The sequence below is a fragment of the Ochotona princeps genome, chromosome 15, assembly GCF_030435755.1.
Source record: "Ochotona princeps isolate mOchPri1 chromosome 15, mOchPri1.hap1, whole genome shotgun sequence".
Classification (NCBI taxonomy): domain Eukaryota; kingdom Metazoa; phylum Chordata; class Mammalia; order Lagomorpha; family Ochotonidae; genus Ochotona; species Ochotona princeps.
The window spans coordinates 50,999,096-51,138,627 of record NC_080846.1 but is presented as its reverse complement, the minus strand read 5'-3'; the positions used below and the strand labels follow the sequence as shown (position 1 = coordinate 51,138,627).

The window sequence follows — 139,532 nt, the reverse complement described above, 5'->3', positions numbered from 1 at the left end:
AGAAATCCCTCACTTCCTTGTCCTGCACCTCCCTGAACACAGAGGGGTGGATGGGGCTGCCTTGTGGACCTGCAGGTAGAAAAGCAGTCCCTGTGCCTGGGACAAGGCCAGGACAGGGGTGAGGGAGGTGGGGCGGAGGGATCAGGGGTAACATCGCGGCTTGCCCTGGACATTCTCCCTCTCCCTGTCCCCTCCTCCACGGCTCGCTCCCAGATGGCCCCACTGGTGCCCGGCCGGCCACGTTGATCTTCTGCAAACACCGCTTTGATCCCTGTTCCTCCTCAACTCAGTTTCCCATTGCCGCTGGGATAAAGGTCAAATTCCTCACTTGGAGGCTGGGGCTGAGCCTTCCCCACCTGGCATTAGCCCTGGGCCTCCCTGCCCCACCCCCATGGCTGCGCCCTTCCTCCTGACACCCCTCCCTCCCCTCTCCTCTCTTCCCCTCCCCCGTGGTCACTTGCACCTGCTGAAGAAACCTTACGCTTCCAGCCAGTCCCTGGCTCCAGGTCACCTCATTCATTCTGCAAACATTTACTGAATGAAAACCACACACAGGGCCCCTCCCCTACCAAGCCAGCCCTAGTCAGCCTGAAGTGGCCAGCTGCTCCCAGGAGACCCCCCAAGAAGCAACCTTTGTTCTACCCCTGGGCTGGGTGCTGCTGGCTTGCCTGTGGGCTTGGCGGAGCTCCCTCCCTGCCTGTAAACTCCAGCCACACTGGTCACTTACTGGTGATTGCCAGTATGACCTTCTTCCTAGCTGTTCCCTTGGGTGCCTGGCAGTGACCTTGGCAGGTTAGCATTCCTGGCTGACAAGGAACCCAAGACTCCTAGAAGCAACATGTCCCAGCAGGCAGTGGCCCTGGATCCACCCAGGGTCCCTGATTCCCAAGTCCAGTGCCTTCATACCCGCCGCCCCACAGTAAGTGCCTGGAAAGCAGACAGCCTTTCTCCTTCAGCTCCCAGCCCAGGAATGCCTTGGAATCCCTGAATGAATGAATGAATGAATGAATAATTCTGTGATTCAGGTCTATCCCTCTTCACTCTGAGCCCACCTTTCCTTCCTCCACCTTCCTTTTTTTCCCCTATCTGCTCTTTCCTGAGCCCCAAGAATCCAGAAGCGAAGAGAAGCAAGCCCTTGGGGACACCAGGGATTGATTGAATCCAGGCCTCCCCAGCCCCCCAGGTCAGCCCCAGTCCTTTCATCTATCCACCCCCAATAGGTGGAGCACACTGTGGTGGGGAGGGACAGGACCTAAATTTGGTGACTCACCATGTGTCCTTGGGCCTCCCCTGGGGACTGCAGGGGCAGCAGGACACTTAGAATTCCAGCCCATCCCAGGGGAGACACCTGAGTGTCAGTCAGTTGCACAGGAAAAGGAAGAGCTCTGTTTATCCCCAACCGAGTCATGCAGCCATGGCAACCGAGGCCAGCCTTATGGGGCCTGGGGCAAAAGTCCACAGCCAGAGGGCGGAGCATGCCAGCTGGGACCCTGAGTCCTCCTGGGAGCTGGGCCAGCTGCCCAGGCTGTACCAACCAGGCCTGAGCACCCTCTGGTGGGCACCGCTGGACCTGAGAGTGGGGCAGCACACACCCATTTTACAGATGCACCTGTTCTGGACCTCCCACCCCACCCACCACCCCTCTGACCCATCAGTGAGCCTGTTCAAGATTAGAACCGGAAACAAAAGAAGAAGGACTGGAGGTGCATGCCAGCTACGGCAGAAGGACGGTGTCCCTGCTAGGGAGGAGGTGGCCAAATCCTCAGAACAGAAGAGGGCGCTGCCTCTGCTGCTGGGAGAACCCAGGGTGTGCCAAGGGAGGCAGACGGCTCAGTGGTGCATTCCCCTTCACCAATCACCACAATCGCCTGGTGCCCAAGAGGGTCTCCACTGCTGCCCCCATCTCTCTCTTTCTTTCTTTCTTTCCTTCTTTCTTTCTTTCTTTCTTTCTTTCTTTCTTTCTTTCTTTCTTTCTTTCTTTCTTTCTTTTTCAAGATTTATTGGTTCATTTGAAAGGCAGAGCTACACAGGGAAAAGTCTCCCATCTGAGGTCTTCCATCTCCACAGGGCTGCAGTGGTCAAGGCAAGCCAGGCTAAAGCCAGGAGTTAGGAGCTTTATCTAGGTCTCCCACGTGGGTACAGGGGCCCGAGTCCTTGGGCCATCTGCTGTTGCTTTCCCAGGCCATTAGCAAGGAGCTGGATTGGAAGCTGGGCAGCCAGGACATGAATCAGCACCCATATGGAATGCCGGCACTAGCAGGTTGAAGATTAGCCTGTTGAGCCACTGAGCTGGCCCCTGCGCCTTCTTTATTCCAGGCTGTTTCGTTGGCCCATGGCGTCTACTTCTGCAGATCTCACCATCTCTCCCACCACCTTTTTCCAGCTCCTCCCCTTTTCCCTCCTGTGTGCCCACCACTTATATCCAAAGTCCTCACCCTCTTGGGCAGGCCACATGCCTGGGAGGCTGCAAACACAAATACAGCTCAGCGGCCCTAGACAACACGGGCTCAGAAAAACCGTGGGTAGATGCCAGGTAAAGAACTTTGGCCTTGAAAGTCCCTATGGCCGAGGTTCAGCCTCCACCTGATTCCTTCCGGCGGGGCCATTCACATGCAGGGACAATAGGTCCAAAGCAACCAGCAGCACCTGCCAAGACCCCCGAGACCCAACTCCAGTACCCTCCTCTCATCATGCCTGACTGGTAGACAACAAAAAAGAGCCCCCTCGGAGTCACCCCAAGTCCCAGGAGTGAGCCTAGAGCCTATGTCACCGAGGGTGGAATGTGCATGTAACTTCTACTCTATTCTTCAAATTTACTTTTTTTAAAGATTTTTTTTTTAATTGGAAAGTCAGAGATACAAAGGAGGAGAGACAAAGAGGAAGATATTCTGTCCGATGATTCACTCCGCAAGTGACTGCAATGGCCAGTGCTGCGCCGATCTGAAGCCAGAAGCTAGGAACCAGGCACTCTTCCAGGTCTCCCATGTGGGTGCAGGGACCCAAGGCTTTGGGCTGTCTTCAACTGCTTTCCCAGCCAAGGGCAGGGAGCTGGATGGGAATCAGGACCGCCAGGATTAGAACCAGCGCCCATATGGGATCCTGGTGCTTGCAAGGTGAGGACTTTAGCCACTGGACTACCACTCCAGGCCCTGTAACTCATTTTAAATGTGATCCTGGGAAAGGACAGAGGCCCCTGGCCTAGAAGAGGTAGAAAAATTGCCCTGAGGGAGTAATAATACTTGGACTGAGATATGAAGGTTAACGGAAGAGGCGACAGTGGGCGAAGGAAGAGAATGAGCTAGAAGGGGAAGTGCCTGGGCAAAGACCCTGGGAAAGCATGACTAGGATGTGCTCCAACAGCATAAAGAAGTCCAGAGGTGGGATCAGGATGGAGAGGGGAGCAGGAGCACCTGGGAGGAGATGGGGTACCACACAGGACCTTCCTGGGGCTTCTGGGGCCCTAAGAACTGGACATAGTTAAAGTGAAGGGAGGGTAATTTCAAATGTGCTTTTTGTATTATTATTATTTATTTATCCAACAAACAACCACAACCAAAACAATCCCTGTGTGTTTGGAATGAGGAGAGCTGACGAAGCCAGAAAGGATTCAAGACAAACGGTGACTAAAGCAACAGAGCAGGCTCGAGGAGAGATGATGCATAAAGATGACAGCTTGGGAGGGGAGGGGCGGGACACCAGGAGAGGAGGCCCGGACCCGCGCCTTGATAACAGGTCACTGTGGTGGCAGGGTGGGACGTGACAAACTGTCAAGCCTCCATAGGAGGGGATTTAGAAGTCGCCTTAGTGTCCAAGCCAGCTCCCAAAACAAACAACACCCTTGGAACTGATGCTGGAGGGGCCGAGGCCTCCAGATGCCTGAGATCTCTGTGCGCCTGCAGGCCACAGGACAGCTCCTGAGCTTGCTTTGCATGGGCTTGTTTCTCTATTTGAAAAGCAGAATTACAGAGAGAGAAAGAGAATTACAGAGAAGGAGAGAGAAAGAATCTTCCATCTCCTGGTGCACACTCCAGATGGTCACAGGAACCTGACATGGGTCAAGCCAAAACCAAGAGGTCTCCCACAGCAGTGCAGGGACCCAGGCACTTCTGTTTGCTTTCCCAGATGCCGTTAGCAGGGAGCTGGTTTAGTAGAGCAGGGGTCAGCACATTGGCTCAACTAGATAATCCTCCACCTTGAAGCACCAACATCTCTTACAGGTGCCAGTTCATGTCCTAGCTGCTCCACTTCCCTTCCAGCTCCCCACTTACAGCCTGCGAAAGCAGTCAAAGACGGCCCAAGCGCCTGGGCTCCTGCACCCACATGGGAGATCCCAGAAGAAGCTCCTTCTGGCTTCGGATCAGCTCAGCTGCAGTTGTTGTAGCCATTTGGGGAGTTAACCAGCGGATGGTAGATCTTTCTGTGAATCCGCCTTTCCAATAAAAATAAATAAATCTTGGGCCTGGCGGTGTGGCTTAGCGGCTAAAGTCCTCGCCTTGAATGCCCCAGGATCCCATATGGGCGCCGGTTCTAGACCCGGCAGCTCCACTTTCCATCCAGCTCCCTGCTTGTGGCCTGGGAAAGCAGTGGAGGACAGCCCAAAGCTTTGGGACACTGGACCCACGTGGCAGACCCGGAAGAGGTTCCTGGTTCCCGGTTTCGGATTGGCACAGCACCGGCCATTGCGGCTCACTTGGGGAGTGAATCATCGGACAGAAGATCTTCCTCTCTGTCTCTCCTCCTCTCTCTGTATATCTGACTTTGTAATAAAATAAAAATAAATCTTATAAAATTAAATAAATAAATAAATCTTGAAGAAGGAAGAGGAGGAGGAGGAGAAAGGGGAGGGGCAAGACCTCGCACCTACACTCCAGTAAGGGATGCCAGCATTGTAGGTGGCAACTTGACCCACAGTGCAGCCCCCAGGGTTTCTCTGAGTTTGTTTCGTTTTTATTTATCTGAAAGTCAGTGTGACAGAGACAGACGAATCTTTCCTGTACTTCCCAAATGGCCAACACAGCCAGGTCTCCCATCATCCACCTGAACCATGGTGTGCTGCCTCCCAGGGTGCACATTCACAGGAAATTGGATGGGAAGTGGAGGCAGGCCTCAAGTCCAGGCATTCCTAGAAGGAATGCAGCCGTAAGTGGCAGCTTACCCCACTATACTACAGCAGACACCCCCAACAGACTTCTTCACAACATAAAACAGAAATTGATAGAGCTGAAATGTTCAATAAGCAAGTCCAAAGCTATACTTGGAGGGGCCAGCCTTGTGGTGTAGTGAGTTAAGCCATCATATTTGCAACCCCAGCATCCCATATCTAAATGCCAGCTCCCTACCAACGTGCCTGGGAAAGCAGTAGAGGATGGCCAGGTGCTTGAGTCCCTGCCACCCACGGGAAGCAGCTGGACGGAATACCAGGCTCCTGACTTCAGTCCGACCCAGCCCCTGACTGCTTTGGCCGTTTAGGGAGTGAGTCAGCATATGGAAGCTCGCTCACACTCTCTCTCCCTTTCAAATAAATAATTACAACATTCAAAATCAGGAAAGTACATGTTTTACAAAGTTTAAATTTAATAAAATAATGGTTGGAGACTTCAATACTCTTCTCTTGGTAGTTAATAAGGCAAACGTTAACAAGCATGTGTAATGCTTGGATACCGGTACTAATCATTGTGACCTAATTGACATAAGCATATATAAAACTTCACCCAATGATAGTAGAATTCACTTTTATTTCCCTTTACTATTGTTTACATAGTTAAGAGGGATGCACGCCCGGGTGGGGAGGGTCAGGTGTGGGGGAAGGTGGGTGAGACATCGTTCAGCCCTGTGTCTGCGGGGGAGGAAGAGGGCTGCCCTAACTGTGAAGCCATAGCAGCACCACTGCCGGAATGGTCCTTTGATGACGCCCTGAGCAGAATTCACTTTCACCCAGCACTGATTACACATTCTTCCTGAGGGCATGGGAACGTTCATCAAGATAGACCGCATTCTGAGTTTAAAAGAAAAATTCACCAAGTTCCAAAGAAGTGAAGTCATGAGTATAACCTCTGACCTCTGACCACAAGAAACTTAAGCCAGGTCTCAATGGCAGAATAGGATCTGGAAAAATACCCAAATGTTTGGCAATTTTAAAAAATTCATATTTATTTATTTTTACTTGAAAGACATATATACCAAGAGGAGAGACACAGAAAGATTTCACATCTGCTGGTTTACTCCCCAAATGCTCATGGCAGCCAGAGCTGAGCTGATCTGAAGCCAGGAGCTTTATCTGGGTCTCCCACGCAGGTTCAGGGTCCCAAGGTTTTGATCCATCCTCTACTGCTTTCCCTGGTGACAAGCAAGGAACTGGATGGAAAGTGGAGCAGCCAGGACTGGAACAGGCACCCATAGGAGGTGCCAGTACCTGTAGTTGAAGGATTAGCCTGTGTAGGCCGGGCACCCATGGATGAAAAGAAGTCACAAGTGAGTTAGTTAGCATTGTGGCACAGCGAGCTAAGCCACCACTTGCAATTCTGGCACTCCGTGTGAGCGCTGATTCTAGTCCCAGCTGCTCCACTTCCACTCCAGTTCCCTGCTAATGCACCTGGGAAAGCAGCAGAGGATGGCGCAAGTATTTGTGCCTGATATCCATTTGAGAGACCAAAAGAAGTTCCTGGCTCCTGGATTCTCTGGCGCCATCTCTCTCTCTCCCTCTCTCTCCTTCTCTCTCTCTCTCCTTCTCTCTCTCTCTTTCTGTGTATGTAACTGTACCTTTTAAATGAATAAAATAAATCTTTTTTGCTAAAGACTTATTTTTTATTGGAAAGGCAGATTTACAGAGAGAAGGAGAGACAGAGAGGAAGACCTTCCATCTGCTATTTCACTCCCCTAGTGGCCACAACAGCCGGAGCTGAGCCAAACAGAAGACAGGAGTCAGGAGCTTCCTCCTCCAGGTCTCCTACATGGGTTCAGGGTCCCAAGGCCTTAGGTCGTCCTCGACTGCTTTCCCAGGCCACAAGCAGGAAGCTGGAAGGGAAGTTGAAAAACCAGGATATGAATCAACACCCATATGGGATCCCAATGTATGCAAAGCGAGGACTTTAGTCACTAGGCTACCGCGCTGGGCGCAAGTTGGTTCTTTGAAAAGATCAATATTGTTAAACTTCAAGCCTGGGCAGGAAGGGGCGTGAAGGGGACACCAATCTCAAACAAGCAATGCATGAGGTGACCTGTCTGCAGCTCCTGTGAGCATCCCTGGGCTGGGAAGAGGGGCAGGCCCTGCAGTGGAGATGCCAGCTGGGCCGCCTCAGTACCCTGGAGCCTGGGTTCCTTTCCTGGTTGTACTCCTGACTCCAAGTTCCTACTAATGCAGACCCTGAAAAGAGAGCAGTGGTGGCTCAAGTAGTTGAGTTTTGTTTTGCTTTGTTTGAAGATGTACTTGCTCATTTGAAAGGCAAAGTTACAGAGAGAGGGGGAGACAGAGATCTTCCATCTGCTGATCAACTACCAGTGGACTGCAAAGACCAGCACTAGGCCAGGCTGAAGCCAGAAGCCAGGAGCTTTATCTAGGCAGCAGTGGAAATGGAGCAGCCAGAACATGATCCTGGCACCGATAGAATGCCCATGTTGTACGCAGAGGCTTGACATACTATGCCACAACACCTGTCCCAAGTAGTTCAGTTCTTGACAGATATTAATTGAGTGCCTAGCTTTGACATCACGGGCTGCAGTTGTCAGCATCTGAAATGTGAACTAGTGAATAGGAGCATTCATTCTCTCTCCCCCTCCTTGCCACGCCCAATATTTCTCCTTCTTAAGTTAAAAAATGTATAGATTGGGCCCAGCACTTTTTGCCTAGTGCTTAAATCCTTGCCTTGAATGCATCAGGGTTCCATATGGGCGCCAGTTTATGTCCCGGCAGCCCCACTTCCCTTCCAGCTCCCTGCTTGTGGCTTGGAAAGCAGTGTTAGATGACCCAAGCGCTTGGGCTCCTGCACCCGCATGGGAGACCCAGAGGAAGCTCCTGGCTCCTGGCTTCAGATCAGCACAGCTCTAGTCATTGTGGCCACTTGGGGAGTGAAACAGCAGATGGAAGATTTTTCCTCTCTGTCTCTCCTCCCTGTAGACTCTGCCTTTCCAATAAAAGTAAATAAAATCTCTTTTTTTAAATAAATATATTTTTAAAGCTACAGTAATGGGGGATAAGATAATAAAGGAATTCTGTGGTAGCTTGTTTTCAAAAAACCTGATGATTTAGATGGTAAAATTGGCAAATTCCTTTAAAAAAAAAAGTTGGGCCCAGCATGGGAGCCTAGTTGCTAACATCCTCGCCTTGCATGCACCGGGATTTCATATGTGTGTCAGTTCTAATCCCTGTGGCCCCACTTCCCATATAGATCCCTGCTTGTGGCCTGGGAAAGCAGTCAAGTATGACCCAAAGCCTTGGGACCTTGTACCTACGTGGGAGACGAGGAAGAAGCTCCTGGCTCCTGGCTTCAGATGAGCTCAGCTCCTGCCATTGCAGTCGCTTGGGGAGTGAACTAGTGGATGGAAGATCTTTCTGCTCTCTGTATCTTCTTTTCTCTGTATATCTGCCTTTCCAATATAAATAAATAAATCTAAAAAATACATTAAAATAAATAAAGCTATAAAAATGTATGTTCAGATAATAAGCAACCTGGATTGTTCTATGCTTATTAAATAAATGGAGTTGTTGGGCGCCGGCACCATGGTGTAGTAGGTTGAGCCTCCATCTATGGCACTAGCATCTGTATGGTCACCAGTTTATGTCCCAGCTGTTCCACTTTTCATTCAGCTCCCTGCGATTGTACCTGGGAAAGGAGCCAAGGTGGCTCAAGTGCTTGGGCCCCTGCATCCATGTGGGAGATCCAGAAGAGGCTTCTGGCTCCTGGCTTTCAATCAGTCCAGCTCTGGCTATTCCAGTCATTTGGGGAGTGACCCAATAGATGGAATATCTTTGTCTCTACTTCTTACTCTGTAACTCTGCTTTGCAAATGAAAATAAATCTTAGGAAAAAAAAAAAAGAGAGAAAGTAAGTCATTAGATTAAAATTATTCCCAAAAAGGAAATTCCAGACCCTAACTGCTACATTTGTGAATTCTTCCCAACATCAAAGACATAAGCAATGCCAAACTTGTATAAATTCCTTCAAAAAGAGGAAAAGGAAGAAATAATCCCATCTTATCTTATGAGACCAGCACTGCCATGATATAAATTCAGAAAAAAAAAATACAAAAATCTATGAATTCATATCCCCCATTAAAGAGCATCCGTATGGTCCAGCTCCCTGCTCGTAGCCTGGGAAGGCATTCGAGGATGGCCCAAAGCCTTTACAACCTGCACCCGCGTGGGAGACCCGGAAGAGGATCCTGGCTCCCGGTTTCAGATTGGCGCAGCTCAGGCCATTGTGGCTGCACGGGCAGTGGGTCAACAGATTAAAGATCTTCCTTTCTGTCTTTCTCCTCCTCTCTGTATATTTGACTTTCCAATAAAAATAAAAAAAAATTTATATATATATATATATATATATATACATATATATATATTAATAAACGAGGGGCTGGCACTGTGGCATAGCAGATCAACCCACCACCTGGGATGCAGACATCCCCCATGGGTACCAGTTCAAGTACTGATTACGCTGCTTCCCATCAAGCTCCCTGCTAATAGGAAAAGCAACACAAGACGACTCAGGTGCTCAGGCCCCTGCACCTGCACAGCAAACCTAGAGAAAACTCCTGGCTCCCAGCTTCGGCCTGACCAGCCCTGACTATGCAGCCATTTGAGAAGTATACCAGCGAACAGAAGAGCTCTCTCTTTCTCTGTGTATGTGTGTATATGTGTATATATAAGTGTGTCTGTAAGTCTGCCTTTCAAATAAATAAATCTTTTTCAAAATTGTGAAATGGATTCTAGCATTAAGTGAGGATAACACAGGATAAGCAAATAAGATTTCTACCAAGAACTTAAGTTTAGTTCAATAATTGAAATCAATCAGTGTAATTTATTTTATCAATAGGCCAACCAAGAAAAACTGTATACCCATCTCAACAACTGAAGGGAAATAATTTGGCAAAAGTAAATGTCCATTCATAATTAAGAACTCTCTCTTGGATTGGCAGGTTCCATAGTCTGACCATGGAGTGCAAGTGTCAAAGCTGAGCCTCCCTAGAGGTTCAGATGGAGCAGTGGACAGCATATCCAGGTGCACATGGAGGATATGGCAGTCCATCAGAACCTGCAGAGGACATCTGGTACCACAACAGAGGATGAAGGACAGAACAAATCAACCAACTCCCAGGCCATGTGTTGGCAGTGAAAATCTGGGGAAATGGAGATTCTAAGGTGGACTATGTCAATCAGTGGATTCTAGAGAGATTTCATTGTGCTTGGAGTGGCAAGATTGGCAGCAATTCAGAACTGTTGAACTATCAAAACCACCTGAGCAGGACCCTCGGAGCATGCCCCACACCGGGGACCTGGGATGGGTGGGAAGGTAGATGGGGCTTCTCCTTTTATCTCCCCTCTTACCCCCAGATACATAAAAAATAATAATAATAATGTGGAAACGATGGTCTTACCCACTTTCCTGTAGCCCTTGACCCTTTGTGTCCTAATCAACTATGTAAAGATTATCAAATAAAATAATTTTAAAAAAAAATCCTCTCTCTTGGGTCCAGCATGGTAACCTAGTGGCTAAAGTCCACACCTTGCTTGCACTGGGATCCCATATGGGTGTTGGTTCATATCCTGGCTGCTCTACTTCCCTTCCAGCTCCCTGCTTGTGGCCTAGGAAAGCAGTGGAGGATGGCCCACAGCCTTGGGACCCTGCACCCATGTGAGAGACCCGGAAGAAGCTCCTGGCTCCTGGCTTCGGATCAGCTCAGCTTCGGCCGTTGTGGCCACTTGAGAAGTAAATCAGTTTGTGGAATGTCTTTTTCTCTGTCTCCTTCTCTGTGTAAATCTGACTTTCCAATAAAAATAAATAAATCTTAAAAGAAAAATCCTCTCTCTTAAGTTATAAAAAAGAAGGTAAGAGCTTTCTCAATGTGATGGGAAATGTCTGAAAAAGCTAACATCATTCTTAGTAATAAAGGAGCAAGTAGCCTCTCAAGAAATGAATAACTAAGCAAAGACGCCGGTCACAGCACTTCGAGTCAACACTGTACTAGACAGAGATGCTAACCTGAGCAACAAGTCCAAAAAAATAAATAAAAGGAATTTTCTTTTATTAGGAAAAAGTTTATTTAAAAAAAAAGATTTATTTTTATTAGAAAGGCAGAGTTACAGAAAGATCTTCTGCCCTCTGATTCATTTCCCTAATGACCCAATGACCAGAGTCAATCCAAAGCCAGGAGCTTCTTCCATGTCTCCCAACAGGTCCAGGCTCCCAAGAGAGCCATACTCCTCTGCTTTCTGAGGCCACAAGCAGGGAGGTGGGTGGAAAGCAGCTGGGACATGAACCAGTGCCCGTATGGGATCCTGGTGCATGCAATGTGAGGATTAGCCAATTGAGCCATCATTCTGCCCCTCCCCCCCAGCCCAACGTCTTTTTTTTTTTTTTTAAAGATTTATTCATTTTATTACAGCCAGATATACACAGAGAAGGAGAGACAGAGAGGAAGATCTTCCGTCCGATGATTCACTCCCCAAGTGAGCCGCAACGGGCCGATGCGCGCCGATCCGAAGCCAGGAACCTGGAACGTCTTCCGGGTCTCCCACGTGGGTGCAGTGTCCCAATGCATTGGGCCGTCCTCGACTGCTTTCCCAGGCCACAAGCAGGGAGCTGGATGGGAAGTGGAGCCATTGGGATTAGAACCGGTGCCCATATGGGATCCCGGGGCTTTCAAGGCGAGGACTTTAGCCACTAAGCCACGCTGCCGGGCCCCCCAACGTCTTTTATTAAATGAAACAAGTAATGAAAATCCCAAATAATCTACCCACAAAAATACCACGAGAACTAGTAGGAATTCAACAAGATTGTTGGATAAATCATTAGCCAGCACAACTCAATTGCATGTCTATATTCCAGCGATGAACAACTAGAAATTAGAGTTGGAAATGCAATCTCATTTACAATCAGATTTAAAACCTATAGGCCTTCCAGTCAAACCAGCAAAAAGCATGTGCAAGATTTGTATGCTGAAAAGTACTGAAAAAGTACAAAATGAGAGAAAGCAAAGAAGAGCAACACGGACATCAGAGGTCCTGAGTTCATGAATTAAAAGATTCAATGTTGTCAAGATGCTAACTTCCCAGGCTGGCGTTGTACCACTGTGGATTAAGCTGCTGCTTGCAACTCCTACATCACAGCACTGGCTGAAGCTGCTCTGCTTCTGATCCAGCTCCCTGCTAACGCCCCTGGAAAGCAGTGGAGGATGGCCCAAGTACTTGGGATCCTGACACCCATGTGGAAACCTGGATGGAGTTCTGGGCTCCCTGGCCATTAGCCATTTAGGAAGTGAGCCAGTGGGTTCAGGACCCCTCTGCCTCTCCCTCTTGCTCTGTCACTCTGCCTTTCAAAAACTGAGACTCTGAATTGATCCATGTTGTTTGTAAATATTTATTGATTTCTTGGTGGCGTGGAAACATGGAGAGATCGCCCATCTATTCACTTCCCAAATGCCAAAGCCAAGAGCCAGGGAATCAGTGTGGGTCTCCCACCCATGGGTGGCAGGAACCTGATTCTTTGATTTATCACCATTGTTGTCCAGGGTCTGTCATGGCACAGAGCTGGAGGGAAGAGCCAGAGCACAGTGTTAAATCCACGCACTGTGATACAAAGTGTATGCATCCTACCTGGCTTCTGGTTGGTACACCTCACACAACTCCAACCAAAAATCCCTACAGGTGTACCCAGCAAACTCAATACATTATTTCTAAAAATCTGTACAAGAAAGCAAAGGGCAGGACCATTTGAAAAACAAGAGTACATTTAACAAACTCAATCTGCTTTGAAGATTACCATAACCATACAACAAAGATAATGAGGTGTTACCAGACAACGGACCTCAATGAATCACACTGGAATCCAGCAATAGAGTCCCACAGTGGCACAAAGGTAAACACCTTGGGCCCGGCACTAAAGTCTTCACCTTGCAAGTGCCAGGATCCCATATGGATGCCAGTTCTAATCCTGGCAGCCCCGCTTCCCATCCAGCTCCCTGCTTGTAGCCTGGGAAAGCAGTTGAGGATGACCCAAAGTCTTGGGACCCTGCACTCACATGGGAGACCCAGAAGAAGTTCCTGGATCCTGGCTTTGGATTGACACAGCACCGGCCTTTGCGGTCACTTGTCTCTCCTCTTCTCTGTATATCTGACTTTGTGATAAAAAAATAAAATAAATCTTAAAAAATAAAAAAAAGGTTAACGCCTTCAGCAATGGCTTCCCCACAAGGGGTGCTGGAACCACCAGACATCCATAGGTTACCCCTCCCACCTCAGAAACATCAACCTCAACCTATACATACAAGAATTAACTCATGCTGTGGCATGGCAGGTAAAGCCGTGCTGCCTGCAACACAGGCGTCCCATATGAATAGCAGTTCGATTCCAGGCTGCTCCACTTCTGATCCAGCTCCCTACTAATGCACCTGGGAAAGCAGCAAAGGAGGGTCCGAGTGCTTGGGAGATCTGGATGAAATTCCAGGCTGGTGAAATGTAAGGAGTATCAGAGATGGGAACTGTCTTTCCTGGTTGGGCTTGGCTCAGTCCCAGTTGTTATGGCCCTTTGGGGGAACAGATCAGTCGATGGAAGGGCTCTTTCTCTTTCTGCCATTCTACCTTTTTTTACTTGAAAGGCAGATTACAGAGAGGAGAGAGAGGGAGATCTTCCACCCACCAGTTCACTCCCCAAATTGTCACAAGGCAGGAGCTGAGCTGATATGAAGCCGGGAGCTTCCTCCGGGTCTCCTGCATGGATGCAGGGCCCGGAGGACTTGAGCCATTATCTACTGCTTTTCCAGGCCACAAGCAGGGAGCTGGGTGGGAAGGGGAGCAGCTGGAACACACAAGCAGGAGCCCTTATGGGAACCAGCACCGCAGATGAAAGCCTAGTCTCCTACGCATTGGCACCAGGCCCCCAAAGCAAATCTTACTCAAATCAAACAGTATACCCAAAGAGGATAAAAAGCTATTGAATGCAGACAATGCCGCAATAACGTACAGTTTTTCAAGGAAGAGAAATAAGCAGATGGGGGAAGGCACTGGGTTCAGAGTTCCACCGGATGAGATAGGGTTTCTTAGGAACCCTAAATCACAGTGCTGCCTGCTTTCTCTGAAACTCCCTGGGTCCCGATAGGCACTCACTCATTCACCGAGGCCCCGCCCAGCACTATTTGAAGTCGACCGCTTGGGGCCGGAGCTAAGCATCACAATGGCCTGGTCTTCTTGGCAAAAACTGGATTTGAAAGGCAGAATGACAGAGAGAGGAGAGGTGGCGAAAAAGAGGCAGGTCTTCCATGTGCTGGTTCATTGCCCAAAAAGTGAAAACAGACAAACCTCTTCAAGCAGAAGATAGAAACACCATTCTGGTCTCCCATGTTCGTGGCAGACCACAGGCTGTCATCTGCTGCCTCGGAAGCCAAGCAGCTGGGACTAGAAGTGGCACCTGATATAGGATGCCAGCACTGCCAGTGGTGGCTTGACTCACTGCACCACAATGGTAATCTATTCTGCTGTCCATTGTAGCAGGCCCAGAGCCGTGAACGTATCTGCTGAAGAGCGGGTCTCTCCCAGCTGGCTAATAAATTCGGAAGTTATCAGCTCGGCTTACAGCTGCTTCTAGCACCTATCACACCGCGTTTTGTTCTCCAGATTATCCGTCCTAGCAACGACCTCCTTGACAGCACGTGTCTGATTTGTTCTTTGTACCCTCAGCTCCCTGTTTCTGGAACTCTGCCTCCCGGGTCCCAGCACCTGTTTGTCCCTAATTATTGAAACCTTAACGACTTCCGGAGTTCTCCCCCGCCCCTGCCCAACCAGAGCGCGAAGGCGCTGGACAGGCCATGGGGGGAGGTCCCAGTGGGTCCCCAATTCCTGTTCCCTGGCTCTGCAAGCGGCCTTCCCCGGCTCCTCGGTTCTCCCTGCAACCCCAAGCCCGGGGATCCCTGTGGGGAGCTGCGGGCACGGTGGCTGGACAGGGGTTTCCATCTGACTACCCGCATGGCCATCTCCCCCCTTTTCCGACCCCACCACCCTGTCGTGCGAGCGCTCACACCCCGGCCGCTGCTCCTGACACCTTCCTCCTGCGGGCGGGGTGACATTTTCCCCGAATGCACGATAAAGCAGCGCGGGAGGACTCCTGCCTCGGCCTGGCCAGCGCTCAGTAGGGGAGGCGGGGAAAGTTCCAACCCACACGGAGTCATCTCCTAGCTAAACCTGCCCAGCAAGTCCCTTCCCGGGGCCACACGCCGGAATGCCGGGCGAGGCGGAGGGGAGCCGGACCCCCCACCTGCCGCTCGCCCCTTTGTCCTCGGAGCTGCGTGTCCCCCGCTCCCCTGGGCCTCGCCAGCCTGCGTCCCGTTCGGTGTTGGGAATGCACCCCCCTCCAGGCCCTGGCGGAGCTCTTCCCGGGTCAAGCAGGCAGAGCCCGAGTCCCTTGGGGTTTGGACCCCTCTCAGAGGAATGAGGAATCTGGACCCTGTGGGAGGGGGCCGGCTGGCGCTGGTTGTTTGCTGCGATGCCGCAAGAGGTCAGGAATGCGGCTGTGGAAGCATCCACGACCGATAAGGTGCATGCAGCTGGCGGCGCAGTCCCTCCCCCACCCAAGGGGGCGGTAGGGCAGGGGTCCCAGCAGGGTCTGTTAGAGAATTCAAATCCGGCGTTCCTAACCCCCCTACACACACACACACACACACACACACACAGGGGTTTTAAGTAACTTAGAGACCTGATTTAGCCTGCAGCCTGGTTTGAGTTGCCCTCCAGCCTCACTCAGCCCTCCTTAATGCTTTGTGCCAGGAAACAATGAGTGAGAGAGAATGGATGGCTCCGCTGGCCATTGCCACCCAGGAAGACAGAGTGGGCAGCTTTAGCGTTCACCTTGCTTAAATTTACAGGGAACGCCCTTGCCCAAGTCCCCAAGGTTTCAGCTTAGCAAGAGCAGCAAAAGCCAGGACAGTGTGGTACACCCGCCCACCCCGCCTTCCCCCGACCTCCCTAAGCTCTCCAGGTCACCAGCAGCCACACGTCACTCTGCTAGTAAGCTGTTTTGCATGCTATTTGCCTCAGGGCCTTAGGCAGGCCCTGCTCCTCCTCCCCTCTCCCCACCTCCGCTGCACACCCAGGACTCTGGGGCCTTCCTGCACCCCTAAAGTAGCAGGCCTAAAACAATCTGGGGTCAATACCTCCGTCTGCACTGTGCCTTCCTAGCTGGGGGCCCCTTCCTTGGTTCTGGGCCTGCCCCTCTTGGGTCACTCAGCTGGTCACTGGATAAGGATCGATAGGGTCCTTGTTCACTCCGGAGCAAAGAGCGTGGCCCTGGCCCTGCTGGAAAAACCAGCTGCTGGTGCAGACGGACTGGGAGACCCAACGCCACGGGGAGGCCCCCCTGTGCATCCAGCCCCCGTGGTCATCACCCAGGGTCAGGGGGACACACTTACCCAGCCTTCTCCCCTTCTTCCTCCCCCCCTGGAGGAGACAGCCCTGTGGAGGGGGGCAGGGCAGGAAGAATGGGGGGCTACCCCTCAGCTACATGTGCCTCTGCATCCTCTCGGGTCACACACACACACACACACACACACACCCCTCTCAACTCTCCCGAAGGGCTCTGTCTCTTGTCCACTGCTTTTTGCCCCTGGCTTCTAGAACCAAGTCCGGGGTACAGTAGGTGCCTATTAGGTATTCAGTTTATGAAGGCTCTGTTTACCCAGAGATGTAACTGATGCTGTTAGACAGGTGTGTAGAAGTGAGGCTGGGTCCCCCATTCTAAATCAGTGTGCTACCAAGATCAAGGGTCCTGGGAGAAGGAGGTGGGGGCAAGAAGGAAAGGAGGGCTGGGGTTCAGAGACTGTGGTGGTCTCCAGGGGTCTGAACCCACCGGTGTGGGGTGTGCTTGTGCACTGGCCCATCAGTGCCACTGGGCCCAGGCGGCATGAGAACACACACCAAGAGAGCACACTGCTTTTCTTCTCCCCTCCACTCCCCAACCCCTCGGCTGGGGGAGGAAAATTTTCTTCCCCAGGACTCATGGAACTTCAGATGCCTCCCACACCCCTCCCCCCAAAAAATGATCCCCTAAGAATGTGGGACACTTGCGCTGGAGAGTAACAGCTAGAGTGACCCACAGCGCCAGAGTCCCCAAATTTTCCACCTGCCAGCACCTCCTCTTTTTAGGAGAGGGGGCAGCAGAATGATGCCATTTCCTCTCTGAAACTACAGTGGGGTGAGGGGGAATGGCTAACTGCACCTGCTATTCTTGTGCCTACCCCAGTTAGCTCTTTCTGGGGGGGATCTGGGAGGAAGGTGGGGCAGGAAGGAAGGTGGAGGTGGCGGGGGAGGCCTGGGAAGGTGGGAAACCTGAGCTTGAAGTCTGGGCGAGGCCCACCTGCGGCCCAGGCTTCTGAAGCGGTCCCGGCGGCGGAGGGCGGGGCCAGCCGGGAGATCCCCACCCCTCCCCCGGCGATATAACTGGAGCCGCCGTCGACCCGCGGTCCGCACCTGAGTGTCCTCCTGGCCTTTTGCCTTCCTGCTCGGACAGCATGAGCTTCACCACCCACTCCACCACCTTCTCCACCAACTACCGGTCCCTGGGCTCCGCGAGGTCCCTGGGCAGCCAGCGCGTCCGGCCGGTCAGCAGCGCGGCCAGCGTCTATGCAGGCGCCGGGGGCTCGGGCTCCAGGATCTCCGTGTCCCGCTCCACCAGCTACCGGGGCGGCTGGGGGTCCGGAGGTCTGGCTGGGGGAGTGGCCGGGGGCCTGACAGCCATGGGGGGCATCCAGAGCGAGAAGGAGACCATGCAAGATCTGAACGACCGCCTGGCCTCCTACCTGGACAAGGTGAGGAGCCTGGAGACAGAGAACCGACGGCTGGAAAGCAAGATCCGGGAACACTTGGAGAAGCAGGGCCCCAAAGTCAGAGACTGGGGACACTACTTCAAGACCATCGAGGAGCTGAGAGCTCAGGTACGGCCTGGAGACGGGTTGGGGAGCCTCCAGCTACACTCCCTACCCCCAGCAGGGATCCGTGAACTGGATGGCGTGGGTAGACTCCTCCCGGTTCTGTTTTGCCGCCTTGTCATCCCCGGGAGGGAGTCCGTCCCAGCACCCCCAGCAAGGCTCATCGCTGGGCATGGGTGGGGAGGGCTGTTATCCAGGAAATAGCAGGAAGTGGGGGAGCAGCCTAGAAGATGGTGATGGTGAGAAAAAGCCTGAAAAGCGGTTCGGGCCGCTCCCCATTCCAGCCTCTGGCCCGCGGCCCAGCAGGGACAGTTAGAGGGTTAAACGGATATGGCTAAGGCTGAGTCATCCAGGAGTAAACAGAAGGCCTACCTGTGGGAGGGGCCAGTCCTGGGGAGCTGGGGGCACGTAGGTGCCAGTGGAAGGTCAGGAGAGAGAGACAGAGGACCCGGGAGCAGCTGTTCCGGACCGGGCAGCCAAGGGCAGAGACTGGGGAGCCCAGGAAAGGAGGGGAACAGGAAGGAAGGGACTGGTGCACAGGTGTGTGTGTTTGCGGGCAGCCCCTTCCTGGAGAGGGGCTGGTAAAGTTATCTTGAGAGGAATAGCAGCTCCCCTTCCCCACTGGCACCCATTCCCAGAGCAACCTCTCTCTCTCTCCTGGCCATCTCCCCAGATTTTTGCCAGCTCTGTGGACAATGCCCGCATCGTGCTACAGATCGACAATGCCCGCCTTGCTGCCGATGACTTCAGAGTCAAGTAAGCGACCGGGGGTGGAGCTAACGCTCACAGTGGGCTCTTGTTCTGCTGTGAGTAGAGCTGTTGGGGGGGGGGGGGGAGAGGTTCCACCCCTTTCCTTATCAAACACCTGTGCAATCTAGTTGAAGGATACTTCCTCTCTAGGCCAGGAATGGGGGGTGGGGTGGGGGAACTGACTGCCACCTGGCAACTGACTGCGATTCTGGTTTGCAGCTGGCCCAAGGCTGCCGCCATGGTCACTGGGAGGTGGTGTGGGTGGATCGGAGGTAGAGGGTGGGCCCCTCTGAGCACCTGCACTCGCAAAGGTATGAGACGGAGCTGGCCATGCGCCAGTCGGTGGAAAGTGACATCCATGGGCTCCGCAAGGTCATCGATGACACCAACATCACAAGGCTGCAGCTGGAGACAGAAATCGAGGCTCTGAAGGAGGAGTTGCTCTTCATGAAGAAGAACCACGAGGAGGCAAGTCAGGCTACTGGCTGGACCCGGGAACGGCCAGCGGCTGCCCAGGAGGCCACAGGGAGGCGGGCGTATAGGCGATAGGGAGCAGGCAGAGGGCGGCAATGGCTCTGCAAGGTTTAGAACCATTAGCTCAGAGCAAACTCTGGGAATGGGTCAGATGCAATTTATGGCAATAGAGGGAGGTCAGGATGTGAACCTGGTGATGGAGGAGGCAATCCGGATGGAGGAGGGAGAGTAGGTGGAGCTGGCTGGGCAGCCTGAAAGCAGGAGCTTCCAGGCACAGGTTCACAGCAGGCAGGGCAGGGTGAAGCCCCCTGTGGGGCAATGAGCAGAGGGGTAGGGCAGGTGGTATTTTCAACATCTGAAATAGCAAGCCTAGAACTACTTTGCCCAGGGTGTAAGCCCTGAGCTTATGCTTCTCCTGCTGGTCTTGTGGACCTCCTTCTGGACCAGGCAGTTGGAGGACCTTGCTGGAGCTCTGAGCACACACCCCAACACCAACATGTCCCCCATCTCCTTTAGGAGGTCAAAGGTCTGCAAGCCCAGATTGCCAGTTCTGGGCTGACGGTGGAAGTTGACGCCCCCAAATCCCAGGACCTTGGCAAGATCATGGCTGACATCCGGGCCCAGTACGACGAGCTGGCTCAGAAGAACCGCGAGGAGCTGGACAAGTACTGGTCCCAGCAGGTACGCAAGGGGGAGGGGCCCTCTGCCCTGACACACACCCATGCACACGTGTGAGGCAGAGAGGCAGATGGGGCAGGGCAGGGCCTGACACAGCTGCCGTGTCCTACAGATTGAGGAGAGCACCACCATCGTCACCTCGCAGTCGGCTGAAGTCAGTGCAGCTGAGCTGACACTCACAGACCTGCGACGCACCTTCCAGTCCTTGGAGATTGACTTGGAGTCCATGAAGAACCTGGTGCGCAAACCCTCTGCCTCCTTTGCCTCAGTCCCAGCCTCATGCCCAGAACCCATCTCTCCATGAATCCTTTTCACTCCAAGAGCTCCCTCTGCCTTACATTGCCTATGGCTCCTTCAGCCTCCCTGAGACCGGGCACACAGGGGGCTGCTCACAGAGGGACTGCTCCATGAGAGAGGGACAGACAGGCCTGGCTTTGGGGGCTCACCCTTCCCATCCCTGTGCACCTGCAGAAGGCCAGCTTAGAGAGCAACCTGCAGGATGTGGAGGCCCGCTACGCCATGCAGATGGAGCAGCTCAATGGGGTCTTGCTACACCTGGAGTCAGAGCTGGCACAGACCCGGGCAGAGGGGCAGCGCCAGGCCCAGGAGTACGAGTCTCTGCTGAACATCAAGGTCAAACTGGAGGCTGAAATCGCCACCTACCGCCGCCTGCTGGAGGACGGGGAGGACTTCAGGTGAGCGGACCCAAGCAGGGGTCTCCCCCAAGCCCAGACCCCGCTGCAGTCCTGCTGTTCCTTGCAGCCCACTGAGTAACTGTAGGGGTGGTCTGACAGTCACAGGGATCCTCTCCCTGGAGACGTGGACACCAGGAGCACTCAGGGTCCCCTTGAAGTTTGGCTGGAGTCTTCCTTGCACCTTCTGTGTGTCCCTCCTCCTCCTCCTTCTTCTAACTGGGGCTGGGGGGTTGTTACAGCCTCAGCGATGCCCTGGACAGCAGTAACTCCATGCAAACCATCCAGAAGACAACCACCCGCAGGATTGTGGACGGCAAGGTGGTGTCTGAGACCAACGACACCAAAGTGCTGAGGCGCTGAGGCAGCGCAAGCAGCATGCCCTTTGGGGGAGCAAGTAAGAGGTCAATAAAAGTTGAGAGGCCCCTGGATACCACTTGACATCTTTCTTGGCTGTGTTCATACCGGGGGCAAATGCCCCGAGCCCCTCCAGCCCCATCTCTGACCAGGCAAAAGTTGCCGGGGATCCCAGGGAGTTCATGGGGTTGTACAGTGGGCAAGGAGGGCTGGCAGGGGAGGTTCTTGGAAACTTCCCAAACAAAAGAGGAGGAAGCAGAGATCTGATGGGTCAGGCAGGGGTCGGGGTGGGAGGGGAGCCCCTACCATAGACTCATGGAATCGTCCTGATCTTGTCACTCATCAGCACGAATCTGAGCTGAGGGAGGAAGTGGGACAAGAGCACACACCCAGCTCTGCCCTGCCACTCTGCAGGCCCACTTCACCACCCAAGGCTTCCCACCCACAGCTCCTTCCTCTAGCTGTCCCCCAAACCCACGGTCCCTTGGTCTGAGTAGTAGAGATCTGATCAGGGCTAAATGAGCGTGACGATGGGGAAGAGTAAGACCTCACCCCCACCCCACAAGGCTCCCATCCAGGCTCGTGGTGCCCCCGAGCTGGCATCTGTGTAGGTGCATAGGGTGTCATCAGTCACGTGAAATGTCACCACTCCATGCTTTGATTGGAAATGAGTCATCCAGTGGTAAACACAGTGGACATCTAAAACTAGTCATGCTTTTGACTTAACTTTTAAAACATACATATTTATTTATTATCTATTTGAAAGGTGGAACCATCCATCTACTGGTTCACTCCCCGGATGGCCCTCTCATTTCACACCCCATGCTGGGCACTGGGTGTAAATGTAGTGAATCAGAATGAGCTACCCACACAACCCTCACACACTCAGTTTTCTCACTGTTCCAGTAAATGCTTACTGAGCACCTACTGTATGCCAGCCCCTACGCCCAGCTCCCTCAGGGGACATGGGTGAAGAAAAGCAAAAACTCCGTCCCTGTCATCCTGGAATTTCTAGGAGACAGATCATGACCAGTGAACACGATAAATAAGCCAATAGTGCGAAGTATGTTAGGGACTGCACAAAGCTGGCAAGGGAAACAGACAGTGGGGGAAATCTAGGAACACACAAGACAGCATGTGGTGATCTTGTGAGAACAGACCTCCCGCTTTTATGAGGAAACAGCTGCAAGTGGCAGGGAAGTCCCCTTGGAGGACTGAGTGGAAGCCCACATCAGCATGGGGGTGTCAGAGCCAATGCCGTGGGGTAGCACATTAATCCCCCCACCTGCATTGCCCATCCCATGTGGGTAATGGTTCAAATCTTGGCTATTCCACTTCTGATCCAGTTCCCTGCTAATATGCCTAGAAAGACAACAAAGGATGGATCAAGTGCTTGGGCCCTGCACCCACGTTGGGAGATCAGGAGGAAGCTCCCAGCTCCTGGCTTTGGACTACCTAGCTCCATCCATTGCAGCCATTTGAGGGAGTGAATCTGCAGATGGAAGATGTCTGTTTCTCCTCACTCTAGAACTCTAACTTTCAAATAAGGTAAATAAACAAATAAATAATGAAAGAGAAAGAGTGGTAAGGGAACAAAGCAAGCTCTAAGTCTAAGTCATGTAAAAGGTCAGCCGGGCATGGGTTTGGGCAGCAGCATTGTGGCACAGTGGGCAAGCCACCACTTGTAGTGCCAGCATCTTATATCAAAGGGCTTGTTCCAGTCCCTGATGCTCTAGCCTCTTGCTAATGTGCTTGGGAGAATAACGGAAGATGACCCAAATGCTTGAGTCCCTGCCACCCACATGGAGACCTGGGCTGAGTTCCTTGACCCTGGTTTTGGCCCAGCCAGGGCCCAACCAGCATAGGCATTTAGGTAATGAATCAGTGAATATCAGCTCTCTTTCTGCCATACATATACATTTATATTCAATATAAATATATATTTATATGCATATATATCTGCATATATATAAGTTTTAAGTTCATGCAAAATGTTAGAGACCATTAACTGGAAGCTGGAACGGAAGTGGAGTAGCCAGGGTTTTCAATCAGTGCCCATGTGAGGTGCTTGGCACCACAAGCAGCAGTTCTATGTGCTATGCTGTGCTGTGGTGCTGGCCTCTTTCAACTCCATTTCCATAAACACTCTGAAGGTCCCCAGAGCATAGGTGTTTTCCCAAATCCCACAGGTGCCCCCAGCAGGTGTGCTGAGCCTCTGGCGCCCCACACGCCTTAGCTGGCCACCAGAATGATGCACTCCGCAGGAATCCAGCTCCCCGGATCTCCCGAAACACAGAGCGAAGGCGCAGCTGGCAGGGCCGGTAGCGGCGGGCTGACCGCCCGGGAGAAGAGAGTGACCCTGCAAACGGGGAGTCCCTGGCAGACCCTGAGCGTCCTGGCGCGGCTGAGTCACGCTGCTGGGAGAAACTCGAGCTGCCTCTGTGCCTAATGTGATAAACCCGGCAGGACTGGCAGGACAGGTCTCAGTTCCCAGGGCGCTTATGCATTTGATCTCACTGCAATCCCGGCAGGTATGCGAGGCTGGCGCTGGCTCAGACCGCTGGACACCAAGCCCCACGGCAAGCATGTGATTCGTCTGAGGTCACAGAGCTGGAAGCTTAAAGCAGGAAACCACCTCTCTGGGTTCCCAGGGTCAAGAGCCCTTTTCTTTGAGTTAAACTGCCTGGAACGGTGACCAGCATGGTGTCTCAACAGGCTAATTCTCTGCCTGCACGCATTGGGATCCTGTATGGGAGTCAGTTCGTGTTCCCTCTGCTCTACTTCCCATTTAGCTCCCTCTTTATGACCTGGGAAGGCAGTGGAGGATGGCCCAAACCTTGGGACCTGTACCCACATGGAAGATCCACAGGAAACTCCCAGCTCCTAGCTTCTGATTGGCCCAGCTCAGGTTGTTGTGGCCATTTGGGAGTGAGCAAACACATAAAATATCTTTCTCTCTGTTTCTCCTTCTCTCTGTAAATCTGCCTTTCCAATAAAAATAAATAAACCTTAGAAACAGAAAGAGGTAAAGAAATGGGCAAAGGAAATGAAGAGACATTTTTCAGAAGAACAAATTCAAACGGCTAATACGCATATGAAAAATTCTCAGGCTGCCTAGCTAGCATGGGTACACAAATGAAAACCACATTGAGGTTCCACCTAACTCCAGTGAGATTGACCCACACTTAGAACTCTACTAACAACACCTGCTGGCATGGATGTGGGGAGAAAGGCACCCTTCCTCATTGTTGGTGGGAGTGTAGGCTGGTACAATCACTATAGAAGTCAGTATGGAGAGTGCTAACACAACTGGAAGTTGATCTACCATATGACACAGCTTCTGAAAATATATCCAAAGGAAATGAAATCTGCATATGAGAAGGTGCCCTACTCCGATATTTGCAGCAGCACAATCTACAATAGCAAAGACATGGAAGCAACCCAGATCCCCATCAAAAGACAAATGCATAAAGAAACCGTGGTACATCTACTCCAGGAAATACTACTCAGCCATTAAAAAGAATGACATGCTACCATTTGCAACAAAATGGTCCCAACTAGAGATCATTATGACAGTGACAGAAGCCAATTCCAAAGGGACAAATATCGTATGTTCTCTCTGATGTTAGGCAAGCTTCACACAAAATACAAGATCAACAGATATATAGGTAAAGATGCATGTTCACAGACAACTAGAGGAACTGTGTAACAGAGACTATCATATCTAGATGTGAATATACAATGCAGTATCACCTCTATCCCCAAATGAAAGAAGGACTCCCCATGAAACTGTTACGTGTATCTTGACAAGAGGATACTGGACCTTCCACCATTGTCCATACCTACAATGTCAGGATACACTTAAATAGCAAAATGATGGACTTGTGACTGTTTCTGGGGGACTATGCTATTGTAATAATATAGGGAAACCAGTGAGGGGGGCCAGGAGGGGAAATCCTTGAGCCTATGGAACTGTATCATAAAATGATTTTTTTTAATTCAAGAGAGAGAGAGAAGAAACAAAGAAAGAGGAAGAAAAGGCTCCAGGCGATTCCTGTGGGTAGCCAAGATGGAGAGCCAGACCCACGCTGTACCTAGGGTCAGCACCTCGGCCTTCCTTCCTGCTGCAGGTCACAGCTGGGCCTGTTTTAAGAGCTGCCATGCAGGGCCTCAGGCCCTAGGGAAATTCTTGCTCCCAGTGTGGAGAGACCACCACCTAAGGGAGGCTCCATTTTGTTCCCTAAAGCACCAAAGGGAAAAAAATTAGTTACCTTGATTAATAACACAGAGTCATTTGTCCCATGTTATATCTGTCCCTGTCTATAGTGCTCCAGGCCACAGATGGGAAGTCAGTAAGTTAATGAGTGATACTCGCGAGGGTTCGGCATTGTGGCATAGAGGGTAAAGCCAACACCTGCAATGACACTGATATCTTACAACGGCACTGCTACCTGTCTCGGCTGCTGCGCTTCCAATCCAGTTCTCTGCTGCTGATCTGGGGAAAGCAGCAGAAGATGACTTAAGTGTTTGGGCCCCTGCCACCCATGTGGGAGACCCAGACAAAGCTCCCAGCTCCTGATTTCAACCTGGCCCAGCACTGGCCATTGCAGCCGTCAGGAGAAAAACAAGTGGTACTGGAAGATGCAAAGTAGCATACAGCAGAGTCAGGCTAAGACACCTGTAGCCCATCTCGGAGTACTTCAGTTGAGTTCCAGGCCCTGTGGATGTAGACCTCGGGAGACTGTTCATGATTCAAGTAGCTGGGTTCTTGCCATCCACATGGAAAAGCTCAATTGACTTCCCTTATTTCAGCTTTGGCCATTGTGGGCATTGGATCACCAACCAGCAAGTGGAGGCGATCTCTCTCTCTCTCTCTCTCACACACACACACACACATATACACACACACATTCACAGATACACCTTGCAAAAGGCATTATAGCAGGAACATTGTCATGGCTCCAAGAGCCATTTCCTGTAAGTCTGTCTTCCCTCCTGGCCGTTTCAAAGGCTCAGGAAAAGTTCAATTCCATGAAGCTTGGGATGCTGCTCTCAGGTGGCTTCCGGAACACTTTGTGGCAGCAGAAGGAGGTGAGCAGATGTGGAACTAGGAAATCTGGAACCCTCCCATCCACACTGAAGCAGCCTTCTCTTACGCAGATGGGCCTGTCAGTGACACCTTGGTCATGGGACAAGCCTTTCATACTATAAGGATAACCTTTATGTAGGAGGCAGTGCTATGGCCTAGCAGGCAAATCTGTCACCTCCAGTGCAAACATGCCATTGGGTACTGGTTAGTGTCCCAGTTGCTCTACTTTCAATCTAGATCCCTGCTAATGCACCTGGGAAAGTAGCAGAAGATGACCCAAGTGCTTGACCCACTGCATCTATGGGAGACCTCATTGGAGTACTAGGCTACTGGTCTCAGCCTGGCCCAGTCCCAGCTGTCTGTGGCCATTTAGAGCGTGAATCAGCAAATGGAAGATCTTTCTCCTTATCTCTCTGTAATTCTGCCTTTCTGATAATTTTTTTTTATTTTATTTAAGGAGAGATGAGAGAATGACCTTCCATCTGCTGGTTCACTCCCCAGATGGCCACAATGGCCAGAGTTGAGCTTATCAGAAGCCAGGAGCCTCACCCATGTCTTCCACATAGGTGCAGGTTCACAAGACTTTTGGGCCTTCCTCTGCTGCTTTCCCAGGCCACAAGCAGAGAGATGGGAAGTGGAGCAACTAGGACACGAACCAGCACCCATATGGAATGCTGGCACTTGCAAGGTGAGGATTTAACCATTGAGGCATCGCACTGGGTCACTTTCCAATAACATTTTTCTAATAATAAATTTATTTTCTTTTTGATGATGTTTACATAGTTAAGAAGGATGCATGCCCATATGGACCTCTGATTAGGGTTAGGGAGGGTTGAGGAATGGGGAAAAGCAGATTAGACAACAGCCTCCAATCTCCTTTTTCTCTTCCTGTATCTGGGGAACATGGGGAGGAAGGGGTGAGAGCCACATCCAGCAGCCTGACCACTTCAGTCCTGGGGAATGGGTGATGGCCACCTGATGTCATCCCAGGATCCCCAATGTGGAGCATGTTCTGAGGACACTGCTCAAGTGGTTTTCATAGTTCTGAGATGCTGTTGATTTCGTTGCTCCAAGTTTGGGGAAATCCTTCCAAGGTCCATTGGCTGACATGGTCGGCTTAGACACCCAGATCTTGCTGTCAAAGCTTGGCTGGGAAAGCTGTCCAAGTTGTTCCACCCACTATGGTAGTTGGCATCCTCTGTAGGCCTCAATGAGCTAGTTGCTAAGATTCCCATGAGCATCTGGGCATGCTGTCCACCGCACAGGTTTCAACAACTGAGGAGGTCCATTCTGACACATGTGCTCCACGGTCAGATCACAGATCCTGTGATTTTCCCTGTGGTTGGAGTTCTGAGTTCAGTGGTCCAGTTGGGGGGTCCCCAAAGAAACCTCAAATGAGACCTGACTTCTGTGTGTGCCAGCCAGTGCGGGGTCTGGCTCAGTCCATCACCCACATCAGCTTACACATACACACACAGAGACACACTGGTGGCTGCAGTCACCTGGCCAGTTCTAGCCCCAGCCCCATCTCATACACAAACCAATGGATATTGCATCCAAGTCTAACCCTGCCCACCACACACTCAGCTCTAATGCATAAGCAGGAACTGCATCCTAGTCAGAGCGACCCCTAACAACCCCTAGCAAGCCTGCTGCCAGACCTGATTCCTGTGCATGCCAGTGTGTGCAGCAGACTGGTCCGGTCTATACTACATTCTATTTGGCTCCTGTACACATCAGTGAGTTCTGGAGTTTAGATCAACCTGATCGTACTTATACTCATGCTGGTGGGTGCCAGTGTCTGTCCAGCTAGGCCTACTCCCAGCACTGGTTCCCATGTTCACCAGTGGGAACTGCAATGGGTGTCCACAATTCCCTACCAGACCCACTCCCAGCCCCAGATCTTGCACTTTCCAGGTAGTTCTGCAGTCTAGCTTTACAGGACTTGCCCCCGTCCCAGCACTTATCAGCTGATGCTGCAGCAAAGCCCAACAGCCTGCACTTAGTCTGGCTCGTGCATGCACCAGTAGAAATGATCTCTTAGCCTAGCCTGGCTCTCCCCCTAAAAAATCTCACACACAGGCCAATATGTGTTGTATCCTTGCCCCCAGCCTGGTCTGTCCCCAGTCCTGGCTCTCATGCTCACCAGTTGGAGCAGGGGCCAAGCGGGGAAATCCTCGCAACCTCCTTACCTGGCTTGCCTCCCCTACCTCTGGATCTTACATGTGCTGGTGGATGTTGTGGCCCAGTCTTACCTCACTTTGGCATTCACTGGTGGGTGCTGAAGCCTGGTCCAGCCCGATCTGCCCCAAGTCCCAACTCACGCTGGTGGGTGCTGCAGCCTAACCTTGCCCAGCCTGCCCCCATCCCTGGCTTTCATGCAAATGAATAGGTGTTATAGCCTTGCCCGCACCCCATCCTGACTCCTGCACATCCAATAAATTTAAAATATATGTATTTTTAAGATTGTTTAATTGGAAAGGTATATTTACAGAGAGGAGGAGAGACAAAGATATTCCATATGCTGGTTAGCTTCCCAAATGGCCGCAAGAGCCAGAGCTGAGCCTATCCGTAGCCAGGAGCTTCTTCCAGATCTCTGAAATGCACTCAGGGTCTAAAGTTTTGAGCCATCTCCCACTACTTTCCCAGACCACGAGCAGGGAACTGGAGCAGCCAGGACATGAACTAGAGCCCATATGGGATGTCAGCACTGGTAGGCAGAGAATTAGGCAACTGAGCCATCATACTCCTCCCACTAAAACCAATCTTTTAAAAAAGAAAATTGTGAATAAATTATAGAAAGCAGATGTAAAATCCACATGCATAGATCTTTTTATAGGCAATACTTGCAAAGAAAACAAGAAAATGGGATTAATGATTGCCCCTGAGGAGGGAAGCAGATGTGAGAGAAAAGAAAAGTGGAGGGAGACAATGTTCCGTGATGTATCTTTTCATAACTTTTGAATCATTTATTACTTTAAAAAAAAAGATGTGCTTGTTTGCTTATTCATTCAAAAGGCAGAGCAACAAAGAGAGAGTTCTTCCATCCACTGTTCTACTTCCTAAATGCCAGGGCCGGGCCAGGCAGAAGCCACGAGCCTGGAGCTCCACGCAGGGTGGCAAGAGCCCAAGCACTTGGGCAGTCTGTTGCGGCTTTCCTGGGCACCTCAGCAGGGAGCTGGATCAGAAGTGAAACAGCTAGGGCTGGATAACTGTGTTGATTTCTTTGAGAGGCAGAGGTAATGTCTTGTGGCCCTGAGCCACAGCTCTGCCCCCACCTCCCCCACTCAACTCACTCCCTGCAAACGTGGAAAGAGAGAAAGGGAAAGGGAATTTAGCATCACCAGGAAAGGAAAGTTGCCGCTGCCTCTTTTTGTTCACATTCCGTCAGCCTGCATGTGTCTTCTGTGTGCCCACTACATGCCAAGAGCTGTGTTAGCTGTTCAGGATGTAACCATGAACAAAACAAATGCCATCCCTGCTCTTGGGGGTAGACACAGACACACACCCCACCATGACCAGTGGGAAGTTGGTGGTTTGTGAAAAAGGGTGCGTATTCCAGGAAAAAGGAAAAACGAGAATTTGGAATTTTCTTCCTCCGCTTTCTTCTCCTCTTCCCTCTCTCCCTTGTCCCCTCCCCGTTCCTGTGACTTGGTGCTGGCATTGACCACCTCCTCCAGCTTGTGGCTCTCCTGCCTCACTCTCCCCAGGAGCTGTCTGAAGACACTGGACCCACTCAACTCCCACCTCCAGATCCCTCACTTCCAGATAACAGGTTCATTTTGGGTTTTGTTTTTTTTAAAGATTCATTCGTTTTTATTGGAAAGTAGATCACAAGGAGAAGGAGAGACAGAGCGGAAGGTCTTCTGTCCACTGGTTCACTCCTCAAGAGGCCACAATGGCCTGAACTGGTCTAATCACAAGCCAGGAGCTTCTTTCAGGTCTCCCATGTGGGTGCTGGGTCCCAAAGCTTTGGGCTGTTCTCAACTGCTTTCCCAGGCCAGAAGCTGGAGACTGGATGGGAAGCAGGGCTGCCAGTATATGAATCGGCATCCATATGGGATCCCGGTGCATGCAAGGTGAGGACTTCAGCCACTAGGCTACTGTGCCAGGCCCTAGATAACAAGTTCTAAGGACCTGAATGTCTCAGGTGGGCAGGCAGAGATGGGGGGGGTGACAAGAAGCTACCAAAGGAAGTGAGGGGCTGCTTGCAGGTATAAGGAGGGTCCTCTGGATAAGAGGTGACAGTTGGATGGAGACAGAGGGTGTCAGCCTGGCACTCTCAGGGAACCAAGTTTGGGAAGGAACCTGCCCAGGGTGTATCAGGAGCACCATTCTGTCCCTGACTGCCTTTCAGATTGCCCCTTGTGTGTGTATGGGGAAGGCTTCATGTTCCCAAGGAGCTCACAGGATACTGGGGAAGAGTACGTGGTCTAGCTCCCTACTGACTCCTCCTCGATGCCACGGAGACCCCCAAGGGGCCACCAGTCCTAGTTCAGCAAGCTCTTCCATCTCATCTTTTGCTCCTTCCATGGCATTGCACCCTGCAGCCTTAAACTCCCAGTGTTTATACCACTACACTATCCAGGCTATCTCCTTCTGCCTGTCCGCTTCCCCTGCTGGCCCTTGGAGCAAGAGGCCATTTTATTGTCATCCGCTAACTCTTCCATCTCCTCTGGGCTGAGGTCTCGTCTCCAGCCCTGGGATCTCTGACACTTTTGGATCTTATTTTCCAACTTCCTTTGTCTCCTATGGTCGCACAGCACATTGAGCTATTGATGGTATTCTGCCTAAGAGATCACAAATGCCTAGAAGACAGGCATCCTGTTTTACTTAGCTTTAAGTTCGTGGTAACAGCAAAATCCTAAGAAGCTCAATGATCCCATAATTAGAATCCTTAATAACTGCATTTGCTGGAAACACTTCCCATGTTCCAGGTGCTGTGCTGAGCGCTCTACACATCCGGTCGGCTCTCAGCACCCACAGGTTCCACATCTGTGGCTCCGATCCCCTGCAAATCAAAAGTGTTGGAGGGGGAAGGTGGCAGTTGGTAAGGGACTGCATCTACACTGAGTGTATACAGACTTCGCTATCTTGTTTTTCCCTCCCCAGGAGAGCATGGGAACCACTTACACAGCATGTGCATCATGCTTTACAATATAAATAGCCTAGGACCTGGCACAATGGCTCTGTGACCAGATCCTCACCTTGCAAGTGCCAGGATCCCATGTGGGCACCAGTTCATGTCCTGGCTGCTCCACTTCCCATCCAGCTTCCTGCTTGTGGCCTGGGAAAGCAGTCGAGGATGGCCCAAAGCCTTGGAACCCTGCACTCATGTGGGAGACCTGGAAGTAGTTCCTGGCCCCTGGCTTCAGAATGGCTCAGCTCTGGCTGTTGTGGCCACTTGGGGAGTGAACCAGCAGATGTAAGATCTTTGTCTCTGCCTTCCCAATGGAAATCAGTAAATCTCTAAAAAAAAAATAAATAACGTAAGTAGCCTAGAGGAGGATGCAAGCAGCTGGTCTGCAAGGACCATGCTGCTTTATACAATCCACTTGAGCATTTCTAGATGTTGGTGTCTTAGAACAGCTACATGAATCCATTTCATCATAGCAGGTGGTATGGATGTCCTTGTTTTAGGGTTGAAGAAATGGGCTCAGAAGCCTAAGTTACCTTTCTTAACGTCTCACAGCCAAAAAAGCAGCAAAGCTAGAACTCCAATGCAAGCAGCTGGCTACGAAGCCCCAAGGCCACACCTACTGTGGTGATTTGACAGCCCCCAGTTCCATTCCAGAGATGGGCCTTCCTGTGTCTGAGACTAGAAACCTCAATTCTGGCCTTGCCAGACACCGGGGCAGCTAGGATGTGAGCCGGACTACACTCATTAGGTGCAGAACGATGGCATGAGCAGGCAGACATGAGGCCAAATCCCTCTTGGGATCCCTAAGCCTGCCAAGCCTGGCAGAGGGGCTGCTGGGTTTCCTGGGGGCACGGCCAGTGTGTCATTGCATAGGCAGCTTTACAGAGAGAAGAGACAGAAAGATCTTCTACCTGTTGGTTTACTCCCCAGATGGCTGCAACAGCCAGAGTTTAGCCAACATGAAGCGAGGAGCCTCTTCCGGGTCTCTCACGTGGGTGCAGAGTCCCAAGCCTTTGGGCTGTCCTTTTTTTTTTTTTTTTTTTTTTTAAAGATTTATTCATTTTATTACAGCCAGATATATACAGAGGAGAGACAGAGAGGAAGATCTTCCGTCCGATGATTCACTCCCCAAGTGAGCCGCAACGGGCCGATGCGCGCCGATCCGAAGCCGGGAACCTGGAACCTCTTCCGGGTCTCCCACGCGGGTGCAGGGTCCCAATGCATTGGGCCGTCCTCCACTGCTTTCCCAGGCCACAAGCAGGGAGCTGGATGGGAAGTGGAGCTGCCGGGATTAGAACCGGCGCCCATATGGGATCCCGGGGCTTTCAAGGCGAGGACTTTAGCCGCTAGGCCACGCCGCCGGGCCCTGGGCTGTCCTTGAATGCTTTCCCAGGCCACAAGCAGGGAGCTGGAAGGGAAGTACAACAACCAGGATGAGAACCGGAGACTATACGGGATGCTGAGCTTGAAGGCAGAGATTTAGCCAGTTGACCGATCATACTGGCCCCAGTCAGTGCTTTCTGGGAACTAGGAGGCAGCTATGCTGGGAGGCAGGGAAGCAGCTTTCTGAGCAGTGGGTCACAGTTGCAGTAATGGGTTCCTGAGGTCAACCAATTTCCTGGCCCTCCACGGGCTAGAATTGCTCCTGCCTCCTGTACCAAGAATCAAGAATAAGGGATCAGCATTGTAGCAGCAGGTGTAGCTGCCACATCTGACCCTAGCACCTCAACACAGCAGCAGCTTGAGTTCCAACTACTTGGCTTCCAACCCAGCTCCCTACTAATGCAGCAGAGGATGGCCCAAGTAAGTCCTTGGGCCTCTGCCCCATGTGAGAGACCTGGAGGAACAATCTCTATTTAAAAAACAAAAATAAATAAATAAATAGGAAAGCCAGAAGTCCTGAGTTGGATTGAATGACAATAAGACTCCCAGCCACCACACAGAATGGCAAAACCAGAAGTTCAATTCAGCACCTGGGGCTCCCTAGGGTGGGTGGTGTGCTACAGTCAGCCCTCAAGAGAGGCTTTCAGGCCCAGTGTGGTAGCCTAGCAGCTAAAATCCTCACTTTGCAAGCGCAAAGATCCATATGAGCACCAGTTTGTTTTTCAAGATTTATTTATTTTTATTACAAAGTCAGATATACAGAGAGGAGGAGAGACAGAGAGGAAGATCTTCCGTCCGATGATTCACTCCCCAAGTGACCGCAACGGTCGGTGCTGTGCCGATCCAGAGCCAGGAACCAGGAACTTTCAGGTCTCCCACATGGGTGCAGGGACCCAAGGCTTTGGACCGTTCTTGACTGCTTTCCCAGGCCACGAGCAGGGAGCTGGATGGGAAGTGCATTCAAGGCAAGGACCTTAGCTGTTAGGCCACCGCGAAGGGCCCATGAGCACCAGTTCCAATCCCGGCTGCCCCACTTCCCATCCAGCTCCCTGCTTGTGGCCTGGGAAAGCAGTCAAGGACGGCCCAAAACCTTGGGACCCTACACCCCTGTGGGAGACTCAGAAGAGGCTTGGGGTTCCTGGCTTCAGATCGGCTCAGCTCCAGCCATCGTAGCCACTTGGGGAGTGAAGATCTTCCTCTCTGTCTCTCCTCCTCTCTGTATATCTGATTTTACAATCAAAACAAATTAAAGTCTTAAAAAAAAAAAAAACAGGCTTTTGCTGTTGAGAGAGAAAAACGAAATCCAAGGCTCCAGGGTGGCCTGGCATCTGTCTGGACTGGGGACTGTAAACAAGGAACATGACAAGCTTGGGATCCTCAGCTCAGGGCCCATGAAGAAAGGACTGGGGTGTGTCCTCCAGTGGGAACCCCTTAAAAACCCGTGTCTGGAGCCTGGCCCTGCACGTTGTTAAATTTAATCCTAAAGTGAAACCACACCACCTTGTCAGATGGGAGCCAAATCCTCAGGCATTTATGGAGCAGAGTTATCCCAGGAAAGAGAGCAGGCGTTCTGGGGTGTGTCCACAGCAGCTGAACAACCAGACCCTGCGCACCCCCACTGTGAGCAGGGAGCATCCTCTCTTTTCAGTGTCACAAGGCTGGCCCTGCCTTACTAGCCTGAGGCCATTTCACGAGTCACTTTCCCCAGTACAACTAGGTGGAATGTGCGCAAAACGTCATCCCAGGGGACAGGGCTTCAAAGCCAAAGCAAGTGAAAAGTTGGTCAGTTTCTGTGGACCTACACATGGGGAGTACACGTGTGTGGGGTTAGGGCTGGATCTCGGGGTGCCTGGCTAGAGAGGAAAGAGGCCTTTTAGAACGAGCTAAACTTCTCCACATGGATCAGTCTGAACGCAGTGTGCCGCCTCCAGCCGCTGAAGCAATTTTTATCACTCTGCTTAGCCAGTTAGCTAAACACCTGGACTGAGCAATGGCTTCCAAGAAATGAATCCAGTTGCACAATGCGGAGGGGAGGAATGTAAAGACTTCAAAGGAGAAAAATGTTGTAGCAGATGGGTCATGGACAACTCAGTCCTCCACTCTGACATCAGTACCCCAAGAAGACCTAGGGAAGGGGCCCCCCCCATCCCTCCGCGAGCTCTGCTTTGGTGTTCTAGTTCCATTGTTTCGCCTTGTCTGTGTTATATGAGAGCTGAGTCCATATGTCTTTTGGAGGCCAGCCGTTCTCACTTAGCATGATGCAGTGAAATTTATTCCTCTTAGGGCAAACTACGGTTTACCATAGTTTACCATTTTTTTCAATAGCTGAGTCATGTCCCACCATCTGGGTGTGCCCCCTTCTGTCCATCAGCTGGAAAGATGTGCTTCATGTCCGGTTTGGAGGATTTATGAACAAAGAAAACACACATATGAATTTTTGTGTTTTCACTTTTGAGTTCATGTCTTTTAAGTACTAGGAGTAAGATTGTTGGGTCATTCAAAGATTAAATATAATCTTTTTTAAAGATTGATGTATTTTCATTGCAAAGTCAGATATACAGAGAGGAGGAGAGACAGAGAGGAAGATGTTCCTTGTAATGATTCACTCCCTAAGCGGCCACAACAGCTGGAGCTGAGCCCATCCAAAGCCAGGAGCCTCTTCTGAGTCTCCCACATGGGTGCAGGGTCCCAAGGTTTTGGGCCATCCTCGACTGCTTTCCCAGGTCACAAGCAGGGCGCTGGATGAGAAGCGGGGCCTGCCAGGATTAGAACTGGCTCCCATATGGGATCCCGTCACGTGCAAGGTGAGGACTTTAGCCGCAAGGCTATCGTGCCTGGACCCCTGTGTTTTATCTTTAAAAATAAAAATCTAGGCTCATTTATTGGAGAAAGAGAGAACTGGAGCACGCACAGTAGTCAGATAAGTCTCAAATCCTGAAGGAGCAACTGAGCCACACGGAGAGGCAGTTTAAACTGCTTGGGCCTACTCTTGCTTACCACCCAAGGGTCTCTTGGGAACTTTACTATGACAGGCTAATCAACAAAAGCATCAGGGGCTGACACAGTGGCTCAACTAGCTAATCCTCCACCTGCCAGTGCCAGTATCCCATATGGGTGCCAGTTCATGTTCCAGATGTTCCACTTCCCATTCAGCTCCCTGCCTGTGGCCTGGGAAAGGAGCAGAGGATGACCCAAAGCCTTGGAACCCTGCATTACTTGGGAGACCCAGAAGAAGCTCCTGGCTTCCAGCTTTGGCTCGGCTCCAGCTATTGCAGACATCTGGGGAGTGAAATAGCAAATGAAAGTTCTTTCTGTCTCTTCGCTCTCTGTGAGTATGCCTTTCAAATTAAAATGTATTATATATATTTAAAAAGAAAAGAAAGAAAAGCATCAGTCACACTGGGTGTCCCTCTGAGACATATCGACATAACGGCTCCACTCGTAAGATAACAGCTACACCTTGCAATGAGGAAGGGAGCTCCAGTGGGCAGACCTGCAGGTGGCTCAGCTCAGTTGCTGCTGCCTGCTGCCTTTGCAAAGTGAGGCTGCCAGAGATGCCTTCTGTGCAGGTTCACAAGCAGTGGCTGATCCTTTAGACAGATATTCAGAAACAGAACTCAGGAGGATGTGTGACAAGCAGGCATAGGGAAGGGCGATGTAAGGGCGGCCTCTCTGAACGGGTCCAGCCAACAGTATGCACAGAGCATGAAGGTTCAGCAGAAACCTCCCCCCAACACACCCCTCTACTTCCCAAAGAGTAGGTGGTTGGCAATCAGCAGCTCAGGCGACCTACTCCGCTCCTCCCCTCGGCCACCTCAGGGCTTCACCCAGGTGGATCAAGAACACAGTGATCCTGATGGCAGAGACAGAGGTGAGGATGGGGACGATGTGTGTCTCTCCTATTCAAGATTGAGAGCTGCTGCCACGGGTGAATGCTGCACCCGCCAAGCCGGCCGTGAGTCCCTGACATAGAACCGGCCCTGGCAAGGGAGCCAGCTGCTTGACACAGGTTCATTTCCCTGGACTCTGCTCTTCCAGGGGACCGTAGTGATTGTCCCGGTAAGACCCTTACTCCAAGCATGGACTCGTCTTCCCTGATGGCATCACCGCCTAGCTCTCCCAGAATATTTGATTCACATTCCAGCATCTGTGTGAATTGCTGTTGACCCTCTTCTGGACAGTCCACCCAGCCCAGTCTACACCTTTATGTTAGCCCAGGGAGAGTCATGTCAGCTTTTAAAATTACATAGAGGGCTCAGCACGGAGGGCCAACTGGCTAATCCTCCATCTCCAAGGGCCAGAATCCCATATGGGTGCTGGTTTGTGTCCTAGCTGCTCCACTTTCCATCCAGCTCACTGTTTAAGACCTGGGAGAGCATTCAGAGTTGGCCCAAAGCCTTGAGACCTTGCACCCACATTGTAGACCTAGAAGAAGCTGCTGACTTCAATTGGCTCAGTTCTGGCCATTGCAGCCACTTAGGGAATAAAGCAGAGGATAGAAGATCTTTCTCTGTCTCTCCTTCTCTATAAATCTGCCTTTCTAATAAAAATATTTTGTAAAAAGTTACAAATATTAATACTGGTCTAGCAGGACCAGATCCTAGTACCTGACAGAATGATGGATCAGGAGACAGGTCACATAGGCAGGGCCATGATGCTAACCAGCACATGAGAGAACCATTTCTGGGGGTGGATTTGTGGAGGATGTGTGGGCCAAACCCTATGGGAATACTATCTCCACTGATTAGCTCAAGAGTTGGGGTGGTGATGGACTAAGCTAGGTGTGACCAAGAAGCCTTCAATCACTCATGGGTAAAGGAACCGACAACAGTCTGGACTGGTCAAGGACGCAGCACCCGAATGTGCATCCTGAATATGGTGTGGGGTGGGCCAGGCTGCAACCTTCACCAGCTCATACAAGACCAAGTGGATGGGCTCGGCGGCATGGCCTAGTGGCTAAGGTCCTCGCCTTGATCCCATATGGCCGCTGGTTCTAATCCTGGCGGCTCCTCTTCCTCTCTGTCTCTCCTCCTCTCAGTATATCTGACTTTGTAATAAAAATAAAATAAATCTTTAAAAAAAAAAAAAGACCAGACTATGCCGGACACTGCCCTAACACCCACTGGTATGTATGAGATCTGGGTCTGGGAGTTGGTCAAGTGGAGTAACTTGGGAAACTCTCCTAGTGGGAAATAACTCTCACTGATGATCACATGGTCCAGGACTCGGGGTCAGACAAATTGGGCAAAGTAGCTCCAATGGCTGGCTAATGTGTGGGCTGGTAATGAAATGGGGTGGACTGGGCAAGGCTGAGCAAACCTTAGCTCACAAGCAAAAATAGAAATCAGGCTGGAGCACATGTCATGCCGAGTTAGACTCTTACACCTACTGGTGTGCATGAACCAGGGACACTAGGCCACAGTATCTGAGGCAAAGGCCAAGACAGATAAGGGGCTATGCCTAACTGGGTCAGAGCAACCACTGGCATGCGCACAATCTATGGCTGGAAACAGGCCTGGTATGGGAGCTAAGAGAACACCCTGGCTGGGTTGGGGTTCCCATTGGTGAGTGTGGGATCTGGAGTGGAGACTGCGTTCTGGTCTGGATATTGCTGCAGTCTCCCTTGGTACAAATGTGGACTGGAACTGGATGCACCAAGCCAAGCTAGACACCAGCACCATTTGGTGCTCTGGAGGACCAGGGTAGATGTAGGATGGACTAGGCTAGATCTCTGCCCCTACTGAGCCACGTGTGAGCTGTATGTGGGTATGGACGAGCCTTGGCTGGGCTGAAGCATCCAACAGTAAGAATCAGAATGGGTTGAAGGCCAGTCAGGAAAGGCCACTGTCCCTGCTAGGACAGGAAGCTGGACTGAGTAGGGCTGGCTCTTGGACCCACTGATATGCGCGAAATCTGGCATTGGGCGAGGTTCTGATGGAGGAACCTGGACAATTCCTCTAGCAGGACACAGTTCCTGCAGGTGAGTGCAAGAACCACGATAGGGAGCAGCCCAGATCAGGGAAATGTACCCACTAGCATACATTTGGCACATGTCACAGGGGTGGATCGGGCTGAACCAGTTCACATCAGCCGCTGACAAATCTGAGCACCAGACAGTGTGGGTCGGGCCAGGTATGGTTGCAACACATACCAGCACACATTACAACTGGGATAGGGTACACGCTGGGCTGGGCTAGACTGTAACCCTCACCAACTGAAACTGGGCGTGGGTCTGGCCGGGCTAGGCTACAGCACCCACTAGCAAATGCCAAGGTAAGGCGGAGCATGCCAGACTGGGCCGCAATGCTAGTAGGAACCAGGGAGGGAGGGGGTAAAGCTGGTAGGGGGAATGTGGAGGGCTCCCCTACTGGAACACCTCACCCGCTGGAGAGCATGAGCTGGGATGGGAGCAGAGCAGACCAGGCAGGGCTACAATACCTGTGGGCCTCATGTGAGCCAGATCAGGGAAGAAAGAGTCAGGCTTGGCTGACTGTCCCTACTGGTGCAAACATAAAACAGAATGAGTGAGGATTGGTTGGGCTTTGCTGTAGCATCAGATGCTGACAATGGTGGCTAATCAGTCAAGTTAAACTATAGAACCATCCTGAAAGTGCATGAGTGGGAGTGGTCAATGAGGGAAATAGTGGGCACCTCCCTCCTGGGTTACCACTCCCACTGGAGAACATGAAAACTAGGACTGGGGCAGGCATGGCTAGACAGACCAGCACCCACCAGCATGTATGTGGGCTGGATAGTGGGACTGGCTCGGTTGAACTAGGCTTCAATGCCCATTGACATGTAGGAGAGCTAAATGGGATGTAGGACAGACTGGACAAATCTGCTGTACATACTGGCAAGCATGGGTACCAGGGCAGGGGTTAGGTCTGTTGGGGGTTATTGTGGGTCACTCCAACTAGGCTGCAGGTCCCACCGGTTTATGCGAGGGCCAAGTGTGTGGTGGGCAGAATCAGGCTGGACTGCAATACTCATTGGTTAGTGTGGAAGACAGGGCTGGAGACAGAACCAACTCAGCAATTGCAACCACCAGCTGATTGGGGTGATGGACTGTGCCAGGCCCTGTAATTGCAAGTACACACAAGAATCAGGTCTGGGATCACCTTAGACAAAGTTTCTTTTGGGATCTCCCCAATCGAACTGTCGGACTCAGAACCCATGGTCTGCCAAGGAGTGCAAGTGCCAGAGCTGAGCCTCCTTGGAGGCTGATGGAGCAGTGGAGAGCATGACCAGGTGCACATGGAGGATATGGCAGTCTATTGGAACCCGCAGAGGACACCTGGCACCACAACACAGGTCAGAACAAATCAATCAACTACCCAGCCATATGTTGGCAGTGAAAAACTGGACAAACGGAGACTCTAAGGTGGACTATGTCAATCAGTGGATTCTTCAATAACCTCATCGTGCTTGGAATGGCAAGATTGGCAGCAATTCATACCTGGTGAACTATCTAAACCACTTGAGCAAGACCCTCGAAGCATGCCCCACACCGGGGTCCTGGGATGATTGGGAGACTGGGTGGGGCTTCTCCTTTTATCTCCCACTTTGCCCCAGATACAGGAAAAAAACAATGTGGAAATAATAGTCTTACCCACTTTCCTATAACCCTTGAACTTTTGTGCCCTAATTAACTATTAACTATGTAAAGGTTGTCAAAAATAAAGAAAGAGAAAAAAAAAAAAGATCTGGAAGAAGCTCCTGGCTGCCTGCTTCCAACTGGCCCACCCCTGGCCATTTGTGTAGTGAACCAGCAGATGGAAGATCTCTTTCTCTCTGTAACTCTTTCAAGTAAAATAAATAAATCTTAAGAAAAATAGTAAATATGTGTTGTTTTAAACCACTGAGTTTGTGATGGTTGATTACAATAGCAAAAACCTAATTACTTGAGTCATTAGCAAGCCCGACAGGATCTGCATTAGCAGGAAGCTGGAGTCAGGAGTCAGAGGTGGTTGTGATATCCAGGCACCGGGATGTGGGCGTGGCATCGCACCCAGCCTTAGCCCAAACAGGACAGCTGTGACGCCGACCCACAACCGGTTTTTCCCCACTAAGTTTTTGTAGTTCCATTTTTGTACCCTGCCAGTATATTTACAAAATGTTATCACAGAAGATAAGGTTGAGTGAGACACGGGCTCTGTTACTCTGTCTTCCTTGTTTTTATAAGATTTTGTGTTGCTGATGCAAAAGGCAAAGAGTTACAGGGAGATTGAGAGAGATCTTCCATCTGCTGGTTCGCTCTCCCAAATGGCTACAATAACTTGGGCTGGGCCAGGCCCATGCCTGGAGTCAGGAGCTCCAATTGGGTCTCCTACATCAGCGGCAAGGACCCAAACTCCTTGGTTAAACATCTCCAACTGCTTTCCCAGAAGCAATAGTAGGGCTTGCAAATAGAGCAGCTGGGACATGAACCAGCACTCACATATGGGATGCTGGGGTCCCAGGCAGTGGTTTAAGCAGCTGCCTCACAACACTGGTCCTTGGAGTATTTCTTCCAACTGCATGTCAGTATACAATGATGCTGAAAGTTTAATTTTTTTTAGAGATTTATTTATTTCACTACAAAGTCAGATATACAGAGAGGAGGAGAGACAGAGAGGAAGATCTTCCATCCGATGATTCATTTCCCAAGTGAGCCGCAATGGCCGGTGCACACTGATCCGAAGCCGGGAACCAGGAACCTCTTCCGGGTCTCCCACGCGGGTGCAGGGTCCCAGTGCATTTGGCTGTCCTCGACTGCTTTCCCAGGCCACAAGCAGGGCGCTGGATGGGAAGTGGAGCTGCCGGGATTAGAACCGGCGCCCATATGGGATCCCGGCACGTTCAAGGTGAGGACTTTAGCCGCTAGGCCACACCGCTGTGCCCTGTAAGTTTAATTTTTAAAAGTGGGTATGCGGAAGGGGGCATGATGTAATGGTTCAGTGGATAAATCCTTACCTTGCATGCACCAGGATCCCAAAATGGGTTCTGGTTTGTATCCTAGCTATTCCACCCATCCAGCTCCCTGCTCGTGGTCTAGGAAAGCAGCAGAGGATGACCCAAAGCCTGGGACCCTGCACTCGCATGAGAGACCTGGAGGAGGCCCCTAGCTCCAGATTGGCTCAACTCTGGTCATTGTGGCTACTTGAGGAGTGAGTCAGTGGATGGAAGATCTCTGTCTCTCTTCTCCATAAATCTGTCTTTCCAATAAAAATAAGTAAATCTTAAAAAAAAAAAAAGTTAAGCATCTGAGACCCAGATATATGTAAATTAAGGTCTTCATTTAAAAAATAATAATAAAAGTGGGTATGTGAAGTGTTTTGCTTTTATTTTCTCCAAAAACCAACACACATCACCACACCTCCTCACACATACACACAAACACCGCTGTTATCTCTGGAGGTTGGAGGGAGATGGTGGATGGTCCAGCACCTTCCTGGGTTTTGCCAGGAGTCCCAGAACGGACCCTGGAGACTCCTGGAGCTCCCAGGCTCCACCCACCGACTCCTGGGGACCTGCTGGGTCTGCAGCGGGTTGCTGAGGGCGTGCACTAGGCAAGGATGAGGCCGCAGCTTTGCCACGTGGTGGTTCGCTGGATGTGAGCAGGGCCAGAGCGGTGCAGAGCAGGCAGTGCTGCCCTAATTCCTTCCTGAGGCTCCCACCCACCTTCCTGCCCACTCCACGCTCCCCCTCCACTCTCTGCCTGCCCTCCCGCCTGGCTTGATCCTGTTCCTACCTTGGCAGGGCTGGTAGGGGAATCCCGCCCTGACACAAAGCTGCTTTCTTTTGCAGTTCCTCCTGGGTCCACAGCCCCGCCCAGCAAGGAGGGAAGCCTTGCCAGACGCCCAGGCAGCAGGAGAGGGTGCTGTAGGTGCCAGTGCAGCACGACAGCAGGTTCCAGAGAGATCCGGAGGGAAGCTGGGCTCCAGATCCAGATGTGGTCAAGCCGAGCATGCCCAAGAGGCTGATGGAAATGGACTTGAAAAGCAAGTTTATTTAGGGGCTAAAAAAATCTTGGGGGACGGCATTTGACACAGGGTTGGCAAGGCATTCCACCTCCAAGAAAGTGGCTCCAATCTCTGCTCCTGTTTCCAATCCAACTTCCTGCTCACATGCGTCCCAAGGGGTCACGGATGGCAAGTCAGACTTGCACCCCTGCCGCCCACGAGGGACACTCAGCTGGGGCTCCTGGCTCCTGGCTTCGGCCTGGGCCAGCTCCAGCTGTTGAAGGCTTTTAGGGAGAAAAGCAACTGATAGAACATTGCCCTCCGCACCCTCCCATCTCTGTTTCTTTCTCTCCTTTCTCTCTCATGTATTTCAAATAAAACAAAGGTAAACAATATCTTTTTTAAAAATGATTATCCATACTTGGAGTCTTCAAAAAGTTGACAAAGGGACTGGCATCACGGCATAGTGGATGACGCCACCCTCTGCGATGCCAGCATCCCACCTGCTCCACTTCCCGTTCAGCTCCCCGCCAATGCACCTGGAAAAGCAGTGGAAGATGTCCTGAGTGCTTGCGCCCCTGCAACCCACGGGGGAGACCCACATGAGACTCCTCGTTGGGCCAGCCCTGGCTGGGGGAGTGAGCTAGCAGATGGAAGATTTTCTTTCTGTCTCACCCACTCTCACTCTCTGTCACTCTGCCTTCCAAATAAGTAAATAATCTTTCTTAAAAAGTCATGCGAAAAAAAATGCACACGGTAGACAAATAAAGCATTTTAATTTAATTGCCCTGAACTTGTTGAGGTCCCCTACGAGAAGCTTCGATATTGCTATCAATTGCAGCGTTCTGCTCTCCTTTCCCACCACTCCGCACCCACACCCTGCCTGTCCCCGGAAGGCTGGTCACAGTCCAGTCATACACACGAGTCATCGGGGATAAGGAAGATGGTGTCCAGACCTTATCCTGCCCCCACCGGGCCGCTCCCCTTGCCCTGCGGCTGGTGGGGAGTCTTATCTTTCCTTTAGTGAAGACAGATCTGGATCAGCTCCCAGCTTATGTCACCCACCAGAGAACAACCCGCCTAGCTCTGCAATCTGAATGCAGAGCTCGTCACTACCTCGGCAACCCTGAGACAGTCACCCTCACACGGCAGCGATCCCCACGCATGACATGGAGAAATGCCATCCTTGAACACGTGTCCACAAGGTCAGCTGCCGGCCTGCCCTTGCTACAGCAAAGCTTGCTGTGAGGGTCCACGGCAGCGATGCGGGAGGAAGTGAGTCATGAGCCTGCGCAATTCCACACGTTACATCCAGCTGCCCAGTGTTTCCCGGAAGCCCTCCCGGTCACCGCACCCTCCACCCACGTCAGTCCAGCAGGGTAGGGACTTTCATCGGTTCTCAGCACGTGCATGTAAAAGGTGGTCAATAAATATGGTTTTTGGCTTTTGCTTTAAAGATTTATTTAATGGAAAGACAGAGTTCTAGACAGAGGGAAAGACAGAGAGAATCAAGGAGATCTTCCCATCTTCCCCAAATGACCATAACGGCTTGGGCAGGGCCGGGCCAAAACCAGCAGCCAGGAGCTTCTTCCAGGTCTTCCACGTGAGTGCAGGGGCCCAAGGACTTGGCTAATCCTCCACTGCCTTCCCAGGCCCTTTAGCAGAGAGCTGGGTAGGAAGTGGAGCAGCTGAGACTTAAACCTGTACCCACATGGAGTGCTGCTGTAGAGGCAGCATGCTGGCCCACACTGCCAGATCCATTGATATGTTGTGAATGAATGAATGAATGGATGGATGGATGGAATGGAATGCCCAAGTTGGGTGTCTCTGTGGCATTCCTAGCGTCCAGCAGACAGGTGAACAGACCTTACAATGCAGCAGCCCTGAGCCCAGGGCCATGGCTCAATGGCTAATCCTCCACCTCCAAGCACCAGCAGCCCATATGGGCACCAATTCATGTCCCAGCTGTTCCATTTTCCTTCCAGCTCCCTGCTTGTGGTCTGGGAAAGCAGTAGAGAATGGCCCAAAGCCTTGGGACCCTACATCCACATGGGAGACCTGGAAGAGCCTCCTGGCTCCTAGCTTCAGATTGGCTCTGCTCCAGCCACTGCAGTCATTTGGGGAGTGAACCAATGATAAAAAGATCTTGTCTCTCCTTCTCTCTGCCTTTCAATAAATTTTAAAACACACACACACACACACATTGCAGCAGACCTCACAGACATTTTCAGTTGCTGGAACATTCTTGTGCCTTCTGCTGGCCTAAGCTCTGCCTCTCCTAGCCTCTGACCCCAGCTCTGTCTGCCCATAGAACCATGCCAAACTCTGCCACCCGTGAGATTTCCTGTATGAGGCTTCAGGGGCCTGGGACTACTTGGGGCAAACTATACCACAGAACTTCATTCCACTCCAGGTCTAAAGCATACAGCTCTCCTACCTTGGGCCCCGTCCCAGCCCAGGGCAGCAGGGCCCGTGGGTCCACTGACCTTGCCCTGTCATCTGGCCCTCTCTGATCCAAGCACATTGGCTTACACTGTTGGGCTTCCTCCAGGTGCTGTCATACATGCCTGTGAGGTGAGTCCTGCTTTGTGTTGGCTGTCCAGAGCTAATGATTGACCCTCAAGGCCAGCTAAAGGGCTGAGAGCCCCTGGGCTGAAGAGATCCAGGGAAAAAGCCTGAAGCTTTGTGGTCACTCAGATAGGAGGAGTAAATTTTGAGCCCCTCGTGGCTTAAATCCTCTCCATCCCAAAGCAGTTCCTTCTGGAGTCTTCCACGGCTTCTTCCCAGAGATCACGTGTATCTCTCCCAGAAGCCTTCCCCAACCACACTGACTCTTCTGTTCTCTACCCACACCATCCCCAACTCCGGTCTAAAGCAGAACTTTCCAAGCTAAAGTGTGTGCCCCGAAGGCTGGCATTGTGGCACAGCAGACTAAGCCACTGCCTGCATCCCAGATCAGCATGGTTCGAGTTCTGGCTGCTTCACGTCTGATCCAGCTTCCTGTTAATGCACCAGGGGAAGTGGTGGAAGGTGACCCAGGTGCTTGGGCACCTGCACCCAGATGGGGGCACCCGATTGAAGTTCATGTCTCAGCCCTGGCTGTTGCAGCCACTGGGGAGTGAACCAAACAGCAGATGTTATCTCTCTCTCCCTCTCTCTCTCTCTTTTAAATAAGTAATAGGGAGAGACAGAGAGAGATTTTGCACTTGCTGGCTCACTCCACAGATGGTTGCGATAGCCAGCACCAGGCCCAACTGAAGACATCCGCTGCTTCTCCCAGGCTGTTAGCAGGGAGCCAGATCAGAAGTGAAGCTGCCAAGACTCGAACCAGTATTGCAGGCAGCAACTTTACCTACACCAGCCTCTATGAAATGTTGCTTACCAGGGTAAGCAGTGTGGCGCAATGGTGAAACAGTTGTTTGGGGTATTTACAAGCAGTTGTTTGGGGTATCTACATCCCACATCAAGATGACTGGGTTCAAGTTCCCTCTCTACTTCCAACCCAGCCTCCTCCTAAGGTGCACACTGGAAGTCAAGCAAGTGACGGCTCAAGTACTTGGATCCCTGCCAGCCATGCGAGAGACCCGGATGGAGTTCTGGGCTCCTGGCTTCAACCTGGAGCAGCACCAGCTATTGTGAGCACTTGGACAGGGAACCAGTAGATGACCACATCTCTCTCTCCCTCCCCGCTTTCTCATTCTTTCAAATAACTTTTAAAAGCAATTTGGTTTTGAAAAAAAACATGATACACAATTTCCATAGACTTTGGCTCATATACACATATATTACTGTAAGTTTTTCATTTTAATTAATCAGTTAAAAAGTCAGGGAGAGGGCCTAGTACAGCAGCCTAGTGGCCAAAGTCCTCACCTTGCAAGCGCCAGGATCCCATATGGGTACCAGTTCGTAACCCAGGTGCTCCACTTCCCATCCAGCTCCCTGCGTGTGGCCTGAGAAAGCAGTCAAGGACGGCCCAAAGCTTTGGGACCCTGCACCCCCGTGGGAAACCCAGAAGAAGATCCTGGCTCCTGACTCCTGGCTTTGGATCAATTCAGCTCTGGCAATTGCAACCACTTGGGATGTGGACCAGCAGATGGAAGATCTTTCTCTCTGTCTCCTCTCTATGAATCTCAGGTTCCAATAAAAATAAATAAAAGCTAAAAAAAAAATCAGACACAGAGAGAGGGAATCTAGAATGGTAATGTTCTGATCTGCAACACCCAGGTCTGGCTTGGGTCAAAACTGGGAAAAAGAAACTTATTTCAGGTTTCCCACGTGGGTGTGGGAACTCCGTTACTGGAGCCGGCCTAGCTGCCTCCTCGGGTCTGTGTTAGCAGGGAGCTGGAGCTGAGAGCCAGGGCTGGGGCATCACAGCCAGGTGTCTGATAGGGGACATGAGTGCTTTTCAAGCCACCAGATGACATAAGTGCTTGGTGTCTCCTTTTAAAGGGCCAGTCAACCCCACCTGCTCCTCTTCCTCCCCCCAGTGTTCACTCCCAGGCCCCACCAGTAGAACTCCAGCACATATCATGGCTATGTCCTTCATCTGGGCTGTCCAGTACAGCAGCCACAGACCATGTGTGTCTAGAAATATGGCTCGTGTGACTAAGGAAATGGCGTCTTAACTCTATTTGATTCCAATGACTTTAAACTTCAACGCCCTCAGTGGGAGCCACCGTCCTGGACAGCTCTGAGCTGCAGGGTCCTTGTGGGCTGCGGTGCGGCTGTCTTTTTTCTTCCTTCCTTTCTTCTTAAAGATTTATTTATTTTACTTGAAAGTCAGAGTTACAAAGAGCGAAGAGGAGAGAGAGGGAGAAAGCTCTTCCATCTTCTGGTTCATTCCGCAAATGGCCACGACAGCCAGAGCTGAGTTGGTCCAAAGCTGGGAGCCAAGAGCTCCCTCCACATCTCCACTTGGGTGCAGGAGTCCAAGGACTTCAGCTGGATTGGAAGTGGAGCAGCCTGGCATCAAACTGGCACCCATATGGGATGCTGGTGCTACAGGAAGAGGCTTAACCTGTACACCATTGTGCTGGCCCATGTGCCATCTCATTGGTTGTGCCAATGGCACTTGGCACGATCTCAGCCATGTGAGGTCATCCACAAAATGCGGATTGTTGCTTTTCTTTTCTGTTTTCTTTTCTTTCTTTTTTTTGGGGGGGGGGTATTCTAATGCATCCTCAACTAGGTAAATATCACCATAAAATAAAACTTTAAAAATATTTTTTTAATTTTACAAGATTTTTTTCACTGAAAGACCGATTTTACAGAACGAAAAGGAGAGACACAGAGAGATCTTCTATCCGTTGGTTCACTCCCCAAATAACGCAATGCCAAGAGCTGAACCAACCCACAGCCAGAAGCCAGGAGCCTCTTCCGGGTCTCAAGAACTTGGGCCATCCTCCACTGCTTTCCCAGGGCCTAAGCAGAGAGCTAGACGGGAAGTGCAGCAGCCAGGACACAAACCAGACCCATATGGGATGCCAGAAGGATAGAGGATTAGCGAGCTATGCCACCACACAAGCCCCCTGTCGGCTTTCTTCTATAAAGAAAATGACATGAATCTGTTCTGTAATAGTTCAATTCTGGCACAAGAAAGAAGTCCCCGTTGCCAGTCCTCTCTAGCTAGCCTTTGAATGCATGAACGAGTAAACGAATGACTGAGCAACCTACCGTGATGGGACTCTGCATGCAGACCAATACCTGGGAGCCGGTCTGGGGAGCCCAGAGGAGGCCTTCTACCCTTGGGACTCCTCCTTGTCCCCCCCCCAAAAAAAAAACAGAAAGGAGAAGAGTGGAGCTTCCTCCGCTGGACCCCTTCCAACCCTCTTCTACTTTAAGAACCCCCCAGGGACCTTCTAAGCCAGAGGAAAATCCTCTGTGTTATAAAACTGACGGTCTGGGCATGAAAGCCTGTGGAATGACCAGCAAGCTCGGGGAAGCAGTTGCTATCAGTGTTGAAATTCCCCAGGCCTTGCAATTACACTCCTGCCCCTGTGGTCTAAACAGCCTTTGTAATGGCAAGGTGCTTAACACATAAATCTTGCTGTCTCGCAGGAATGTTCTGTACAAACCTTTACCAGCCGCCAGGCACCGCTTTCCACATCTCCTTTCAAGAACGCCTTTCCCACTCCTTCCCCAGGGGTCACTCCTGCATTCCACAAGAGGCCAGGGCAGGAGGGGCAGGAAGCCTACACTGTGTGGGACAGTCGGGACCCAGGTCCAGACAGGCAGTCTGTTCAACCCTAATTTGATTGGAAACACTGAACGTTCAAAAGAAAGAAAAAGAATTGCAAGCAATGGGGCTTAGGACATGGAAATCAGAAAGGCCAGTAGGTTCATCCAGGGACCAGGGAATATGACCACAGGTGCCCAGGATAAAGGCTGTGATGACGATGATGATGATAAAGTTGGTAGTTCGTGGCAGAAGTAGCACCTGGGGGACCCAAGCCAAGCAGCAGCAGCAGAAGTGGACACTCCAGAGGAGAACCTAATGAAACTTGCGCCCTCCCCCCAGCAAGGCTCACCTACTATGAGTGCCCTGCACACAGTAGGTCCTGAAGAAGCTCAGCTGGTTGGCTTTCCTCAGATTGATGGACTTTAAAGCTCCAACACTGAGCCCTCACTCTTGGCTGCAGCAGTGGCAGGGGAGCGGGGGTGGGAGTAAAGGGCAAGCCTCGGGCAGTACTTCACCATGCAGGCGGTGGGGCTGGACCAGACCAGCAGCACCCGCCAGCAAAAGAGCCTTGTCCCTGCCCATCATCACAAGTGCCAACCTTCCGGGCCCAGTGTGGTGACCTAGCAGCTAAAGTCCTTGCCTTGAGCACGTTGGGATCCCATATATGCGCCGGTTCTAATCCCGGCTGCTCCACTTCCCATCCAGCTCCCTGCTCGTGGCCTGGGAAAGCAGTCAAAGACGGCCCAAAGTCTTGGGACCCTGCACCCACATGGGGGACATGGCGGAAGTTCCTGACTCTTGGCTTCGGATCGGCCCAGTTCCAACCACTGCGATCACTTGGGAAGTGAATCATCAGACAGAAGATATCTTCCTCTTCCTCCCGTCTCTCCTCCTCTCTGTATATCCTACTTTGAAATAAAAATAAATAAATCTAAAAAAAAAAAAACAAGTGCCAACTCTCCAAGCAGGCCCAGAGACCCCAACCTAAACTCAGAGGTAACGCCCTGGAGTGAAAAACTCAGCTCTGCCCACTGGGCTCTCCAAGGCCTGCTGACCATGCTGGCTCTGGCTTGAGGCCTGTCTAGCCCCAGACCCAGGCGCTGGGCTCTCCTCTGGGCTTTGAGAATCCTCTGTTCACTGAGCAGACACAATCTTGGTCCAATCAGGGCCTTCTTGGGTCCCCTGCAACTGTCACCCACACTGCCAGGCTTCTACCATTTCAGCCCAGCCCTTCCCAGAAAGTTCTCTGGCTTGTCCAAATGCCCAGCAAACAACACAAAATCATTCTTTTGCAAAGCAGTATCAGGGAGCCGGCGTTGAGGCATAGCGGGTGAAGTTGCTGTCTGAGGTGTGGCGCCCCGTAAGAGCACCCATTCAAGTCCTAACTATCCCACTTCTGCTCCAGCTCCCTGCCAATGTACTGGGAAGGCAGCAGAAGGTGGCCCAAGTGTTTGAGGCCCTGCCACCCACGAGGGACAGCCAAATGGAGTTCCTGACCCCTGGCTTCCATCTGGCTCAGACCTGACTATTGCAGCCATTTGGGAAGAGAACCAGTGGACAGAAGATGTCATTCTTACTCTCTTTTTCACTCTATCCCTATTGCTCTGCTTCTCAAATACATAAATCTCAAAAGAATCTGGTGGGAACAAGGGTTCCCAGGAAGAAAGGCATCTGGGAACAAGGACCCTGGGGAGGGAGTCACAGCAGGTGGCTCCACTGTCCCCTCTCCCTCCCCAAACCCCATGCGCTCGGCCCCAGCAGAGGCTGTGGGTTGGCAGAGGTTTATCCAATTTCATCCACAGCAAAACTCCAACACAGTGGGCCAGGAACTCAAATCCTGGTCCCCAAGGGGGCATGAGGGACAGGGCCCTGGGGAGGGGGAGGGGAGAGCAGAGCCCCCCCCCCCCCCCGCCGCACTGCAGGGCAACTGGGTGGGATGTGAGCCACACAGCCAGGAAGGGGAGCTCAGCCCACATGGAATGCCGCCTTCATGCCAGTTACACAGGCAAGGGCAAGGTCACATCAGGCTGGCATTGGTGGCAACAAAGGCTGGCAGGAGGTTGAGAGTAGGAGGAGCACAGGCCTTCACTTCGCTCCACCCTCTTGCTGGATGCTTCTGCCCCTATTGTCCGTCTCTGTAGCTCTGGGTCTCTCACTCTCTTTTTCCCCCTTCACTGTGGCCACATGCTGGGAGTGGGCGGAGATGCAGGCCCCTGGGAAGTTGACCAAGCACCAGCACACCCAGCAGGAAGCCCCCAGGGACCCCTGCGCAGATTGGCTCGTGTTTGCTCCGCTTTGTCAGCAGAGACAAAGGCTGGACAGATAAGGGGGTATGGGATGTGGGTGGGCAGAGGAGGGACGGGGGAGTGGGGCCAGGGCTGGGAACGCCCATCCTACATGGACAGAGTCACCTGCGTCTGTGCAGGACAACTGCCAGAATGAAAACAGAGACTGTTTTCCGAGGAGACTCAGAAATAGGGAAGTAAAACATCAAAACATCTCCTGGGCCTGGAACGATGGCTCAATAGCTTAATCCTCACCTTGCAAGTGCCAGCATCCCATATGGGCTCCGGTTCATGTCGCAGTGGCTGTTCCGCTTCCCATCCAGCTCCCTGCTTGTGGCCTGGGAAAGCAGTTGAGGACGGCCCAAAGCCTTTGGACCCTGCACCTGCGTGGGGAGACCCGGAAGAAGCTCCTGGCTCCTGGCTTCAGATCGGCTCAGCTCCAGCCATTTGGGGAGTGAACCAGTGGATGGAAGATCTCACTGTCTCCCCTGTTCTCTGTAAATCTCATCTGCCTTTCCAATAAAAATAAGTAAATCCTTAAAAAGAAAAATGTTCTAGCACCCACATTTGGAAACACGTCAAACGCATAATTATCTATACAATCTGTATTTCTGTTTACTTACGCATAGAAGCAGGCCTCTCTGGGTCCTGAGTCACAGAACAATCAGATTTGTCCCCCAAAACTGAAAGATACAGAGAGGGTACCAAGTCCACGGCCAAGGCCAGCACCCCTCCGCTTTCCAGCTCTGTCCAGTAGGAGAAGTGAAAGGGGGTGGGTGCTGGGGAGGGCCTGGGGCAAGGAGAAAGGCATGTGGCCTGCTCCGGCACAAAGAGAAGAATGAATTTTTCCATAGATTTTATCTTTTGTTTGTTTGTGTTAAGATTTAGAAGGAGAGACAGAAAGATTTTCAATTCGTTGGTTGATCCAAAGTCAGGAGCCAGGAGCTTCTTCCGGGTCTCCCACGCGGGTGCAGGGTCCCAAGGCTTTGGACCGTCTCTCCACTGCCTTCCCAGGCCACAAGCAGGGAACTGGATGGGAAGTGGAGCAGCCAAGACACAAATTGGCCCCCCTGTAGGGTTTCGGCACTTGTAGGTGGAGGATTAGCCACTTGAGCCACTGAGCCAATCCCAAGATTTTAACTCACGGATTTCAAAAACAGAGTAACACACACAGAGAGAGAGTTATAAACAGAAGGAGATTTTTATATCTGTTGGTTCACCCGCTCAAATGACCACAAACAGCTGAAGCTGGGCCAGGCTGAGGTCAGAAGCGCTCTATCCGGGTCCCCCACATGGGTGCCAGTGTCCTAGGACTTGAGCCTTCCTCTACTGCTTCCCCAAACACGTTAGCAGAGAGCTGAATCAGAAGTGAAGCAGCCGGGATTTGAACCGGCACCAGTATGAGATGCTGGTGTTGCAGGAGGCAGCTTAACAGGCTTTGCCACGATGCTGGCCTCCCCAGAGGAGTGAATCTTAAATCCTGACTCTCTTCCCGTGAAAGCAGCTCAAGCCGCCCAGTCCCAGCTTCCTGAGAGCAGTCCTACACAGCAGTCACACGGCGCAGACAGCAGGGAGGCCTGTCAGGAGTCGCCAGAGAGACAGGTGTCACTCAGGGAGCCCCTGTAAGTCCCCGCAGGCCCAGTGCAAGCTGTCCGCTCTGTTCTGCCCTTCGGGACTATGACGGGAGTAGGGGGAAGGGCACTGCCAATGGGCCTCTCCCCAGTACCGGGCCTTCTGGGCTGGAACCATCCATCTCGTACTGTGCTGTGCTGTGCTGTGCTACGCCGGGGGCAGGGAGGGCCGGGAGGCTCCAGCCCCAGGGTGGCCACACAGTCCGGTATGGACTGGCTGGGGGTGGGAGGGAGATGGGGGAGCAGAGGGAACCCCAAGGCTGGGGGATTGGGGAAGGGAGGAGAGGGAGGAGGGGTGGCTCTCCTGGCTTCCCCAGCCCCAATCGATTCCAGATCTTCCCTCAAGGTACTTGGGATTCCAGGTGACTGCAGAAAGCTGCCGCTGACACAGAAGGACCTTCTCCCTCTGTGCCTCTGCACCCCAGGCCACCATTTCCAGGACCACTTCTAAATCCACGCTGTCCCCCTGATGCCACCTCCTTTCCCACCATAAATACCTGTAGGGGCTGCCCACCATGCCAGGATAACTGTGCCCGGCACCAGCACCACCATTGCTACATTCTAGCTCCCCTCTGCAGCCGGATCTGCTCTCGGCTTAACGCACGGGCTCCCCTTCCCTGAAGCCTGCTGCTCCCCATCTCACCAGCTCCCCGCGCACCCCTGGGTTCTCACAGGTCCCTCCTGGGCTCAGAGCATGGGTGGCATCGCTCGCTCTCGATACATCCTCACACTCTGGTCCCAGCTCTCTCCTCAATGCCCACCTCCTCCCTCAGCCGCTGGGCCAGACTGCCCCTTTCGGCCCTGCGTCCTTGGAGTCACCTACTTCAATGAGTGTTGTGTTGGTATCATGACTATGCCTGATCTACCCTTCTAGAAGATTCCTAAGAGGAGTGAGGCTCCCCTCGCCTGAGATGAGCATCCGCCTGAGCAATTAAGGCACCACGTCCCTGGAGGAAGGGACCTGCCGCCCTCATGGAAGACCTGGATGGAGTTTTCCAAGGCTGCCCAAGTTCCTGGCCCAGCCCCAGTTGTTACAGGCAACTGGGGAATAAACCAGCAAATGGGCAATCTTAATTTATTTGAAAGTCAGAGTTACAAAAACAGAGGGGGTGAGAGAGAGAGAGAGAGAGAGAGAGAGAGATCTTCCACCTGCTGCTTCACTCCCCCAGGTGGCCACGATAGCCAAGGCTGACCCAGGCCAAAGCCAGGAGTTCATCCGGGTCACCCACATGGGTACAGAGGCCCGAGCGGTTGGACATCCTCTCTGCTTTCCCAGGCACATCAGCATGGAGCTGGATCCGGTTGATGGGCTCAAACAGATGCCCATATGGGTCACCAGGGCATTGTGGGCAGAGGTTTCACCACGACGCCAGAGCACCAGCCCTTGAATACATATTTTTGAAAAGGACACTCCCAGTCTGACCCCAACTCTGATGACCATTAAGGGGCCCCTCTCCCAGTTTCTGGAACCCAGGCATGTCCTCGCATGAGAAGGGAATATCCCAAGGGGTACAAAGAGATGCCCGAAGGCAGAGAGCTAAGGGGGGATGGGAGGAACCTGCGAGTCAAAGACTGCAGGTGCTGGAGAGGGCGGACCGAAACCAGGAGCTGGGGATGGCGGGGACCAGGTCTTATCTGAGGTGGACATTCCAGCTGGCCCCTCTGGCCTCAGCACCCTCCAGAGAAGACCCCAGCACTGGGAGAAAAAGGAATGCAGGCACCCCCACCCCAGACCTGACTCTCCCCGCTGGCTGACCTCCGGGGCCAGCTCCCGCTCTGTCTTTGTGTACAAGAAGGCCTTTTGCTGGATTCCTGGTGAGATAACATGCGGTCCTGGCAGCTGTCAGCCTCTCTTGCCCTCCCCCGCCCCCACTCCTCATTGCAGAAAAGAGACAAAAGCCCCAAAATGGACATCCCCAGGCCCTCGCCCCATGAGGTCCAGCCTGCTGGACTCCATGTGTCACTCATCCAGGATGTCCCACCACCCATGGCCGTCTGCGCCAGACACTGCTTGCAGGCAGATGCCGCTGTGGGCAGAGGAAGATACGGCCGTGATACCCAACAGGTGGCAGAAGCTACACCTGAACTGCAGCCCACCCTGGGTCTTGGAGGACCAAGCAAAGTCTGGGATGGGGAGCAGCAGTGTTTGAGCAAGGTGACCTGAGGTAGGAACAGCTGGGCAGTGTCTGCACCCTACCCCAGCTCCAGCCTTCCATGAGTGCTCAAACATGCTCCAGCCTTAAATCCAGCTCTCCCTGGATGCTCTTGGGAAGCCTGCATCCCGCTACCACAGTGCGGGGTTCCAGTCCCAGGTCCTCTCTCCCCCATCCCAGCTCCTTGCTAGTTGCACCCTGACAGGCAACAGGGAGGGCTCCAGCAGTTGGGTGTCTGCCATCCACCTGGGCAGAGCTGGAGGTTGCTCCTGGCTCCAGTTGGGCACAGCCCCAGCCAATGAAGGCATCTGGGGAGTGAGCCAGCACATGTCCTCTCTGTCACATCTCCCTCTTGCCCTTGGCTCCTTTGCAAGCTCAGCGGCTCACACCACATTCTTCTGCAAGGGAGTTTCCAGGCTCTCCCCTCCTCACTCCCTGTTTCCTTCCCCCGACACACACACCAGGGCTGGCCCCAGCTCCCATCACTCCGTGGGAGATCACAAGCCAAGGTGCCCAGATACCCCTGCCCCGACACAACACCCTTCCGTCCCTTCTACTCTCTGACCCTTTAGCTCCCGCCAGCCGAGCACAGCCCCCTTCCCTGCTTCCCCTGGACACAGAGAGCCAGGGTTTTCTTCCAAGCCTGGCTTCCCCTGTCTCTTGCTTCAGCTCACCCTCCTTCAACTGATCAGGAAATGCTGGTGTTCCCTGAGGTGGGATCCAGGGCCTTGTTCTCATTGTCACTGCATCATCATCTCACACTCACAGCCATGGCTCTGCCAGCATCTTCTGCCTGTCAAAGCCTCCCAATGGAGGGCTTCCCCCAGGTCAGAGCCGGGTGAACCCTCAAGTGGGCATTTGTGATCGCAGACTCCCAGAGCTCCTTCTTTTAAAAAAAAAAGTGTATTTATTTTTATTGAAAAGACAATTACAGAGGGACAGAGAGAAATATCTTCCATCCACTGGTTCACTCCCTAAGAGGCCACAACAACCAACGCTGGAGCCAGGAGCCAGGAGCTTCTTCCAGGTCTCCCACATGGGTGCAGGGTCCCAAGGCTTTAGACCGTCCTCCACTGCTTTCCCAGGCCACAAGCAGGGAGCTGGAAGTGGAGCAACTGGGATATGAACTAGAGTCCATATGGGATCCCGACACATGCAGGGCGAGGACTTTAGGCATTAGGCTACCGCACCGGGCCCCATGGTTCCTTCTCAACTTTTGCTCATTCTGGCAAGTGACGAACCACGCACACACCTGTCCATGCCAGAAACCTCAGAAGCATAGCTGACCCTTGCTCCTCTCTGATATCATCCTCAAGCATAGGATGAATTCAATCTACCTCCAAAGAGGAAACATCCTTTGCAGGGTCCGTGGAAGGGCCAGTGATGTGGCCCATTGGGTTAAGCTGCACCCACAAGAGCATCCCATACAAGCACAGCTTCCGACACTCCACCACCCTGCTCATGCTCCTGGGAATGATCCGAGTGTTTGGGCCCCTGCACCAGCGTGGGAGAGCTGGGCCCCTGCACCCGCGTGGGAGAGCTGGAGGACGTTCCAAGTGCCCAGCCTGAGCCTGGCCCCTTCCTGGCTGTTGTGGCCATTGGGGGAACAAGCCAGGGACAGAACGTCTCTGTGTGTGCATGTTTGTGTGCAACTCAGCCTTTCAAATAAATATTACTTTGAGTCCATGGGAAGAAATGGAATTAAACTATTAAGTTTGTTTTGATGGGGAAAAAAGTTAAAATCTACACATACAAAGGATCTTTGAACAGTTCGTGCAAAACACATAATCTGAAAAAAGAAACACTCGCTTTTATAGCATCTTAATCCTATGTTTCCATCAATTTTTAAAATTATTTTATTTGAAAGGCAATGTGACAACAGAGCGAGACAAGAGAGCCTATCTTCTATCTTTTGGTTCACTTTTCAAACGTCCACAACAACAGCTAGGGCTGGCTACAACTGGGAGCCAGGAACTCTGCGTGGGTCTCCTACGTGGGTGGCAGGGGTCCAAGAACTTGGTCATCACCACGTCTCCCAGGACCTGCGTTAGCAGAAAGCTGGCCAGACTCCAGGCCAGGAACTCCGTAACAGGATAAAGATGTCATAGCAGCAGTTTTAACCCACGGCACCTCGCCCGTCCACCCACTTTCTGATGTCCCAAATTGTGTCCCCAACTAGTTCCTTGTCCCTTGTCCACGGAGTGCAGGCTGCTGCCATCCACCCCGGCCCCGTGCTGCTGCCCAGAGAGAAGATCTTAGGGCTACCGCCAGCTCCTCAGCCCTCCTCTTGGCACCAGCCAGCAGAGCTTTCTTTAAAAAATAAATCTTTCGCCATGCACACCCTTCCCCTACTTAGAATCTAACAGAAATTTCTGAGTGACAGGTTGGTCTCTGCCCCTCCGTGGCTCACTCTGCCCTCAGTCACATTTTCCCAGCTCTTGGTCCCCTGCCCACTGCTCCCACGCCTATTGCGTAGCTCCCCACCACACTCCTCTTTGGGGAGGAAATCTCCCACCTAACCTTCATTCAGTTGTGGCCAAATGCTCTGGTTTCCAAACGGTGCCCAGTGAGCGCGGACAAGGACGTGAGGGAGAGAAGGAGGGCAGGGGCGGCCATCACTTGGAGCACCTCTATCCCGGGATTGCAAGAGGAAAGGAGCAGGCTGACAGGTGAGGTTAGAGGCTGCCCTGGGCAATCCCTGTCAACTGTCAGCCTACCCATCCCACATCTGTGCCCATTAAGGTTCTTGATCCAGATGCTACATTCTTAAGATTAAAAAAGAAGAAGAAGAAAATTTTTATTACTTGCCAAATGGTCGCAACGGTCCAAGCTGAGCCCATCCGAAGCCTGGAGGAGCCTCTTAAAACACCTGCCTCTTTGAATGGACGGCACGCGGAACGGAAGGCTGCAGCTGTTACCGCCTTCTGCCCCCTGGTGGCCTATTCCTTGCACACACCGCGGTTCCAGGTGAAGTCTGGTCGGCCATGCTGGCCTGTCGTTTCCTGTTTCATTTTCTGTCTTATAGCACCATCTTGTGGGCGAATCTGCTAATAACAGCTGTTCACAAGAGTTACAAGAATCAGGACTTCTGGAGAAGCAAACAACCCGCTAAGTCATCTCCCGCCTCATCCACACTTGAAGATCACTCTGGGGGAGCACGTAGGAAGCCTGGAGTGACAAATGACTGCAGTCCAATGGCCAAGCCATTGGCTACTGGAGCCTCCCACCCAGTTTTCCCAGACATGCCTCTCCCTCACCTTCATGCAGCAGGGAGCATGGTCCCCCTTCTGCCGGAAGCCTTCCTGGGCTAACCCAGTCTGCTACCAGTCTTTTCTCTGAGTCTGTCTGACCCTCATCATGCCTTTTAAAAATTCATTGTGTTTTGGGCCCGGCGACGTGGCCTAGCGTCTAAAGTCCTCACCTTGAAAGCCTCGGGATCCCATATGGGCGCCGGTTCTAATCCCGGCAGCTCCACTTCCCATCCAGCTCCCTGCCTGTGGCCTGGGAAAGCAGTTGAGGACGGCCCAAAGCATTGGGACCCTGCACCCGCGTGGGAGACCCGGAGGAGGTTCCAGGTTCCCGACATCGGATCGGCGCGCATCGGCCCCGTTGCGGCTCACTTGGGGAGTGAATCATCGGACGGAAGATCTTCCTCTCCTGTCTCTCCTCCTCTGTGTATATCTGGCTGTAATAAAATGAATAAATCTTTAAAAAAAATTCATTGCGTTTTCTTATAACAAAACAGGAAGTGATCATTGCAAAAAAAATTAGATAACACGCGTAAACAAAAGTGAGAACGTTCTGAGACCCTCCCACACTCACCAGGGTCCCACTACCCAGAGAATACCACCGGTTGTGCTTCAGTGGGCATCCTGCAAGATCCACTGACACACGCAGGTACCCAAGCACCTAGGGCCATCCTTCACTGCTTTCCCAGGTGCATTAGCAGGGAGCTGGATGAGAAAGCCCTCGCCTTGCATGCACCGGGATCCCTCATGGGCATGGGTTCTAATCCTGGCAGCCCTGCTTCCCATCCAGCTCCCTATTTGTAGCCTAAGAAAACCTTGGGACCCTGCACCCGCTGGGAGACCAGGAAGAGGCTCCCGTTTCCTGGCTTCAGATTGGCTTAGCTCCAGCCACTGTGGCCACTTGGGGAGTAAGTCAAGAGATAGAAGATCTTCCTCTCTGTCTCTCCTCCTTTCTGTATATCTGACTTTGCAATAAAAATAAATAAAAAATCATTTTTTTAAAAAAATGGAAGGAAATAGAACAGCCAGCACATGAACCAGCACGCATATAGAATATTTACATCACAAGCAGTCATTTGCTATGCTACCATGCCGACCCCTTCCTTATTTATGTGAAAGACAGAGAAAGGAAGAAAAGCAGAGAGGGAGAAGGCGTGTTTACGCCCACCAGTTCGCTCTCTGAATGCCTGCAGAGGTCCCACAATCTCAGTGCAGGTCTCCAGCAAAGGTGAAGGAAACAGCCTCCCAGGCACATAGGCAGGAAGCTGAGATCAGGAGGTGAAGAGAGGCGGCAAACCCAGACACTCTGCAGCCGCTCACCAGTGCCTTATCAGCCAACGTCCCTCTAGGCCAAATGCCTGCCCCCTCCTAACAGTGTTTCTAAGCTCTTCCATGAACGTCTATAGCAACACTTGTTTCACTCACCCCTGAGTTCTGGATACCTATGTTGTTTGTGGGTTTTTTGCTTGGGGTTTTTTTTTTCTAAGACCTATTAATTTTCATTGGAAAATTAGATTTAGAGTGAAGGAAGGACAGGGAGAAAAAGATCTTCCATCTGCTGGTTCACTCCCCAAGTGATCACAACAGCCGAGGCCCAGCCAGTCTGAAGCCAGGAGCCAGGAGCCTCTTCCGGGGAGGAAGATCTTCTGTCCAATGATTCACTCCCCAAGAGGCTGTAACAACCAGAGCTGCGCCAATCTGAAGCCAGGAGCCTGGAGACTGGAGCCTCTTCTGCCTCTCCTGTGTGAGTGCAGGGTCCCAAGACTTTGTGCTGTCCTTGACTGCAATCAGGGAGCTAGAAGGGAAGTGAAACAGCCGCAATATTAATTGGCACCCATATGGGACCCTGATGCGTGCAAGGTGAGGACTTTAGCCACTAGGCTGCTGTGCCAGGCCCTTGTTTTTTGTTTTTGCACTGTAAGTGACACCAGGGCTGGCAGGCTTGCCTGACAGACTGTGAGGACCTAGGGGGCACAGCCTGGCACTCCTCTGCCCATGGCCAGAGCCCCACTTACCTCCAGGAGAGCAGGTGCGTGTCCTTCCCCTTCCCCCATGTCACGGCATACTTATTCAGCTCTTATCTATATCCCATGCTCCTGGGCTCTCACCCTCTCTGAGCCTTCTGAGCTCCTCACTCTTCCTTCCTGGGATGTGTCAGGCTCTCATGGATTCACTTTAGAGGGAGCTGGTGGGAGCAGAGGCACCTTGCAGCTACGACACTGGTCTCAGAGCGCCTGGCTTCCGCTCCTGGCTCCGGATCCTGACTCCAACTTCCCGCTAATGCAGACTCGGGGACAACTGTGATGGCTCCAGACATGGAGTTCCTTCCCCTCACGAGGGTGACCCACACTGAACGCGTAGATCCCAGCTTTGGGTCCAGCCAAGCTGCAGACACGGGGGAGTGGACCAGAAAATATGAGCTCTCTTCCTCCCTCCATCTCCACTTTTTTTTTAAATTAAGTATTTTAAAGTCAGAGTCACAAAGAGAGAGAGAATAGAGACAGAGAGCTTCCACCTGCTGGTTCACTCCCCAGATGGCTGCAATGGCCAGGGTAGGCAAAGCCGTGAGCTGGAGAGCTTCTTCTGGGTTTCCCATGTGAGTGACAAGGTCCAGGGATTTGGGTCTTTCACTGCTTTTCCCAGGCCATTAGCAGAGAGCTGGATGGGAAGTGGAGCATCCAGGACTGAGACTGCCTCCCATATGGGATCCTGGTGTGGTAGGTTAGTTTTACCCTCCACATCACAACTCCAGCCCCTCCATCTCAACTTTTTAAAAACAATTTTAGGGCCTGGTGTGATAGCCTAGTGGCTAAAGTCTTCACCTTGCACGCGCCAGGATCCCATATGAACGTCGATTCTAATCCTGGTGGCCCCACTTCCCATCCAGCTCCCTGCTTGAGGCCTGGGAAAGCAGTCAAGGATGGCCAAAGCCTTGGGACCCTGCACCCACGCAGGAGAGGCGGAAGAAGCTCCGGGCTCCTGGCGCAGCTCCGGTTGTTGCGGCCGCTTGGGGAGTGAATCATCAGACAGAGCATCATCATGTTAACCCCAATTAACAAATGAGGAGACTGGGGCTGGCACAATAGCTCAACTGGCTAATTCTCCACCTCCAAATGCCAACATCCCGTATGAGTATTGGTTCATGTGCCGGTAGCTGCACTTCTGATCCGGCTCCCTGCTTGAGGCCTGGGAAAGCAGCAGAGGACGGCCTAAAGTCTTGAGATCCTACACCATCATGGGAGACCCAAAAGAAGCTCCTGGCTCCTGGCTTTGGATCAGCTCAGCCCCAGCCGTTGCAGCCATTTGGAGACTGAAGCAGCGGATGGAAGATCTTTCTCTCAGTCTCTCCTCCTCTCTGTAAATCTGCCTTTCTAATAAAAATATTTGAATCTTTTCTCAGAAGACTGGGGCTTGGAGGACCCAAGCAGCTGGACTGGGATGACACAGCTGACAGCACTGATGCCAGGTCTCCTGCTTGGCACCTCTGCCACCCTGAGAGCAGTCCAGGTTCACAGCTGCAGCCTGGGCATGCAGGCAGGACTCAGGGCTGCTGGGGCAGCAGCCAGCATGGGGCAGCAGGAGGCCTGCAGGCAGCTCACAGTGAAGCCTCTCTCTCATGCTGGTCAGACCCCTCCACCCCTCCCACCAGGCCTTCCCACTCACCAGGCCAGCACTCACCGAGGCTGATTGGGAAGCAACGAGGCCACACAGGTCCAAGCCCCATGGACTTCTTTTTCTTTTAATTTTTAATCTTGTTTTTAACACTGTTTACATAGCTGAGAGGGATGCATGCCCATATGGGCCTCGGATTAGGGTGGAGAGGGTAAAAGTATGGAGGAAAGAAAGTGGGACAAATGTTCTCGTTCTTTTTTTTTTCTCTCTCCCCCCCCCACCACCCTGCTTGTCTGCTGAGGGGAGGGCAGGAAGGAGGCGGGGCTACTCCTTGCTTGTCAGACTACATCAGCACCCGGGGATGAGGGCCAATCACTTCAGGATACCCCTGAGCTAATGTGGAAAAGAGTGTTCTGAGGGTGTTACTTGAGTGGTTTTGATAGTTCTGAGACATTGTCCACTTCATCAAACCGGAGTTGAGAAAATCTTCCCAAGGTCTATTGACCAACAAAGTTCACTTCAGTACATCCACAGACACAGACACCTGCTACACAGCTTGTCAAGGAGAGCGGTCCAACCTGTTCTGCTTTCCATCTTCTGGCGAGGCACTCGATGTCCTCTGCTGGCCCAGATGAGCTGACCATCAAGTTCCCCGTGTACATCTGGGCGTGCTGGCACTACACAGGCATCAGCAACTGAGGAGACACAGCCCCGATACATGCACTCCAAGGTCAGACCACACATCTTGTGATTTTCCTTGTGGCCCAAGTTTCAATCCAGTTTTCTACTTGGAGAGTCCCCCAAGAAATCACGCCTGGGGTGACTTCAGACTCTTATGTGTCAGCCATTACAGGGTCAGGTTCGGTCCATCACCTGCATCAACCAACGCACATACCAGTGGGTATAAGTGCCTGGTCAGTGCTGCCCTTGCCCTAAGTCTTGTGTAAACCAGGAGATGATACGGCCCAGCCTAACGCATCACACAAACCATTGGATACCGCAGCCTAGGCAGGGCAAACGCCAATGACCCCCCTCCCACAATGCCCATTCCCAGCCCCAGTTTTTGTATGTGCCAGCCTGTGCTGCAGCCTAGCCTGACCCATCCCAAACCCCATCTGGCTCTTGTGCACACCCATGGGTGCTGCGGCTTAACTCGGCCCAACCCAATCCCAGACTAGACCCACACATATTCCAATGGGTGTTGCCGCCTTGTCCAGCCCACCCTGCCCAGAGCTTTAGCTCTCACCAACAGGAGTTCCAGTCTGGCAGGGGAGTGCCCACAGTTCCCCATCAGACCCGCTCCCAACCCCAGATCTTGTGCTTCCCACGGGGTACCGCAGTCCAGCATGACTCACACCCGGTCCTGGCACTTGCCAGTGGGTGCTGCAGCCTAGCTTGGCTGACCCACACCCATTTTGGCTCTCATGTATGAGAGCAGGTGTGACAGCCTACCCCAAGCTGTACCACTCCCAGGCCCAGCCCACATGCCAGCCCACATGCCAGCCCACGAGTACTACAGCCTTACCCAGAGCAGCCCACCCCCAGTCCCAGATTGTATACTCCCCAGTGGAAGTAGCCATCTAGTAAGGGAATTTCTGAAGTTCTCCTACCAGGCCCAGTCCAAGCCCCATTCCTGCACATGCTGCAAGCTGGTCTGGCAAGACACACGCCCAGTCTCGGCATTAGCTGGCTATGGACTTTTTCTCCTCCTCCTCCTCCTTCTTCTTTTAAGATTTATTTATTTTTATTGGAAAGGCAGATATACACAGAGGAGGAGAGACAGAGAGGAAGATCTTCCGTCTGATGATTCACTCCCCAAGTGGCCACAACAGCCAGTTCTGTGCCCATCCGAAGCCAGGAGCCAGGAGCTTCCTCCAGGTCTCTCACGCGGGTTCAAGGTCCCAAGGCTTTGGGCCGTCCTGGACTGCTTTCCCAGGCCACAAGCAGGGAGCTGGATGGGAAGTGGGGCCACCAATATTAGAACCTGTGCCCATATGGGACCCCAACGCATTCATTCTTCTTCTTTTTAAAGATTTATTTATATTTGATCCAGGCACAGCAGCCTAGTGGCTAAAGTTCTCGCCTTGCACGCACTGAGATCCCATTTAGGTGCCAGTTCACATCCCAGCTGCTCCACTTCCCATCCAGCTCCCTGCTTGTGGCCTGGGAAAGCAGCCAAAGATGGACCAAAGTCTTGGAACCCTTGCACCCGCGTGGGAGACCTGGAAGAAGCTCCTGGCTCCTGGCTTTGGATTGGCTCCACTCCAGCCATTGCAGCCGCTTGAGGAGTGAATCAGCAGACAGAAGATTTTTCTCTCTCTCTCCCTCTTCCTCCTCCTCTCTGTATATCTGCCTTTGAAATCAGGTCAAACCAGGAAATTAAATCACTGGGAGAGAGCCTTGCTCCCCATTGGTGAAGCACTTGTCCATCCCCCTCCCTGTCACCGCCTCTAACCGATGTTTGTGGCTGCATGGACTATACCGTTTCTGTGTAGTAACTGCTGCAGATAGCAAACCATCCGAGGAGTTAGAGCCTTCAAACAGTGGTAGCCTAGTGTTTGGGGTCCTCACCTTGTACACGCTGGGATCCCATATGGACATTGGTTCTAATCCTGGCACCCTGCTTTCAGTCCAGCTCCTTGCTTGTGGCCTGGGAAGACAGTTGAGGACAGCCCAAAGCCTTGGGACCCTGCACCCATGTGGGAGACCCAGAGGAGGCTCCTGGTTCCTGGGGTCGGAATGGCTCAGCGCCGGCCACTGCGGCTACTTGGGGAGTGAATCAGTGGATGAAAAATCATCCTGTCTCTCCTCTCTGTGCGTCTGACTTTCCAATAAAAATAAATAAATCTTAAAAAAAAAAAACAGGAGACTTATTCACCCACAACTCTGCAGTTTGGGCCGGGCTTGGCAGGATGGTTCTCCTGCTGCTCACACGTGGAGTTCCTCAGGTGGCTGCTGTCATCTGGCATTAGACATTCTGACATGCTCATTCACTCTAGTCATCCCAGCCTGTGAGCAGAGCTGTCTGCCCCGGGGGGTGCGGGGGTGCCTCTGGGTCCTCCGCCAGGAGGCTGTTCCTCACCAGGCATCAGGAGGTTCTGAGAGTGAAAGTGAAAGCTGGGATGTCCTCCAAAGTCAGTTCAAGTTCAGCATTTGATGTAGTTGAAGATTAACGCATATGACAAGGCAATTCCAGAGTCAAGCAGAACACAGATTCTACCTCATTCCGAGGGTGAAATGAGAGGGCCCCTGTCAGTTGGCTCACCCCGCAAAGGACTGTCATGGTCGGGGCAAGGCCAACACCAGGAAATAAATCCAATGTGGGTTTTCCTTACAGGTGTCTGTGACCCAATTACTTGAGTGATTTCTTTCTGCCTACTAGGGTGTGCAGGAAGCTAGAACTGGGACCAAAGCTAAGACAGGAACCAGGCGTTTTGATGTGGTTTGTGTGCACCACAGCCAGCACCTTGAAATGTCCACCCTGAGACTATGAGATGCAGCATAGTTAAACCACAAGCTTTCTTTTAAAAAATCTTTTTGTTGCTGTCTATTTTATCAGGAAGGAAGATCTACAGAGAGAGAGAGAGAGAGATCTTCTGTCTGCTGCTCTACCCCCTAAATGGACACAATAGCCACAGCTGAGCTGATCTGAAGCCAGGAGCCAGGAGTTTCTTCCAGGTCTCCCATTTGGGTGCAGGGTCCCAAGGTTTTGGGGCATCCTCCTCTTCTTTCACAGGCCACAAACAGGGAGCTAGCTGGGAAGTAGCGCAGCTGGGACTTGAACCAGTGCCCACGTGGGATCCTGGAACATGCAGACCTAAAGAATTAGCCAAACTTAGCCATCATCCCAGCCCCATGCTACAAGCTTTCTAATATATCATTCAACAAGCCTCAACAATCAACCAGCCTGTGTTTATTGAATTCCTAAAATGCATTAGATGCTGCGCTAGTTGCCAAAGTATAGATGAACCTAATATTCAATCTGTTGCCAGAAGAACTCTGCGGACTTTGAAATGAAAAGAGATCACCGAATGCCTTTTTAATAGAATCCTGTGCTTTGTCTAGCAACCCTTCAGTGTTATTTGATTCTATAGGAGTCTCTACTTCTGAGTTTTCAAAAATTTTTATCAGAAAGGCAGATTTACAGAGAATAACAGGCAGAGAAGGGCTTTCTGCCCACTAGTTCACTCCCCAAGTGGCCGCAATGACCAGAGCTGTCCAAGCAGAAGAAAATGAAAAAAACAAAATAATGGAAAAAGACTCCCAGGTGGTCCTTCACAAACTGTACATGGCTAGAACACAAACAGACAAAGGCAACCAGCAGGAGCCAAGGGCGGACCAGTCACTCAGGGCTGCAGTGCACATGGCCTTGAACCTGTGCCGAGGCCACGTCACCACGGAATGTCCATCCGCATGGGAACATGTTCCAAGTTCTGCTTCAGGAAAACAGCTGCGGCAGCCATGGCCTGCAGGAGTCAGAGCAGGGAAAAGCCACAGACAGGAAGACGGGTGAGCAGCCCGTTGCTGTGGTCAGAGTGAGAAACAGCGAGAACAGAACATGGAAAAGGGGTTAGGGTTAAGAGTTGCAGATCCCAGGAGTTAGCAAAGCGCTGTTCTTTTTTAAAATAAACATTTATTTCTTTGAAAGACAGAATAATAGAGAACAGAGGACACACACACACACAGAATCTTCCATTGCTGGTTGAATAGCTACAGCAACTAGAGCTAAGCCAGGCCCAAGCCAGGATCCTGGAATTTCACCCAGGCTCAAACACCGTGACAGGAACCCAGGACCTTGTATCACTATCCACTGTTTTCCAAGGATCATCACACAAATCTGCATCTGCACTGGGGATGCTGGGATGCCAAGGGGTGGCTTAGCCTAGAGCACCATAGAGGCTTCCCCTTCAGTAACTCGGCTTCTGACCCACAGAAACTGGGAGCAAACAAGTGCTGTTTTGGTTTGAGGTAATTCACTATACAGCCATTACTAACTCTCAGTTTACTCGCCCTGGATTTCTTGGGAACAAATGTTGAAAGGTAGTTACACTTTTTAACATTTCTGTCCTTTGTCAGGACACAGTCCCTGAAGGAGAGCTCAAGAATCATGGCAAAGAGCCAGCTCAGACCAGGCCAGGTTGCAGTACCCGCTGGCATATATATGGGTCAGGCCTGGGGATGGGCCAGGCTGGGACAGTTCATCACGCCTACAACACCTGTAGGTCTGCATGTGAACTGGGTTGGGGGAGAGCCAGACTGGGCTAACCAACGGCATCCACTTGTGCAGGCATGAGAGTAAGGGCCAGTGGGTTGGCTTTGCCACAGCATCAGCTGGCAAGCATTGGAACTAGGGGCAAATCCTGTCACTCTAGACTGCAGAACCACCTGGAAAGTGCAAGATTCAGGGCAGGGAGTAGGTTCCTGAAGGGAAACTGTGGTCACCTGTCTGATGGGCTGCAACTCCCGCTGATGAACCTGAGAACCAAGCCTAGCGACAGGCCTGTTTAGACAGGTGGTGACACCCTCTGGCATGAGTGTAGACTGGAGGGTAGAAGTGGTTGGGTTGAGCTACACTTCATTGCCCAACGAAATGTACGAGAGCATTCAGTAGTGGGACAGACCACACCAGTCTACTGAACAAGTGCTGGTGGTCAGCTCAGTAGGGGTTACTGGGGGTTGATCTGACTGGGCTGGAGTTCCCCCTGGTGTACATGAGGGCTGAGTGTGTGGTGGACAGGATTGGGCTGGGCCATAGCACCCACTGGTTTGTGTAAGAGACAGGGTGGGAGATAGATCCAATCTAGCAATTGCAACTAGTAGTGTATGTGTGTGTGTGTGTGTAGGCTGACATGGGTGACAGAATGAGCCAGACCCAATTCTGGCAGGTAAACACAAGTGTCAGGTATGGGATCACCTCAGGTGAGATTTCTTTGCGGGTTCCCCACAGCTAAACCGATGGTCTCAGAATTCCAACCATGGGGATGGTGGCAGGACCTGAGGACTGTGGAGTGCATGTGTCAGAACTGGACCTCCTCATTGGCTGGGACAGAGCAGTAGACAGCATGGCCAGATGCACATGGGGGATACGGCAGTCCGTTGGAGCCTGCAGAGGACACCTGGTACCATAGCAGAGGAAAGAGGACAGACCAAATTCCCAGTGAAGCTTGACAGCACATTTCTGGGTGAATGGAGACTCCAGGGTGAACTGTGTCAGCCAACGGACTTTGGAAGGATTTCCTTATCCTTGGATCGGCAAGTAAGACAGCATTTCAGAACTATCAAAGCCATTTGAGCAGAACCCTCAGTTCATGTCCTGGCTGCTCCACTTCCCATCCAGCTCCCTGCTTGTGGCCTGGGAAAGAAGTAGAGGATGGTCCAGAGCTTTGGGACCCTGAACCTGCATGGGAGACCTGGAAAAAGCTCCTGGCTCTTGGTTTCAGACCGGCTCAGCTCCAGCCATTGCAGCCATTTGGGGAGGGAGTAAACCAATGGATGAAAGATCTTTGTGTCTCCTCTCTGCACTTTTTTCCTTCTCTCTGTAAATCTGTCTTTCCACTAACGATAAATAAATGTTTTTTTAAAGATTCATTTATTTTTATTACAAAGTCAGACATACAGAGAGGAGGAGAGACAGAGAGGAAGATCTTCCACTGCTTCATTCCCCAAGTGAACGCAACGGCTGGTACTGCGCTGATCTAAAGCCAGGAGCCAGGAACCTTTTCCATGTCTCCCACGCGGGTGCAGGGTCCCAAAGCTTTGGGCCGTCCTCAAATGCTTTCCCAGACCACAGGCAGGGAGCTGGATGGGAAGTGGAGCTGCCGGGATTAGAACCGGCACCCATATGGGATCCGGGTGCATTCAAGGTGAGGACTTTAGCCACTAGGCCACGTCGCCGGGCCCGATAAATAAATCTTAAAAAAAAAAAAGTAGTCTATTTGAAAGGCAGAGTAACTTTTTAAACATTATTTTATTTTTTATTGTAAATTCAGATTTTTATTGATTTATTTTTATTGGAAAGGCAGATATACAGAGAGAAGGAGAGAAAGAGAGGAAGATCCTCCATCTGATGATTCACTCTCCATCTGGCCACAATGGCTGGAGCTGTGCCAATCCGAAGCCAGGAGCCAGGAGCCTCTTCTGGGTCTCCCACACTGGTGCAGGTTCCCGTCCTCGACTGCTTTCCCAGGCCACAAGCAGGGAGCTGGATGGGAAGCAGGGCTGCCGGGATTAGAACCGACGACCATATGGGATCCTGGCATGTGTAAGGCGAGGACTTTAACCTTACGCTATCGCGTTGCGCCCATAACAGTTCTATTTTTAAGAAGCCTTGTGAAAAGCACCAGTAAGAACACAGTCCTGCCTCAGCCAGGTGTTCTGTGTGTGTGCAGCTGTGCCACTTGCTGGCTATATGCCCTTGGGTCAGGGACCAATTATTTCCTAGTTGCAGGTTCATTTCTTCTAACAGAGACTCATGACATTAACCTTGCAGGGTCACCGTGAAAACTAAATAAGCTAGTGTGTTCAGTGTTTGGCAAAATAAGGGACATTCAGGTGCTTTCTAAGTCTTTCCCAATGCCCTGCCCCCTTCCCATTTGGCTTTTCTCTGGAATATCTGAAATCCATTGCCTCCACTTGTCAACTTCATTATGATTTCAACAGTCTTTGTAATTCTCAACTCTCACACGATCTCACGGCTCCAACCCGGAATACAGGAAACTCTCCGGACCGCCTGTGCACTAGGCTTGACGATCCTGGCCCAGATATTCATACCAAATGCCTGGGAGTCATATTGATGACCAGGTGAGCGAGCCTGGAGCCCATAAAAAGTCACATGGCCTCAGCCTCATGTGACCGCCTTCTTGCTGGCTTTTTCTGTGTATTTCGCCCTCCCCGTTATAATTCTTGGAATCATCATCTGTGCAAGATACTCAGTAAATCCTTCTGAATATTGCACATCACATTAGCACACGCTCTGGCTTAAAATCCACCCCTGCTCTCCCTGTTGTAGGTGATTCGACGCAAAACATGGCAGCAACCTCGTTTCTTGTCTCACACGAAAGAAGAATTTTCATACAGACAATTACGGTTTACGAAGCAGGACTTATTTAGGGGGAAAAGGGGGCTTATGCCATGGTGGTAGGAGGGGGCTCCATGTGTCCCCAGGAAAAACCCAAGACCACATGGCAGGAGGCCTGGGTTCAGTGAAGGAAACAAACAAAAAAGGCCCACGGCAATGGTGGAGATGGTGTCTTTTCTGCACCATCTCAGGGGAGTTACTCAAAGGACAGATTTGTTCACACTAGCTTCTGGTTTCAAATCAAACTTCAGAAGGGTGGGACTGGTTAATTCCTCCTCAGGCACCAGATTAGGTGGGTCATTTCTCCTTGCTTCTGTTACAACTCTGAGATGATGAATTGATATCTTCATTCTGCCCCCTTTGCCCTCTTTCAAGGGGAAAAGGCCCCCTTGAAAAGTAAAAATGAGGCAGAAATACGACATATACTTTTTTTTTTTTTTAAAGTAACTCCAGCAGGGACCAGAAACCCTGACTGCCAATCTCCCGTCAACTCTTCACACATCCCCAGCCCAACTAAACCGGCCTAACCAAAAGCTCCCACCACACACCCAAGCCCCACCGGCACCTCGGACTGGCACCACAGCCAGCACCTCACCCCATCCTACTCCAGCTCAACTCGCTCAGCTGGCGAGAAAGGTCCCCGCCGGGCTGCAGCCTTGGAACGGAGCTGCGCGGCCTCTTGTCTGAACTCCAGGGAAAGGGGTGAACAGCGGTCCCTGGCCACAGACTTTTTATGAGGAAACTTTTTATGTGAGGGAAACGGAGCATTATTCTAGTGAAGCGGCCGCGAGATTCAAGCTTAATCCCTGAGTGAATTAACTGAGGCAATTAGCCAGGAAGTATTAGTCTTAATCCTTCGGAACACGCCTAATTAAAATCATCCTCACAAGGGACGAGGACTTGTTTGGTTTTGCTTTCTTAATGTGTGCCTGTTGTTTTAAGATCCTCAGAACCTTCCCTCCCAGCAAAACCCATGGCGGCTCATCCATTCTGAGTTCCAGCCATTCCGGGCCGGAACGGCCGATCCCCCGCCAGCAAGTCCCGCCCCGAACTCCCGCCTTCTGCCTTCCGCCTTCCGCCTCGCGAGACCCTGCCTACGTCGAGCGCCAAGCTAGGCCCCGCCCCCTCGGAACACGTGTGGCGCCGCTCCGCCAGTCGCACCCCGCGCCGCCGCCGCCTCCTCCCGCGCTCGCGCCGCGCCGCCTCCCGGCTCGGGCCTCCGCTTCCCGCCCCGCCCCCGTCCTCCAGTTTGGCGTCTCCCAGCCCGACGCGCCCCGCTCTCATCACGTGATTGCCTCATCCGGGTCCTTTGCGTTCTCTCTCCCTCTCCCAACATGGCGGCCTCAGGTGAGTGAGCGGCCGAGCGCGGCCAAGGACCGGTGTCCGGGACCACCTCCCGGAGCCTGATCCACTGGTTCCATGGTGTCGGGGAGCGGGCCGCCCCGATTTCCTTCGGGCGAGGGGGTTGCGGCAGGCTGGCGGCGTCGCCACGTTAGGTTTCTCGCTCCGGGATGTTTGGGAGGGGGAGGGGAAGGACACCTTTTCTCCCCCGTGTCTGCGCGAGGTTGGAGGAGGCGGTCATGGTGGACTGCGGCTCGGAGGGGGCGTGAGGAGGCTCGGGGAGGTCGGCGGGCGGCGCGGGGCCTGTGTGGAGGCGTGAAGCACTGTGCTTGCGTGGAAGGAGGCAGGAGGCGGTTGGCGCGCGGACTGGTGCACCTGAGATCCCGCGTCTCGGACGAGGCACGAGGCCGTTGCGGACGGGCGTGGGGGAGGGCAGTTGGAACCCGGGCGCGAGTCGGTGTCGGGGTGCCGGGGGTAGCGTGGTGGGCGGCCTGGGTGCGCGTGCGCGCCGGCGCTCCTGGGGGTGCTGAGCTCGGTGCTGGGTGCTCGGTGCTCAGTGCCCCGGCCCTTGCAGCTCCTCCGAGGGGACCTGTGTGTGGCAGGACTGCGGGTCGGGGCTGCTGGAGTGGGTTGGGGGTGGGGAACACAATGTGGCGCGCCCACGTGTTAGCAGAGAGGAAGCTGGGATGGGCTCGGAGGGTTCCCTGTAGCCTTTTCTATTCTCTTACCGGCTTCGATTGCTCCCCGAGCAGGCGTGCCGAACGAGATCGGGTCCTCGCTCTTCTTAACTAAGCGTCCATTTTGGTTGAATGTTGATAGCTTCCGTGTTAGGGTTTCGGCCCCCCGCTCCTCCCCTAAAGGGTAACTGCGAGTGCTAGGACGTGTTGTTGAAAAGAACGCTTGCTAATGGCCGGAGTCGGTTTCCGTGTAGACTTGGCTTCCCGTTGGACTCAGGAAAGCAGTCTTGAGCTTTGTAGCATTCAATTTTGTTAAGAGGCTGTGTGGTTTTCTTCTCCCTGCAACAACCCTGCATTTTGCAAAACTTTTTGCTTAAACTGCCGTCTCCGGGCACTGATTTCTCACTGTGGAATTTGTCTTCTCTGTTATCGTGAGGGATTGAGCCGTGTCTCTTACCGTGCTACCTTTCGGTGGCGTGGCACCTGATCGCCAGGCGTGCACAATATGCTGCTTTCTCATCTGCTTCCACGCAAGGTTATGCAGAGATGGCACCCAGCCATGGATGGGTTCAAGGTCACACTGCTGTCAAGTAGCAGGGCAACGTCAAGATCTTGAAAGACTTGAACTCTTCTCCTTCACCAATTTGGGGTACCCACATGAGGTCCTGAGTTGGAGAAACTGCCCAGAGGCCTCGCCCGAGAGTTGACCATGTTCCCATTGTTGTCTGAAGTTGTTTGGGGCCTAGATTTGCCACCTTGCTGTTACCTGCCTAGGTGACATGCCGAGGAGTTAAAGGTCTGTCAGATCTCTTCCCTGGAGTCTTCAGGTCAGTTGTTGGAGCTGGAGCTTGCACTTGTCGGAACATCCTTCTTGTAGGGTCTCCTTGACACTTCTGTGAGACGAAATCCTTCGCAGCAGTGCAGGTTTCCAGCGTGCACCGTGACTGACGGTGGAACGGGGATTGTTTGAATTGCTAGGGAACTTGACACGTTGAACCAGGGCACTCCATTCTTTGGCTGTCATCTTTTAAAGGAATATTCCGAAAGGCAAGCTGTTCATTTCTCGCAAGTGTTCATTGTGACTGCTTTAATTGACTTGTTAAAAAGCCCCATAACTCTTGTTCCAGTTGCCTGAGCTGCTCTTCCCTTACCTGGAGGGGATCAGGTGTGTTTGACACAGTTTACCATGTAGGGTGGGTGTGGAAGTCCGAGCACGCGGGCCTTTCACTCTCAGAATACTCTCACGCTGAACCTCCTGGCCAGGCAGTGATCACACACTGGCCTGTTGACCCTTCTGCTTGTGACTCTGGAGTAGGGTACCCAGCTTCAGCAGGCAAGCCTGGAACTCCTGTCAAGGTTCAAACGCGAAGGCAGTGTCAGTTACAGGCACAGTACTGAAAAAACCAGGAGCCACGTCAGAAACTTCTTGGAAAAGGTGTTCCCCCCTCCCCCCCATGCAGAGTCTGAAATCCTTGCATAGTGTCTGTACATCTTCCATAAAACAGTCTTTTCTGTGTTCACAAGATATGAGTAGGCCAGAGAGGGGCTGCCTCGGGGCCCAACAGGAGAATGGGGCTTATTTACTTCTGGGTGTACCTTTACTTGTTTGTTGTTAATTTGGAAGACAGGAGACAGCATTAACTGCTTAGCACATTGCCCACACTGACCGGGGCTGGGACAAGGGCAAGCCACAGGCCAACAGCTCAGTGGGTAACAGGGACCCAGTTGCTTGAGCCCTTCCTCCATCACCTGTTACCTCTCAAGGTGTATGAGCAAGTTAAACCAAGTGTAACTTATTTGTGACTAGGGATGTGTGTGTGTTGAAGAGGTTGCTGTCAGCCATCCCAGGAGCCCGGTGTGATGACTCAGTGGCTAAATCCTCACCTTGCAAATTGCTGGCATCCCATGTGGGTTCCAGTTCACATCCTGGCTGCTCCACTTTCCTTCCAGCTCCCTGCTTGTGGCCTGGGAAAGCAATCAAGGACGAGGACGGCCCAAAGCCTTGGGACCCTACACCCATCTGGGAGATCCTGAAGAGGCTCCTGGCTCCTGGCTTTAGATCGACTCAGCTCTGGCTTTTGTGGCCATTTCGGGAGTGGAGAAGTGGATAGAAGACCTTTCTCTTCTCTGTCTCTCCTCTTTATATATAAATCTGATCTGCCTTTCCAGTAAAAATAATCATCCTAGATATGTCATAAATCCCTGCTACCATCCAAAGGTAGAGAAATGACCAAATTGGAAGAGTTGCATTTTAAGCATTATTTTGGAGACTCCAACTACCTTATACCTTATCATGCAGTTCATTGGGCGCTTATTTTGTTGCTTTAGGTGAAAAGCAAGTTCCCTGGCCCTGGAGGACTTTGGGGAGTGGGGAGCATGATGGTATTTTCCTCCATGTGTTGAATTAATTGGGCACAAAGAGGTCATGTAACTGAACATAAGGTCTGTGACAGTACAGTTTTTAGAAGTCTGCCAAGCTAAACTATGTAAGGGTACTTGAGAAAGTTCCTGCTAAGGCGGATTTTGGGCCTAGGCATTAAGACCCCGTTAATCCTTGTCCTACGATAGAGACCGAGGGGCAATCATGATTGCTCAGGTGAAAAAGAAGTTTCTTTTACCACAATGAATGTGTACATATGGAGGGGTCTTCAGTTCACAGAAAATGCATCATATAAAATAAACAATGGATTCCAAAAATTTCAGCACCAGAATATCTGTGAATTCCATTTTTACAAACTGTTGCAGTGCCCTGGTGTGAGACAGGAAAGGCACAGCCTTAACATGTGACACTTCATTGTGGCTGGGCACTGAGCAGCAGGGTAATTACCTAGGTCTGGGCCCTTGTCGATTTGGCTGGAGTGTTTGCATTTATGTGTTTGTTAATGAATACTCTCCTGATTTGGCGAGGCCTGCTTTAGTGCCTAATAAAGATACAATTCATATCCCATCAAATGTACCCTTTTTATACTCAAGTAATGTGTGAACATTCTCATCATCACAATTGCGTATTATCAGTCCCTTCCCTCCCCAGTCCACCATGCCTGTTAGCTTCAAGTGTTTCGCTTTCAGATAAGAGGTACTGACTAGTTGCAGGCAGGGCTGGATTTTGCACCAAAGTAAACTTAAAGGTCCTAGCAGTCAGCCTAAAGTTTTTGTTTGCTTGTTTTTTGCTTTTGATGGTCAATAGCTAAAGTTTATTAGTGGCATCAGGCTTTTCTAGACTGAGGGTCACATAGGATAAGGGAGGAGGTATTGAGGAGCTTACACAGTTCCCATAAGCCTGTCTGGAATAGATCAATTGTTTCCACACCCTTGTCTGAAAGTATCTGTCTTTGTTTTGTTCTCATACAAATGATGTCTAATCAGTTGCCCTCCTACAAATTCCCCTTCTCTGTTTTGTAAATTAGGCCTGAGGAATGTAGCTAGAGAGAACACACTCCGAAGGCAGAGAATGGGGAGAAGCAACTTTTTATATTATACAAAGATAACTTCACCAGGGAGCAGAGACCATAACTGCCTGTTATCCCATCTGACTCCTCACATCCCCCCAGGAGAATGGACCCTAGCTGCTGTCAGGAATAGGGGCTGACCACCACGCTGGCCCCTTTGTGAGAAGGGGCGAAGGAAAGGGCAGCAGCCGCTGTGCTTCTCCAGAGGTCAATCTAGAGGTCCCTGGCAGAAGGGCACAAGTCAGGTGGCTGAAGTACTGCTTGCAGGGTTGGGTTTTTTGTTTGTTTGTTTGTTTCCTTTAATTGGAAGGCAGATAGAGGAAGAACCTCATCCTTTGATTCATTCCCCAAGTGGCCTGAGCTGTGCCTGTCCAAAGCCAGGAGCCCAGGTACCTGCAGGTCTCCCAGCAGATGCAGGGTCCCAAGGTTTTGGGCCGTCCTCCACTGCTTTCCCAGGCCACAAGCTGGATAGGAAGCGGGGCTGCCGGGATTAGAACCAGCACCCATGTGGGATCCCAGCGTGTTCAAGGCAAGGACTTTAGCCGATAGGCTACCACATCAAGCCTCATCTTTGGAATTTAGATATGAAAAATGTAATGTTCAAACCTTTGTCAGAGTAAACATCAGCCCCTTTCTGTAGGAGTCTCTGTTGCACTTTCTGCTTCAAGTCCCTGTTCGTGGGCGCCACCTGTTCGCTGTCCTGCAGCGATGGACTTGGTGCACAGAGCTGATAATAATGCACATGGACTACTGACTGATGGGCAGTAGGCCCCCTTCCCTCTTTTTTTTTTTTTTAAATCTTTACCTGTATCTATCCTTTGGTGCTTTTGTTACCAGTGCCATGGACTGATAGCAAGGGAAAAGTAAGAGGTGGGGTTTTGTTTAGCTTTTTTAACTTAAAAGTCAGTGTGACCAGGGTTTCACCCACTCGTTTATTCCCCACATGGTGGCAGGAGTCCAAGCACTGGGCCTGGTAGCTCTTCCCAGGCGATCAGCAAGGAGTGGGGCAGAAGTGGACCACTAGGGGCCCGACAGTGTGGCCTAGCGGCTGGGGTCCTCACCTTGAATGTGCCAGGATCCCATATGGGCACCGATTCTAATCCCTGCAGCTCCACTTCCCATCCAGCTCCCTGCTTGTGACCTGGGAAAGCAGTCCAGGGCGGCCCAAGGCCTTGGGACCCTGCACCCACGTGGGAGACCTGAAGGAGGTTCCTGGCTCCTGGCTACAGATCCGGATCCGCACAGCACCGGCCATTGCGGCCACATGGGAAGTGAATTATCAGACAGATCTTCCTCTCTGTATATATCTGACTTTACAATAAAAATAAATCTAAAAAAAAAAAAAAGATGTAGGAAAACTGGACCCAGCGCATTAGCCAGCATCTAAGTCCTCACTCTGAACGAGCCGGGACCCCATATGGGCGGCAGGTGTTTTTTTTTTTTTTTTAAGATTTTTTAAATTTTTATTGGAAAGGCAGATATACAGAGAGGAGTAGAGACAGGGAGGAAGATCTTCCATCCGATGGTTCATTCCCCAAGCTACCGCAATGGGTGGAGCTGAGCCAATCCGAAGCCAGGATCCAGGAACTCTTTCTGGTCTCCCAGATGGGGAAGCAGGGCTGCCAGGATTAGAACCAGCATGTTCATAGTGAGGACTTTAACCAGTACGCTTTCACGCTGGACCCTATGGGTGTCAGTTCTAATCCTGGTGGCCCTGCTTCCCATCCAGGCTCCTTGCTTCTGATCGGTGCAGCTCAGGCCATCGCAACTGCTTGTGGAATGAATCAACAGACAGAAGATCTTCCTCTCTGTCTCTCCTCCTCTCTGTATATCTGACATTCCAATAAAAATAAATAAGTCTTATTTTTGAAAATGCAGGAAAACTTAAAAATTGGACCAGTTCAATCATTGTGGCAAGGAATTGTTACATTTGAAACAGTGAGCCATGCTGGAGGAGAATGCTGTGAAAATCCTGAGGTTTTTTTTTTTTTGAGTGAGAGAGAGAGAGAGAGAGAAAGAGAGATCCTCCATCTGCAGGTTCACTCCCCAAATGGCTCATAAGCAGATCAGCTGGGTCTCGAACCTGCACTCATAGGAATTGCTGCCATTAACCCAGTCCTGAACATGTAGGCTGGCTCTTTTCTCAACTATTGGATTAAAAATGCAGTGGGGAAACCCTGAGTCTTGCTTGAGGTTTACTGGTAATCTGCTTTCTGCAGTGTAATCTGCTGCCACTGAATTTGAGTTAAAGGTGTTGTGAAGGAAGTCAGCCAGTGCTGGTTTCTTACTCGGGACCTGGGGGCTGGCGGAGGGGACAAAGAGAGCAAAGGGGGATATATGGTTCTGAAAGATAGTATAGTGACTGTCACTGACTGGTGCCCTCTGCCGCACCAACCTCCCGTCGGAGCACAAGTTCCAGTTCTGACTGCTCCACTTTCAGTCCAGCTCCCTGCTGATGCTCCTGGGAATAGAGCAGAAGGAAGGTCGCCCAAGGGCTTGTGCTTCTGTGTCCTCGTGTGGGGGAAGCTTTGGCTTCCACCTGCCATTAGGAACATTTAGGGAGTGAGCCAGTGGCCGGAAATAACTCTGAGCAACTATTACACTCAAATATTTTCAGGGAAAAAAGATACTACAAAATTAATATTGTTGTTTTGTGTATTTTTAAATTTAAAATAACAAAAGGAGATGCTGGTCTGTGGGTTTGTTTTAATCCAAGAACTGAAGAGCAGGTCATTCCAGCTTCCGTGGTTTTGGTTGGTGAATATTTATGGAACAAGGGAGAAAAGATACCTTTTACTTGATCTCACGATTTGTACTAGCCGTGAGATCATTTTCACTTTCCCAGTAACAAGATAATTGGATATTAGCTAATAATAGTAGAGTCTGCCCCTTGAGAGTTAGGCTCTGTAGCTAGAATCATGTTAATTCCAGATACTGTTTTTGAATTAAACTATGTGAAAAAAAAGGTCAAGGGAAGCTTAAGTGCTTTTAAGTATTTTACCTAATGTCTTGTCCATATTGGTATATTGAAATGTCCACTAGCTATGTCTTTGCAGGTGAGCTGCCAGAGCCTCTGTATGATAGGAACCATATTGTTTTCTTTGAATTCTGTAGACTGATTTCAGATAAGATCTGATTGATCATATATACTCTCGGAGCCAGATTAAGGTGTTAAAATGAGGTGAGAATTAGAATGTGGAGAAAGAATTCATGATTATGAAAGTCATGAAGCTGATCCTACTACAGCAAAGGTGCTTTTTAATTATGCAGTAGCTGCAGTTAGACCAGTTCTAGAATGTCACTTCACCCCTTTTCCTTTTCTAAGTTGCCCGATTAGTGTTCTCTCAGAAGCTGCAAAGGACTGTCTAGAGGGATGCAGGGTCAGTGTCCTGCAGGAAGCTTTTAGTGTCCCCTCTGCACGCGCACACTGTGCAGGAAAGTGCATACAAGTCTCAGAGTAAGAGTCGTCATTCAGACACTTTGCAGATAGCTGAGTGCCAAGATCACCATGGTCTGCTGTGGAATTACTGATAAGCTGCTTAGGGGCCAGGATCCCAGGGAGGTAACCGGAAGAGCACTGGGCTTGATTTGGGGTTTCTTTTTTTTTCTTTTCCTGTGAATTGGAAGTTAAGATTCCTATCATAACAATGTTTTACAAGCATCACAGTTTTCAGATGTACCAACATAGTATCTTGCATGGGATAGGAAGTTTGCCTTTTCTCTCTATTGAAGGAGCAGCGAATGTAGTGGCCTGTTTCTAAATTAAGATCTCCAGTGATAAATAATAAATGTAGTAGAAAGTGAAAAGATTGCTTCCACCCAAGTTAACGCACTACAGCAGAGACTCCTCAACTTCGGATTTTTTCTTTATACGTACATATGTGTGGTTGCATTTGATAGTGATCTCTAACTTCTGAATTTTTCCTTTTACTGTTGAATTCTTTCTAAGCCTTCAGACTGTTTTCTGTTTATTGCGTTTATATAGTGTGCCCAAGTCAAGTCCTTTGGCCTTTGTTGCTTGAAGGGCCAGCATTTGTCCGGTGGTTAAGGCGTAAGCTTGAGTCCGGCTTCCTGCCAGTGCCAACTCCAGCAGGCAGCAAAGATGGCTCGAGTTACTGGGTCTCAAGCCACCAGGCAGAAGTTCTGTCTTTATTTAATTGTTAGTGTTTATATTCTTTGTACCACTCTGTAAATGCCTGAGCATTCATGAAGTTTTTTTCTCTTTTTCAAACAGCAAAAAAGAAGAATAAGAAGGGGAAGACTATCTCCCTAACAGACTTTCTGGCTGAGGATGGGGGGACTGGTGGAGGAACCACCTACATCCCCAAACCCGTCAGCTGGGCTGACGAAACAGACGACCTGGAAGGAGATGGTAATTCTTCTTGTTTGTCATCAAGCTTAAAATTTTCATTATCTTCTAGGAAAAACTGTAAATATGATTTGTATTGCTTACAATTCAAAAGGAACACACTGATTTTGTAAAGCCTGGAATCTTAATGTGTTTCATACAAACTTCATCTTAGGGTTGAACTCTGACTGCAGGTGAGACTGCACTGGCCGTTTAGGTGTGCCTCATCCTGGCTTTGATATTAACAGACTTTTCTCTGTGTCCTACCCTTTTAGGCCTCATTTTTTTTCATTTGGAAAGTAAAGATAACTTAATCTGTTTATTTCTGTAGAAGTGACTGCAAGGTCTCATGTACACTTGCGTGTTTTCAGCCAAAGAATAGCCCTGGGAACTATTAGTATGCCTTCTTCAGTGTCCCTGGATAAATGAAAATGGTTGAGAAAAGGGGATGATGATGGTGGTGTGAGAACAGAATTTTTTGGGGGGTGTGATTTGGATGATCTTCACCTTCAGACAACAAGCAGGAAGAGTTAGCTGTTTTAATTACCAGGTATACATAAACCTCCTCCCACCACCCAGAAACTTGCAGTACAGACTGAAACAGTACTCTCATGACCTCTTCATAAAGGTCAAACTTCCCGTAAGTGTCGGTACAAACTAGTGGACACACTATAGGGAAAGATGTGTTTTAAAGAAGGTGGTAAACCAGGAAGACGGTGTTTGGCAGCCTAATAATAGACTGTGAGAGCTCAGGGGGTCTGAATAGGAGGGTTGCACACTGCAGTCATGCTGTGCTGCTCTGTGACTTGGGCAGAGAGGAGAAGTGTGTTAAGTACCCGCATGTGGTGACTTCACATTGATTTCTTTGCTAGGTGAGGCGAGGCCCACGTGATGATTTCACTGAGAGCCAGGCCTTGAAATGAGACATGCAGTTCCTAGTGCTTTTCTTCCATTGCTGATCTGTCGTGGCATCGTGTGTTTGCATTTGGCGTCTAGCAGCGGTGCCCTTACTCTTGTCTGCCCTTCCAGTTTCCACTACGTGGCACAGCAACGATGACGATGTGTACAGGGCACCTCCAATTGACCGTTCTATCCTTCCCACCGCTCCACGGGCTGCTCGGGAACCCAATATCGACCGGAGCCGTCTTCCCAAGTCGCCACCCTACACTGCTTTCCTAGGGAACCTGCCCTATGATGTAACAGAAGACTCCATTAAGGAATTCTTCAGGGGATTAAATGTAAGTGTAAGACTTCCCAGGCAGTAATTAGGTGCCGTGGATAGGGACTGATTGTACAGTGAGCAGTTTCTGATGAAGAACAACTGAAAAGGAGAAATACACTGAATTCATGGTGAGTTTGGTTGGTTGGTTGGTTTTGGGTTTTTGCTATGCCTGTAAGTATGACAGTCTTGTGTTTGAAGATGCAGAAGGTGTGGTCGGGTCTGCAGTGCAGTGTGGTGTCTTTACCACTGTTTGCCTGGAGGCATCTGTGTGCAGTGATGGCAACATGGCAAGCTTGCTCTCTTTCTTTTCTCCTGTAGATTAGTGCAGTGCGTTTACCTCGTGAACCCAGCAACCCAGAGAGGCTGAAAGGTTTTGGCTATGCCGAGTTTGAGGACCTGGATTCCCTGCTCAGTGCCCTGAGCCTCAATGAAGAGGTAAAGAATGTCGGGGGAGGACCGCGGGGGCGAGGGGGGACCTCCCCGTGTCATGATCAGCCACATGGTGTTAGGTGGACTCCGCGAAAGAGTCGTATAATACCACAAAGAGAGGCCCGAGTCACTTCACTTCAGCAATGTCAGGGAGGTACGCGTGTACAAGATGGGAAGAAAACCACCACGCACTGGGTCCTGGGATCTCACAATGCCTTGACTATAAGTTTGCTTTTTCAAAATCATTATTCTCATGAAGGAAAATGGGGGTGGGAAATCCATTTGATAAGAAGTTTTAAAGGAGAGTGACAGTAAACATTTGTTCCTAAAGTTTTCTCCTTGGATCTTACTAATGTTATGAAACTTTAACTTAGTCTAAATGAGAAAAAGAAGCCCACCCAACATCTGATGTTGGCTGGATTAACTTACTTGAAATTATTGTTCTGTTAAACTGTCAGTGAACTGTTTGATTAAACTTTGAGATGTACTGTTTTCTTGTTGTTATTGTTGAAGATTTATTTATTTTTATTGGAAAGTCAGCTGTAGACTGAAGGAGAGACAGATCTTCCATCCACTGGTTCGCTCCCCAAGTAGCTGCAATGGCTGGAGCTGAGCCAGTCCGAAGCCAGGAGTTTCTTCCGGGTCTCGCAAGTGGTGCAGAGTCCTAAGGCATTGGGCCGTCCTTGACTGCTTTCCCAGGCCACAAGCAGGGAGCTAGAAGGGAAATAGAGCAGCTGGGACAGGAACCGGAACCCATATGGGATTCTGGGCATGCAAGGTGAGGACTTTAACCACTAGGCTACCGTGCTGGGCCCACTTTGGAGTGTTTTTAAGTAGAATACATTGTTACTGTTCTTCAACTATAGATTGTATTGTGAAGTAAGTAAAAATCACCAATAAGCTTAATTAGGTTCAAAGTATGTAAATAATGCTATGGAACAAGGGAAGTCAATGCATTCCAAGAGAGTTGATTTATCCAAAGGTGTCTGAGTGAAAGAACCTGCAGTTATAAAGTATGTGCTGCTGGTTCAAAAACATAAGAAATCAATGAATGATTGTTGTAGCCCCAAACGTGTCTTTTATTTAGCTAATTGGGGATTACTATGAAGTTACTGCATCTTTGACTCCTCCTCTTTCCCGCCCCCCAAAAATAGTGTATAGTTGACCTGGTATTTATTTCAGGACAACTCTAGTGTACTCATCCTAAGTGACTCCACTTTCAAGCCTTTGTGTAGGGTTCTTCCTTCAGCTGACAGATTGGAATGCTAGCGAGGCTGCAGTGTTCCGCTGACCTCCCTTCCCTAGTGCTTCTGCTGGGCCCGGGTGTGCATGGCCATTTGTGGGGTGTGTGCGTGCTGGCTTGATGTGGTCCTGTGTTCTCAGTCTTTAGGTAACAGGAGAATCCGAGTGGATGTTGCCGATCAAGCACAGGATAAAGGTAAGGAAACCAAAGTCTCAAGTTTGGTAGTGGTCCTGGATGACAAAGCAGGAGGCATCCTTTCCCAACTATGTTTATGGTGCATCTGCTGGTTCATTCCCCAAATGGTTCCAGCAGCTGTGGCTGGGCCAGGCCAATGTTAGGAGCTGGGAACTAAATCCAGGTCTCCCACGTGGGTGGCAGGGACCCAGGGACTTGGGCCGTCTTCTGTTACCTCCCAGGCACATTAGCAGGAGATGAAGCAGAGAAGCCAGGACTGTGGCTACAGTATGGGATCCCAGTGGCATAGCCACTCCCCCAAAATGTTAAAGGGATAGCAAGGGTCTACCTGAATCTTTTTTTTTTTTCTTTAAGATTTATTTTTATTGGAGAGGAGGAGAGACAGAGAGGAAGATCTTCCTTCCGATGATTCACTCCCCAAGTAGCCGCAACGGCCGGAGCTGAGCCAATCCGAAGTCAGGAGCCTCTTCCAGGTCTCCCACGCGGGTGCAGGGTCCCAGGCTTTGGGCCATCCTCAACTGCTTTCCCAGGCCATAAGCAGGGAACTGGATGGGAAGCAGGGCTGTGGGATTAGAACCGGTGCCCATATGGGATCCCGGCACATGCAAGGCGAGGACTTTAACCACTACGCTATTGTGCCTGGCCCAGGGTCTATCTGAATCTGAAGTAACAGTTCTCAGCCAGTTTTGCCACACAGGGGACTGCTGGTAGACTTGGAAGGTGTTTTGGGTTGTCAGAATGTTAAGGGGATGCTGCTGACAGGAGGAAGGAATCCAGATGGAAAGAATACACAATAAAAACTTTCCAGCTCCAAAAGGAATGTCAAGATGGGTAAACCCTGTTAGGAAGGAATGAACAGGAAGTAGTAGATGTATAGAATAGTTACCTCACAGTGTATTGGACACGAAGGGCTTCTCTATGTTTCAGGGACTTCTGGCCTGTACAGAATACAAGACAGGTGAGCATTGATTCAATCACAGTAGGCGTGAGAGACATCTAGTTGAGTTGAGAATGTGCTTGTGGGCCTGGGCCGACTTCATTGTGGCAGCTTGATTTAAAAGAGAAAAATGGTGTGGCAAGTGTGTAGCTGGGTGGTTAAGATGCCCATGTCCCATATTGCAGTATGGGATTCAGTTCCTGGCTCCAGCTTCCGGCTGATACAGGCGCTGGGAATTTGGTCCCTTCCACCCACAGGGGAGGCACGTATTGAGGTGCTAGCTCCTGCCTGCAGCCTGACCCAGCCCTAGGCTAGTGAGGACATTTGGGGGATAAACCAGTGGATGGGAGCCCTTGCTGGTTTTTTTTTGTTTTGTTTTTGTTTTTTAATGAGGACCGTGGGGGGGTTCAGAATGGCCAGCTGTGGTGGGATGACGGGGGTTTTTGTGTTTGGATCCGTCTGTAGACAGGGATGACCGTTCCTTTGGCCGAGATAGAAATCGGGATTCTGACAAAACAGACACGGACTGGAGGGCCCGTCCTGCCCAGGACAGCATGGACGACTACCCGCCCCGAAGAGGCGACGACAGCTTCGGAGACAGTGAGTTTGTTTCTGTGCAGTGGGTTTCCTGCGTGTTCCGGGGTTGGTCTGTCCAGGAATGGGGCAGATGTGTTCGTTGGATGATCACCCTGGCGCATAGTGGATGTAGGAAACTCGAAGGCGTGAACAGGGAATGGTCTTTGATAAGCTCAGGGGTTTTTAACTAAGCAAAGAATTAAAGAAAGGGACAGGTGCCAGTTTTTTGTTTTGTTGTTGTTGTTGTCTGGTTTTGGAGACAGTTGTTTTTAAGAAACCCAGGAGAGTCTACAAAGTAAACTACTTTAATTTTGGTAAGATTGCTGGGTGTGTAACACAGAAGCATCAATTGTATTGTTATATACAAAGAATAAGACTTAAATAACAAGGTTATTGTCATGTGGGCTCAGAAGAGACCATTGACAAAAAGTGGACCCAAAATCCTGTGTGCATCAGCCACACACTGGGGAGTGAGGATGTGAATAAACACAATGCACTTGGCAGGGAAAGTGACGTTGGGTGGATTACACATGTTAGCTCTACGCCTCAGTCTGAACAAAGGCTCCTGAAGCCTTTATGCTTTAAAATACCTGAAAAGCTCACCGCTGATTATTTGAAAAATGGAAAGAACTTGATGTTCTTATTGAGCAAAGAAATTTTAAATCGTTGCTTGTCCATATAATAGACTACTTCATAGTGTAACAGGCATAGAACTACAAGGGTAAAATGCAAAACCTGTTACTTGGAGGGAGGGAGGAACTCAGACATTTGAAAATTGTGGCCATCGTGTTGATCATGTTGCAAGTCATGAAGTTATCAAGATAGATTTGGTAATCTGGCTCCTTCCTAATAGTGAAACAAACATGGCAAAATATTGGCACACACTAAATCTAAGCAGTAGATCTGCTGTAATTATTTCTTTCTATCAGTATGTTTGAAATATAAAGCACCCGCACAACTAGAATTCACATTCTGATTTTGTGAGACACCTAGCACACACTGTACACACAGAGCCAGGGACACAGCAGTTCCTCTGAGCGCGGCCGGCTCAGGAGAAGGGTGGACTCTCTGGTTCCGTCCTACCTTCAGCCATCCAGTCTGAGCCAGCAGATCCTGGGGAGAGCTGCCTCAGCCACGCTCCCCCAGCGACGTCAGCGGATGCAGATTCTTCAGTGAACAGGAAGGAAAGGTAGACCAAGGTCCAGTTTTGAGTCGTGGGACAGAACTATCCTCTCACCTGCCACCTTGAATTTAGAGAGCAGGAGTGTGCTACACCGAAGTCAACTTGCAGTTAGCATGAATTAGAAACTCGCAAGTATCGCCAAAGTCTGAGACTCCTTACCCTCCACCTCAGAACCAACAGGATGACAGCGTGGGGTGGGGCAGCTGTCATCTCGGTGTTACTGCATGCTCAGCGGCCACCTGCAAAAGTGCACTGCCTCTCACTGTCGCCCCATTTCCTTAGGAGTACAAGCTGTTGGCTGCTTGACTAGATATAAGGAAAGTCAAGTAGAGGAAAAATATCGCGAAGGAACGCATGTCTGATTTTTGTTTAGTATAAGTTCAGATTTGGGGTGTTTGTTTTTGTTTTGCACATAAAATTCTAAGTTCTGAGAATGTGGGAAGATGGAGCTGCGAGGCAGCTGGAGCCGGTTAGCAGCTGCACCTCTCGTAGATGCCGTGATCTGGCCTGCCACCTGAAGTGCCGCATTTGCTTTATACTTCTTGCGTATAGGGACCTGTTACACTATTACTGTGGGTGAGTATGTGTGAGAGGCAGAGATGCAGCAAATGTGTCATAAACACATTGAGTAGACGTCTTTCTAAGTCAGTTTTTAGTCACCTGCTCTTTGCAGAGGTCCTGTAATCATTAGCATGCGCCACAATTTTACTATTATAAATTGCATTGCAGTTGTCTTCTATCACATCATTGCTCCGAATGAATTCCTAAAAACCAAAATGACTTTCAACCCTTGCATGCGTGGTTCTAAACCAGCTTTAGCATGTTTGTACTATTTTGCTCTGTGATCAGCAGTGCATAAACTGACCTAAGCCCATAAATTTTGCCACCATGAGATGCTAGCATGTGTTTCATCTTTGCCACTGGGGAGTTGGAAATGAACCTTGCTCTGGGTTTCTCTATCTGGAGTGACAATTACCAAGCCTGTAGTCCCATGCTGTGCAGACCTCGCAGGCCTGGCATGTCTGCTTTTTGCTAACTTGCAGGGCAGTGGGCTGTGTTCCTCAGAAATTGTGGAACAGGGAAGAGTCTTTCCACATATATCCCCACCCCCAGTTATTGTCCCAGCAAATCAAATACTGTGAGTTCCATACAGTTCCGGTTCTTCCACTTTGGAGAATAATGTGATTTGTCTTTGTGAGAACTAAGATGCTATCCTGTTTGGTTACTCTGGATAAAGTTGGAGAGAAGGGAACAATGTGACCTGTCTCCTCTAGAGTATCGGGATCGTTACGATTCGGACCGGTACCGGGACGGATACCGGGATGGATACCGGGACGGCCCACGCCGGGACATGGATCGCTACGGTGGCCGGGATCGCTACGATGACCGAGGGAGCAGAGACTATGATCGAGGTAATGACCGTAAACACATTGCCTGCTTTCAAGAATTCTTTGTTTTGTTTTATTTTGTTTTGCCCTTTTTCTCCTCCAGTGTGATGGTTGCAATTTGGGGTATGTTTGCAGGCTATGATTCCAGGCTAGGCAGTGGCAGAAGAGCATTTGGTAGTGGGTACCGCAGGGACGATGACTACAGGGGAGGCGGGGACCGCTACGAAGACCGCTATGACAGACGGGACGACCGGTCGTGGGGCTCCAGAGACGATTACTCCCGGGATGATTACAGGCGGGAGGACCGAGGTAAATCATGTTCTTGCTTTCTTCATGGAGCAGACGCTGGGATCAGTGGGGCATTTGCAGCTGTGTTTCCCGCTCCTCAATTGGCCCAAGTAGAGCCCCCACTCTGATGGAGGCAGCAGGGTGGGCAGCCTAGAGGTTAGCATGCTGTGCTGAGTCAGCCGGCGCTCTGGGCTTTTGAGCTTGTTTATAAATTACACTTCAGATTAGTGATTCGGGACCCCATTTTTTCAAGTGAAAGAATGGATGTTCAGGTTAACGTAATCTTGTAACCTGCGCTGTGAGGTTATAAAGCTACGTTGCTGATTTTCATGGCCATGACGCCATAATGATCAATATCATTAATTAAGGGTCAGATATCAGCGTTCTAAAACCTGTTCTAAAAGTAGGCTCTTAATACATCAACCTACAAAACATCAGTTGTGTTCCAGATCCGATAAATTGGTCATTTGTGTTCTGACTGAAGTGATGTCACAAAAAGGTGATGGTGCCTGGTGCCGCATTTTTTTTCCCTACCTTAATTATTCACTGTCTTGTCTTGCACCTTGTGCCGAAGGCTTTACCTTCATCCTCTCTTGGGGTTTTTTGCAGAGGAGGGAGGATGAGTCTGGACAGCCAGTAAGAAGTACAGACAGGTGGAAGGGTTCTTGGGACAAGTGGAAAGCCGCACAGACCAGCAAAGTTCCTGTTTGTTTTTCTGTTTTACCTGTTTCTTAAAGCAGGAAGCCTAAAAAACAAGTAGTAATTCAACTTTGCGTTGACTGTGGCACCTGTGAGCTGCATGTCCAGGCACAGGGCATTGCATTTTTTTTTCTTTTTCTTCTTTTAAATATATATTTATTTTTTTATTTTTTTTATTAAATTTATTCATTAATTACATTGTGTTGTAATTACATAGAATCCGGGATTCTCCCCCCACCCTCCCCCCATGGTGGGTTCCTCCACCTTGTTGCATAACCATAGTTCAAGTTCAGTTGAAATTCCCTCTTTGCAAGTATATGCCAAGCATAGAGTCCAACATCTTATAGTCCAGTCAAGTCCAACTACTTATTGAGTAGACCCTCTGGTCTGAGGGCAGAGACAGCAGAGTATCATCCCGGTCAAATAAAAGCACTAATATACCATCTGCAACAATTAACATCGTTATGGAATTAATTGACATGGTATTGAGCAGTCAATAAAACATATATTTATTTTTAATGGAAAGGAAGAGTTACAGAGAGGAGAGACAGAAAGATCTTTCATCCACTGATTCGCTCCCAAAATCAGCTGGAGCTGAGCCAATCCGAAGCCAGGAGCCTCTTCCATGTCTCCCACACGGGTGCAGGGTCCCAAGGCTTTGGGCCATCCTCAACCGCCTTCCCAGGCCACATGCAGGGAGCTGGATGGGAAGTGGCACAACTGGGACACAAACTGGTGCCCATATGGGATCCCGGTGCCTGCAAAGCAGAGGCTTTAGCCGCTAGGTCACTGCACCAGGCCCTATTTTTTGATTACTTATATGGTTTTTTCGTTTTTTTTTTTTTTTACATATATTTTTATTGCATTTCCTTTTTTTAAAAACTAATTACATTGCATTATGTGATACATTTTTTTATGCACTGGGATTCCCCCCGCCCCTCCCAAAACCCTCCCCCCACGGTGGATTGCTCCACCTTGTTGCATTTCCATAGTTCAAATTCAGTTGACATTCTTTCATTGGAGGTATTTACCAAGCATAATGTCCAGCATCTTATTGTCCTGGTAAGTTCAATGGTTTCTTGGTGAGACCATCTCTGGTCTGAAGGTAGAGCCAGCAGAGTATCATTCCAATCAATTAAAAGTCCCCACATAATATTTCCAACCATTTACAACATTATGGCATTAATTGACATGGTATTGATTAACCAATATGTTAATAGGAAAATGCAGGTTCTCAACCACAACCTGTGACTTCTTCATAGACATTTCAATTTTGGTTTACATTCAACCGTATTCTATACACCTTAAAATGGCTTAGATTGCTATTCAGCTGTCTCATGCCTATTTTAATTTTAGTATTTAGCAGTTTATAGCATTGAAGCATGTTTTCGCTGAACCTGGCTGTTTTTTAGGTGGTCTAACTCTATAATTCTAACAGGATATATGTCAACAGTTTAGGTGAGCATGTTTAGGAGGGCTATGCAGAGAAGTCTTCCATACCCCAGTTAGGAGTAACTAATCTTTGTGTCCCACCCAGTGAGGTATAAGAGGGCATTGCATTTCAAGACTGTCGCAGCTGCTGCTGCTTCTACTTTGTGAGGAGGAGAGCTGGGCTGGGCCGTGAACCCGAGGTGCACCTGATTGCGACGCCTGACCTCCTCCGGTGCTTTAACCCCGGCTTGGTTCTCGTGATCCCTCACCATAAGTCCCTGCCACTATCGTCGTGTTGTTGATGCTGTTTATTTTCATTTTGCTAGAGAGAGATCTTCCATCCTAATTCACACACCAGATTCCCACCACATGAGGGCTGGGGCAGGCTCAGCTCGTAGTCCAGATTTCCCATGTGAGTGGCAGGGACCTAATGGCTGGAAGCCAAGCTGGGACTGGACCTGGGCACCCTGTAGAGTTCAGCAACCCAAGCAGTGTCTTCACCCTAGCCCCCTACCACACCCCCACCACACCCACAAACTCCACGGCAGATTTCTCTGCTTGCTCCATTCTTCACAGTGGACCCATTTGTCTTTCTGGACAAGATTTAATTCTATTGCTGTCCTCCTTACAGGCATATCTAGTGTCCTTGACCTGAAAGTTACAGGGGCCTTCGCTGTTTGCCTGCAGTTTGCTTCAGCATTATCTCACACTCTGCTCAGAAACCCTGTTAGGTGCATGCTCAGTGTCCAGGCTGACTCAGGTCTTTGCTCCTGTAAGCCTTCCCAGGCTCCCCAAGTAGTCCAATATGTATCGCCTGTTCTTTCTACTTGGGACATTGCAATTCAATCGAAGTCACTGTCATCTGGCCTTTGTACAGTATCTAAAATGTAGGAGCTTAATAAATGATTCATTGGGTGAGTCAGTATTGGCTAAAGTAGTGATTGTGCTACACTGTTAGAGGGACAGTGGAGCCGCAGTAATACAGGACTCAGTCGCTGGCCGCTGAGTAGCCGCTGTAAACCTCAAGGGAACTGGAACTGCCCCTGTGAGCCCCAGCTTTACTTTTAAAGGTGGAAGTAGGGGTGTACATGGGTTATGGCGCGGTGGGTTAAGCCGCCGCTTGTGATGACTGCATCCATTTCAGAGTCCCCTGGATCAGGTCATATGTTGGCGTCTACCCAGCTTCCTACCAACGGGTACTGGGGCCCCTTAACACCCACCTGGGTACCTGCGGGGAGTTTCTCACTCCTGCCTGGTGTAGGAATTTAGAGGCATGACCCAGTAGGTAAAAGCTAGATCTATTCCTCTCATTCTACCTAAGTGGAGATAGTTGTCACTTCACAAACTTAAACATATTAGCATTGTGTCTCAGGAGCTGTAAAAGCTGTCTGCTTAAATCCTCTGTAGGAAATGCATGTCTTCAGCAATGTGCCATGCATGTTGGGTAGATGGGTGGTGAGGGTATAAAACCCCGGGTGGGCATGGGAGAGGACACGCAGCTGAGTGCCCTGAAAGCTGCTTGACCACAGTCAGCTGACATGGACACAGGCCTGCTGTGTCCTCCATCATTTACATGGCTGAACTACAGTGCAGTTTCCGGGGAACACTCAGGTGTATTCTCAGCTTTCTAACCATTCACACATACACACAAACCCAGATTTGTGTTGCTGTGTTCGGTGTTGAGTTCTCTGACCTGTGAGTCGTCTGTCGGGTACATGAATGTCATACAGACAAGCATGGAGGAACTAGTCTTCCACTCCATGTTGTTAAAAATTATTGTACTGAAGGCACCCATCATCCAGGCCAGGTTTTCAAGTTGGTTTTTTGTTTATTTGTTTGTTTGCTTTGTTTTGTTTTGTTTTTTAAGAGAGGTAGCAAGCAATTCTGTCCACTGGTTGGCCGAAGCCAAGAGCCCAGAATTCCATTCAGGTCTCCCACATAGGTGGCAGCAACCCAAGTCCTTGAGCCCTCATCTACTGCCTCGAGGGTGCAGGGGGCTGGGGTTTGGAGCAGCCCTTGGGTGGAGGGCACAAGTGGCAGCTTCACCTACTAGACTAGATGGCTGCCCTGTTTCAAGTGATTGCCCGAGTTTCATTTGACACAGGTCCCCCCCAAAGACCCAAACTGAATCTAAAGCCTCGGAGTACTCCAAAGGAAGACGATTCCTCTGCTGGCACCTCTCAGTCCAGTCGGGCAGCTTCTATCTTTGGAGGGGCAAAGCCTGTCGACACAGCTGCTAGAGAAAGAGAGGTAGAAGAACGGCTGCAGAAGGAGCAAGAGAAGCTGCAGCGTCAGCTGGATGAGCCCAAACTGGAACGGCGGCCTCGGGAGAGGTAAAGAGACGAGAAATTCTTTCTGTACCAGCGGGGTGGTCTCTGTCAGAGGCATCAGGGAATGTTGCATGGTCATGGTTGGTTGGGAGCATTCAGTGGGCTGAGGCTAGAGGTGGTAAGTCTGAAATGGGACAGTTTAACCCAGTGAAACGTGAAGACCTGGCATCTAGCCACAACTGCTATGACCAAAGGAACCAGAGTCCCATCCTGTCAGTTACAGAGCTGTTACCCTGGGGTTAATGGGAGTTATGTTTACTTGTCACATTTTATGAGGCGAAGTAGAAAATGTAAAGTGTAGGCTAGGCTTTTTATCTATGTGTGTACTGATTATGATCATTGTCACTGCTGTCATTGTCAAAGTATTTTATTAGCAATCGTTGTGTGGGGTAGCCATTAAAAGATAGCATTGTGTCTAATAGCATAGAGACTGAAAAGAATTTCCTGGGGCTGGGCATTCCACATAGTAGGAAAGATGCCACTGTGGATGCCCACACCCAGTGGGAGAATGCCCGACTTTAAGCCCCAGCTCCACTCCGCCTCCCAGCTTCCTGCTGAAGTGCATCTGCTAGTCAGCAGGTGTGAATAGTGGGGTTTCTGCTACCACTTGGAAAACCCAGATTGAGTTCCTAGCTTTTATAAGGCATTATTATCGTTATTGTTAGTATTATTTGAAAGGGAGATCTGTCCCCACTCAGACAAGTCTTTGGCTTTGGATGGAGGGACCCAACCACTTGAGCCACCACTTGCTCAAGGATACACGTAGACAGATGGAAGGAGTGGAGCCAGAACTCACACCCAGGCATTTTCTAGAATGTAGGCATCCCATGTAAGGTCTGAAGCATTACACCAAACACTAGCCCCTCTAAGACAATATTATTAACATTAATAGCTGATTCTTGCAGTATTTAAAGTTCAAGTTGTGTCGTTATGTCTACTGCGTGCCAGTTATTTGATGGAGAGAGCTGCAGCTGCATGTGCACACAGGGACCCATGGGTAAAACAAACGTATCTGATGATGAGTGGTGGGCCTGAGGTGACCTGGGTGGGGCAAGACGCCATAATGTGCATTTTTTGTTTGCGTCCGTGTAGACACCCGAGCTGGCGAAGTGAAGAAACTCAGGAACGAGAACGGTCGAGGACAGGAAGTGAGTCATCACAGACTGGGTCTTCAGCCACCTCTGGCAGAAGTAAGTCAGACTAGGGTGGGAAGCAGCGACTTCGCAGGGTTGGATTGTCAGGTGCTCTCTGGATTAGCATGGACTGATAGGAGTTTCAAATCTGTCCCAGCATAGAGGTAAATGATGTGTTTGACAGAAGAGTGTACCTTCCTTGACAGTAAGTGTCCCTTCACGTTAGGTCTTCACATCACTGAGTTTTATTTATTTCAAGCAATTATGGGCCAGGAGTTCTCTGTTCCCAGGGCCAGCTGTGGGAACAGCTTTGTGTGTGGCTGGCGGTGTTATCAAGTGACCATGTCAGGTCTTCATTCTTCCCCACTGATGTCTGGTTCTTCTCCTGCACTTAGAGTGCTTTGGAGACCTGAATGGTGCCTGCTTCTCCCTTTACCAAGATGCACAGTCTCTCCTTCTGTCTCTAAATTAGTTGGAACTTTTCTAAACAATGCAAGGCTGAAGCAATTTGGAAATTCCTCCAGGTCTTTAGAAATTTGCTGAAAGTCAGGAGTACTGGAGTTGTCTCTTTCTAACAGTAGATAGTACCATTCTTTGGGGCAAGGTGGGAAAATGATCATGTTGAGAGTTGGCTCTGTCTGTAGGCCTTGGCCTTAAAATAAAATGTGGGAAGAATGTGATAGTCTCATCACATGGAGTGCGTTCTCTCACTGGTGTGAGGATACGGCTGCTGGTTGCCTTGGCGCATGTGTGTGGAGGCTGAGGGAAGCCAGGCAGTGACTAGCGTGGTTGGGATTTGCCAGAGGCCCCGCTTAGCCACAGGCACACCTCCTGTGAGGACAGCCTCCCTGTGATGTGAGAAGCTGGAATCCTGATGGGGTGTGCGTCTTTCCCAAGGGGGTGCTGGGGGCTCTCCTTTCAGGTGTGTGCCCTGACATTTTTCCTGTTTCTCTGTCAGTGGGGTTCTTGGTCAAAGTGATGTTTTGAGATTCCTACTAAAGGGATGGTTGCATCTGTTGGTGTCTGTATCATGGTGATGGAAACTGGGAACTTAGTGTGGACCATTTTCAACATCCAGTTGAAATCTTGAGAAGTCCTTGTACTGTATGTAAGGTGTGTCACCCCCCAGCCACACCTCCCCTCTGACTTCACAGATGCACGGAGGAGAGAGAGTGAGAAGTCTGTAGAGAATGAAACACTCAGTAAGGAGGAGGATTGTCACTCTCCAACTTCTAAGCCTCCCAAAGCCGATCAGCCCCTAAAGGTAATGCCAGCCCCTCCGCCAAAGGAGAACGCTTGGGTGAAGCGGAGTTCTAACCCTCCTGCTCGATCTCCAAGCACAGACCCAGAGCAGCAGTCCCCTACCAGGTGAGTTGGCCTGCAGTCATGAAGTTTTGAGAGATGGGACCTTGGGATGGAAAGTGCTTGGGGGGATTGGCCTGGCATCAGGTCCCCTAAGTTCACCTCTTTGTTCCAATTCACTTGCATGGAGTTGGGTCTTATTTTCTGATGTTTTAGGAAGCTGTTGGCATCATTTTGATTACTTGGAATTATCTGTGTGGGCACTATAAACTAGGCCTTCCCCACCTCCACCACATGTGGGTAGTATGCACTTGGAGTCCACTTCCCTGTCAGTCTCTGGCCTCCAGGTCCTTCTGTCATCTGCTGACAAGTCTAAAGCACATGGCACTAGGTGCTGTTGTTGTCTTTCTATAGTTTAATATCCCCTAATGTTAAAAGTAGTCTGTGTTTTGTGAAAAATTTACTGCAGTTTGGAAATGGTTGAATTTCTTAGGTGTTCTCACTCTGAAATAATTTACATGATTGCATGTTTGCCTTCCAGTGTTGGGGGGAAAGTGGCCGCAGCTCAGCCATCCGAGGAGGGACCAGCAAGGAAAGGTAAGCCCGTGTTCAGAGAGTGCATTGTGACAGCCTAGCAGAGGCTGCTTAAACAGGCAGCCGGGTTGGATCCAGAAGGCTGGGCCTGGGGTGTCTGGGCGCTGCTTTGTTGGTCTGTTCTCTCTCGCCAGCAGAGGGCAGGCCTGGGCCCTTTGCAGATGGCTTGCAGCTCCGCCCTTTCCTGGTAGAACATTTCTGTGAAAGGAGGGGGAGTCATCGGAAGGAAATGAGCATGTTCAGTCCAGATTAGAAATGTCACCATTAGCAGGCCAAGGCCACTGTCAGACGTCAGCGTCCTTCGTTCCAGCTTGCTGTTCATGGTGGTGGAACTTTGGAGTGGCTCTTGCTTTGAGAGTGTGAATGATGCAGAGAGCATGGGACTTCTTCCCTAAGATGGAGAGAGGGGGAAAGAGTGGGATCCCTCCCCTTGATATTCATGAGCAGTTTTCCTGAGGGAGGGTGGTACTGGGGCCAGCCCTTGATTTGTTGGGTGTCTGCTCAAACAGATGAAAACAAAGTAGATGGGATGAGTGCACCCAAAGGCCAAGGTGGGAACTCAAGCCGCGGTCCAGGAGATGGCGGGAACAGAGAGCACTGGAAGGAGTCAGACAGGTGAGCAGGTTCCCTCCCCCGGGTGAGAACACATCTCGGGGAGTGAGGCACTCTGGTGGTCAGAGCAGGCACCAGGCAAGACACCTGCGTCCTGGATTTGGGTATCTGGGTTCAAATCCCAGCTCGGGAACTTGGATTTCCATCATCCTTATGGGAGCTCTGGCCTCCTGGTTTTGGCCCAGTGCCCCTGAGCTGCGGTGGGCATTTTGGAAGCAAACCAGCAGATGGGACAGCTCTCCCTGTCACCCTCTGTGACTCTGAAACAAAATACTTGTTAAGGAGGGAAAAATCAACTCATCAGACATCACAGTTCTAAGATAGCAAGGACTGTCGGGTGCCTTAGCCCTTCCTGTGCACATCTCTGTATTGAAGAGGTCTGCTCCTGGAGATGTGGTCTTATGCTTTCCCACAGAAAAGATGGCAAAAAGGAACAAGATGCCAGATCTGCACCTGAGCCAAAGAAACCTGAAGAAAGTCCAGCCTCTGTAAGTGTGGCCTTGGCCTCGGCCCCCAGCCTCTCTGAGTTTCGGCTGTTAGACTCCTGTACATGTGGGCTAGAGTGGTAGGAAACAGGGCGGTACCATGCAGGAGAGGCAAGCACTCTCCTGTCTCCACTGCTCCCTTCTGACAGGGACATGTGTGCCTCTGACTGGCCTTGTCCTGGCTACTGGCCAGTGGGTGTGGTCTGCATGCCTGTCCCTGGCCTGGGAAAGCAGCTGTGGCCTGCCTGTGTCCCAGGTTTTGATGTGAGAATCCAGGGTCTTCATCACCTTGTCACTCGTCCATTACAGAAATTCAGTTCTGCAAGCAAGTATGCCGCGCTCTCTGTGGATGGGGAAGACGACAACGAGGGGGAAGACACCGAATAGCCCGCGACACCTGGGCGCTCTCCTACTCTCTCCACCCTGGAACACTCGAGAGCAAATCAAACCTCTATCCAGACAAGACAAAATAAAACTCACCATCTCCTGGAGACCTTTCTTAACTTTTTTTTTTTTTAATGAAATGAAATTCTTTTGCATGCTGCTGCAGCCTTTAAAGTATTTGAAGCCACCAGAGGATCACCACTGTGGCCAGTGAGCCCACACTGTTTAGTAGAAGAATTGGGGTGTGTTTTTACAGTACCAAGCGGTTGGCTGCCTGTGTGGCTGGTGCCCAGGGGCCTCCCTGGAGCAGCAGTGGCCATGGCAGGTGGAGTGGCAGGCGGGGAGGTTCAGGGAAGTGAGTGTGGGAGATTGCTACCTATTCATTCTTAGCGTGGCATATATGAATTTGTAGACGTTACCTGAATAGAATCTTAATCTGGGAAAGATAAATTTAGTCTCAAGCTGTTGGAGTTTCCAGGAGGCTGCCAGCCCCTCTTCTTCCTTTACTTCAGAGTTACTGGGGTCAGCCTAGGAGGATTCTCTTTATTTTTACCCCCCAGGGGGGTAGTTGAGAGTCTACAGGCCACTAGAGAATAGAACTGCTTGAGGACCAAAATACATTGGAGAATTGTGGTTCTAAGGAAGCTTTTGGGGTGGGGTGGGGTGGGAGGGGCCACTGTGCAGCAGGTGTTGGGTTATGTTGTACCGGGGGAGGAGGGAACCTGGTGCACCTGCAGTGAGCGAGGGTCGCGTCCTGGAGAGGGAATCAAACACTGTGCTCTCTGAAAGCTGAACTAGAACCGCATTCTGCTGCAACCTGAAAGCTTTAACGTTTCAGACTCTTCACATTCTTCCTACTCCTCTCACCGACCAGAAAGCAGTCCCTGTTTAAGTCCCATAGCTGATCCTCAGGCGCTGTGCTAGCTCAGCCACTGCTGGGGCTGGGAAAAGAGAATCAGTGCTTCCCTCGAGCAGATCTCCTTAATGTCATTTGGACTCTCACTTCCTCCCCTACCCATGCCTGCACCTGCTGACTCCTACAAATGAGAATGTTCCAGAATTTGGTGATGTTGGGAGGGGATCAGGTGGGATCCCATGGACTGGAGCAGGTATAGTGGGAGCCTTTCCCTCAACTTTTTTTTTTTTTTTTTTTTTTTACCAGTTTTCTCTCCACTGAAATTCCACACACATGCTTGGGTTTACAATGTGACCTAGATCAGTATGTGGGGTTTTTGGTTTGGGGTTGCATTTATTTTTTTTCTCTAAAAGAATGAATAATGGAGAGAACTATTTAACCAGGTGTTGGCTTCTCTGGCCACACAGCTTGTCTGCCTCAGTGTCGGGGTCAGCTTGGTCGATGGTACCCCTCCCCATCAGTCCTGGGTGCCACCGGCCTGGCCTGGCCCAGCAGGGGTGCTCACTGCAGCAGTGAGCCATGATCATTTGCTCAATGGACTAAGGACAAACCAAGTGAATTACCTTCAAATGATTGGCGTGGATGGGCTAGGAGCTGGGGAGTGGGCTTTTCTGAGAGCTACCCAAGGTTGAAAGGGTCTTGCTTGTAGGTAATGTGAAGGTCAATGCCCTCTTCATGTCTACTTCCAAAAATAGTTGGATCCTAAAAAGCTGGGTTTTTCCCCCACTCCCTTACCTTGCCCTCCTATTAAAATAGAAACAGGGATTGATTTATGTCCCGTTCCTGAATACATGTAAAATTTGTACAAAAATATCTTCTATGAAAATGATTTGTAATCTGTAGACTTAACACCTGGGAGATGTTGTGAGATGTAAAATCCCATCCTCGGGGTTGTGTTTTTTTTGTTTTGTTTTGTTTTCTCCAAATAAATCTGATCTTTAAAGTTGATTTTCACACTGAGATTCATTTGACAACATGTTTCTACTGGATCCCCTCTGATCAGGCTTGTTCCTTGCATCTGTGACCCTCCCTCCGCCCCCCCCCCCCCCCAGGGTGCTCCTCAGTGCAGGCTTATAAGGGGAAGGGATCACAGTGCCTGAGAGCTGGGAGTTGGAGGCGGTGCTTCCTGCCCCTGTAAGGGCAGTGCAGAGCTGAGCCAGCAGTCTCCCCAGTGGAACCTTGGATCCCCTGGGGATTTTCCAAACAGCCATGCACACAGTGCTCATTGTTGCAAGGCAGGAAGGGGGTCAGGACAGTGGCCGGTGAGCCCTAAGGTCACGAGGCAGAACACGGGAGCAGGAAGCCTCCTGCTGCACTATTGGGAGCCCAGACCCAAGGGAAGATGAGGGAGCATGTACCAAGGGCAGTTCATAGCCAGCTATCCTACCTTCCACCCGCACATTGAACTCTGCTTCAGGCATGGTTGAGGGATACCGAGAAGTCCCCACTGAAATGGGAGAAGGCTGCCTGTACCTCCACCATGGGAGACCCCTTCTCAGTCCCACACCTGGAGTGCTGAGGCTTGGCAAATGATGGCAAGGAGCAGGAGGTAGGTGGAGAGAGCTGTTGAGAGAAACTTAATGTCAGTGTGGATGGAAGGACAGGCAGTCTGTACAGTCTGACACATCCTCAGGTACCCTCACTGAAGAACAGGCCCCAGGACTGGTCAGCCCTCTGCCAGCCTCCACTGGTGCAGCACACCAGTCAGGAAGGCTGCAAATGCCCTTGCAAGGGTCAGCCTTGGTCTGCTCAGCCAGAATGTGGCATACCCACATGGCCCAGATCCACGGACAGTGAGGGCTGAAGGCGCCACTCCCAGCATCTGGTTTCTCAGGAAGTGGAGGAGCTGCACATCTGCTCCTGGGAAGTACTTTTTGTCCAATAGGCTTCGTTTCTCAGCAACCACTGTAGTCCCCAGGGCCACAAGGGGGGACTTGCCTTCCCTCTGCCTCCCCTAAACGTCTGGATGAGACCACTGCTTGTCTCCCAGCCGCAGCAGCCTCTGTCCTTGGCTATGAGGTCCGCTTCGCGTCCCCTTTCCCTTTTTCCACCCCACTCTTCCTGGTCCCCAGCACCCCAGCCCTCCAGTGGACTTCCAGCAGGGCCAGCACCACCCCCTCAACAGGTCTGAGTGTACTGAGTTGCAAACATGGGATCGCCCCAAACTATGGAAGAGGGGGTTCCTCCAGTGGCAAGGTGGGCCGCCCTCTGCATTGTCAAGGTAAGGAGACCTGCATGGGAAAAGTTCTGGCCTTTGTCACCCTCAGCCTGGCTTCTCCCTCTTCCTCTTCCCTGTCTGCTGAAGTTCCCGCTGCTGTGGGCTTCAAGATGCCTGACCGGCTCCAGCAACACCCCCACTCTATCCCTGCTCCCTTTTGCAGACTCCTTGGGCGCCCCCCCCCCCCCGTGACCCCAGGAGCTGGCAGCTCAGTTGCCCCCACCCCCATGAGCCTCCCCTAACTCCTAGGGCTCTCAGAAGTTCCTCTGAGTGGCAAGAAATATGCAGCCCCACTAGCCCCTCTCAAATGAAAACCACCTCGCAGGCATCCCAGACCCCCAGACCTGTTAGCTGCCGGTTCAAAGAAATGAGCCCGTTTTCCCACCTTATGTTCCTCAGCTCCAGAGGACACCGGCTGACCTTGGGCTCTGTCTTTGCAGGCCTTAGCGGCCTCAGGCCTCACGGCTTTCCCTGTCTCTAACCTTTCCTCTCCTGTCCACCCAGCCCCCACTGCAGCCGTCCACTGTCCAGCGATACCCAACATTACCCTCACCCACTGCCTGCAGCGTCCCCCTCTCTGCCACATGCAGCTCTCTCCGGCATCTCCGGGGACCCACGCGGTCCCCAGGCGCAGCTCCATGGGCTCTTCTCGCTGCCAGGGTAGAATCGAGCAGCCCCGCCCCCTCATAATCAGAACCAGGCTCCAGGAGCCTTTGCCAAGAACCAGGAGGAGCCCAGAAGGCAAGGCCCCAGCCCAGGAGACGGGCCAGGGGCGCCTCAGTCAGGAGTGTGCAGGCGCTGGGCCTGAAGCCCTGGGCACTGAGTTCTCAGAATCTCACCCCACCCACCCAGTTTTCATCATGGAAATTGGGGGAGGGGAAGGGAAGGGGCCCGCGGGTGTTGGCTGAAGAAAGGCAGAAGTGTCAGAAAGCTCCCAGTACTGGGGGAACGGCAACCCGGGAAGTGCAGGCAAGGCGAGTTAAGCTTCCCCTGGGGCCAATAGCTTCCTTTCAGACAACCCCTAACCAGTGCCAGTCATAGCCAAGCCACTTTGCCAAAGACCTTCTTGGGACTCGCGAAGCCCTGAGAAGTCCCCTAGGGAGTGGAGGGGTGGCGGGAGGACCTGATGCGCGGAGACCCTCGGCAGTAGTCCTTTTAAGGGACTGCTGGGCGACACAGGCCAAGACGCCTGCACCGCCAAGGGCAGGGGACATTGGTCACCCCAGGTGTCTCCAGCCCAGGGCTATGGTCCGATGCCACACACTCCACGCCTGTAGAGGGGCAGGCAGGCCCTGTAAGACCCACGTGCACCTCTTCGCTTGGCTCCCTGGTCTGCCTGCCCGTGTCGCTCCGACTGTCGGACTCTTAATCACCACCTTCGTCTGGGGTCCCCCTGTTCCCGCGGATTCGCCGCGTCCGTCTTTCTCCCAATCTTTCTCTTTCCTCCCCAACTCGGCCTCCGCGCTGCGTCTTCGCGTCCCAGCTCTTTGTGAGTGTGGGTTTCGCGCGGAGAAGGTGGGGAGGAGAAGAGCGAGCAAAGGAGGAGGACGAGGGGCGGGGAGCGGACGGGACGTGGGGATTGGAGCCGGGGCAGGAGAGAGGGAGGGAAGAGAGCACGGCCGCGGGCGCGGGGCGCGGCGGGGGCGGGAGGGAGCCCAGCCGAGCGCGCGGCGCGCCCGCTCCCGCCGCTGTTGCCTCGGCGTCCCGCTCGGCGCGGGCCCGGCCCGAGGCCCCGGGATGGGCTGGCTCGGGGGCTCCCCCTGCTGCTGCCCCGCCCCGCCGCGCCCCCGCGCCGCCCGGCGCCCCCCGCAGGTGAGTGGCCACGCCGCGCGCGGGGCGGGCGGCGGCCTCTGCGTCACAGCCCGCGCGGGCAGTGCCGAGGGCGGACGCCAGGGGGCGCGGGGGGCCGAGGGGGTATGGGGCGCGCGGCGGGCGCCCCGGGGCTGAGACGGGCGAGGGACGCGTGCCGTGGATCGGGACTCGCGGAGGGCGCGGGGCCGCGGCGAGCTGGGGACGGAGGCTTGGGGCCCGTGAAGGTGACCAGGGGGCGGGGCAGGCCGCGGTCCCCTCATCGCCGAGGGCCGCCACGCCTTCCCGCGCCCTGGCGCACACGCGGCCCGCACCCCGTGGCGCACGAGACGCCGCCGCGGCTCCGGCACTGACAGGCCCGAGCACTAGGCTGGAACGGGCAGCTGCGGCGGCGGTGCTCAGCTCGGCCCGGCTGAGTGTGTGCGGGTGTTCCCATTTCCCGCTTGGCATCTGGAGGCCAGCAGGCGGGCCTAGGGACGGCCCATTCGGCTTCGCAGCCCGTGCGCGCCTGCCCTTAAGCTCCCGGATCCCCTCCAGGCACCCCCTGGCTAAACTGCCTTCCCTCGCTCTCCTTGCCTGGGCCTCCCGTCGGCTCCCGGGCAGGCGGGCAGGCTCCGGGCCTCCCATCCAACCGCAGCTATTTCCAGGAAGGGGGGTGGTGGGTGGAGGGGTTTCTCCAAACAAACCCTGGGCTTAGGCGGAAAGGGGGCCCCCGGCTGGGGAGCAAGCATCGGAAAGGCTCTGGCCTGTCCTGGGTAGGAGGTGGGTGAGGGTCCCCACGGGGCCAGGTGATGCCCCCTGGCAGTGAGCTAGGCAGCTGTGTTGCTGGAAGGCACGCAGAGGTGCGGAATTCCCCCCTCAGCAATCACCACCTGGCCTGCCGGGCAGCGTCTGAGACCACTGAGGGTCAGCAGTTAGTTGAGGCCCTGCTCCATGTGAGGCACGGGGGAGGGGGGTTGGCAGGGCTGTGTGCCACTCAACACCTCCCCCACTCCACCACAGGGCACCTTCTCCCCCTAACAGGTTGGGTGCTGGACCAGGCCCAGCTGCCTATGCGGGCCAGAGGCCTGGAATGTGCTATGACAGGGGGAGAAGTGGAGGGTGTGCCACACAGCCAGTTACAGGCTGAGAGGGGAAGAGGGAGGGCTCCCAGCCTCTGGCTGTAGAGGCCACTTTCTGGCCAGGTACCCCTGGGATGGGAGTGGAAGGTTGTGATTGTTCTGGCCCGGAGAATTGAAGTTCCCAAGCAGAGCCCCCAGGCCTGGAAGGTCCCCAGGGTCTCCTTCCCAGAGAACGCAGGTTTCCACTCGGATGGACATGAGGGAGACTGAGGCAAGGGGACTCTGGGAGATCCCAGGGCTGGGACAGTTGCTTGGGGCAGGACACACAGTGGGCCCTACTGGAATGACAGCTTCAGACCCATCTAAGGGGCTGCAGGACCCTAGGCCAGGAACCCCTCTTATATTGGGAAAGTCACTCCTTCCTTCCCAAGCACCCCCCATCCGCCTCCCTCTTCCCCTGACGCCTGGGGCAGGAAGTTGGCCTTGTTCCCAGGAGGGAGGCAAGAGCTGGGTGGAGCACGCTGGGAGGGGAACCTTGTGTCCACTGCTCAGGCCCTGGGGCAGCTGCTAAGGAAGGAGAGCAGGGTCATACTGCCTGCGCTGGGGATGGGGAGGGGTCCCAGGCTGGCCAGGGAGATGAGGTTGAGCCGGAAGCAAAGCCAGGAGACTGTGTGTGTGAGGGTGGAGGGGTGTGTGGCAGTCATTAACAGGGTTGGGGGGTTGTCTTAAGGGCCTGGATTGTGGCAGCAGGACAGCTGAGACTCAGGTGGGCTTGTCCCTGTCAGGTGTCAGGGCCAGGTAGTCTCGGTTTCTTCCTTTAGGACTAGTGCAACTGAGGCAGACAGCTGGTCCCCAGGCCTGTGCTCCTTGACCCTGGCCAGCAGGATGACTGTTCCCATCAACACCTCCCCACCTCCCTCCCCACCGGAAGTTCCAGGGGAACTTGAGAGTCCAGGCTGGGAGGCTGGCCGGGACACACTGTTCCCCGCTGGCCCTTGAGCCTGGCCCTGGTGGCGACCTAAGTTCCCAGCCCGCCTCTAGCAGGAGGCCCATCTCAGGCCAGCGATCCCCAGCCCCATGACTGGATCCCTGGGCACAGTGGCTTCCCAGGCCCAAGCAGCAACTCTAGATCCTTCAGAGGAGGAACACAGGGTCCTGGGCTGCCACTCCCAGCAGGACAGATCCTGGGAATCTGATCTCCTGGCCTCCCCCACATCCTCCCCCCCCCACTTCCTGGAGCAGCGACCTGCCCCCTTCCCGCCTGCACTTCCAGGGCTGGGCTTCTTTCTCCTCACACCCGCCAGACAGCCTACCCTCCGCCCAGGGGAAACTGCGGGCGGTCTCAGCCAGGCTGCTTCCAGGAAGCCCCGGGCCAGGCCCCAGCATTGTTCGGACCCTTCAGCCCGGCCAGCACCCCCGCTAGCGGGACACCATGAAGTCCAGCGGCCCGGTGGAGAGGCTTCTCAGAGCCCTGGGGAGGAGGGACAGCAGCCGGGCCACCAGCAGGGTAGGAAGACCCCCCTACACATACTCCTGCCACCCTGGGCCCTGGAGGTTGGGCTAAGGAGGGTCCCTGGTAGGGTATGGGTGGGGGAAGGGGCTAGCTCTCATCAAGGTGATTTCGCGCTTTCTCAGCCTTCTCCCCCTTGTCCCGCATGCAAGCCCTCATCAGGGAACTCCTGGCAGAGTGCAGGGAACCAATGTCTGTGCTTGAGTTAGAGTGGATTCTGCTTGTCTATTTTGGCTGCTCTAGCCCTGGCCAGCACTACCCACCACCTCCCCCCAAAACCTGAGCCCCAGGCATAACTCCCCTGTAAGGCTTTGCACGGAGTCCCCAGGGAGCAGAGCAGTGGGGTGCAGCTGCTATCGGGTGGCAAAACCCGAGGGTGTTAGGGAGGGAAGTGCTTTCGAATGTGGACAGCGTCACAGTCTTTGCCACTGAGGCCAACATGTACCTACGGCTTCTATGTGAGTCCAGCAAAATGGCACCAAACTCAGACAAGTTCCGGAGCCAAAGGTGCTGCCACCTCAGGCCCTGTCACCCCCCCTCTCCTTTCCCCCCAATTGTCTTTAGCCTCACCCCAAAAATAGCAGCTCAGGACAAAGGAGATGATACCCTGGTGGGATGGTGGAGGTTTGTGGGAGAGGCAGCAGGGGCTTGAGAACTCCAGAGTAGCAGAACAGGTACAAGGGAGGGGAGGCCACGGGACCCAGGATATTCCCAGACCCAAGGGTGGGAGGGACAAGGCCTTTGTGGTGGGGACTGTGAGGGGCCAGGGCCACAAGGCGCCTCCAGGCTCCCCCTGCACCGCTGGTGGGGAAGAGCCCAGCAGGGCCTTTGCCCCTCCACGCCCATACACTTGAACTTGCCGGTGACGGTGACGCAGCAGCTGGATGTCTTGCCCCAGGGTCATGCCTCCCCGCAGCACTGCCCCCTTACACAATTGCCGTCTGCCGCCTCAGTGCACAATGAGTAAACATGTTGTTCTGGCCATTGGGGAGGAGGCATGTCAGCTGCCCAGAGCGTGGGGACAGCGCGAGCTAGGGGAGGGCCGCTCCTGCCAGCGGCTCCGTGCCGGTGTCGGTGCCTCGTGACTGGCCTGCCCCCAGCTGGGGCAGGGCAAGGTGGAAGGAGAATCAAGGACAGTCCACCCCCAGAGGAAAGGCCCTGGTGTTTGGGATGACAGTGGCCTCCAGGGTGTCAAATACAAGGGTTACGTGGGGATGGGGTGCTCAGCGGCCCCGTGGGGGAGGAGCTGACCCAGGGAAGGTAGTGATGCAAGGGGTCAGATTCCACGCATTGTGGAAGCCAGGCCCCATTGCCAGCCCTGAGAGGTCTGTGGTCAGATTTCGTCTCCCACCTGGGCAGCTGGATCTGGGCAGAGGAAGGACTGAGTCTGGAGCAGTGTCCGTCCTAATAGGCCTTGGCCCGGTTCCGGGGAAATGAACCCACCGCGTCCTCACACCTCTGTCTGTCCGCCCCTCCGCCCCCAGCCCAGGAAAGCTGAGCCACACAGCTTCCGGGAGAAGGTATTCCGGAAGAAAGTTCCGGTGTGTGCAGTGTGTAAGGTGACCGTGGATGGGACAGGCGTCTCGTGCAGAGGTGAGCCACGGTGCCCCGGACTCTGGCCCAGGTTGTATCCTACAAGCCCTAGGTGCAGCTCCCCTTCAGAAGACACACCCAGCCCAGGAGACCTGGGACCCACCCACCACCTTCCCAACGCTGCCTGCTTGCCTCCCCCTTGTCCTGCCCACCCCTGGCTCCCCTCACCAGCCCTGCCCTAGGGCAATGATATACCTCCCCCCCCCCCCCCCCCCCCCCCCCGCGTCACACTCGTCCCTGGAACTCTCAGGCCAGGTCCCTGGGAGCCACAGAGTCCGGGGGTGGGGCCTGGAGGAAGGCCACCCACCTCACTGTGCCCTGACAGGATTCTGCTACCTCTCTTCCCACCCCTCTAGTGTGCAGAGTGGCAGTACACAGAAAATGTGAAGCGAAGGTGGGTGCTGGGGTCTACCTGAATGGGGCATGGGGGCAGGAAAGGGGCTGTTCTCCCATCCTCCTGGGTGGGAGGGGTGCTGTCCTGGGCCCTTTAAGAAGCACCCTACTCCCCCGCCACCACTGGCCCAGGCGGGTGGACAGCGAGCCCGCGTTTGTCTTGGTGCTGTGCCCAGGCTGCAGCTGGCGAGAGGATGGGGGTAGGGAAGAGGAGAATTGAGGAGGAGGAGGAAGACTGGGGCTGGGGAAGGATGGCTAGAGGGGGGTGGCAAGGTTTCTGAAATTTGGGCAGGGGTCTCAGCATCCACCCTTAGGTGGGTCTCATTGTGGGCCTCGGAAACATGTGACCTTCTGGGTATGAGTTTTGGAGGGTCCCCACTGTCCACTGGGGGACCCAAGACAGCTCCGCAGGGCTCCTCAGGGCTTTCGTGGTCCTCATCTGCGGTGCTGGGGGCGGGTGTGCATGGGATGGGGGTCCTCCCAAGCCAGCCTTGAAGCTGATTTGTCGGTCAGGGAAGCTGTGCACCCAGGGGTGTGGTCCCCCGTTGAAAGAGGCCAGTGTCCACCCGAGGCCACAGCCTACTTGCATGGCTCTATATAGAATTCCTGCCCTGCCCACTGGATGAATGGGGGTCTGTGTGGGAGAGGGGCTGGGAGCCAAGAGCAACAAGTGGGGGGCCCAGAGTGGGGGGTGAGCAAGCAGAGGGAAGGTGCCCTTAAATAGAGGCACCTCGGCTGGGGCTGGCACCCATCTCTAACAGCCCCTCCGCCTTACTGCTGAAGCCCACTGCGGGGGAGCCCATCTTTCCAGAATCCCAGTCTGTTTTTGTTTTTATTTTAATTACTCCCATCTCCTCCCAGGTGACCACGTCCTGCCAGGCCGTGCCTCCCCCGGAGTTGGTGAGTGCTCTGGGAGGGGGTGGGGAAGACAGGGGCCCCAGCTGTGGGTGACCAGAGGGCTACTGGACCCCAGGGCGTTAACCTTCAACCATGGGCTGTGGAAAAAAAAATGTCTGAGAAGCCCTCTTCTGTTCTGTCCTCCTGGGCTTGTTGGGATTCCCCTGGCTGGATCCCACTGTCCCCAGCTTCAGACTGGTCCCAACTCCTGCCCTAACCACTCCCTCTCCTTCCCTCCTTCTCCCCATCCCCCTCCAAAACCTCCCTCTAGAGGCGAAACACGGCCCCCGCGCGGCGCATTGAGCACCTGGTAAGGTGATGCAGGCGATGCGGAGGGTAGGTGGGGGGACGAGGAGCCCAGGGAGCAAGGATGACGCTTTCCCAAGGGGGAGCGGTGTCCAAGTGCAGCATCTGGTCTCCCCAGGGATCCACCAAGTCGCTGAACCACTCAAAGCAGCGCAACACTCTGCCCCGGTAAGTGGGGGCACCCAGGGCAGCGCCCACCCCAGCCGGGATTCCGCCTCTGCACCCAGCACCCCTGGACACCCCTCGCGCCCCTCCATGCGCCCTGTCCCCTCCCCCAGGAGCTTCAGCCTGGACCCTCTCATGGAACGGCGCTGGGACCTGGACCTCACCTACGTGACCGAGCGCATTTTGGCAGCCGCCTTCCCCGCGCGGCCCGACGAGCAGCGACACCGGGGCCACCTGCGCGAGCTGGCCCACGTGCTGCAATCCAAGCACCGGGACAAATACCTGGTGAGGGGCGGGGCCTGCCGGGGCCAGCCAGTGAGAGGGCCGGGAGGGACAGGGTACTCCCTGACGTCATCTCGGGGAGGTGAGGCTGTCGGATGGGCGGAGCCTGGAGTGGGAGCCCCTGGCCCCACAGGTGTTCGCACCTCCTTCTTTCATGTATGTATTTTAAGGGTTTTATTTATTTGTTGGAAAAGCAGAGAGGGAGGGAGGAACAGATTTTCAGAGACAGGAATAGCATTCTGGTCTCCCACCTGAGCAGGGACTCAGGTATTGAAGCTGTCGTGGGTGGCCATTGTCACAGCATGCCAACGCATCAGGCCGTGGCTTAACTTGCTGCATTGGCCCTGGCAACCTCCTTATTGCAGAGGAAGACTCCTGAGGAGGGTCCGCCAGCAGCACATTTCTGTGCCTGGCTATCTGAGGCCACTTCCGGTCTAAAGTGCTCCCCGCCCCCCATTTCAGCTCTTCAACCTGTCAGAGAAGAGGCATGATTTGACACGCCTGAACCCCAAGGTAGGACAGAAATGGCCTGCCCCCAGGCACAGTAGCAGCCGGAAGCACTTTCCCACCTGACCTATGACTTGTGACACCCCAAAAGACGGTGCAGCAACCATCAGCCCAGGCTAGAGCTGACCCCCAGTGCTGAGGCGGCTGGCCCTGTGCAGTGGGAAGCTCCAGCCCTGTCCCTTCTGCACTCCAGTCATATCCATGCACCTCCACTGCTCCCCCCAGGTCCAGGACTTCGGCTGGCCTGAGCTGCATGCCCCGCCCCTGGACAAGCTCTGTTCCATCTGCAAAGCCATGGAGACGTGGCTCAGTGCTGACTCCCAGCACGTTGTCGTGCTTTACTGCAAGGTGGGCGGGCTTCCCCCCTTTCCTCCCCTCCCCAGGAGGGGCTCACCCTCAGCCTGGAGCCCCCATCACTGCCTCCCTGTCCCTTTCTCTCTCTATCTCAGGGGAACAAGGGCAAGCTTGGAGTCATCGTCTCTGCCTACATGCACTACAGCAAGATCTCCGCGGGGTGAGGCTCCTTGACCACACAGGGAACCCCCACCACCCTTCCTCCACCTGGCCCTTTCTGAATTCCTATCCCCATCCCCGGGCCCAGCTCTCTCCAAAGAGCCCTTAGCATTCCCACCTGCTCTGCCCTGCATGGGACCGCAAACCCCAGCCCAGAACCTGTGGCAGTCTCCCAGGGCTTTCACCAGCCAGCTGGTGGAGACAACAGAGATAGATTGGCTCCTGGCCACAAAAGCTGGACGTCCCACCCAGGGTGTCCCCAGGGCCATGTCCCCTGCCGGGACTCCGGGTAGAATTCTTCCCGCCTCTCACTGGTGTCCGGCGGGAGCTGCAGGCCCTGGTAGCCCTTGCTTGACCAGTGCCTGCTCTACCTCTACCACAAGCCTTTCTCCCCTCCCTGTGTGTCTATCTCTGTGTCTCTTCTTCTCTTTCTATAAGGACTCCCAAGATCTCATCTTTAACTAATTACGTCTGCAATGATCCCATTTCCAAATAAAGTCACATTCTGAGGTACATAACTTGGAGGGGGATGGGAGTGGACACAGTACAACCCATAATGCAGCCTCATTGGCCCATTTTACAGATAAGGAAAGTAAGGCACAGGGAACAGTTGCTCAAGGCCCGAGAGAATGTTGTCTGGCGCTTCTGGTTCTCTTGACCACCACTCCGGGCTGCCTCTAGACTTGGGGTGAAGGGAGGGGATCCCACCTCTCCTCTAGCCCCTGGGGCTCAGAGAGAACTGGCACTCAGGATGGGGGGATGGAGCGCCACCCCTAATGCCCCATGCTGGCCCTGCTCTCCCCAGAGCGGACCAAGCGCTGGCGACCCTGACCATGCGAAAATTCTGTGAGGACAAGGTGGCCACAGAACTACAGCCCTCTCAGCGCCGGTGAGCAGCCTGGGGCGGGGGTGCGCAGGACAGGGCAGCTCCTTTAAGGTTATCTCATGGGTCCCGAGGAGGTGCTGTACCAGCAGCAGCTCCCACACTAGTTGGCAGCTGTGGAAAGGAAAGGAAGCTGGGGCTTATGGCCTAAAGAGAGGCTGGTGGGACTCCCTGGGCCTTGCTTCCGGTGAGAAGTGGGGAGGTAGGGGAAGAGCTTTAGCAGCCTAAAGGAGGAGCAGGTGTACAACTTTTATGCAACAAGCAAAAAAAGGGCCCCCCAGGGTGGATGTCAGGCAGAACCTTCTGGAGGGCTGGAAGGGAGGAGGACACATTGAGGTAGGGCGTGGTGGTGGTGGGTGGGGGTGTCAGAGTGGAAATGACCGCAAGGACATCTCAAAGAGGGGCTGACGGTGTGTCCCGCTCCCGTCGCCCCGGCCAGCTACATCAGCTACTTCAGCGGGCTGCTGTCGGGCTCCATCCGCATGAACAGCAGCCCCCTCTTCCTGCACTATGTGCTGGTGCCCATGCTGCCGGCCTTCGAACCAGGCACAGGTGAGTCCACCTGAGGGGCACCCCCATTGCCCCTTCCTCCCAGCACCCTTCACACACCTTCTCCTGTGTCTCCCCCCCCCCAAACACCTCCCTACCAGGCTTCCAGCCCTTCCTGAAAATTTACCAATCCATGCAGCTTGTCTACACATCTGGAGTCTAGTGAGTCCTCTGCTCCCACACCCCGGCCCCCTCTTTCCTGGTCAGCCCATCCCTGCCCCGTTCCTCCATGCATCCCTGCTTTTCTCCAGCCTCCCCTGGGCTCCCAGCTCCAGCCCCCACAACTGAAAAGGCAGTAACCCACCCGCAGGAGTCCATTTCACAGATGGGAAAGCCGAGGCCTGCCTTGGCCCACCCTGAGGCAGGCAGAGGGTGGTGGTGGTGGTCAGGTGCAGACTCTGAGCTCCCGGCTGGCTGCCCCCTGCCTCGGAGCAAGCTCTGCCTCCTCCCTCCCCTGGCTGCAGCCGCATTGCAGGTCCTGGACCCCCGCAGATCTGCATCAGCCTGGAACCAGCTCTCCTCCTCAAAGGCGATGTCATGGTGAGGGGTGCTGGGCATGGAGGAGCAGAGGAGGGAGGGGTAGGGGATGGCCAGAGCAGCTGTACAGATTGGAAGGCGAAAGGGAAGCCCCCAGATGCGAGGCCACTGCTGTGAGGCTGAGGAAGGGAGCCCAGGCAGGCCTGACTTCCAGCCTACCCCTACCCCACCAGGTGACCTGCTACCACAAGGGTGGCCGGGGGACTGACCGCACCCTGGTCTTCCGTGTCCAGTTCCACACGTGCACTATCCACAGCCCCCGGCTCACCTTCCCCAAGGAGCAGCTGGACGAGGCCTGGGCTGGTGAGTCCAGGACTGGAAGACTTGGGGGCTAGGGTGGGTTACTAAGAGAGGGCAGGCAAGTGGCCAGGCCTGGCGGTGTGGGCCCAGGGCCTGGCCCTTCACCCATGCTCTCTACCCTCCTACCCTTCCACCTCCCAGATGAGAGGTTTCCCTTCCAAGCCTCGGTGGAGTTTGTCTTCTCCTCCAGCCCTGAGAAGATGAAAGGTAAGAATGCAAGGGGAAGTGCCAGGACAATGAGACAGCCTGGTCACCCCCGGAGTGCCTGTACACCGAGGTGGCTTCTCTCCCCGCAGGCAGCACCCCCCGGAATGACCCCTCCGTTTCTGTCGACTACAACACAACAGAGCCCGCAGTGCGCTGGGACTCCTATGAAAACTTCAACCAGCACCACGAGGACAGCCTGGATGGTGGGTGTGGCCTGGTTGGGGGGCGGGAGGTGTGGTCCCCACACTTCTCCCTCCCCCAGAAAGACACTCCTGGGCCCCTCTCAGCTGGAGTCTCCTGCTCCCTCATTAACTCTCTCTTCCTCTTTTCTGCTCACCGCTACTGCCCGCCCCCCCCCCTTCCCCCCCCCCCCCCGCTTCAGGCTCCCTGGCCCACACCCGTGGTCCCTTGGACGGCAGTCCTTACGCCCAGGTGCAGCGAGCCCCCCGCCAGACCCCACCTGCACCCTCGCCAGAGCCTCCAGCACCCCCACTGCTCTCGGTCAGCAGCGACTCAGGTCACTCCTCCACACTGACCACAGAGCCAGTAGCCGAGTCCCCCGGCCGGCCCCCACCGACGGCTGCAGAGCGACAAGAGCTGGATCGCCTCCTGGGGGGCTGTGGGGTGACCAGTGGGGGCCGGGGAGCCGGGCGGGAGACGGCCATCCTGGACGATGAGGAGCAGCCCCCCGTGGGCGGAGGGGCCCACCTGGGATTGTACCCTGGCCCTAGGCCCGGCCTCAGCCGTCACTGCTCCTGTCGCCAAGGCTACAGGGAGACCTGCGGGGTCCCCAACAGTGGCGGCTACTACAGGCCCGAGGGAACCCTGGAGAGGCGACGGCTGCCCTACGGAGGCTATGAGGGGCCGGCCCAGGGCTATGCCGAAGCCGCGGCTGCCGCTGCGGTAGAAAAGAGGCGCCTGTGCCGCTCTCTGTCCGAGGGTCCGTACCCCTACCCCACCACCACTGAGCTGGGGAAGCCAGCCAGCGGCGGGGACTTCAGCTATCGCGCCCCAGGCTACCGGGAGGTGGTCATCCTGGAGGACCCGGGGCTGCCCACCCTCTGCGCCTGCCCGGCCTGTGAGGAGAAGCTGGCACTGCCCACGGCAGCCCTGTACGGGCTGCGGCTGGAGAGGGAGGCTGGCGAGGGATGGGCAAGCGAGCCTGGCAAGCCCCTCCTGCACCCTGTGCGGTCTGGGCACCCGCTACCTCTGCTAGTGCCAGCTTGTGGGCACCACCATGCCCCAATGCCCGACTATGGCTGCCTGAAGCCACCCAAGGCAGGCGAAGATGGGCATGAAGGCTGCTCCTATGCCATGTGCCCCGAAGGCCGCTATGGCCATCCAGGGTACCCCACCCTCATGACCTATGGCTATGGAGGAGGTGTGGTGCCCAGCTACTGTCCAGCCTACGGCCGGGTGCCTCATCATAGCTGTGGGCCTCCAGGCGAGGCCAGAGGGTATCCCAGTCCTGGTGCCCACTCCCCAAGGGCTGGCTCAGTTTCGCCAGGCAGCCCACCCTACTCGCAATCCAGGAAGCTGAGCTATGAGATTCCTGCAGAGGAGGCAGGGGACAAGTACCCACTGCCTGCGCACCTGGCCTCAGTGGGACCCTTGGCATCTGCAGGTGAGGAGCACCAGAGTGGGCAGTGCCCAGGGTGGAGGACAGTGGGGAAGCCCAGGTGGCACAGGATGAGGACAAAGGTGGGCAAAAAGCCCTTCCTGCTCACAGGCCTCCCGCTTCCTGCTTCATTGCAGAGTCGCCTGAGCCCGTGGCCTGGAGGGAGGGCCCCAGCGGGCACAGCACACTGCCTCCATCTCCTCGCGATGCGCAGTGCAGTGCATCCCCAGAGCCATCTGGGTCCTCCACGCCACTGCACACAAGCAGCCCTGTGCAGGGCAAGGAGAGGTATGCAGCTGGGCCCTGGGCCCCCTAGGGACCTCCTGATCCAGGCAGGTGCTGGGAGCCTGCTGCGCTCACCATCTGCCTTCCCCCCACAGCACCCGGCGGCAGGACTCCAGGTCCCCCACTCTGGCACCTGCGCAGAGACTGAGTCCAACTGAGCCGCCTGTTGGCCAGGGAGGCACAGACAAGGTTCCTGAGCCATCGGCAAGAAGTGGACCTTCTGAGCCTCCAGCCTCGAGCCCCTTCATCCCGACCTCCACGCCCAGCTCGCCCAGCGACTGGCCTCAGGAAAGGAGTTCCAGCAACCGCCCGGCCAGTGCCAGTCCTCGGGGCCCTGTGCCCACCACGCTGCCCGGCCTGCGCCACGCCACCTGGCAGAGCCCTCGAGGCCCCCCGGACAGCCCAGATGGTTCCCCCCTCACGCCTGTGCCTACCCAGATGCCCTGGCTTGTGGCCAGCCCTGAGCCACCCCAGAGCTCACCCACACCTGCCTTCCCCCTGGCTGCGTCCTATGATACATCCAATGGCCCTACCCAGCCCCCACTGCCTGAGAAACGCCACCTGCCAGGGCATGGGCACCAGCCAGGGCCCTGGGGCCTAGAGCAGGCATCACCACCACCAGCCAAAGGCACCAGCCACCATGTCACTTTTGCACCTCTACTCCCAGATAATGCCCCACAACCTTCAGGTAATCTTTGAGAGTGGGTGCGGAGGTCACTTTCAGAGCTTTCCCCCAAGAGAAGCGAGCCCTGGGATTAAATCCAGGCCCTCCCTGATCCAGAGCTGTCCATACCAGAGAGCCAGAGCAATGTCAAGTTCGTCCAGGACACATCCAAGTTCTGGTACAAGCCGCACCTATCTCGTGACCAAGGTGAGACATGAGCCTGGCTTGCCCAGGCTTCTCTCTGGTTGGAGCCCTGGGCTCCTGCCCCTCCTGGCTCCACAGTCGGCTGTTCCAGGCTTTGGGCCCAAGGTGGTTAGACTCAAAACTGTACAACCCCAATGCAGGGGAATACTGAAGTCCCACCCTCAGACTCCTGGCAGTGGCTACCTGACCTGGGGCCCAGCCAGCCTCCATGCAAACTCTGCTTCCCGCCCCCCCCTGCAGCCATCGCCCTGCTGAAGGACAAGGACCCTGGGGCCTTCCTGATCAGGGACAGTCATTCCTTCCAGGGAGCTTACGGGCTGGCCCTCAAGGTGGCTACACCCCCACCCAGTGCTCAGCCCTGGAAAGGTACAGCAGCACCGAACTAAGGGAGGGGACTGTACCAAAGGTGGGACTGTGGCTGTTGGTAGGGGAACCTGAATGCTTAAAGCTTGCCCGCTCCTCTCAGGGGACCCCCTGGAGCAACTGGTCCGCCATTTCCTCATTGAGACTGGGCCCAAAGGGGTGAAGATCAAGGGCTCTCCCACAGAGCCCTACTTTGGTGAGATGCAGATGCCTGGGGCTGGCTTGGGGGAGTCAGGGGGAAAGCTGAAGCCCATGTGGGCACGTCAGGATCGTTCTCACCTTGTTGCCCACAGGCAGCCTGTCCGCCTTGGTCTCCCAACACTCCATCTCCCCCATCTCCCTGCCCTGCTGCCTGCTTATCCCCAGTAAAGGTGGGTGTCTGTACCCTGCCTGCTAGCCACCCCCACCCTGCTGTCACAGTGCAAACCTCAACTGGGGTGCCCAAGGGGCCCAGTCCTGCACTCCTAGGACAATGCCTCTGCCTTCTGACCGGCTCCATCAGCCCTTGTTTCCCCCCAGATCCCTTGGGAGAGATGCCAGAGGCCCCAGTGCCCACCAACATGAGCACGGCAGCGGACCTCCTGCGACAGGGTGCAGGTAGGGACTCCCCACCCTGCTTCCTCTCCTTGGCCACCTTGGGGACTGCTGGAGATTCAGGGTCCAGAAGGCTCTGCAGAGCATAGGCTGTGGCAAGTACACTGCATCCTTGAAGATGACAGGAGCAGGGCAGGGGGGTCTGGGTCAAGGTTCTCCTGTCACAGGGACACAAGAATCAGAGGGGACTGGCGCCTTGTCCAAATGCTGCACCTCAGGCCTCTTTTCATGATCACTGTCCCTGTGGATCCGTTGGAATCCAAGCCCCAAAGTGATCGCAATGCATTCCGACAGCACTGGCTAGAGAATATGTAAGAGTGGGCTGACCCAGGGACCCCCTCCCTGACCTGGCTTCTGCCCCACCAGCTTGCAGTGTGCTCTACCTGACCTCAGTGGAGACGGAGTCCCTCACAGGCCCGCAGGCCGTGGCCCGGGCCAGCTCTGCAGCTCTGAACTGCAGCCCACGCCCAGCACCAGCCGTGGTCCACTTCAAGGTTTCAGCCCAGGGCATCACATTGACGGACAACCAAAGGAAGTGCGTCTGCATCCCATACCCCTGTGGGACTCCCCCAGGTGTGAGGTCCCCATGGCCAGGGGTGACTGCCACCCCTCCTCCTTACAGGCTCTTCTTTCGCCGCCATTATCCAGTGAGCAGCATCACCTTCTCTAGCACCGACCCGCAGGACCGCAGGTGACCTTCACCCCAAGCCCCTCCTCCTCCACTGCCTGGGGTAGGTGGGAGGGGGAGGCTCTCCCTCATGGCTCTTCTCCTTTGCAGATGGACCAACCCGGACGGGACCACCTCCAAGTAAGCCTTCCCCGGGAGCCCGATTTCTTTGTTTCCGAGACTGGCGCTGCAGTGAGCCCACCCACAGCAGGGTGAGTGCGGACGTCCCTCCCACTCTGGTTGTGTTCCCTGCCTCTAGGATCTTTGGCTTCGTGGCCAAGAAACCAGGAAGCCCCTGGGAGAATGTGTGTCACGTCTTCGCAGAGCTTGACCCAGATCAGCCTGCGGGCGCCATTGTCACCTTCATCACCAAAGTTCTGCTGGGCCAGAGGAAATGAAGGAAGGCCACACGCTCCCAGCCCACGTCAACACTGCACCCTCCCAACATCCCACAGCTCTCACCTCCCCCTGGCCTGGCCCCAGGAGGCCTGGGCACAGCACCCTCCCTCAGGAGTGAGGAGTGGGTGTTGGCCTGGGACGATGGTCTCCTTCCCACCCCAGCCTGCTAAAGCTAAGTGGATGGGCCCATGAGATGACCTTGCACGTGAGCAGATGGCAGAGATGGGCATGTGATGGGCGAGGAGGCATCAGCAGCTGTGCCCCGCCTGCAGGAAAACATCAGCCCTGGAGGGCAGTTGGGTCCTGCCAGCTCCACCTAGCTGCAGGTCCCAGCGTGGCAGGGAGAGGGTGAGGTATGGGGGCAAGTCATTCCCCGCTCTGTCCCCTCTGAGCAGAGACCACAGTGGGATCACAGAAACGGGGAAAAAGAGAGTCTATTTTTGTCTAATAATAAAGAGTTTCTATATACTTTGGTTGGAGCTGCAGTCATGCTTCATTCACAGCAAGGTCAAAGCCAGCGCTCTCCCATAGCCAGACCCACCAACACCCTCCTTCAGGGTCTCCAGCTTCCCTACAGGCAAGCTAACCTCACTCCCCCTGCCCCGGGCCATCCTGCACCCGCCCCTGGCCACTGGAGGCAGAAATACAGAAACTCCATCTTTACTGGCTGTGTAAACATCTCTGGTCTGTACATATATTTCATACATCATAGTGCAGGGCCTGAGGTCAGGCCGGGGGCAGCACGGCAGCTCACCTGCCTCCTCCAGCCCAACCTGCTCTGTGCAAACCAAGGCCCCCAGCTCCCTGGGCCCTCCCCCAGGGACCATGGGTGCATAAGGAGCTGGGGCGGCGGGGACACACAAAAGTGCTAGAATCAAACACTGGAGCAGAACAGGCAACTAGCACAAGCAAAAAGTGAGCGTGGGGGCAGGGAGAAGGAGGGGACTGAGACCTGCCCCTCTGGGCTCACCCAGCTGAGGCTCTAGGTCGCCCCTAACCACAGCGGGACACACAAGCCCACAGCCTCAGCTACCCTCCAGGAAGCTAGGGACCAGGGTGCTATGGGTGAGGAAAGGCTGAGGAGGAGAGAGGGTGCCGGCCCCACCGCCTCCCAGCCCTGCTACTCTTGAGATGTGGGATGGGTGCCCAGCTGTGTGTGTGTGTGTGTGTGTGTGTGTGTGTAGGAGGCGGAGCCAGTGCTGGGGATTCTTGGGACGCCTAGAGGGCTGAACAGGAAGGAGGGGGAGAGTGAGAAAGCCAGCTCTCGGGAGAGAACGGAGGAGACGCCAGCACAGTCTCAGAGTAGCGGCCAAGGAGGGGAGCCAGATGGCCTGGGACAGGTCCCCCAGCCCAGCCAGGGGGGTGACAGCAGCAACTGGTCCACATGATGAGGACAGAAAACCAAACAGAAAGGAATCCAATGAGAAACACTGCGGCAAGTCAGGGAGGGGCGGTGCACCTCACCCACTGCAAAGTGCCACCCCGAGCTGGGGTGCTCACCCACCACTGCCCAGAGCAGGTGGGATCCCCTCCTGTGTCAGCACCACTCTTTGGGCCCATTTCTGTCCAACCAGGGACTTGGGATGGGGACTGACGACAAGGGAGGCACCAGGTCAGAAATGTGGGCTCACAGGAGTGTAACAGGGACCTCACAGTAAGGACAGAGCGAGACTGCAGCCCCCCCGGCCTGCCGGTTGAGCAAATCCTCCGGAAGACTGGGCCTGGGCATCCGGCCCTGCCTGGTAACGTGAAGGGAGAAGGGGCAGGCAGTAGCAGGCCTAGCCACTCAGCGGGTGCAGGTCAACTTTGACCTTCTCCCCACAACTCAGCATTCCAATGGTAGGGAAGAAGCCTCCAGAAGGTACAACAGCATCTTTCTTCCCGATGATCTTGCCATTCCGGGTGAAGAAAACCTGGGGACAGAGATGGGCATAGGAATGGAACAGGCAGGCTGCAGCCTCTTCTGCTGGTGGAACTACGCATTCAAGGCCTGAACGGGCAACGGCGTAATAAGAGACCACGAGAGGGCGCCCTGGGCTGGAAAACCACTCAGCAGTCCCTGCAGGGCCCTTTCCCACCTGGCTCCCGGCCCTGCAACACCCTGCCCAGTCACACGCTCCAAGTACTCACCACCACCTTCTTGCCCTCGTGCTCTTGCTCTATCTCTTCCCCATCATCTTCTTCCTCTTCCCCCTCCCCTTCCTGGTGCAGGTACATGACATTCCGGACGTTCCGGACGGCCCGGGCAGTTGGAGACAGGATCACTGTGTCACAACTGTCATCACTGTCCCCTAGGAGACCAAAAAACCTCAGCTCCTGGAATCATCGCCTCCACCCTTGTCCCAACCAGCCCACTCACCTTCGCTGTCCAGGATGTAGTCACGGGGGAACATGATGCCACAGCCCATGATGTCCCCTTTGTAGCAGCGCGGCCCAAAGGGGTCCCCCATGCCGCTACCATGGAAGATCTTCCCGTCGTCTGTGGGAGGGAAAGGACAGGACCACACTGGCAGGGGGTCTGACACTGAGTGCCCAATGGGCACTTGCCTGCCCACTGTGCTGGATCAGAGGAGATACATCCTTCAGCACAAGGGAACTGGTGGGAGTAAGGGCAGGCAGGGGAGAGGCGGAGAACTCCAGGCTGCTACCCAACTAGATAAGGCCCCAGAGGAAGCCCAGCAGACCCCAATAAGCAAACAGAGACTCTGCAGGTCTGTGGGAGGATGTAGGCGCAGTAGACTCAGAGGCCTGGAATGTCCAGTTTGGGCCCAGATCTCCCACTGTGGCCTGCTCCCCTGGCTTTCGGGACTGGGAGGAGAAACATGGTTGGGGACAAAGTGCTGGCAGCCTGGGACAGGGGAGGGTCAACTACAGAAGGGGAAAGTAGCGAGGCCACTCGTAAGGGGAGCGGCCTAAACGAACACCCCATGCCTCAATTTCCATCCCCCACCCCCAGTACTCTCCCTACCCTAGGGCAGCCCTACTCACCTGCATGGTAAGCCACGGAACCTCGGCTCCAGCCAGGGTGCCTGTTCTTGGGGTAGTCCTGCAACAGGCACAAAGAAGCAAACCTGTGGCGCCACACATACCACACAGGAGAGGGGAGGGGCAGAGGGCTGCCACTGGATCGGCCATGCTTTTGCAATAGGTTCCAACCCAAGAGATGGCTGCTTGCCAGGCCCCGCAACCTCACACAGCCTGGGCTCACAGGGGCAGCAGACAGCCCCCGCCCTGAGACAGGCCTCGGCATGCGTGGTGTACACAGAGCAGTCACAAAGCTCTCTGGTTCTTGGTTGAGTGGGGTCTACTCTTCCACATTCCATCTCAGCTTAAGGCCCTCCCTCCACAGCCTGGGTGCCCCTGGGCTTCCCCAGAGATGCTGGGCTCCATGACAACACAGCCCCACATGCAGGACCCATGCCTACCTTCCGGGCCAGGCCCAAGGCAATGTAGCATTTCTCTCCGGGGTCCACAATCTCCACCTCAAAGTAGTGGCTGCGGGTGCTCAGGGGGTGCCGGGCCTGGGCCAGCCCCACATCCACGATGCTCTTGCCCTTCCCCAAGTATTCCAGCAGCTGTTGGGGGAGACCAGGGTCAGCAGGAAGGGCAGTGTTAGGTGAACACCGCCTGCAAACCTGGTCCTCAGGCAGTCTGGGTACAGGCTTCAAGGTCGAACAAAAAGAAAAAGAAAAACAACAACAACAAAAACGGCTCTAGAAGAAGCACAAGGTGGTCTCAACGATCCAGGCAGGTGTGGAAGAATGAGAGCAGAGTGGGGGGTGCTGGTGGACAGCTTGGGCAAGAAGCCCTTCTCCCTCCCACTGACTGCCTTGCCGCCCTCCTACTAACCCTAAGGCCGGCCCTGCTCGCCAGGAGCTAAGGCAGGGCAGGGCAGCGGTTGGAAGGCAAGACTTTCTGGCTGGGAGCCAGGCCAGGGGGACCCCAAGTGAGAATCACTTCCCTGAACTCACCCGCTGGCCCTTTAGGGAAAAGCAGTGGAGATTGGCCAGAGAAGAAGTGGGGTGACTTTCTCAGGGGACCCAATGGGGATATGGAGTATACACAAATTAGGGGCCAACCCCAGAATTTGGGGGCTGGGGTGGGGGGGCAGAAAGGGGTGAACTCAGAAGCTAATTCTGCAGGAGAAGGGACGGACATAAGCTCTCAAGGTCTTTGCTGGGCTTGGCTTTGAAGGAGGGTTCATCACTGGGTCAGTAGGGGCGGAGGGGAGCCGAGAAACTGTGACAGTCAGCTCTGCTGCGCCCCTGCACCACGAGGAGGGACGGTGAAAATGAAGACACAAGACAGGCTTCCCGTCCCCAGCCTCTGGCTACCGCGTGAGCCAGCTGTGGGGAGCTGGCAGAGGGCAGATGACGGGTGGGATCTCAGTGGAGCCACCGTGGCTGTGCCTGGGCATGATGGGGTAGCAACCCGAGCTGGGAGGGTTTATTTATCAGTTGTCATGGTAATAGTGGGGTTATGACTCAATTCCAGTCCCCTCGGTCTCCCACCCTCAGCACCACCTGGGATTCCTTAATCCCCTTTTAATTAGCTCCAAACTACCCCTCAGCTATCCTCCCACCCCTGCAGCTATTAAAAAAAGGAAGGAAGGAGAGGAGAGAGGAGAGGAGAGAACAGAAAAGGAGAAATTGCTCCCTGGGGACCTCCTGCACACTGCCAACCTTGGACCTGGCCATTTACCTGCAAGCACTCATGCCTGAACAGGATGCACAGCACAGCCTCCCACATGGCTCTCAGTGCAGGCTGGCCCTGGAGCACAGGTGCCCTTGATGGCCCTGGATCCCCAAAGCCCTGACCCTCCAATCTATGTACCCCTCATCTCCCAAGACAATGAGACAGCTGGAGATACCAGGAGACCACCTAACTGAATCCCCAGGCCCCCTCTACCAATCCTGCTCACAGCTTTCGGTGCACTCAGCCCAGCTTCCCTCCCCAGCAAGCTAGGAGGGGTGTGGTCTACACTCCAGCCAACCAAAGCAGCCCCCAGGCCACCCTCTCCAGCCAGCACTGTGGAATTGGGTGGGGGACCCCCACAGCTGCCCTTTAACCATTCTGTCCAACTGGCCTCGGTGTAGGAAACATAGCATTCACAGCTCCAGAGCCAAAAGACAGTCTGTCCAGACTCGGATCCCTGGGAAAAACCCGCCCAGTGATTCCAGCCCTGCAGAGGACAGCCGCTGCAGTTTCACTAAGCTTTGGGAGGCAGGGGGTGCTTCCTTAGGTAACAACCAGAAGCACCAGTGGCACTGGCCTGGAACTCGAAGTCCACTCCTGCTCCCCACTGCAGTGGTCATGGACAGTTGCCACCTCCATGACCAGGTCCCCAACACAGTGTGCCCTCCCCAGGAGAGGGGCCTTCACCCCTCAGTGTGGGAGTCACCCCGAAGCAACTGGGCCTCAGCCTTCTCAGCACCCTGCCAAGGAACAAGCCAGCACACAGACTCCCTAACAGACCACAGCTGCTGCCCAGGACCCTGCAGTATGGACTGCTAGGATCAGGGCGCTGCTACATGTCTCTGCTCAGAAGCCTTGGCGAGGAGACTCCAGCACCCTGGGTTTGAATCCTAACTCCAATGACTCAAGATCCACGGACAAGACCCAGTCACCTCTTTCAGCCCTAGTGGCTTTTGTTTTTGCTTTTCATTAGTAAAATGGGGATAATACCACCTGCATTTCCAAAAAGGGGTGATAAAAAGACTAGATGAAGTGGCAAGTGCTTAACACAGAGCTGGACACCCGGCAGGGAAATGTCCACCACAAGGAAGGAAATGACCTCTCATCTCAACTCACCTCCACCCCCCAGGCCACCCAGAAAGGACATCCCCTCCTCAAGCTGCCACCCCGCCACACACTGCCCAATCAACAGGAATGTTCCTCCACACCTTTAGTGGCCTTGCATACCCCACATCCTCCTGCACCCTCCAAAACACACATACACACTAGCAGTGCCCAGAGAGGCCAAGCCAGTATTCTTGATGGCACAGAATGGGGGCTTGGTGCACTCCACACCCACTCTTTGCTTCCTCCCTCTTCTCTCCTGGTACCTGCTAGCTGCCTCCTTCCCTTGCCTACAGAGCCCCTGATAGCTCCTGACAGCAGCAAGGAAGGGCTCAGGACCAGGGCATCCAGAAGCTGCCAGAGCAGGAGCTGAGCACACGCTCACCATCAGCCAGTTCAGGCCCCAAGCTGGTCTCCTTCTGGGGTGGCCCTGAGAGGACTCCAGGAAGGATAGGGCCTCGGGCCCCCCTGCTCACTCCCCGTCACTAAGGAGTTGTCAGAGAGCTAGGAACAGGGGACACAGACCAACCGAGTCGAAGTCCACTGTCCCACTGTCCCTCACCCTCCCGTGGTGAGTCCCGAGGCGGGGGTGAGCGAGCACCACACTCCTACCTGAGCGCAGCCCACAGCCATTCTGCAACTCCTGCAGGGTCTACAGGAGGGCAGGAGGGGCATGCCTTCGGTGAGGAAGCCGAGGCCACGGAAAGTAGAAGTCCATGCAACAAGAGCCGCAACTGGCTACACAAAGATGCTCAGATTGAATAACGTGACTGGGCCCGGCGGCGTGGCCTAGCGGCTGAAGTCCTCGCCTTGAAAGCCCCGGGATCCCATATGGGCGCCAGTTCTAATCCCGGCGGCTCCGCTTCCCATCCAGCTCCCTGCTTGTGGCCTGGGAAAGCAGTCGAGGACGGCCCAAACCTTTGGTACCCTGCACCCGCGTGGGAGACCTAGAAGAGATTCCTGGTCCTGGCATCGGATTGGCGCGTACCGGCCCATTGTGGCTCACTTGGGGAGTGAGACATCGGATGGAAGATCTTCCTCTCTGTCTCTCCTCCTCTCTGTATATCCGGCTTTCCAATAATAATAAAATCTTAAAAAAAAAAAAAAAAAAAAAAAAAAGAATAACGTGACTAAATTAACAGTGGTTGAATCCGGGCAATGGGTATACACGTGTTTATTGCAGTTTCCTGTTTCATTTTTCTGTGTATTTGGAATTGTTCATACAGAAATGGCAGTAGAGACAGTAAGAAGAGCCCAGAGGTGACTTGCTCTTGCTTGTGGGAAGAACCAGTGAGAAGGGAGGAGAGAGGACCATGAGATCCCGACACTGCGAGGAAGCCTGTGGAGGGTCAGGATTGCAAGGCAGCCAGGGGAGCCCTCCCAGAACGGTGACAGTGAAGGAATTTCATCTGAGAACCCCATCTCACTACGAGGAGGGGAGGTAAGGGAGGCAAGAGAGGCATCGGGGTGGGAGGCCCCAGTCTGCACAGATGCACCTCCATTTACAACAGGGTCAACAACCCGCCAAACACCCCCAGGGAGCTGAGTCCAGCATCAGCCGCAAGTGGGCGGACTCCACCGCAGCTCAGGAACACGTGTGCCTCACTGCCCAAGCCCTGCCGGGGCTGGCTGCTCACCCCGCAGGCAGGCGCAGCACCAAGGGGGACCAGGTGCCAGCACTGTACGACAGTACCATCCAGCCTGCATCTGCCAGCCCAGGAGAAGCTCAGGGGGGCAGCTTCTACTGCAAGCATCTTGTTTTGGGACTGGCATAAAATTAGAAACTTCCATGTCAAAAAACACCCCAAGGTGGGAACCATCAGATTTACAGTGGACAAGGTGGTGCACAGGGGGGTCAAAGACTGAAGGGCTGTGCTGACTTTGCAGCCGCCTTGCTGTCTGACATCTGAACAAGCCTCTTGCATGTTCCCTGGGGGGGGGCTGCTTCTCCACCCACATCCAATCAAGAGGCTATGTGGAAACGTGTGGGCTTCCTGGGGGCACTGCAATGAGCCTAGGAGTTGGGGCTACAAGCATCCTGCTGAGATGCCAACGGTTGCCCACCAAGGACCTCTGCGTGAGACAGCGTCAATGCCTGTCTCAGACTTCCTGGTGCTGAAGGGCACACACTCCTGAGGGCGTCACACAGGAGAGGCCAAACCAGCCTCCGCAGCAGCAGGGTTCGTAGGCTCCAACAGGCCCAGATGGCAGACACAAAGAACAATTACACCGGGCAATTTTATAAAGACACAGGCATGGCCCAAGTGATCTCTCACAAGCTCCTCAAGGACACCACAGCCCCTGCCTGCCTTTGTTTCCCCTGAGAACCCCATCCTGCTAGCGGTCCCAGGCTGGAGTGAGGATCTGAGAAAAGAGCCAAACTCAATAGTTCAGCTTACGTCTCAGAAAGAAAACATTCCGAAATGAGTGGCCTGAGGCTGCTGGTGGAGGGTGGGGAGGAAGGAAGGCTATTTATAAATGTCTTCGGGATTCCGCATCAGTTAGAAAAGATTGCCTGGGAGGAGCTGGAAGCAGAGTGTGGATGAGTCCAGGAAAAGACAGGATGCCAGGAAAATACTCTCACAGAGAGGCTGGGGATGCGAACTGGACCGTGGCCCTGGCTCAGTCCCAAGTTCAGCTCTGTGAATGTCATCAGAATGATGGCAGAAGGGGAAAGGAAGGAGAGTCCGGGGATGGGCATCTGAGGCCTCCCGGCTCGTGCCAGGGCCACGGCAGCAGGAGGGCACTCTCCCAGAGATGGACTGCGGTGAACTCCACAAGGGGGAGATCTTGCTTATCAGCCACTCCCATCCCCAACCATCTCTGCTTTGCTGTTAAAGGCTGTGGTGGAAACAGCCTGGATTGGGATAAGAAGGTCAGAGGGCGCAGGGAAAAGCCAGGCCAGGGGGAAGGGTCAAAGCGGGGGGAAGGAACAACTCGAAGTGGGAGGCCCCAGCTGCCAACTGTGAAGGCCAGGGCCAGACCCCTTACTCAACACCCACCTGTTCACTCCCACCACAGCCAGAGGCACAGCAGGAAGCTAACAGGGTCCAGGAGCTCACCAAGAAATCTTAAAACCCGGGGAGAGCCCAGAGCAGATCTGAGAAGAGAGGCTCAGAAAACAAGTCTGGGGACTCCAGGATTCTCAGATGACTTCTACCTGCCTCCCTCCTCATCTTCCAGGAAACAAGAAAAAAGCTTGATCTTGTAGCTTGCTCAAGAAAGATCTTCAAAGTCCCACACTTGAGACCATGCCCTCACCCTGTACACAGTGTATGCGAAAGTCTGGGCCAGCCAAGCTGGGGTCAAGCCAAAAGCCTGGCCCCGATCAGTCACCAGTCCTTCACAGGCAAGTGTGCAGGCCAACAGAACCAAACATCAAAAGCAATCCTGACTCATTTCAAGGGCCAGACAGCTAACTGAAACTCTCCAATGCAGGGACAGGGAAGAAGTGCCAGGGAAGACACAGATCTGAACCCAAAGTCCCAGGCTGTCCCGCTCCAGGCCTCCTCCCCCCCCCCCCCCCCCCCCGCCTCTGGCACGCTCACGCGCCCCCTAGTGCTCAGCCCAGCCCTTCCCGGCTGTGGCCCCCCAGCCGCACACTCACAGTGCCGCAGACGCGGACGTCGTGCAGCCGGCCCCACTCATCCTCGTAACTGTCCACCATCATGATGCTATCGTCCTCGCGGCCCAGCTCAGCGTTGAGGTGCAGCCGTACCTCCTCACCCAGGGAGTGCATGCCCACCGCTGGGAACAGCCCATCCGGGGACATGGGCATGATGGTGGAACCCACCTGCAGGGGAGAGAAGAGGGAGCCACCACCTGAGCCAATTTTGCATATCTCATCCAACTCTCACGAGGGTTTTCGTTCTGTTTTGTTCTGTTTTTTAACATATTTGAAAGGCAGGATGTCAAAGGGAGAAACAGAACTTCCATTTATTGGTTCACTCCCCAAATGGCCCACAGGTACAAGAGCGTGGGTTGGGTCAAGTCTGAGACAAGAGCCTGAAACTCCATTCAGATCTCGCACTTGGATGACAAGGGCCCAAGCACCTGAGCTATCCTCTGCTGCTTTCCTAGACCATTAGCAGGGAGCTGGATGGGCAGTGCAACAGCCGGGATTTATCAAATCGGTGCTCTAGGACACAGGCCTCGAGCAGCAGCTTCACCCTCTGTGCCACGATGAAAGCTACTCACAAGGGTATTCTTAAGATGATGAAATCAATAAAAAAAGCATATGCACTGATAAGATTTTTAAAAACCAAAGGTACAGAAAAGTTCAAAAACCTGCTAAGTACTCATGGCCAAATAAGATATCCACAGAGCTAAAAAAAAAAAAAAAAAAAAGTCTCTTCTCTTGCTGCCAAGCACCCTTGGGCCACATGAGTGTGACAAGAAGCAGGAAAACGCTGAGGCACAGCTGCTCGGCCGGACCTGAGTGGGCAACCTGCTCTGGGTGACAGGGCTGGGCAGAAGCCAGAGCCGGACCTGAGTGGGCAACCTGCTCTGGGTGACAGGGCTGGGCAGAAGCCAGAGCCGGACCTGAGTGGGCAACCTGCTCTGGGTGACAGGGCTGGGCAGAAGCCAGAGCCGGACCTGAGTGGGCAACCTGCTCTGGGTGACAGGGCTGGGCAGAAGCCAGAGCCGGACCTGAGTGGGCAACCTGCTCTGGGTGACAGGGCTGGGCAGAAGCCAGAGCCGGACCTGAGTGGGCAAACTGCTCTGGGTGACAGGGCTGGGCAGAAGCCAGAGCCGGACCTGAGTGGGCAACCTGCTCTGGGTGACAGGGCTGGGCAGAAGCCAGAGCCGGACCTGAGTGGGCAACCTGCCTCGCTTCTGTGCTCTTTGTTCGTTTTTTTGGTTTTTTTTTTAACAATTTTATTTTTTTTATTGGAAAGGCAGATATACAGAGAGGAGGAGAGACAGAGAGGAAGATCTTCCATCCACTGATTCACTCCCCAAGTGGCCGCAACGGCTGGAGCCGAGCCCATCCGAAACCGGGAGCCAGGAACCTCTTCCAGGTCTCCCAGGTGGGTGCAGGGTCCCAAGGTTTTGGGCAGTCCTCCACTGCTTTCCCAGGCCACAAGCAGGTAGCTGGATGGGAAGCGGGGCCACCGGGATTAGAACCTGGGATCCTGGCGCATGCAAGGCGAGCACTTTAACCACTGTGCTATCATGCCGGGCCCTGCTCTTTGTTCTTGATTGCCACCTGCCTCTCCCTGGAAAGGAGAGAAAAGGAAAACCATACGCAGAAATGGGGTGGACATGCATAGTGGTTAAGATACCACTGGGATACCCACCACCCATATCAGGGTGCCTAGATTTGAATCCAAATTCCACTTCCTGTTAACACACACTCCAAGATGCAACAGGTGATGGCTCAAGTACGTGGGTCCCCCTGCCACCCACGTGAGAGATGAGGATGGAATTCCAGGCCCCTGGTGCTGTCCTGACCCAGGCCTAGTTGATGCATGCATTTGAGGAGTGAATCGGCAGGTGTAAGATTTCTCTCCAGATGATCTGTCTCTATGTTTCTCTGCCTCTCAAATAGCGAAACAGATTTTAAAAAGTGGCATAGTTCCAAAAGTATTCAAGTAAAAAAATCCAAAGAGAATCCCCAGCTTTTGCAGTCAGTCCATAATCTTCCTCTTTTCTCCCGCTACCACTCCACCCCACCCCAAAAACCTTTCCCCGAATCATCCGACTTCATCAGTTTCCACTCATCCTCACTGCTCCTCACTACCTACTCCCTGAGCACCATCCCCCGGCCCTCAGCAATGGAGGTAGCTCCTCCAGCACTCGGGAGGCCTCACAAGGGACCGCAAGAAATGAGAACTAAGTCCATGGGATGCTGGGAGAAGCCCAGACAGCCGACTCCACAATTGCAGCGTGGATCTTCGGGCAGCCTCAAGGTCGCTCCAGCCCACTCAGGATTTCCCACTCACCCGCTTCCCATTTTTGGTGAAGAAGATCTGGGCAGTCTGCACGTCGAAGGACACAGGCTCAATGCCACAGCCGATCCGGTCCCCGGAGTTGCACTTGGACCCGAACTGGCGGCCCTTGGCTCGGCCATTGTACAGCCTGTAGACAGAGTTGCAGGGGCACACGCTAGCCCCCATCATCTCCTCACACAGGCAGCTGAGGTCTCCCAGCTCCCAGTCACTTGGTGATACTGTGCCTCCCTCCCCACCCCCACACCTAAGTCCTGGGAGGAGCCCCCATTCTCCTTCAAGTCTGAAAACTTGGTCAGAAGTGTATGAAAAAAAAAAAAAGAAAGAAAAAGAGAAGTCTATGAAAACCTGCCAAGTAGATGAAGAAATGGCAAAATCTATCACCCTGAGCATGGAAAACCTTCATGTTTAAGATTCTCAAGTCCACAGGGGAGGCCCCATTCCCCACGGGAGAACTCACTTGCCATCATCTGCATGGTAGGCCACAGAGTCGGGCAGCCAACCAGGCTGGTGATCCAAGCTGTAGTACTGGGGGACCAGCCCCACAGCAATGGTGCCCCGGACACCGCTGTCCACGATAGATACCTGGAGGAAGAGAAGAGCGCACAGTCAGTGGGCCTGGGAAACACAGTGACATGCTGGGGAGTTGAGGTGCATAGGGATGGAGGCTCAAAGGATACGAGGCATGGGAATCTGAGAAAGACAGGACACACTCAGAGATGCTTTTGCAGGGCGCGCGAGCCTGCCTTACCACCATTACTTAGGAAATTCTTTCCAAGCTTTGGAAAAGGTCGGTAGAAGAAGTAGAAGGTAGGTTTGGGTCAGAAAGGGAAAGGAGCGCATAGGGGCAGGGTGACAAGACTCCAGGGCCCCCTGATCCAAGATGGGTCTCTCAGATCAGGGGTCATGCTCTGCTGGGCCCTTTCCCTAGCCAATAAGTTGGCCCTGATGGACAAATGAAAGGACGAGGTTGGGAACCTCCTTGCAGCTTAAAGACCTCACCCTGATCAAATCCTGGTTCTCACCTCAAAATAATTGCTGTCCTTGGTCAAAGGTCGGGAAGCCACATAGCAGCCAACTTCACCAGAGTTTCCATGGTAACTGAAGGAAGAATGAGGGGGGAATTCCATTAGCAGTGCAATCAGCCTCTCACTCCCCACCCTGCCCCTCACCTCCATGAAGATCAGCACTGAGGAGAACCCATCAAGATACCTCTAACACCCACACCACAGCAAGACACTTAAGGTCACCGTCCAGTTCCCACTGCCTCCAGCAGGAGTCCAACCCACAGCAGGCCAATGCAAGCCTGGTTTCTTTATTTTCATGGGGAGAAGGATGCGCAGCAGCCATGCGTTGTCTGTTAGGGGTCTCACAAGCCTGTGGCAGGTGCTTGGTCAGTAAGCGAAGCCACAGGCTGGGAGACCTGCACCCCAGATCCCAGTGCCTGAGTGCCAGTCTGCTCCCAATGCCAGTTTCCTGCCAGGTCCCAGGGATGGCTCACAAATTGGGTTCCTGTCACCCATGTGAGAGACTGGATTGAGCTCCTGCACCCCAGTTTCAGCCTGGCTCAGTCCAAGCCATGGTGGGCACGTGAGATGTTAGTCAGCAGATGAGAGACCCCTGTCTCTCTATCCCCAGCCTGTCAGGGAGAGAAATGACCTCAGTCTCTCAGGCTGCAACTTCTGCACCTCTTCTCTGGCCAACTCTGTCTTCAGTGGCAGCAGAGAAGAGCTGGGCCCCTGGACTGAAGCCTGTGTCACTTGGAAGGCCACTGTCCCCATTCCTCAGCTTTTTTGCCACAGAGCTAAAGAACATTTCTCCTTTCCCTGTTGTGAATTAGGCTCCATGAGGAGTTGAGGGAAAGGATTCAAGCCACACACACAAAAAAACCACAAACACACATACAAACCAAAGACGAGGGAGGTGGTGGGCAGGATGCACTGCAGGCCTGTTCTTCCCAAACAGGAAATCTCTTGCCCTTTACGGTCTGATCCAAGACGTGGGCAGGAGGAGAATCAACCTGCTTCTCCTCAAAGCCCTCAGAGAATTCCCGAGACCCCGGCAGCCTCCTAACCAGACATGGTCATCCTCAAAGCCCACCCAAGACAGACTACTGGCCCAACCATTTCCTTGCTGTTACAGGACAGAGCAATGTTGTGACCAAGGAAGAGAGGGGAGGGCACAGGGAAGCATTACGCTTTCAGAAAAGCTTCTAAAATCAAGTATACCCTCCCTTCCCAGTGTGGTGTAGACAGCAGGCAAGCCCCTTCCTCAGCAAAAGCCGCAGGTCGCCTCTCACACCACCTACAGCACCAAAGCCAAATGTAGCAACATTCCCCCTAAGCTCACCTTAAAGTGTCTCCGTCCACAAGGATATGTTTGAACCTCTCCTGGTACCGGAAAGCCCGCACCTCTCGGATCTCCCGAATCCGCCGGCGCCAATTCAGAAACCGGTAGTGCAGGTTGAGGTCATCCATCTTGTTCATGAGAACAAACCTGCCAGAACAGGGATTAAGGACCTTGAGCAGAGCCTTCCCTTAGTTAGCCTGACAGGTCCACATGTGGAAAAGGTGCTGAACTGAAAGCCATCTACTCAGATTGACTTCAGCAATTCCCATTCTCATTTACTGAGCTTGGTATGAGTAGAGCTGTTAAAGATGAATGAAGTTGTGCCCTGCATGGTAACCTAGCAACTAAAGTCCTTGCCTTGAGCATGCTGGGATCCCATATAGGCACTGGTTTCAATCCCAGCCACCCCACTTCCCATCCAGCTCCCTGCTTGTGGCCTGGGAAAGCAGTCGAGGATGGTCCAAAGCCTTGGACCCTATACCCGCGTGGGAGACCTGGAAGAAACCCCTGGCTTTGAGTCAGTTCAACTCCAGCTGTTGCAGCCATTTGGGGAGTGAATCAACAGATGAAGATCTTTTTCATCTTCTCTGTGAAAATCTGTCTTTCCAATAAAACTAAAATCTTTTTTTCTTAAGATGTATCTATTTTTACTGGAAAGTCAGATATACAGATAGAAGGAGAAACAGAGAGGAAGATCTTCTGTCCCATGATTCACTCCCCAAGTAGCCGCAATGGCCAGAGCTGAGCCGGTATGAAGCCAGGAGCCCAGATCCTCTTCCAGATCTCCCACACGAGTGCAGGGTCCCAAGGCCTTGGGCCACCCTCGACTGCTTTCCCAGGTCACAAGCAGGGAACTGCACAGGAAGCAGGGCTGCCAGGATTAGAACCAGCACCCATATGGGATCCCGGCTCATGCAAGGCAAGAATTTTAGCCTCCAGGCCACTGCAGCAGGTCTAAAACTAAAATCTTAAAAAAAAAAAAAAAAAAAAGAAGAAGAAGAAGAAGAAGAATGGGATTCCCATTCTCATGAGGTTTCCAGTCTTGTATATGTAGGAGGGAGTGGTGGGGGCACAACAGACAATAGTTGTGACAATTTTGAACAGTGGATGGGAAAAAGCCAATTTGTTGTGGAAATGGGGGTGTTTGGGGGAATGGACAGAGGACAAAGCTGGGCTCTTTTCAGAGGTAACATCTGAGTGGAAAAGGAGTAAGGCATGTGTTGAACTCCAGAGAGAACCTTCCAAGAAGAGAGGCCAGTCAGCACACAGGTCCTTGGTGGAAGAGCACAGGCACAGCAGATAAACCGAAGGTCAGGGAGGCTGAGGGAGAACGGACCAGAAAACGAGGAGGAGACGGGACCAGCAGCTGGTCAATACCCTACAGCTTAAGGTTGGTCAGCAGGTTGGATTCGAGTCCAGGGGTGATGAGAAGTCTCCAACGGGGACCGGCAAAGGACATGAGCAGACAACCAGGAGGTTGCATTGGAGCCGCAGTGGCATCTGCTAAGATGGCCCCAGTGGGATGACCCCGTCCCAGCATACGCACACCCAGCAGGGCCAACAAATGAACGACTGCATGCATTTTTTTTCTTTCCTGGGAGCCAAAAGTGAGAAAAGGGTATTCTCCCCTCGTCCCCCAAACAAGGGTTCCTTGCAGTTCCACGACAGCGCCCTGCACATACACAGCAGGTGTTTCTCGTAAACCTTTGCTGGGCTCAAGACCATCTGAAAAGGCAGATTCTCCGTCTCTGGCAGCGGCTATCAGCCACCACGTGGTGCACTGGTGGGCAGCCGTGGGGGGCAGCCCTAGAGTCCTGCGTCCTCCCGGGTAACTCGGGACGGGACGCCCACCCCAGGCAGGCGCTGGCGGGCTGATGGACATCCCGCTGCAAGCGGCGGCAGCACTAGGCCCAGCCTGCTTACCCTGGTCATTTCACAGGGGGCCAGGGGGCCCCAGCCCGTCAAGGGGACTCCGCCCCGACGTCCCAAAGACCAGACACCCGGCCAGCCAGCAGACCCCGGGACCCGATCCCGGAACTCCCGCCAGGCCCCCGCCAGGCCCCCTCCTCCGCCTCGGACTCTGGGGAGATCAGAGGCCTCCGGGACCCCGCCTCCCCCGGTCCCCGCCTACCGGGGCCGCCGCGTCCTCCTCATCCATAGGCCTCTCAGCTCCGCACACAAGCTCTTCGGCCGCCGCCGCCACCACACACATCCGGGTCTCCGCCCTTCCTACGCTGGCCCGAGGCCCGCCCCTACGCGCCGACCTCAACCAATCTTTAGGGCGTTCTGAAGACGGACACCTGCTTCAGCCAATCGTCGGGCTCAGGGTGTGGGGCGCGGCCCGGTGAGCCGGGTACCTAGCGCCGGGTGCCGCGTCTGGTCTACCCGGGTGGAGGCGACGTGGCGGCGTGGACGTCGCGCCCGGTGCCCTGGGCGGCTCCGGCGCGGGGTGGTGGCCACGCTCGCACTCGTCCCGTGCCAGCTGTATTTCCTTTGAATCCTCTGTGATGAAACACGGATCGTTATTATCTCACTGAGGAGCCGGAGGTGCGTCCCACGGTTACCGCACACTGTGTCCTATCCCGAGGTCCATTTCTTATCAGCGTTCCTTCGTTCTGAGACATTCCATTCCAGGGGGAGAGAACTTGGCAGGCCGAGAGCACCGGGGCGGGGACTGGAGGAAAGTGAGAGGAACAGCCGTTACTCCATTTGGCAAAGGCAGAAATGGGTATCCATGGCGAATAGCTGCCAGAGCCCAAATCTGCTTGTTCCTGTGGAAGCCTGCCTTCTCTGAGCTCCCTCCGGGCCCCTGGAGTGAACAGTTGTCAGCAACTAACTCATGCTACACTGCTCTTCCTCTCATCTCAACCCAAAGGCAGTCAAGAAGTGACCAGCCCGGGTACCTCCCACAGCAGATCTCCTAGAAGCTCAGCAGCTAGCTAGAATCTGGGATGGAGATGGGCCGAGGGAGGGGTTTCCTAAGTGGTCCTCTCTGCGGGGTTGCCTCCCCTTCCAATGCCCCCTATGGGACCCGCTCTTCTGGGGAGTGACCCCTTCTTTGGCCTTCTCGGGATCTGATTGGAACTTTGTGCTTGGCTTTTGCATTATTTGATGACTGACTTTATTGGGATTTAAAAAGAAAACCTGACATACCATGGGCCGTACGTGTTTGATAAGTCTTGAAAATAAGACCTGACCAACCACATTAGTATTGTGGGCAGAGATGGAGTTGATTCTGGGTCTTGTAGAGAAGCGTTCTAAGCACAGGTGCATGTAACAGAGTACAAAGTTTATTCAGCTGGGGAGAAAAGGATCACACGCGTGCACGTGGACGTAATTGAGAAGGGAGCTGCGCGAGAGAAAGGAGTGGGGGAAGGGAGGCAGTAGGTGGAGGAGCCGCTAAGCACCTGCTTTAGTCTTGGCCTCCAACGGAAAAGAGAGCAAGCACCTCCAGGCACCTCCTTTTGTGAGGTAATGTGGTCACCTGGGAGATTTATGTTACAACCTAAAATTCCTCAGGGAACTTAATAGACATGGTTACGCAGTGATTTTGCCCTAGGTTCTGCATGAAAATAAGGTATCCTGAGAAAGAGAATGTTATGACAAGTAAGATAGAATTACATGGGGTGGGCCCCGGTGCCATGGTTTAGTGCCTAAATCCTCGTCTTGCACGCACCAGGATCCCATACACACACCCGTTCCTGTCCTAGCTGCTGCGCTTCCCTTCCAGCTCCCTGCTGGTTGCTTGGGAAAATAATGGAGGATGGCCCAAAGCCTTGGGACCCTGCACTTGCATGGGAAAGCCAGAAGCTCCCGGCTCCTGGCTTCGGATCGACTCAGCTCTGGTCATTGCAGCCTCTTGGGGAGTGAACAATGAATGGAAAATCTTTTTCTCTGTGTCTCCTTCTCTTCGGAAATCTGCCTTTCAAATAAAAATAAATAAATCTTAAAAGAAGAAGATGAAGAAAAGAATGACATGAGGCAGGGTTGTGTGGTTGGTGACCCCAGCTCAGCCAGCTGCCCTGTCCCAAGTCATCAGGAAAGTGACTGTATAGGCTGTCACAAAGGATTCCTGTGTTCCTTCGTAATCAGTCCCTCCCTCTCACTCTGCGTCCCAGGAGATTACTGACCTGCTGTTTGTCTGTAGTTTAGCTTCTGTTTTGTAAGTTTTATTTAAGAGAGTTAGTGGGGACCCAGCAGGATAGCCTAGAGGCTAAAGTCCTCACCTTGCATCTAGCGGGATCCTGTCTGGGCTACAGTTTATGTCCCAGCTGCTCCACTTCCTATCTAAATCCCAGCACTTGGACTGAGAAAGCGGTGGAAAATGGCCCAATGCCTTGTGACCCTGCACCCACATGGGAGACCTGGGAAAAGCTCCTGGCTCCTGCCTTCAAATTGGCTCAGCTCTGGCCATTACGGCATTTGGGGAGTGAATCAGTGGATGGAAAATCTTTATCTCTCTTTGCATCCCATAATTCTTTCTGTCCTTTATCTGAAACCCTTTGTCAGTAAATTGAGAAGTTAGACTCCCACTTGTCCATTCTTGAGTTTCTGAGTACAACTTCGGAGGTTGATGTTCAGTTTGGCACCTTGGGGCTTCCTCCTTTGCAAAAGGGTGGGCTTTGGACTGGTGACAGAACTGGGCAAGTGTTTTCCAAAGTGCCTGGATCATTCTAAACCTGGTCTAGATATTCCACCTCATCACCAGATCTTGGTAGCCAATGCACCAGCGTGTGAGGAGTCCAACTTCTCCACACTCTTCCACAGGCGTTTTGTTATCAAACTGTTCTAATCATAATCATTTAGTGCTGTGAAGTGGTATCATCGCGTAGGTTTGACTTTGTTTCCTTGATGAGGATCATGATATTGGGCATCTTCACATGCTGGTCTGTCAGCCACAGATCCTCTTTGATGAAATGTCTGTTCACATCATTTGCCTATTTTTTAAAAGAATGGCTTGTGGTGCAGTGAGTTAAACTGTTGCTTGTTATATTCCACATCAGAAGGTCAAGTTCAAATGCTAGTCTCTACCCTTTGGGCCTAGCTTCCTGCTCACACTCCTGGAAGGCAGCAGGCAATGACCCTGGGGAAGATACGAATGGAATTCCTGACTCCTGGCTTTGACCTGGCCCAGGGACAGCTGTTTGGTCATTTGAGTAGCAAACCAGCAGATGGAAAAATCAAATTCCCCGTCTCCCTTTCTCCTCTTCTTCCTTTTCCTCTTCCTCTCTGTCATTCTTAACCTCTTCTTCTCCCTCTCTGTCACTCTGCCTTTCAAATAAGTAAATGAATCATTTTTTAAAGATTTATTTATTTTTATTACAAAGTCAGATATACAGAGAGGAGGAGAAACAGAAAGATCTTCCGTCCGATGATTCACTCCCCAAGTGACTGCAACGGCCAGTGCTGCACCGATCCAAAGCCAGGAACCAGGAACCTCTTCCGGGTCTCCCATACAGATGCAGGGTCCCAAGGCTTTGGGCCGTCCTCGACTGCTTTCCCAGGCTACAAGGTGGGAGCTGGATGGGAAATAGAGCTGCCGGGATTAGAACTGGCGCCCACATGAGATCCCGGTGCATTCAAGGTGAGGATTTTAGCCGCTAGACCATTCCACCGGGCCCAAATGAATCTTTTTTTTTTTTAGATTTATTTATTTTTATTACAAAGTCAGATATACAGAGAGGAGGAGAGACAGAGAGGAAGATCTTCCATCCGATGTTTCCCTCCCCAAGTGACCGCAGTGGCCGGTGCTGTGCCGATCCAAAGCCAGGAGCCAGGAACCTCCTCCAGGTCTCCCATGTGGGTGAAGGGTCCCAAGGTCTTGGGCCATCCTCGACTGCTTTCCCAGGCCACAAGCAGGGAGCTGGATGGGAAGTGGAGCAGCCAGGATTAGAACCGGTGCCCACATGGGATCCTGGCGCGTTCAAGGCGAGGACTTTAGCCACTAGGCCACCATGCTGGGCCCCCAAATGAATCATTTTTTAAAATTGAGTTCGGGGGCGAGCATTGTGGTACAGTGGTTGAGCTGTCTCTGGGAATACCTATATAGAATGGCTAGGATCAAGTTCTGGCTCCAATGCCAGTCCTGCTTTCTGCTAATACACATCCTCGAAGGCAACAGTGATAGCTCACGTGCTTGGGGTCCCTGCCACACACGGCACTCTTGGGTGGAGTTCCTGGCTCCCACCTTTAGTCTGGCCCAGGCCAAAATGTTACCTACATTTGGGAAGTGGTTTACTTCCCACTCTTAGTCTCTCTGCCATTCAAACAAAATTTTAAGAATGGTAACAAAACTAGGCATTTTGATGTTTCTTACTGCATTTTGAAAGTTGATTACATATTAAAATTAAATCTTCATGAGATACACGATTTATGAATATTCTCTCCCAATCTATGCCTTGTATTCTTCCTTTAAACCATGTCATTTAAATCACAAAAGTTCTCAATTGTGAAGATGGTCAACTTATAAAGTGCTCTTTTTTTAATTTTATGCATCATGTTTTGGTTCTAGAGTTAGGAAACCATGCTTAACCTAGTCACAAACTTGCTGGCATATGTTTTCTTTTAGAAGTCTTTCAGTTTGCAGTAAAGTCTATGATTCGTTTTAAAAGAGGTTATTTTGAAATGATGCTAGATTTGCAAAAATAGCACTTGACGTTCCACATGCCTTTCACTGGTTTCCTGTCACGATAGCATCTTCTGTAACCACAGTACAGCCACTGAAACCAAGATGGTAAGATATTAGCGCTGGTACAACCTGTTGGTGCAGTAGGTCATTTACAGACCTTAATCAAATGTCATCGATCATTCAATTCATGTCCGTTTCCTGTATCAGACCTAATCCAGGTCATCACATTGCTTTTACTTATATCTCCTTAGTCTCCCTAACCTAAGATAGTCATTCTGCTTTTCTTGAAGAGTATAGGACAGTTACTTTAATAAGATTTAATAAATAAGATTTATTTAATAAATGAGATTTATTTATGTTTATTTTAAAAGCAGATTTCCAGAGAGAAGGAGAGACAAAGAGAAAGACCTTCCATCTGCTGATTCACTCCCCAAATGACTGCAACAGCCAAAGCTGAGCTGATCTGAAGCCAGGAGCCAGGAGCTTCTGTGAGGTTTCCCACAGGTGCAGCATCCCAAGCATCCTCCGCTGCTCTCCCAGGCCACCAGCAGGGAGCTGGATGGGAAGTGGAGCACCCGGGACACAAATTAGTGCTCACATAGAATCCTGGCACTTGAAGGAGGAGGCTTAGCAAATTGAGTCATCATGCTGTGCACTGGACCAGTTACTTTAATGTTCTCAGTTTCATTTTTTGTGATATTTGTCCGTTATTAACCTGAGGTCATGCAATGAATCTTTATTGCTGTTGTAATTAATTTGTCATTGTTGCATACCATATGAGATATAAAGTTTGTTGTTTGGGATGTGGCTATCCAGTGACTCCACAAAGCATTTGCTTAAGTGATAATCCTGACTCTATGGAATTGCTTTTGCACCACTGCCAAAAAACAATTGACAGATTTCAAAATATTCTTAAAAAGAAACAAAGTCAGGCCTGGCATGGTAGCCTAGCAACTAAAGTCCTCGCCTTGAACACACTGGGAGCCCTTTTGGGCACTGGTTCTAATCCTGACGGCCCCGCTACTCATCCGGCTCCCTACCTGTGGCCTGGGAAAACAGCCAAGGATGGCCCAAAGTCTCGGGACCCTGCACTTATGTGAAAGAAATCAGTGGACGAAAGAATTTTGTCTCTGTCTTCTCTATGAATATCTGTCTTTCCAGTAAAAATAAATCTTTAAAAATAAAAGAAACAAAGTTGCATATATATATATATATTTCATTAATTTGGTTTTGTATTTGTTTTATTTCTATAGTTTTCTAGTAAATTGGAATCAGATAATAAAAAGCCCCCAACTTTGTTCTTTCTTTCTTTTTTTTTTTTAAAGATTTATTTATTGTTATTGGAAAGCCGGATATACAGAGAGGAGGAAAGACAGAGAGGAAGGTCTTCCATCCGATGATTCACTCCCCAAGTGAGCCGCAACGGCCGGTGCTGCGCCGATCCGAAGCCGGGAACCAGGAACCTCTTCCAGGTCTCCCACGCGGGTGCAGGGTCCCAAGGCTTTTTGGGCAGGCCACAAGCAGGGAGCTGGATGGGAAGTGGAGCAGCCAGGATTAGAACCGGCGCCCATATGGGATCCCGGTGCATTCAAGGCGAGGACTTTAGCTGCTAGGCCATGCCGCCGGGCCCTTTTTTTTTTTTTTTTAAGATTTATTTATTATTATTGGAAAGCCGGATATACAGAGAAGAGGAGAGACAGAGAGGAAGGGTGTTCTTCTTTCAAGCATAGGTTTGGGTTATTCCAGATCTTCTGGATTTTCACAAATGAGAGAAGTAACTTGCTAATTTCTTTCTTTTTTAAAGATTTATTATTTATTTATTTATTTATTGGGAAGGCAGATTTTACAAAGAGAAAGAAAAACAGAAAGATCTTCCATCAAATGGTTCACTCCCCAAATGGCCACAGTAGGCAGAGCTGAGCTGAGCTGAAGCTGGTAGCCAGGAGTTCTTCCAGGTTTCCCACATGGGTGCAGGTTCCCAAGGCCTTTGGGCTATCCTCCGTTGCTTTCTAGGTCATAAGCAAGGAGCGGGATGGGAAATGGAGCAGCCGGGACACGAACTGGCACCCATATGGGATGCTGGCACTCTCAGGCAGAGGATTAACCAGTTGAGCCCCACTTGCTGACTCTCTGGGATTTTAAATGGTCTGACATTAAATTTATTGATCAGTTTATGGGCCCGGTGGCATGGCCTAGCGGCTAAAGTCCTCGCCTTGAACGCCCCGGGATCCCATATGGGCGCCGGTTCTAATCCCGGCAGCTCCACTTCCCATCCAGCTCCCTGCTTGTGGCCTGGGAAAGCAGTCGAGGACGGCCCAATGCATTGGGACCCTGCACCCGCGTGGGAGACCTGGAAGAGGCTCCTGGTTCCCTGCTTCGGATCGGTGCGCACTGGCAGTTGCGGCTCACTTGGGGAGTGAATCACCGGACGGAAGATCTTCCTCTCTGTCTCTCCTCTGTGTATATCCGGCTTTCCAATAAAAATAAAATAAATCTTTAAAAAAAAAATTTATTGATCAGTTTTGAGTTTTCAAGTCCACGTACGTGATCTTTCCATTTTTTTCCTAATTTATCTCAGCAATATTTCATGGTTTTCGTTGTAGAGGTATTTCTAGATTTATTGCTAAGTTTTTCATTTTTCTTTATTTTTATTGTTGTTCTCTTCCATGATACAGTTATATAGTTACAGAGACTGTTCCCTCCCTCTCCCCTTCCTCCCTCTCCATTATTCCTATATCCTGACATTTTTCACTTCTTTTGTTTGTTTGAAAGGCAGAGCAACAGATAGAGAGGTCTTCTGTATGCGGTTCACTCCCCAAATGGCCACAGCAGCCAGCATGGAGCCGAGCCCAAGCCAGGGAGCCTGGAGCTCCTCTTGGGTCTGTGATATTTCTGACGAGCGTGAGAGGGCCCCACAGACTCCGGCCATCACCTGCTGCCTCCAGGGTGCTCGTCAGCAGAGAGCTGGGTAGGAAGCCTTCCCAACAAAAGTAAGTACATCTTTAAAAATTACTTACTGACTTATTATTTATTTGGAAAGTAGAGTGACAGGGAGAGAAGAGAGGGTTCCTCCAAAGGCAGGAGGCTGGATTAAAAAGGGTGAAGCCCTCTGATACAAGAAGTGACTGTCCCAAACTCTGGTCTAACCCACTGAGCCACAAGGATACTTTCTTCAACAACTATGCCAGAGACAGGTCCTGGGAGACACAACCGGCTTGACTAGAAGGATGGGTACCTTGCCTGCAGACAGCTCAGGTGGTCTTTGGAAAGAACTTGAACTTGGACCTGGGTGATTCCTAGAGAAAG

General features: G+C 52.7%; 4 protein-coding genes across 9 annotated transcripts; 3 read left to right on the top strand and 1 right to left on the bottom strand.

The window, feature by feature from the left end:
- Positions 1-17,614: 17,614 nt before the first annotated feature.
- Positions 17,615-21,150, top strand: KRT18 (keratin 18). The gene is made up of 7 exons (XM_004583190.3): positions 17,615-18,131; positions 18,799-18,881; positions 19,187-19,343; positions 19,866-20,030; positions 20,140-20,265; positions 20,499-20,722; positions 20,962-21,150. The coding sequence occupies exons 1-7, from the start codon at positions 17,709-17,711 to the stop codon at positions 21,080-21,082; spliced, it is 1,299 nt and encodes a 432-aa protein (XP_004583247.1). The 5' UTR covers positions 17,615-17,708; the 3' UTR covers positions 21,083-21,150.
- Positions 21,151-71,009: 49,859 nt separating this feature from the next.
- EIF4B (eukaryotic translation initiation factor 4B) lies at positions 71,010-96,166 on the top strand. Its single transcript, XM_058673798.1, has 15 exons — positions 71,010-71,160; positions 79,515-79,652; positions 80,658-80,866; positions 81,169-81,285; positions 82,663-82,717; positions 84,120-84,254; positions 86,688-86,825; positions 86,937-87,110; positions 91,324-91,552; positions 92,642-92,739; positions 93,837-94,050; positions 94,526-94,581; positions 95,088-95,193; positions 95,606-95,678; positions 95,985-96,166. Exons 1-15 carry the CDS (start codon positions 71,148-71,150, stop codon positions 96,060-96,062), a joined length of 1,833 nt encoding a protein of 610 aa, XP_058529781.1. The 5' UTR covers positions 71,010-71,147; the 3' UTR covers positions 96,063-96,166.
- Positions 96,167-98,972: 2,806 nt separating this feature from the next.
- TNS2 (tensin 2) lies at positions 98,973-115,967 on the top strand. 5 transcript variants are annotated; one of them, XM_058673794.1, is made up of 29 exons: positions 98,973-99,196; positions 105,058-105,166; positions 105,523-105,560; positions 106,421-106,459; positions 106,728-106,766; positions 106,881-106,930; positions 107,041-107,212; positions 107,672-107,722; positions 107,942-108,064; positions 108,166-108,230; positions 109,035-109,118; positions 109,552-109,664; positions 109,763-109,823; positions 110,126-110,201; positions 110,372-110,501; positions 110,640-110,705; positions 110,795-110,908; positions 111,088-112,329; positions 112,461-112,611; positions 112,704-113,296; positions 113,390-113,479; positions 113,717-113,842; positions 113,943-114,035; positions 114,133-114,210; positions 114,359-114,436; positions 114,800-114,968; positions 115,056-115,124; positions 115,212-115,241; positions 115,360-115,967. In XM_058673794.1, exons 1-29 carry the CDS (start codon positions 99,125-99,127, stop codon positions 115,496-115,498), a joined length of 4,260 nt encoding a protein of 1,419 aa, XP_058529777.1. In that variant the 5' UTR covers positions 98,973-99,124; the 3' UTR covers positions 115,499-115,967. The 5 variants fall into 5 exon arrangements, with proteins under 5 accessions (XP_058529777.1, XP_058529776.1, XP_058529775.1 ...); XM_058673793.1 differs by lacking the exon at positions 98,973-99,196 and adding an exon at positions 100,831-101,005; XM_058673792.1 differs by lacking the exon at positions 98,973-99,196 and adding an exon at positions 102,816-103,570.
- A 176-nt stretch (positions 115,968-116,143) lies between these two features.
- SPRYD3 (SPRY domain containing 3) lies at positions 116,144-132,060 on the bottom strand. Of its 2 annotated transcripts, XM_004583188.2 has the most exons (11): positions 131,730-132,060; positions 129,599-129,745; positions 128,275-128,350; positions 127,710-127,834; positions 127,244-127,379; positions 124,906-125,091; positions 118,925-119,074; positions 118,488-118,545; positions 117,859-117,978; positions 117,630-117,790; positions 116,144-117,412 (listed from the first exon to the last, which is right to left on the bottom strand). In XM_004583188.2, the coding sequence occupies exons 1-11, from the start codon at positions 131,750-131,752 to the stop codon at positions 117,278-117,280; spliced, it is 1,317 nt and encodes a 438-aa protein (XP_004583245.1). In that variant the 5' UTR covers positions 131,753-132,060; the 3' UTR covers positions 116,144-117,277. The 2 variants fall into 2 exon arrangements, with proteins under 2 accessions (XP_004583245.1, XP_058529786.1); XM_058673803.1 differs by lacking the exon at positions 116,144-117,412 and having other exon boundaries at positions 117,648-117,815; positions 131,730-131,866.
- Positions 132,061-139,532: the final 7,472 nt, after the last annotated feature.

What these genes read in the sequence shown, in the direction of transcription:
- KRT18 (XM_004583190.3), top strand. Translation starts at nt 17,709, where the DNA reads ATGAGCTTCACCACCCACTCCACCACCTTCTCCACCAACTACCGGTCC. An exon ending in GCCGATGACTTCAGAGTCAA is followed by an intron (nt 18,882 to 19,186) that starts GTAAGCGACCGG and finishes GCACTCGCAAAG; the next exon opens with GTATGAGACGGAGCTGGCCA. An exon ending in GAGGACGGGGAGGACTTCAG is followed by an intron (nt 20,723 to 20,961) that starts GTGAGCGGACCC and finishes GGGTTGTTACAG; the next exon opens with CCTCAGCGATGCCCTGGACA.
- EIF4B (XM_058673798.1), top strand. An exon ending in TTCAGCCACCTCTGGCAGAA is followed by an intron (nt 92,740 to 93,836) that starts GTAAGTCAGACT and finishes CTGACTTCACAG; the next exon opens with ATGCACGGAGGAGAGAGAGT. An exon ending in CACTGGAAGGAGTCAGACAG is followed by an intron (nt 95,194 to 95,605) that starts GTGAGCAGGTTC and finishes GCTTTCCCACAG; the next exon opens with AAAAGATGGCAAAAAGGAAC.
- TNS2 (XM_058673793.1), top strand. Translation starts at nt 100,931, where the DNA reads ATGGGCTGGCTCGGGGGCTCCCCCTGCTGCTGCCCCGCCCCGCCGCGC. An exon ending in CGCGGCGCATTGAGCACCTG is followed by an intron (nt 106,767 to 106,880) that starts GTAAGGTGATGC and finishes TGGTCTCCCCAG; the next exon opens with GGATCCACCAAGTCGCTGAA. An exon ending in TCCCACAGAGCCCTACTTTG is followed by an intron (nt 114,036 to 114,132) that starts GTGAGATGCAGA and finishes TGTTGCCCACAG; the next exon opens with GCAGCCTGTCCGCCTTGGTC.
- SPRYD3 (XM_004583188.2), bottom strand. Translation starts at nt 131,752, where the DNA reads ATGAGGAGGACGCGGCGGCCCCG. An exon ending in AGGAGGACGCGGCGGCCCCG is followed by an intron (nt 129,746 to 131,729) that starts GTAGGCGGGGAC and finishes CTGTTCTGGCAG; the next exon opens with GTTTGTTCTCATGAACAAGA. An exon ending in GTGGACGGAGACACTTTAAG is followed by an intron (nt 128,351 to 129,598) that starts GTGAGCTTAGGG and finishes TTCTTCCTTCAG; the next exon opens with TTACCATGGAAACTCTGGTG.